We start from the raw sequence: 119,589 nt of genomic DNA, 5'->3' as shown, positions 1-119,589 counted from the left end.
AATGGTGACAAACTCAAATGTTTCAACCATAGTCCTACAGATTATGACAAATTGTGCTTAGCACCAGTTCACCACAAAACTCATCTCTATAGATTAGAATGTACAAGGAAAACAAATCAAGCGTTTTTTGTCTTAATTCAAGCGTTTTTGTAAAGTTACCCATATTGTGCTCTTGTTGCTGACTTAAGTTTTTCAAGACCAAGATAATAGAAAACAAATAATCCAAAATGTAGTTTTTCTTTTAACATGTCAAACAGCCATTGGGGCCATTTTACGTTTATCAGATGTTCCTTAAGCATTGGGGTGACCGAGCATTTTCAGTGGCACGTCCCGATTCTGGAACCAAGTTCCCTTGGCCTTTCCCCACTGACCCAGGCATCTTTAATCTGACTTTAAGACTTATTTTTTCAGGCAGGCTCTCAATATCTAGTACTCCGATGGCATTTTATCTATGATTTGTGTTTTTGTTTTTTTATGGTTTTATGTTTTCCTTTTCTCACTGTGTTTTTGTGAACTTTGGTCATCTTAGCTGGTTGTTTTGAAGCGTTACATAAATCATTAATGGATGAATTAACATATTTCATATTTAGTTTTTTGTAAAACAGGTAAAAATGAAAACAAATATCACAATAACCACTTTAGACTGCACTATTTTGACTCATACTGCAAAAGGTTTTGATACCATTGAAATTAGCAACCCAGACTAAGTTTTAATCAAAAAAGAAAAGATTTAAGCCTTATCCTAATAGTATATAGGGTGTCTTGCTTATAGTTGAAAACTGGGAACTGGTCACACAGGAGAGGAATGGAACAACAAAGATCTGCCTCCAATTCTGTTTTTAAAAACTCAAAGTATCAGCAGTTAAACCTGCAAAGTGCTCTATTGGGAACAAACATTCAGATATACGATGAAGTTCATTAAGAGCTTTGTTTGTATTAAATTTGCACATGTGCAAGAAATAGGTAATAGGTACATGGTTTACAGGAGAATTAAAAGAGCTGTTCTTGTCAAACGTCCCACCGTTCAGAGTAACTGACTGACTAAACGGTTTATTCCTAAGGTGCTCAGTTCAAAGACAACAACTCAAGTCTTGCATGATTTTAAAAGCGAAACTGAAGTATAAGAAAAGCCATCCAAGCTTTACTGTCTTTGAGACATGCTTTTAGTCTGATTGAGTTATCGGAATAATGGATAAATATAGATGAATGTGAGCAGGGAAACAATGGACACTGCAAGGTTTTTTACCTCCTGTACCTATACGAGAAGCAGCTGCCACGCCAGCAAAAGCGACAGCAAAAATGATCTTAACAGGAACGTATATGTATGTAAACATGAACATTAAAGATTAGAGCTATCACTCCTGCTGTGTGATCATGTTAAAACAAAGTGTCTATTGACAGAGAAAATGACAACTAAGTCTTCAGAGAGGGGTCTTTCTTGTTAATCAAAAACTGGAACAGGGTGCTGACAAACTGAATTTAATTTGCATTCAACATTATGACACATGCAGACAAGCACAGGCGGCTAGAGTAGATCTCTCCCATGAAAAAGAAGAATGTGTAAAAATCAAAAATATAGCATTCATTGCAACAAACCCAATGATTTTTCTGTAAAAAAACAACTAGTGCTGTTACAAGGAACCAGCGGGGAAAACACGCAACTAAGGAGCTTAAATACAAAACGGAAAGCAGGGTGAACCAATGAATACGGGGACCAGGTAATCAAGGGGAACAAGGAACAGGTGTGGTCAGACTGCAGAGAGTGAAATCAATTAACAAGACAAAAACACAGAAGTAAGGGTAAACTTAAGGACCAGACCAGGAGAAATAAACAAAAACACAAACACAAAACTGGGTATGACATTATTAATATTGGTGTAAAGGTTTGTAAATCCAATATGGCTCCCAGGTGGTTACTGATATTATACAGTTATTAGGTTTACAAGGCCAGTCGCTAAAGTTTAAAATTTATGGAATTTTATGTTCACATACAGCGTTCTCCACAATTATCGGCACACCTATTAAGACGTATAACAAGCCTTAAAATAAAGCCATCTTTTATTACAGTAGTATAATCTCACACTGAAATTTGAAAAAGATGAAATAAACTCTAGCAAGTTTCCCGGGGTCTTAAGAGGAGAAACAGGACCAGAGCATCACAGATCCTCCACCATACTTAACAGCACCTCAAATTCATTCTTTGTTTTACACCAGAACCGGCTGGTGTGTTTGTTGCTAAAAGCCTAATCTTATTCCCATCTGAACAAAGCACAGAGTCCCAATTAAAGTCCCAGTAGAATTTAACAAACTCTGCATGTTTATATTTATGATGGCAATGCAGAAAAAGCAGTTTTCTCCAGTTCTCTAACAGCGAGATTTGGAGATGTTTCCCTTCTTACCATTCTGCTTACTGTGCATGGTTGGAAGATGATTTCTCACAGTTCCAGATGTTTTTAAATATTTCTCTGACTGTAGATATTGGTAGTTTTAGTAAAATAGCTATTTTCTTGAAGTCATTTCCTGAATATCGTGATTAACAGACACTTGCCTCATTTAAATGGAATGTTCTCTTGTCTTTCCCATTGTAATATATATATATATAAATATATATATATATATATATATATATATTTATAAAAGAAAAAAAGCAATAAAAAAAGTAAAAGCAGGCAAATGAGAAAACGACAGAAGGGAAAAATTGTGAAAACAATAGCTAAAACATACAAGGGAAAAGAACTGAAAACAGTGATATATCAGTGACTGTCAAAGATGATTTTATTAAAAGCAATTACTTCTTAACATGACACTTTTTCTCCACGATGTGACTGCAAAGAAAGTTAATTTGGGATTTTTCTAGGTTTTTGCCATGTGAGAATGTGCTGCTGCCATAAAAGATGAATTTATTTGAAGGATTTTTACACCTTTTTATCAGGGGTGCTAATAAACGTAAAGTGTCCTGGAGCTTGTTCAACTGTTGTTTATTGTTCTTAGAAAACAACAGATTGTTAATTTCTCATCACTGCTTGTTAGGAAGTGTACCATGAAAAAGGTTATGAGTTAGGATGGAGGTTTGTTTTAATGCTCAGTATTGTGATGCTGTCACACAAACAAACAAAAACATGGCCTGAAGGAAAAGATGACTTATGTGTAAAACACAGACAATCACCTACTCTGTTTTTTCTCCTTTCTCTCAGCATGTTGCTCAGTGTGGAAACTCACACCTAAATCACAGAGTCTTGTTTTAATGCAGCACAAATTGCTGTGCACTTATAAATTGTGATCGTTTCAGCAGCACCGCAGAGATGTTGATGTGATGTGTCTTGTAAGTGCTAAGCATTTCCTCCTCATTCCTCCTCCTTTCTGTTTATTTGCTGCCCTCCGTCTGGGCTGATGTGATTTAAGGCTGTGCTTAAAGACTGAGGACTGGGCTGTTATCTGTGCGTTATTGATGCAAGCGAAGTGTTTTAGCGTCCACTCTCTGCAGAAAGACACAGACACAACAATGGATGGCAGGAAGAAAAAGAAGCTGATATCTCCAGCAGACTGATGCCTCTTTTCTCTGTAACATTGATTTATTTAATCAAATTGTTGACGGTTTGTTTTGTTTTTCTCCCAACCCCTCCTTCCCTTTCTTTCCCTGTTTTCTCTTCCCAACCCCCCTGTCTGAACATTATGTAGACGTCAATAATTTAGCAGAAGATTTAAGAATTCAGCTCTTAACAACAGGTTACGATCTTTGCGATGAAAGCTGTAAAAGATGCGTTTGTGAATAAAATATGATTTGGTCTCCTTCAAAGCAGCTGAAACCTGTCAGCACTCCCGCTTGTTTTCTGACAGTATCGTGGCGAAGTGACAGTTCAAAAGCGGGGGTTTGTCTTTATCTTGGCAGGTTTTCAATCTTTGCTCTATTTCTGCACACTGCCGAGCATTATTTTGCACCCATTGTTTTTGAGACTGTCTTTCATCTCCAGGGCTTTGTTGTTTTCTCGGTTCCCATCTCTTCCTAAAATGATGGTACTTTTTCTCTTTTTTTGTCATCCTTTTTTGCTTTTTCCTCTTGTTTTGTACAGTAGCTCCCTGGCTTGTCTTGAAGCTCGTAACCCACTAACACTTCCCTTTCTACCAGTTTCAAACAAATCCACAAGCCATTTGCTTTTCCTGCTTCCTGTTTCTTACCTCCTCCCTTTGCTCTTCCTCCCTTCTCCTCCCCCTTTTTTACCCCACAGGGCTGGAGATGGAGATCGCTCCTTTGTTCTTGACATCTGTTTTGTTGGGTGATTAATTGAGATGAGCATGTGGGTTGAGGGCCTGAAGAGGGGGAGCTCAGACCCCCAGGTAATGTGTGTGTGTGGGTGTGGGTGTGTGTGTGTGTGTGTGTGTGTGTGCGTGTGTGTGTGTGTGTGTGTGTGTAAATGAAGATAGGTGTGTGTGGGTGTGTGTGCTGGCAGTAAAACTACAATTATCCTTGCAGTGCCTTGCAAAAGGATTCATACCTTGTGAATTGTTTCAGCTTTTCGTCATATCACAACCCAAAAAGTCAACGTATTCTATTGGGATTTTATGTGATAGACCTACATAAAGAAGTGCATAATTGTAAAGTGTAAGAAAAATGGTTTTGAATTAGTTTTTTAATCTAGCTCAAATCTGAAAAGAGTGGCATGCATTTGTATTTAGTTACCTTGATCAATACTTTATAGAACTGCTTTTAACCACAGTTATAGTTGCAAGCATGCAACTACATGGGGTATGTCTCTACCACCTTTACATTCTACTCCCTCATGCTCGGTCAGATTGGATTGAGAACATCTCTGAACATTAATTTTTAAGCCTCAACAAGATGAAGATCTGTCCTGCTGGAATGTGAACCTGCAACCCAGTCTAAACTATTTTACTCAGCCTTTTCTTTGAGTTTGATTTCAGCAGTGCAAGATGCTAAGTGACAGCTGACTGACAAGTGACAACACCCACTGCATACACCAGTCTGCCAAGAATCCCAGGAATTTGTGATATGCAGAAAAAACAGGTTACCGTATGAGTTCCACAATGTTTTAGTCAAATACATCTGTCTGAAATTTAAAGTAAAAGTAATTTACTCTTGAAATAAAAGGATCTGGTGGCTTTGAAAAGCTGTTTTCCTGTCATGATTTGGATCTGCCTTTTGTTAAGGAGGACAGGGTTCCTACAAATCTGTCATTTCAGAATTCCAGATAAAAACTTTGGGAGTTTTGGACTAAAAGGTGAATCTTCCATCAATTCTTTTGAGGCCTCTAACCGCTTTTTTTTTTTTTTTTTTCCCAGTTCTACCCTGTATTTCCCCACAGCGTGATGGTGCCACCACCACTTTCAGCAGGGGTTTGGTGTGTTCAGGGTGATGTGCACTTCCACCACAGAGAACCGCTGTATTTACATTGAGCTAAAATGGCAAACAGTGGGATTCTATTCTCTGCCAAAGGCAGCTGATTGTACTTGATGTCATTTAGGGATGTCAGAGTAAAAGGTTGTGAATACTAATACACCCATTTGACAGACTTTTATTGGTAAAAAATTTTAAAACATTGTGTTGTTTTTGGGCTGCACGGCCGTTGGTAGCACTGTTGCCTTGCAGGAAGAAGGTCCTGGGTTTAATTCCCGGCTTTCTGCATGGAGTTTGCATGTTCTCCCCGTGCATGCGTGGGTTCTCACCAGGTACTCCGGCTTCCTCCCACAGTCCAAAGACATGCCTGTTAGGTTAATTGGTCACTCTAAATTGCCCTTAGGTGTGTGCATGGTTGTTTGTGTGTTGAACTGTGATGGACTGGTGACCTGTCCAGGGTGTACCCCGCCTCTCGCCCATAGACTGCTGGAGATAGGCACCAGCTTCCCCGCAACCCACTATGGAATAAGCGGTAGAAAATGACTGACTGACTGTGTTATTTTCACACCACTTTCACAATTAAGTGTTACTGTGTGTTGGCTTATAAGTTAAAATCCTAATAAAATATATGTTAGTTTTGTGGATGTAACATGGAAAAATATGAAAAAGTGGTGAGTCAGTGGTGTGAAAACTTTTACAATGCATCATATCCAGCTGTAAGGCATGAGGCATTCAATTTATCATAGATGAGTAATGTACGTTTCACATGTTGCCTCCTCTTGTACACAGTCATCTCTGCCATATTGACCTCTTGTGAAGGATCGTGACTGGATGTAGGAAAAGAGAAATATCTCGCTGTGAGAGATCAGAGGGAAATGTTTTAGAGTCAGTAGGTGTCTGCGGAAGTGATTTATGATCCTCAGAGGTCAGAGAGCATCAGAAAGAACAGATACAAACTTTAGGTTCAGAGATAAAGGTGAGAGGCCACCTCTCAGTGGGAAGGTCAAGGCGGGGAAATGTGCCGAGAGACGTTTAGTCTCTCTCTGGTTCACAGTGGACAGTGGCACCGAGGTGGTGGGACCATGTAGATCTAGAAGGGTTGGGAAATAGGTACTATATAGCTAAAATACGCTGTGTCATCCATTACCTATAAGTATTTAAATGCTGCTTTATATCAGTATACACAATCAGGAAAAAGACATTGCTAAATATAGGATCTGATGAATCTCTGAATGTCACAACAGCATGCTAATTCTCCCCTTGGTGTCAGTGTGTTCGCTCATACTTGCAAACGGACAGATGGACGAGGGTAGGAAGGGAGACAAGTTCAGTGAAGTCCTGTGGCTCGGGCCCATTAGCAGCCTTGATTTACGCTGCTCTTCATGCTGGGTTGGGATACCGTCAGCCGAGCCAGTATCAGCACTGATTTAGGGCTGCAGCAGGCCACACTCTGATGTCTGTGTAAACACACATCAATGACATGTTTAGGATAGGTTCACAGCCAGAGCGGCACCACAGAGCCTGAGTCCCAGAGTGCATCTGTAGTGGTAAAATCTGGGGCCCAAGAAAATCCAAAAATAGTTCCCGTTCATTTAATCCTATATACATACAGTAACACGTGCAGAGAGATGCAGTCATGCAGTGCATTGTAAAAGTATTTGCACCCCTTAAACCAGTTCACATTTTGTCACTTTTATGTGTTATAGCAACACAAGGTAGAGCATAACTGTGAAGTAGAAAGAAAATGATTATTTTCAAGCTTCACAAAGTCATTCTGCAGTCTGTCACGAGAAGAGGTTGCTCTGGTCAGATGAGAACAAAATGTAACTTTTAGGCCAATACATGTTTGGTGGAAAAGAAGCGATGGATGTCTTCTTAAACCCATAATCCCCACCATGAAACATGGGGCTGGCTCCATCATGCTGAGGGGACGCTTTTCTTCTGCAGGGATGGAGAAGAGCCTCAACCCCCTCGGAGAATTTGGAAACAGAAGCCGTCCTGGGCCCTGTCATCAAGTCAGGAACCTGAAGAGGTGGATTGCCCTCGACCCATTTGTGCCAGATGATCAAAACATAATGTGACAAGGTTCAAGAAGAATCGATATCACTGTTTTCAAATGAACTGCTGTTGATTTTTCAGACTTAAATCTTTGGACTTCAGCCTTCTGAGTTCAAATGGAAAGCTGCAACGTTTTCATCTAGATTGGCATGTTCATATTTCAGATGTTTTAGTTTGGCCTTAATAGGGAAGATATGTTTCTGAGGATAGGACAAAGATCTGTAATGATGATCCTTTATAAACGGTCGCATAAATTCAGCTTCATGTCCCTGCAGCTCTTGTTGCTGGATTTTGAAATTGTTTTTTACAGTCTGGGGTCCACAACGCACCCATCAGTGTCCAATTATATTCCTGATGGTACAGAAGACAGGGAAAAGCTGATTAAGAGAATAGAAGTGTTGAGGAGGATTGTTTGGAAGAAGATGTGGGATATGTGGATAATGACTTCCACTGACAATTATCTTTGATCCAATGTGAAAAACACCCTCTTTGCTCCTTGTCTCGCAATATCCATCACTTTACTCTCCACTCCTCCAATCCTTGAATCGCTCTTTTAATCTTTTCACTAGCCTCTTTAAATGCCTCCTCTTAAACAGCTTGAATGACTTCAGGAATCACAAATTTGTTACAGTTCCTCCAGTCGGCTCCTCCCGTGCTTGCTGTGTGAGCAGATACAGAGCGACTGGGTAATGAGGCTCACTCACTCAGGGTCAGTGACCTCACTGGGGCTCGGATAAGGGGTGGGGGTGGGGTGCAGAGAAAGCAAGAAAGGATGGCAAAGATGCCAGACTGAGGGGAGAGGGTTTTTTCTAGTTATTTTCATCTTTTCTTGCCTTTATTTGTCCTTTTCTCTGTGCTCCTTGTCAGCAGTTAGTGTGCAGCATGGGCACAAGGGAGTAAAGAGGGAGGTAGCAGAGAGAGAAAATGCTTAAGTGCTGATGGCAGCCCCTGGTTGCTGCTGGGACCAAGGTGTCAGCTCTTATTCTCCCACAGCCGTTGTCTGACAGGCAAATGATAGAGAAAAAGACGAAGATGGGGGGTGTCGCTTCTTCCCTGTGTGTATGTGTGTGAAGACAGAACAAGAGCCCCAATGAGGATAAGGACTGGTGAGGCTAGTTCACATCTCTCAGCTGTCTTTTTCTTCCTCTTCACTTCCTCTTTCAACCCCCCCCCCCCCCCCCGTTTCCTCCTGCTTGGTTTGGTGATTGATTAAGTTATACTGCTCCCTCGGTGACAGGCATTCCCTCACGTTTCCACGGCATTAAGGTCAAAGGTGGGCACTCGTTATTGGCTTTTGTCTGTAATCATCACAGGTTGTGCTGTGTTTTTATTGGCCCCCGTCCTCCTCCTCCTTTTTCTCTTGACCTCTCCAACTGTGCTCTGAGCAGCAGAACGTGACCCTCAGGGGCCAAAAGGTCTCCGCTGTCTCGACCCGGAGGTCACAAGTGTTTACACGTGTGATGGTAGTTTTGCGTACGTTATGGAGGATAACGTAATGGGAAGAAAAAGTAATATCTGATTAGAAGGGACTAAAAAGAAACTATCAGACTCACAAGACCCAAACAGTGTCATCACTTTTACTCTCTTCACACCACCGCCTCTCTATCCTCTTTGCTGGTTCTTAAGTATTCTTTATCTCTTCATTCCAGTCTGTCCTCGCTGTCAGTTTGTGGTCGGCAGATGTTTCACAACTGCTCTCTCTGCGTTTCATCAGTCTGAGTGAGAACCCTGCGTTGGCTGTCAACTTAATTTCCTTGAGAATATTTGCATGCAAACTGTACTGTGCAAAAGTGTGAGTCCACCTCTAATTAGTTCATGTGTTGCTTCCAAGCTACTAAAAGATTTACAGTTTAAAAGTTATTGTCAAAAAATTATTTCACCACTTTTTACATGTTTTTGGACCAGTCATTAACCTGCCCATGACAAAAAATTATTACAGAAAAAATTACAAAAGTAGACAAGTGAGGAAGAAGTCATCCTTTATGTGTCAACTCATTATTTTTACATCTTGAGTTTAGGAGCCTTTGTTCAGTCATGTGTAAAAATTAGAAGACCCCATTAAATATTAATTTCTTTATTAAAAGATGTTCACATATCCATGCATAATATCCGTTTTTTTTTATCCCTGAAAAAGAAATGGATTTAATTGCACAAAAAATAATACAGCTTTTTAAATCACTAAACAATATCAACAAATATGTATTTTCTGTTTGAAGAAAATGTTAGAAGAGCCCAGCCCCTAATGGCTTGTTTTACCCCTTTGGTTGAAATACCTTTGGTGAGACGCTCTTTGTAGCCATCTTCCAGTCTATGACATCGGTGTGAGGAAAGTTTATCCCACTATTTACTTTCAGCTGTGAGATGTTGGAGGGGTTTCTTGCATGAACAGCCCAATTCAATTATTCTACAGAAGCTCAAAATGATAAGGATTTAGGCTTTGACTCAGCCCAGGACTTGGATTTACTGGTATGTTTTGGGTCACTGTTATGTTACAGAGTTTAGTTCTGCTTCATTATTTTCAAGAGATGTCTTACATTTTCTTCAATCACCCTCTGATACAGAGTAGACCACATGGTGAATGTTCTGATGGTGGCCGGAACCTGTTGTAGCAAGGCATCCAAAAACTATAACACTTCCAGCTCTATGCTTCCCAGCTGGTATGAGGTCGATTTCTAGGAATGCTGTATTTTATGGAGGTTTTCTAGTCTGGCTCTTTGGATCTCACCGTGGTGTTCACTCTTCAACTGTCAGGAGCACACCGAAATAAATGTCTGAGGTTTAAACAGGGCAAACCAGATGTGATACACATGTGGTTTAAGCAAATTTAAGTAGGAATAAATGCAAGGCTGTCCAAATGTATCTCTCACCAGAATTTGCTATTTTTATTACAGTTTACAGGAAATCTGAAAACTATTTTTGTTCTATTTTTATTTATTATTTATATTACTTGTATTATAATTGATTTATATGTCCAGATAAGTTAGAGAAAAACACACACAGGCTGTTGTGGGGTATCCTATTTCTTTTTTTTAATAATTTGTTTTTACGTGTATATGATGCTTGAAATATTTATGGGTCAATGTTAATTGACTTAGCAACAAGAATCTCCATAAATGATCAGGTAATGTACTGAAAATGCATGACAAATCAGTCAAAGCTCAAGGAAAACTTTGAAAACCCCCCAAATAAAGCCTTTAAACTTCTAGGATCAAAACCACATTAAAAGTTCATAGAAAAAAACATCAAAGCATAATATACAGAAGTGGGAGATGACTAAATACTCTTGCACAGCACAGTATGATTGTTACAGGTTACAAGTGTGTGCCTTCTGTACATGGTGTCCTGCAGTTGTCTTTCCTTATTGATCCAACTGAGATTAACAGGGTTATTGATAGCTCCTCTCAGAATTTTCAATCAATCTCATCACAAGCACACGTTCCTGCTCTGCTCACAAGGAAAAGATAAGTGGAGGAAAAACAATTTGCACATTCATGCCTCTGTTGTGAATGTGTGCGCTGGAGCAGGGAGGGAGAAGGCTGCGTTCACCCTATGTGCAAGAGGGGAAGTGACAGAGAGAAATGAAGGCTCCTCTGGTGGAGATGGAGACAGCGATGGAGCGGGCCAGGTTACTCCAGGCTGCCGTGGACACACAGACGGAAACCACAAGAGGCAAAATGACTCTGTGGAGTTGATGTGGTGCCACCAGTGAGCAGAGCACCAGAGGCACTGTGCATGATCACTACCCTTGGATGGAGGACCAGTGGGAGTTTTTGCCCAATTTGGGGGTTGAATAGTAAAAATTGTAAAACTGTAATTTTGCAAAAGCAAGTCTGAGATTGAAATTAGTGGTCCGTTGATTTTCAGGACAAAAAGATGAAGAAAAGAGGAGATCAGAATAAAGCAGATGCTTAAGGGCCGGTTTAACCCCCCCTCCTTCTTTCTCTTTTTCTCTCCCATGATGAATCAGCTGTCACTCAGGCACAAGTCCAATCTACTGATAATGAGAACTGCATCAACACCCTCTTGCCTCTCTTTCCCCTTTCTTTTTCTCTCTCTTGTTTTACTCACCAGCTCCATCATCCTTCCTCCTTTCTTCAGATTGCACACAGTCACACACAGAGTTGTGTGTGCACCAACACAAAGTCATTCATCTCTCCCTCACTCATGTGTCTTATGATCCTCCTTCCCTACCCACCGTCCCTCCTCCTCCTTCTTCTCTTTCTAGCAGATCTGAGCAGCCAGTGGTGGGACTGAGGCGAAGGAGGGAGGATGAAGCAGGAGTAAAGAACAGAGGAGCACAAAAACAGATCATTAGACGGCAAATGAGCAAGAGGCCGCTGAGTGAATAACAAGGAAGGGATTACAAAGCGCAGGACTCTAAAAAGAGGAGAGGACACTGACTGAAGACTCTTTCTATCTGCTCTCTCTCCCCTTTTTTCACCCTTCCTGTCAACCTCCCAACTTCTCTCAGAGATTCTCCCCTCCCAGGCAGTCTCCTCAGAGAAAGATGGCACACTCTGACCCATCCTCAGCTCATTTTCCTTTCTCACTTTGCTCTCTCTGAATGCTTTCTTTTCTTCTCTGCTCTCTGCACGGGGTTCATTCCAGGAAGTGAGGAGTGAGTAGGAGGAGGGGAGACAGAGGCTGACCTCCCTCCTGATTCATCCTCAACACCCCCCACTCACACCTCCTCCTAGGGCCTGAAGGGAGCAGGCAGGAGAGCAGGAAGCTGTCTGATGACTTTCACCCACTACACGCTCTTTAACCTGGTCGACTGAAGCTTGATCCTGCTGCCTCCATTGACCCGGACTCTCAGAGTGAGAGCAGGAGAAACCAGGGAATCATGTTTGGATTAAAGTCACCACACTTCTACCTTCCAGGTAAGACCATTTTAACTAGAATTGCTACTGGCAGTTAATTTCCTGTTAATTACAGCCTCTTTTCAGGATGTGGTTCCTGTCTTGGGCACGTTTGATGTTTTTTATTTAATATATTTTTTGACACACATCAATTCGATTGTTTTAAATGGAAGAACAAAGAGTAAACATTTCACAGTGAATGTTATTTTCACGTTTATTCCAGAGACTCATTCATTTTCTCAGTCTGACTCAGAATTAATAATAATATAATAATAATATATTTGATTAAATAATAATAATTTGGAGAAAGTGGACAAAAAGACCAAATAAATCATTAAATAGCGCACATATTGTTTGCCAGTATTGCTACAATTTAGTTATTTATTTCTTATCTAATATGTCAATTATTTCTTTATGTATTTGCTGTCTATGTTTTGACTTTTGAGCTGCTAAAATAAAACGTAACAAACTCATTCACAAAGGCCACCAAAAATGAGTTAATTACAAGAAAGTGAGGTAAATTTCTATACTATATATATATAATGAAATGACAGCTAAATATATACGGTCATTTTGTGCCTAATACCTCTCTGCCAAGCATCTCCAGTGTTTATTGTCTGTGGGAACTGTGAACAACTGTATGATACGCAGGTGTCAGAGTGGACGCAGGTGTGAGGTTACCTGAAAAGGATGCTTAAACACGCCTGAGAGTTGAGTGTGGGAATTAAGCTACAGGGAGAGGCAGGAGGAGGAGTAGGAGGTCAGTGAAAAGGCAACAACCAGAGCGAGGATTAGAAATGACAACCTGGGGAAAGAAAATAAAATAAAATAAAATAAAATGTGTGCAAACTGGGATTCAGGGTGTTTATAGGGAATGCTGTCGGTCAGAAGTCAGACATGTTTTTCTTCTGATCCCCTAACACAGATCTCTGACCTCCTAGTTGTCTGGGCCAGGCTGTGGTCAGTGATTAAAAACCAGTCTGTGGTGACAGGAGCCCAGAAGACAGAAGGAAATGGGGGCCTGATGGAGGGCAATTAAAGGGCGTGTGCCAGATTAAACAATGCACTTTGCCTTCTGAATCTTTCATGCTACTTTTTAAATTATAGATCTGCTTTCATAAATGATTGAATCTGTGTGATTATGTGCTGCTTTGTCACTGTTTCCATATTTCTACATGTCTCTGTGTGCATGCGGATAAGATAGGAAGAAGATCTCACCAGGAAGCAACACTCCCCTCTTTTCCTCCCTCCACTCTGGCTTTCATCCCCTTTTCTCAGCTTCCCAGGTCTCATGTTGTGTGTGTGTGTACTTGTGCGTGAACTTGTACATGTGTGTAAATGGGTTTCTTGTCAAAGCTGGCACCTTTGTGTGTGGCCGTGTGCACCTGTTTATGTCTGTGTGTGTGTGTGTGTGTGTGTGTGTGTGTGTGTGTGTGTGTTTGTAAGAGCTCTCATCACTCACACATTTCAAGATGCCCCAGCCCCCCTCTTGGTCCTAACTGCCGTTGCTGTGGAGACTGTGTCAGCCACACACTCGCTCCTCAATGATCATTTCACAATGTGGAGGGTGAGGGGAAAGCGTGTGTGTGTGTGTGTGTGTGTGTGTGTGCGTGTGTGCACTGTGATTACAATGTGATTAGTCAAGGTGGAAGAAGCGCAGCTGAGTGAGACTGGGTGAGGAATAAATATTGAAGAGAACAATAAAGAATAGTTGTGTGAGCTGCATTTAGCCATTGTTACCCTGAGCACATCGTGACCTTAACATGATGCTACCACAAGGAAAAAAAGAGGATGGCATTTTGCTATCCTCTACTCTTAAGACCCCCTGCAGATATGAACTACACACATTACAGCAGTTTCCTTTTATTTTCAAAGGCTGGTCACAGGATCACTTTATACATTTTTAGGAAAAAGAGCGTTTAGATCTCTAACTAATAAAGTGAACAAAAACTTCCAAACGGTGTAGAAACTTGTGTGTGCTTTGGTGGCTCCTTGAATAAAAGCAATGTGCTTCAAATAAAGAAATATTAAAAGGTAATGACCCTTTTTTTGTTTAAAAAGTAAAAGTCTGGTTGAAATTTCTCTGATTAGAAAGCAATGAATTGGTTTGAAAGTGTTTTCAGTGGGTATTCGATCAGGTATTTTCAGCGAGAGGGTGGTGTTTCAGTGATTTACAGGGCCTTTCAAAGATACAGTATTCATACCCCTTGTAGTTTTTTCCCATTTCCTCATTTCCCCACCATAACTTCAATGTATTTATTGCCATTTTGTCCGATGGAGAGTGGATGGAAGCAGTGCACGAGTGTGGAGGAGAGGATACATGAGGCATGTTTTTTAGCATTTCTTGCAGCTTTAAATTTGAAAGTGTGTCATGCATTTGGATTCAGCCACCTTTCTCTGTAGTTACTGTTGCAAATGTTTTGGGCTATGTCTCCACCAGATTTACACAGAGACAGAGACTGCAGTTCTTACCCATTCTTCTTTGATAAAAAACTCAAGTTCAGTCATATTTGATAGAGTGAATCTGTACTGTTAACATCAGTTTTGAAGCATTGCTACAGCTCAATCAATCTATCAATTAGATTTTGGTCTGAACCATTCTAGTATATGAATATGCTTTGGTTATTGCATTATAACTCAAAACCTTCCATGTTTTTGAGTTATAATGCAATGACCAAAGCATATTCAAAAACATGGCAGCCACCCATACAACAATGCGCCAGACCCCTTTGGGGTGGTGAGCCCATGTGAGGCCATGTGTTGGTAGGTTTATAATTGTGACATACTTAAATTACATTTTTGGATGATAGATTGAACAGTGACCAACAGGATGTTTAAAGTTTGGTATATTTTTAAAAAAATAATTCTGTTTTAAAGTTCCCAAAAAATGTAATATTGAGTTTTATGTTGAATATGTTGGATTTAAACAAGGCTTTATATTTAAAGGAGTGTGTGCTTTAAATGAAATTGTTGCATGTTGTAGATTGCCTCCTTTATTTTGTGTCTTGTTTATAATACAGTCTAGTTTGATTCTTTAAGTTCAACTTGGATATTTTTTGATTACACGTTGATATGATGTGTTTTACTCAAAGCTATTAGAAGTAAAATCTTAATAGTAACAACACTCAAAATACTGCGTTGTGATAAAGCTAGATAGAGCCAATATTAACTTATTAAATCCAAGATGAAATAATAAAACTTTCTGGCTTAACGTAAACAAAGGTGATGAATCTATTTTTCATGGGATTAGTTGACAGTTTAACAAGGTATTAATTCCACCACACCTCATTATAATTTCATCAGATGAACATGGCTCTGATGTCTACATGAAGAATGCACTCTTTCACATTTGGGTTTAGACCAGTTCAGGCGTTCACTCATGCACGCACACGTTAACCATTGTGAGTCAATAGGGTGAGAAATTCATATCGTTCAATAGTCTATCAGCCTGCTGTATTTATTGGCTGATGTGGTATTTGCGAGGGCACCATAACAGTATTCGACTTGACCCCAGCATTGATCTCCATGATACATGTTCAAACTGCAAGGACACAGTGGTGTGTGATTTATGGCAGACGTCATATGTATGCACAGTGCAGTGTACATACTATGGGTTTAGCCTCATCTTATCCTGTGAGCATTAGTTTAAATACTGTTACACAAAATATGCTAAATATGCAAAAAATGCACGTTTTTTGCAGTAGGATTCTGTGGGCTAATTCAGACCTAATGGTATTCCCAATTAAATATTAAAGCATTCACAGCAACACCCAATTTCAAAAGCCACTGAACATGTGATAATCTACATTGGTTGCCATATAGACTTTTAAAACAATCCCATAACTTTTGAAGCAATTGCTAACTGGGAGTTTTGATCTGCTGCTTTCTAACTTCCTGCAGTAGCTAGCTGTGAAGGTACTAACACCGGTTTAAACGTGAACAAAAACATTTTAGTTTTGGACTACAACAGGCAGCATTTTTGCTAGTTAATTGTTGAATCCTTCACCCACCACAAGGGGGAGTTTCAGTTTCTGCAGCAGTGTCACCAGCTTAATGACTTAGTCCCTGTATTTAGGATGTATTCAAAAGCAACGTGCAAAAAAGGTAACAACAATTCCTGGTGTTGTTTGGAGACTTTGAGGTGAAAGCATGTATCTGTCATGTTTTGGTTGGAAGACTCAAATGCAGACACAAATGGAGGTGAAACTGAGTAATTTAATAATAAAATAATGAGAACTTACTCAATGATCAGGCACACTAAGAATTGGCATGAAGCACAGGAAATGGAACAGCATGGAACAAGCAGCTAAACAGAAGAATCCAGAGAAGTTAGTAGCATAAATATGTAGCAGCTGTGGCAGAGTGAAAGTAGGCCGAACTTTCAAGTAAGGAGGAGAGAGACTAATTAATCTGAATGGGGCTGAACAGATCCAGGGGGAAAAAATCTAACAGAAATAATTCAAAATGTTCAAAAAACAGAAGAATAAACAAAGAAACTAAACACAAAGAAATAAACTAATAAGGCAAGACCTTAAGAACATAAACAGCAAGAAAGTGGTCAAAACACAAACACAACACAAAACCACCAAAGCACTCACAGGTGGCACAGTCCTCACCTAGCAAATCCTCTCAGCTGTAGCAACAGCAGGAGATTTTCACCCAAATGCATCCAAACCGCAAATGAATTGAAATGTGCGAAGCCGTCTCTGGCTGAGTTTCTTGTATTTTAAGGACACCAAATTTACTTTCAAAAATGCAACGTACAATATATATAGTTTTCTAATTTTTAGAAATCTCTTCATTCACAGATTTTTTTCAAAACTGTTGTACAATTTATCCCAAACCTTTCCTAAAGTTAATTTCAGATTGCATCAGCCTCATAGAAGTGATAGACAACTCGAGTTTGGAGAGACTACTTTGATAATCAACAGTACACTAAACTCGAGGTTTTACAAAAAGAAAAACCAACTAATAATTTTCAGTGTGAGCCCAATCCAAGCTGCATTTTTCTTTATTTTTCTGAAAAAATGCCTAATTTGACTCCTTCCATGCCTTTCCATTGTTCCATTTTATTCAGCTTCACTCTGATTTCCTGGCCATTTTGTTTTAGATTCTTTGTGATTCAGCAGAACCAAATGTAGCTCTTCTTTTTATTCATTATTTTAACCCTTGAGAGATCCCAAGGACATTTTGTGCCATTTATGTTTTCATTATTTTCAAGCCATTTTGGCTGTGTGGAATGAATATAGCTTCAATTTGCCCGAGGATATTTATTTTTAAAAACAAGTGATTTTTTTTCTCTTATTTCAAAAAATTAACTTAAAACAGCTATGCAATATAAAAACCGATACCGACAAGAAAAATAACGTCCTTTTGAGTGCGAAGTGATTTCTTTTTAAATCTGACAATGCAAACAAATAAAAAAATAAATACATATACAAGAATCCGTGCTGCTGCCAATCATTGATCCATCACAAGGCCTACTGCTAATAAAAATCAAATACTTATTGAAAAGTATTTTATGCACAATATTTTAGTAATTTGTTACTCTGAAGTTAAGTAAACATATAGCGTCCTTTAAAAGGTTGAATCCCCGCAAAATATAAATTTATATATGAAATGAATATTTCAGAATTAAGTAGTAGATTGTTCAATTTAAAGTTGAAAAAAAAAATCAATAGGTGTAATTGTTTTAGTAGTTTTTTGGAGGTTTTAGTAGTTTTTTGGGAGGTGGACATTTTTTAGTCATTGGGGTCAAATGCATTTGAATTTTAAGAGTTAGGGTTAAGAGTTAAATAAGACATAATTTAGTGCATGTCCACATCTGCATGCTCATACATAATTCTTCTCTGCATACATGTGTGGAGTTTCTTTGTGTACTCGTGCGGGAAGCTGAGATGGGTGCTGCCTCAAAGGGAGCTGCTGTCAGGATCTGCTGTGCTGGTGATTGTGTGTTTGTGAGCATTTCGGTGTCCTACTGTGTGCATGCTTGTGCTCACCAGCGATGAAAACAGGGTCACGGTGCTCCACCTCAAGGGCGCTGTTATTAATGAGATGAATAAAAGACCATGACAACAGCTTAATAACACAGAGGAGATAAAAACCACAAACTCACATCATGTGGCAGCTGGATGACTTTCTCTTGCCAAAACAAAAGCACAAAGAATGAGATAAATAAAATAATCTATATTTCATATTTTCTAACCTCCAAGGATAGTGAAAATCAAACCAACAAAGTAGCATGAGTAAAAACAAATGAATAAACAGAATGCTTGGTAATTTTTCAACCAGGAAACAAACAACTGAGCAAGAAAGCAAGCTAGCCCAATTGGTAAAAGAGCTGGTGTTACTAATGAGCTCTTAATTAACAGAGGACTCACTGACAACATGAGCACACAGAGCAACACACACACTCATACAGGCTATCGTGCTGGCTGTGCAATGTTTACATTCATTTAGAACAAGCAAAAAACCTTCAGATCTCACACACACACATACACACACACGTGCGTGTGCACGTCCACGCTCAGATGTAAGTTGTTTACCCACTGGGCTGTTGGAGATGTGGATAAATGCCAGCAGATTTTGACCTGAGGTTATAACAGAGCAACTCCTGGTAGCACTCACCCTCTCTAACAGACTCACATACACACAGACAAGCAGACATGACATGTACTAACACTAATACTAAAACTGTGATAAGCAGTTTGATGTGCAATAATGAGCAGATGGTGGAATGAGAAGTTAAAAGCAGAAAAAAACAGATGCAATTTGCAGGAATTAAAGTCCCAAACAGGATGGCTTTCTGTATAAAACAAAAAAATTTGAAAAAAATATCAAACATCGGAACCTTCATACAAGTGAAACCTATGGAGTAGGCCATTACTTCTGTTGGACTTTCACCATTTACATGTTAAGGAAAATTGTCAAAACATAATTCCTTAAATAAGTTCAATTGTGTCTGGGGGAAACCTTTACACTTAGACCATTAAAGAAAACCTCTAGTGTTGTATTTTTCATTCACTGGCAAATGTACAATGATTATTATATTGGTTATAGAATATGGATTTTTATCGCTAGATTTGCCAAACTACAAGGTTTTCAGAAAGTGCACTGAAGAAAAAACAGATACATTTGCTTCTAGTGTATTTGGGTTGATGACATCACAAGAGGCACAAAAATAAAGGTTGGGTGTTGGGTTGTCAAGAAGCCAAGCTCACTATCCAATATGGCTGCTGAGCATGTAAAATGTAAAAGTTGCATAATATAAATTAGCATTTTGATGATTTATATCTTTTTAAACAAAAGGCACACACAGTGCCATAGAACATTTATTTGTGTTCCTTTAGCATTTGAACCTCTTGTATTGCTAATTGTAGTTAAAATATCAACTAAAGTTCATTTCACTGGTTTTCTGACTTGCAACTAGATAGAGCTCAACTCAGGTGTGACATCACCATATCCTAGCTCTGACCTCTTAGACAAACTGAACTCATTATTATTATTGTGGGTGTTTGAGGAAGTTTTTATACACTCACTAGCCAACTTGTTTGTTACACCTTGCTAATACTGGGTCGGACCCCCTTTTGTCATTAGAATTGCCTTGTGTTTTCTTGGCATATAATCAACAAGGTGTTAGAAACATTCCTCAGAGATTCTGGTCCATAAGGACATGACAGCATCACTGAACTGCTGCAGTTTCTCAGCTGGACATCTTATTCCACTATGCACTTTGTGACATGGTGCATTATTGTGCTAGAAGTGGTCTTTAGGAGATGAGTACACTGTGGTCATAAAGAGATGGACATGATCAACAATAACAGCTCAGGTAGGCCGCAGTGTTTAAATTGTGCTCAATTGGTTACAAAGGGTCTGAAAACTGACTGTGCTAAGAAAATATCCCCTCTAACAGTACTCCAGTACTACCAGACTGAACCATTGATGCAAGGCAAGATGGATCAATGCTTTCATATTATTTACACCTAATTCTGATCATACCTGAATGTTGCAGCTAAACCTGAGGCTCATCAGATCAGGAAACCATTTTACAACATATTATTGACAGATTTTGGGGAGTCTGTGTGAATTGTAGCCTCAGTTTCCTTCTCTTAGCAGGCAGGACTGGCACCAGATGTCGCCTTTTGCTGCTGTAGCCCCTCTGTTTTAAGATTCAATGCGTTGTACATTCAGAGATGGTGTTCTCTATAGTTGTAAGCTGCTGCTGGTTTTATATCATTTCCAGTCAATTCATTCTCCTATGACCTCTGATATCAACAAGCCATTTTCGTCCACACAACTGCTGCTCACTAAATATTTTCTGACCATTTTAAGTTAACATTAGAGATAGTTGTGCATGATAATCCCAGTAGACTGGCAGTTTCAGCTGAAGAAGCAGGTGATGCAACAGTTCTGACCTGAAACCTCTCTGAATGGAAAACATTGACCAGATCGTGTATTTATAAAGACTTTGCTCAAAATGATAACAGATATTTGAGACTGACCTTTGCCAAACAAAAAATTGACTTGCACAGAAGACCTCTGATCAGTTGCCTTATACCTTGTGTGACGTCACCAGGGTAATGTGAGAGCTTGTTGTGATAAAGATACATTTAAACTTGATCAAACAATAATTAACAACAAAAAAGCAAAATAAATACTTGGTTGGTAGCTTTAACTGCAGTTCCCTTCTGAATGGACATGCACAGTTCATAATGCAGATGTCTGCTGATGCGAGACTCCTTTTGTGCGGTTCACAGCACTCCGAGCAGCAAGTAAGAGTGTGTCCTGGCCCACACACCAATATGCACAATCACACACACATGTACGATCAATTATGCCGCTTCACTAAAGAGCCTGTTGATTACCCCCGGGCATGACTCTATCTGCCACCTGGATGCAGCATGTTGGCAGGTTCCAGCAAACCTGCATGAGTCGCTGCACATGCGCAGGTGCACCTACTCACAGCAACATATGCAAGCCAATTTACAGCATTTTGTTTTGTGGATTTATTCTGTTTAAACAACAGTCAGTTGCTTCTGAAAATAGGCAGCAACTGACAGATTCGGACTTTAATGGGGATACAGAAGCTCAGTTCTTCTGTTCATTGTTTAAACAGTGTATTGTTGTTTATTAGCAATTTTTTGGAAACTTGGAGGTGGTTTATTTTGCAGAAAATTATGTTAATGTTATATTAAAGTGATAGTATAAAGAAAGTGCACCCATTGTCAATTCTCGGGTTTTACCATACAAATGTTCTGGTCTTTACCAGGTTCCAAAATTATTTCAATCTAGCATTAAGTGTAACACATACAAACCACAGATTACACCACGTTATGTTTGATAAAAAAAAAATTTAAAGATTATAAAAGCAAAGTACACCTAACCAAAAATCTAGATACCGGTACATAGCAAATGTGTAATATGTAGTAACCTAGTTTTTAAAAGGGGTGTACTTTCTGTTTGTATGATTTTGAACTTTTATCAAGTGTGACTGAATCAAACATTAGTTTTTTTTATGTCTGAATTTAATTAAACATCAGAAGAGAAAGTAAAACAGAAAGTCAAAGCAAATGTAGTCATGGGATGTGAGGAATGCAGTCATGCATGTCATTTTCTGTGTCAAAGAAGAATAAGCTGTTCACATAGCTTGGAAGTGTACGAAGCCCTTGTGAAAGTATAGTAATAAGCAAATCTTTCAATTTGTTGCTTCCAATGTGCAAAAATTTGATAAATAGTTTTTTAGGCATTCTGAAGGTCTTTCAAAGTTTTCATGGGATTATGGCTGCCTTTTTAGTATAAAACCTGACCTGTGCCTTCCAAAAGTATTAATTTATCTTAAATTCTTATTATTTTTGTAGGAATTTTTAATGATTTAACAAGACAACATATGACATAAATGTCATAGGAAGTCAAAGAAAAATGATACATGGTTTTCAAATAAAAACAAATTGCTTAAAATCTGCATGCATTTTAAGTAATGCAGTCCTCCCATGTTTAAGTTAATTTCAGTATGAATACAGCCGTTCCATGAATGCTCTGTGAATGTGTCAGAGGTTTACTAGAGAACGTTACTGAGCAAACAATATCAGGAAGACCAAGAAAACACCAGACTTGTCAGAGATAAAGATGTGAAGAAATTCAAAGCAGAAAAATAAGCTAGAAAACAACATCCACATCTCACTCTGGAGGAGCTGCATAGATCCACAGCTCAATTAAGATAATTATTAGCTATGCACTTCAAAAATCTGGCTTTTATGGGAGAGTAGCATGAACAAAGCCATCACTGAAAACAAGCCATTATAAAACCAATTTGCAGTTTACCATAAAGCCATGTTTGGGACACAGCAAACATGTGGATAAAGGTCAGATGAGAACAAAATGTAACTTTTTGGCCTACCCTGTCATAATTGTCGATTTTTTGTACTTGCTTGTTTTTGTTATTGGGTTATTTTGGGCTGTTTATTGTTGTCACTAAAGGTGTTTCATACCTAGTATTTCTTTAAAGTAACCAATCTGTTTTGATTGAATCTGAAAACTACCAATATCAACACTGTCAGATATAATTCAGTATTTTAGCACTGCTAATAATCTTTTAGCTAAACCTTTGAGAGATTTACAAAGACCACTTTAAAACACACTGCTAGAAAGTTTGGCTTTGGTAGCAAAGCATAAAGGTTGTTTAACAATTTTGCAAATCCACTCACCTAAACAGAAAACTGTCCCCTCTGCTCCCTTATGCTTTATGCTGTTGCACATACAGTCAGTAACCTTCAACACACAAACGCCTTCACAGAGCATGCACTTGCTCACATGCAACCTTGCTCCGCACCAGGCGAGTAGGTAGACCTGGGCTTCCGGGGCTGAAGCCCCGGATGTTTTCTGAATAGCCCCGAACTTCTTGATAGAAGAACTTTAGAAATATTAAAAAGATGCAGCTACTAAATGGTATAGGAACTTCACATTTTTATTTAAAAACAATCAGATTTTTTCAAGTGTGTTCCATATAATCACGTCCCGCTCCATCTAACCTGACAATGAGTTAAAAGGAGAAGACAAAAAAATAATTATTTGCGCACTTGCGGCACCGCGAATGCACAACTACGCTCACAGCCAGAGACGGACTCCATTCTGGAGAAGTCCAGAACAGCAGTTTACTCCAGGTCGACCTGCCTCTTTCATGACCTGAAAAGTTACACTGAGCGGCTCAAACAGGACTCATTTCAGAGCAACCGTGGAGCCAACCGAAGAGAGGGAGCCTGGAGGGTTTGGACGCAGAGCGGTATAACCCAGACGAATATATCGGTAAAAGACTCGGAAAGAGCTAATTATAAGTTACAGCTAATCACTGATTCACCCAACAAGACATGAGGTAGAGGTTCACTCTAATGAGCATCTTCAGGGTCATGATGAGGGACTTTCACCTGAGCTACAGGTGAAGTTAAATGATCTGTGATAGAAAACAGTAGCAACCTTCTCTGTGAGCTTCTAGCGGGATTTGCATCATAATGTGAAAATATCTGGTCCTTTACTTCAGTCAAAATAAAGGCATTTAATCCTAACGTAGCTGAACTCATTAAAAGGTCCTTCAGATCAACACATTGATCTCATTACAGCAGCCAGTCTTATAGTCTAGTTCTACATGTAGAAAGAAAAAAGTGTTCTTCAATAAACCAGGAAAATATCTCCTAGTTCCAATAAGACGTAGCAGAAAGTGCAAAAGTAAGCCTCCCTCTTCTCTTTCATATCTTCTGTGCTGATTCTAAACATAAAGCTCTGGCTTTAAAGATGCAGTATAATTAAGAAATAAATCATAGCAATTAATCACAGGTGGACCATTGATTAGTTAACTATTTTATTTTTCTGAATTACACATGTAAACTAAACTAATTAAACAAGGATACAGTTTTACTGAAGGTGAGACATACATACCATATGTATACAGTTATTAATAACTGTAATATTAGTACTGATAAGGTCCAGGATGAGGCTCTATGCTATATTTTAAACACCACAACTTAACACCCTTTCCTCTCAAAGTGTTTAATAGTGAGAACTGCATTAATGTCTCACATGTTCAGTGCAGAAGACTGTGTTGAAAAATGTTTCTTTTATTATTATTGGCAGGACAAATTTCTCCAGAAGTGGAATGAAGGGCTGAAAAGATTCATAAAAGAAGGAACAATTTTAATAAAATGTTTTGAAAGCTCTTGGCATAATAAAATAAATGTGTTTTAGGATTTTACCATTTGACTAAGATTTAGGAAAATCAACTTTATACCACTTTCCTTTTTTGAAATATAAGAATAAAGACAATGGATCCTCAGGAGTGGAACACTTTGATGAAAATGTAATGTTTAAAAAATGTAATTTATGTAGATGACAAAAGAAGCACATTTATCTGGCCCAAAGTAAACATCTCTGAGTTTAAGAAAAACTTTTGTCTCAAAAATTCAGATTAAGTTCTTTTCTAAATACCTCAAATGTGTGATTATTTGCTTCAGCAAAATGGTTTTTCATCAGACCTAAACTCTGTTTCTTCTCATCTTCTAATAAAAATAAAAAGTAAAATTATTGCAAACCTTTTTTGTTTGATTCACAATAATTTACATTCAGTCTAAAACCAGCCGAGACAGAGAACTGGTACAATACAGGGGTTGGACAATGAAACTGAAACACCTGGTTTTAGACCACAATCATTTATTAGTATGGTGTAGGGCCTCCTTTTGCGGCCAATACAGCGTCAATTCGTCTTGGGAATAACATATACAAGTCCTGCACAGTGGTCAGTAGGATTTTAAGCCATTCTTCTTGCAGGATAGTGGCCAGGTCACTACGTGATACTGGTGGAGGAAAATGTTTCCTGACTCGCTCCTCCAAAACACCCCAAAGTGGCTCAATAATATTTAGATCTGGTGACTGTGCAGGCCATGAGAAATGTTCAACTTCACTTTCATGTTCATCAAACCAATCTTTCACCAGTCTTGCTGTGTGTATTGGTGCATTGTCATCCTGATACACGGCACCGCCTTCAGGATACAATGTTTGAACCATTGGATGCACATGGTCCTCAAGAATGGTTCGGTAGTCCTTGGCAGTGACGCGCCCATCTAGCACAAGTATTGGGCCAAGGGAATGATATGGCAGCCCAAACCATCACTGATCCACCCCCATGCTTCACTCTGGGCATGCAACAGTCTGGGTGGTACGCTTCTTTGGGGCTTCTCCACACCATAACTCTCCCGGATGTGGGGAAAACAGTAAAGGTGGACTCATCAGAGAACAATACATGTTTCACATTGTCCACAGCCCAAGATTTGCGGTCCTTGCACCATTGAAACCGACGTTTGGCATTGGCATGAGTGACCAAAGGTTTGGCTATAGCAGCCCGGCCGTGTATATTGACCCTGTGGAGCTCCAGACGGACAGTTCTGGTGGAAACAGGAGAGTTGAGGTGCACATTTAATTCTGCCGTGATTTGGGCAGGTTTTATGTTTTTTGGATACAATCCGGGTTAGCACCCGAACATCCCTTTCAGACAGCTTCCTCTTGCGTCCACAGTTAATCCTGTTGGATGTGGTTCGTCCTTCTTGGTGGTATGCTGACATTACCCTGGATACCGTGGCTCTTGATACATCACAAAGACTTGCTGTCTTGGTCACAGATGCGCCAGCAAGACGTGCACCAACAATTTGTCCTCTTTTGAACTCTGGTATGTCACCCATAATGTTGTGTGCATTTCAATATTTTGAGCAAAACTGTGCTCTTACCCTGCTAATTGAACCTTCACACTCTGCTCTTACTGGTGCAATGTGCAATCAATGAAGACTGGCTACCAGGCTGGTCCAATTTAGCCATGAAACCTCCCACACTAAAATGACAGGTGTTTCAGTTTCATTGTCCAACCCCTGAATGTCCTATATTATTTTGATTTTAAATTACCTATAAATTGTCTTATTAAAATCTAAATATTTTGGATTTGGTCTAAAGCCCCCAATGTTTTGAGACCCTAAAAACGCCCCTGCTCCGCACCCTGACTACATTTGCATAATCTGCATAATGACGAAGGCTTTAATTGCCCACACCCAGGTAAGGGATCATGTGGTTAAGTGGGAGATCATAATTATGTAAATAATTGGCCCTGACCACAACAAGCTGCTGCAACTGCCTGCCACCCATCTGGAGAGAGAAGGAAATGGGATTGATGGAAAAAGAGGGTGGAGAGGTTGACAAGGCAGGAATGGAGAGAAAGGAAGGAGGAAAGCAGGAAGAAAGAGATGCATTAAAGTTGATAAGGAGGTGAATTGGAAGAAGAGGAGAGAATTGGATTAGAAGCTAAATGAACATTGAGAGGGGAATGTTTTGTTAGTTAGCATCTGAATTACTTTCAGTGTGAGGGCAGTAATCCTCTGACCCTGTAATCTTTAACACATCAAATCTTTACCGATGGCTTCATTGTCAAAGATTACAGAAATGCATCAGCATGGAGGCACATACATGCCCCCCCCCACAAACACACACACACACACACACACACACACACACACACACACACACATGCCTGCCACTGTATCCGCTGCACAGATGGCGAAGGCAGCCGCCCCTTCACGCAGACAAAGGGAAGGTAATTCTCTCTGCAGGACGTGAGCAGAGCCGGAGCTGGAAAAGAGCAGCACACTTCAGCGCTCCCCTGTTTCCTCGTCTCAGCCTCAGGCCAGCAAACATCATAGGGGTAAACTGGCAACGCATAAATGATGCTGTGTGTGTGTGAGTGTGTGTGAGTGTGTGTGTGTGTGTGTGTGTGTGTGCTGCTGAAACAAGCTTGAGGACGAGAGACAGAGAAAATTAAGAGAGGGAGATAAAAAAAAAAAGCAAGGGAGAGTGCAGAGAGGGAGGAGGTAATAAACAGGATTAGGGCTTATCTTTACAGTGCCGTGTATGATTGTGTGTGTGTGTGTGTGTGTGTGCGTGCGTGCGTGTGTGTGTGTGTGTGTGCATTATCATATGCATGTGTGTGTGTAAATGTGGTGTTTCCAGTGTGTGTTCTGCCTGAGGACGGAGTGACTGACTCCAGTTTTACCTTTGCGAGAGTGTCTCCGTCCCCCAGGTATCTCTCCTCTCAGGACTCCCTCTGCGTTTTATGTTCTGTGTGAGTGGGTGTGGATTTATTTACCGTATTCATGTTTGTGTGGGTAAGAGGAGCGTGTGTTAAAGCCACTGTTACTTTTAAGAAGTGAAAATGCGAGGATTTTCACATACATGGTGTTTCCCTTTCTAAGTATTTGTGTTTGTGCAGGGCCATAGTGATGGTGAAGGTGCCATTGTGCACTCTATACATGTATCTGTGTCAGTGCCTCAGGATAAGAAGCACACACATCACCTTGCAGCCTTTGCAGTTACTCTTCAGCCCCTGAACTGCCATTAAAGGGACACTACAGGATTTTTAAAGAGAGGGTATATGCAGATAATTTCTTACCCGCAGTAACGTTACATCCCGATCAGTTGGAACCAGATCCTGAAGCCTACAGAGAGCGGGGCCAAGACAAAAATCAATAGAATAGATTTGCTTGAACCAGAATAATATTTTTGGTTTTTACACCAGTTTATTAGATCAGGTGCTGTCTAAAAGTATTTGCTCTCTCACAGATTTCTTCTGTTTTTTGTGATTTTTGTCATGCTTAAATGTTTCAGATCACACACATGTTATTATCAGAAAAAAACATAACCTGGGTAAATGCAAAATGTAGCATATGATGATTGTATTTATTAAATTAAAAAGCTATCCAATCCAACCTGGCCCTTATGTGGAAAAGAATGAGAATCAAAGTTGCTAACATTTAACAGTCTGGAATGGGTTACATAGGCATCTCTAAAGCTTTCGGACTCCCCACTGAGGACCATTATCTGCAAATAGAGAAATCATGCAACCAGCTTACCAAAATTACTATAAGAGTGCATCAACAACTCAGAATCCAGAGCAACATCTGCACCGCGGGCCTCACTGGTCTCAGTTAGGGTCTGTGTTTTTGATTCAACAATAAGAAAGAGACTTGCCAAAAATGGCAAGAGGTTATGGGAGTGATCTAAGGCAAAAAACACTGCTTACCAAAAAGAACACCAAACCCTGTCTCATGTTGGCCAGAAAAAACATCTCGATGATCCCCAAGCCTTTTGGAAGAAATTTCTGTGGACCTGAAAGACAAAAGCGGAACTTTTTGCTACATCCAGTGATAAACATAGAATATCATTCCAATAGTCAGACATGGTGGTGGCAGTGTGATGGTTTTGGGGCAGCTTTACCTGAAGACTTTATGGCACTTGTTGCTGCCAAGGGTGACACATCAATATAGCATTTTCCCTTCAGTCATCATTTATATTTGCTCAGGTTATCTTTCTGTGAAATTAAAATTTGTTCATACCGCTGTAACAAAAAAGCAAAAACTCAAGAAATATGTGGTGCTGTGTCTTCTGCAGGTAAGATATTGACTGCTTATAAACCTTTCAGGAAACCTGGCTTTAAAAAAACAGTGAGTGTGTGCAGATATGTTTGTGTGAGAGAGGGACAGGAGAGGATGGATTTAGTTTCTGCTGTTTTACTTGTCTAGCTATGTGGCAGCAATGTATGTGACAGTGTTTCTGTTTGTAATCTCCTACCTGACCACAGCTAACAGGCGGCTTCAGCGTCTCACTGGCTCGGGACCGGGGGAGAAGGAGGAGGAATACATTTAAATAATCAAGGGTTTGAGTTCATGGCTGATATTATGCTTCGCTGCTTTTGTAAATGAGCATCTGTGTGTGTGTCTGCATGTGTGTGTCTACGTGCATCCTTTTTTTCAAAAACATCTGTGGATGTCTTGGTGGATTGTTCCTATATCTGCAGCATTATTTCCTCCTTCGACAGGGATGAATAGAAGGTGGATGTGCTTGTGTGTTTTATGTGTATGGCTGTGTCTGCATACGTGTGTGTGTGTGTGTGTGTGTGTGTGCTTGCATGTGTGATGGATAGAGGGCTTTATGAGAGAGGAGCAGGCTAATGACCGGGTCTCCAGAGGCGGTGAGATTCCCGAAGCTATTACGGCTGGAGTTCATAATGGCCTCTGAGCTGGGCCTCTTTTACACGATGCTTAATGGGGGATCCTACAGTTACCACGTCGAGCATAACCCGCACCTCTGTGAGCTTTGACCCCCCCCCATCCAACTCTGCACACAAACATGGGCGCATCTTCAGTCGAGAGGTTCCTGCACCTGCACGTGCACATATTTGCACTTTATCTTCCTCTTTTTCACCCTCTGGCAAACACACACTCAGAGAGATGTACAACCTGTATGGGTCACAAAGGATGCAGGTGAGACACCCACCTCAGAGAAAACCGAGAGTGTCTGCCTGCAGTGCACAGCCAAACCATAAATCATGTCAGGCTGCACGAGTCTCTGCAGACACAAATACACACGCTCACTCCCCCTCTTTTCTCCTGTGTAGGTCTGGGTACAAGACAGAAAGAGAGAGATTTGAGGATTATAGGGGAGTCTCGCTTACTTCTTTTCTTAGCCAGCATTTCCTCTTGAACTTGGTGCTTCCAAAGTGAGGAAGGTAGAAAGGTAGTGGGCTGTTAATCTGTGTGAATTATTGACTAATGTAAATCTTGTATGCATACCAGTGTGGGATTCCTTCATCAGTGTTGGGCTAGAGCATGTAATAGGACTGGAAGAAGAACATCAAGGCGATTTTTTTTTTTTTCAAAAAAGCAATTGGGAAAACAGGAGGGAAAGAGAGAGTGAAGGAAATCGGAGACCAGAAGGATGGACAAGGTAGAAATCTACACTCTGAAGCACAAATTGATGCAAAACAGCTGTTAAGTAGCTGCAAAGTGAAGCAGCAGCTGCTTGGAAGACATGAAGAGAGGGATGAGGAGATGAAGGGATGAACAATCAGGAAAGAAACAGGCAGAGAAAGCCCAGGGGAGATGTTGAAATATTAGACCAAATAAAGTAGGCTGAGAGAACTTACTGCACACAGTGGCAGAGGGATGCCATTGAACATGTTCATTCCTTTATCCTTCTGATAGTATGTTTGTATACACCAGTTATCTAGGGTATAATCCTATGTAATAAAGCCAAACTTAGTCAAAAATGATCATTTTCCCTGAACAAAATAAGAACGTTTTAATAATTGAATTCTGTCTCTCTTTTTTCTTCCGTTCTAAGTGACAACAAATCATCTTTAGAGTTTTTCTGTTGGTTTTACAGTCTGCCGCTATGCTCCTACCAGTCTTTTTCTCCAGCTGTGAGAACCAGGTATTGTTTTTCCTTCTTTTTCTACTTTATTTGACAGTTGGTGTTGAGATACTGATAATGAACACATGAAAGACTGCAAATGTTGCAGGTATTCAGCATTTAACCAACAGTCTACCCAGGAAACCCAGCAAGCTGAAGGTTTGCAACCTTCAGCTCAGATGTGTTAGCTGTGTGCCAGCTACAGAGCACAGAGGTTCATTTTACTGTTAATAAATTCTAATTTTGCTCAGACCATATAGCTCCAAGCTGTGTCTCCAAAAGGTGACTTAGAGATATCGTGCCAGTTGGTGAAAAATCCGCCATATTTTTACATGATGGCTAGAGTTGCTTTGCATATTTTATAAACCAGTCAGATGCTCAAACGTACCTCAGTTAAATTCGTAAATCTTAGTAACAGAAGTTTCCTGTGTATGATTCATTAGCAGGTAGCCTACAAACAATGGCAAGATACTACAAGATAACCATAACCGCTGGGTTATATCCTCTATACCAGGGCTATATTTGTATTTCCATCTCCATGAAGGAAGACTTCATGTTTCTTTTTGGTCATTGTTCCAACCTGTAACCTCCCTCCTATCTATTGCTTTTTAACCACTTTTTGTGTTTTTTATGTGTTATTTTCATTGTTGTCAAGGTTAAATGTGTATTAGGTAACATCTAAATATTCTTCTGTTCTCCTCTTTTTAATTGATAAATTTAAGGTGTTTTACCAGATGCACAAAGCAGTCCCACGTAATACAAAACATCCAGATGCTGTGTGTACTTTTTTTAAGATTTCAAGGCACAAGTGGCCTTTATTTGCAGTGTTTAGAGTGGAAAGGGGCAGACAGAGGGAGTAAGAGATGAACCAAAGGTAGTGTGGTCGGGGGTCGAACCTCAGGTGACTTCATTGGGACTAAAAGCCTCTGCATATGCTGTGCATGCTCTGTGAGAGAGAACGCCACACACACATCATCCCTGAGTACTTCTTTTTGCTACCATGGACAGCAAATGTAGACAAACTGATAGTTTTCATGACCAAATACCTCTGTTTTTGTTTCATTTGTAATGATGGATGGTCAGTACAAATATAGCAGGTTTTTAGTTTACTTTTTTAAGCTGCACAAAGTGCTTTACTAGGTGTTTTATCCAAATGTCTTTCCCAGGGGGCTCCTATGTAAAGGGGCGTGCACACAAACTGCCATCCTTGCGATTATTGGACAACCTGCTCTTTCGCCCGAACCATATTTACATTACTCTTGCCTTTTTTTTTCACATTGTTCCTTTAATGGTCCTCCTTGATTTTGTGTTCTGCTTTTAGAAAGGAACCACCTCTGCAGACGTTCTTGATCAGAGGCTTTTTAGGTGTTCTTTGACACATTCATTTTCATCGCCAAGATTCATATTTTGTTTTTTTGTGTGTGTTGTTGCAGCTCATAAGTTCATTCCTGAGTGAACATGCAAATGAAGAACAGAAAGATTTGTTCAGGTTCAAATTTTTTACACAAGGTCCCCACAGGGCCAAGACCTTGCACCCACTAGAAAGACTATATATAGACCTATATGACCAATCAAAAAGTGACAGAGCTTATAACGTTTTAGCAGAACCTCCTGATTAATATTTCTACTGCTGGTAAGGACAGTTATTAGCAGCTGTGGCAGCCTGTTACCGGTATTATTGTTAATCAGTTAAACATGGCTGTTAGTAGCTCTCTGAAGCAGTGGTAACAGCAGGAGGAGCTGCCTGGAACAGACCTGATTGTCTCCAGCGGACAGTAAACATGTCCAGGCTGTGAGGTATCTGCAGTCTGGGCTCATATCTTCCTTCCCCACATCCCTCCATCTCTCCAGGGAGCATCAGTGGAGCAGGTGCTCACTCTCCTCCTCCTCCTCCTATTCCCCTCCCTCTGTCCCTTCTCTCTCCCTCTCCCTCCCTCAGAGGACAGTTAATGAGTTGCCCTTCTTCTTCCCTCATCTCCACTCCGTGTTTGCCTCACACACAGTAGTCCCAGGGATCAAAGAGTGCGTCGCAGCGCACGGAACCGTCATTTGTTTACGCGATGCGCGAAAATCGTGTGCTTTCCTTCCGCTGAGGTGGTGAGTTTAGTGTTTTCTGCTGCTTCAACAAAACTGTCATTGTTTCGTAATTAGCAGAGTGTCTATCAATGACCTGAAATATATGCCTTCTCCTGAAGTCCTGCTGATAAATGAAGCTGATCAAACTTCCAGACTCCTTTTACTGTTTGCTTTGTTTATACTTCTGATGATTCTGCAATGTCATCTTCAGTTTATAATCTCCTTTTTTCAGCTTCAGACGGACTGTTCGACGTGAAGCCTGAGCTATTTCAGGTTTAGTCCACATGAAGGTTTGAAAGTGAGTGTGATTGAATCAGTCAGCAGTATGTAATCAGACTGGTTCGGCTTGACGGACGGAGTGAAGGCAGCAGGGATAAAACGGCTTCTGCTGCTTCCTCACATAAAACTACACTGGACTGACGAAGCGGAGACAAGGGATAGTAGACGTTACGCGAGCGCTCAGATCACACGTCAACGGCGCCGCCATATTGTGAGTGGCATCTTGTTGAAATAAAACACATAGCTGTAAGGCGTTTGCATCACACACACACACACACACACACATATATATAATTTTCTAGATATTGCTCGATATGTCTGCAGTAAGATGAACATGTATTATCAAACACAGGACTGACTCATGAATTTTTGTGGAATATAAATGAATTATAATGTTTCTTCTATTTGGAAATTCCACTTTCCAACTATACAAGCACTGGTTTCTAAGGGTTTCTTGCCACTCATAATATGACGGGCGAGATGCGGTATTGTTTCTCCTAAGCAAACCAACTCTAATCTTATAAGTCTATGTGAAAACGCACAGAAAGCATTCGTTGTCTTATTTTTCGGTCTAATTGATTCACTTCCTGTTGGGGACAGGTAATTGTGTGTGACTTGGCACAGCAGGGAAAATCAGGCTCATAAAGGTGTATGTGGTCTCTTCTTGTTGGGTGTCTTCTTGTTCCTGTCAAACTTGTCAGTGATTAAACACTGCACCTGTTTGCTCATGGTAAACGCAGGTGTATACAAATACATGCAGCATGTGTGTGTGTGTGTCAGCCGGCAGTTGCCTCCTGATGGTTTGTCTCCCAGCACCCCTGGGAGACAGAGGAGTTGCTCTTTAATCCGGGACCTTTAACAGCAACTGTATTGTTTGGCTGAGATAGATGCCGGCGGGCGCATCAGCAGCAGTCAAGCGGATCCCGTCGCTTTTGTGTGTGTACACAGCCCGCAGGTGGAGCTCAACTCAACACACGCACACACACACACACACACACACACACACACACACACACATGTATGCACACCGAGCACCATGTGCTGCTCCTGACCTGCCGTAGACCAGCTGCTCAGCAGGGGTTACTGAGTAAACCTCCAATCTCTTTAATTACCTCCTTCTCATATAGTAGCTGTAAACGCATGGCTTCAGATTCACCCCACTGTCTTTATTTCCTCACCTGACAAAATATCAGTAACATGTTAAAATATGTTTTTTTTAATCATGTCAGCTCTGTTGAGGTTACAGGTTATGAACATAATTATGCCTTTTTGATCACTACTGTAGTCTGATATTATACGTATTAGTGTATCAGTTAAATGTCAATATTTTTTTTATTTCACAGGATATGAAAGTGCATTGGAAATGTGGCAAAGATTATGTATGTAGGTTAAAAACTAACACAGCTACAGCGTTTTAATTCATGTGATGCAATTTACATTGAAACGTGTAAAAATTTGAGAACCAAGAACCAGCAAAAGTTTCAGCAAATGTTTATTGATGAATGTTAATGATATATGTTTTTTTTTTGCTTTGTAATAGTTTTTTATTTAGTTTAATATGTTACAAGATAATTATTTTTAAACATCAACCAATGAGAGAACATTGTTGCATTAAACAAAAAGATGTTTTTCTTTTACTGTTTTTCAAATTAAATATCATAGTTAAATTCTGAAATTAAATTAAAACATAACTTGAAAACGTGACCTAACCAAACAGTTTGATTCTTCTCATCTTTAGGAAAATCAAGCTTTTATGTAAGCAAAGGTTTAACATTGTGCCCAGGCTATGTTTCTTAGAGCAGTAAAAAAATAACAAATATGTTTTTGCATACCTTTTACGTTTTCCACTGAATATTTTGAAACTCCAACCCACGATAAAAAATAAAAAGCAGTGTCTAAGGGGCAGCAAAATCATTTGAGTGCTTTGCAATTTCATTGTATTTTAATGGGTTTTTATGTGATAGGCCAACACAAAGTTATGCATATTGAGGAAGTGGAAGGAAAATAATGCATTGTTTTCAAGTCTTGCCACAGATTCCCGATCGAATTTAGCTTTGGACTTTAACTAGGCCATTCAAACATATAATTATTCTATGTTCTAAACCATTCCATTATAGTTCTAGCTTTCCCCACATCCTCACAGCAGGATGCTGCCAAAATCATGTTTCTAATGGGAGTGGTGTGTTCTGGATGAGGAGGTTTGTTTTGCAGTGTTAGTTTTCTGCTGCACATGAGGTTATGTGGGCCAAATAGCTTATTTAAGATGTCAACTGTCCAGGGCACCTTCTTTGATGTTTGTTGCGTCCTCTTCATGGCTTGTGGCAAACAGCAAACAAGAGTTCTTTCGTGGGTTTGTCCACTATTTGTCCTGTCTACAGATTCTCCTATCTGAGCAGGGGATTCCTGCAGCTCCTCCATTAGCCTCTTGGTAGCTTCTGTGATTGCTCTCTTCGTCCTGCCTGTCAGTTTTGGTGGTCGGCCATATCTTGGTAAATTGGCAGTTGCAATCCCGATTATGGACTTCTTTATGTTGGTCTGTCAGAAAACAAATAACATAAAGTTGGTGATAGTTGCAGAGCAAATGTGGAAAGGTTTAAAGCATCTGAAAGCATTTGCAAACACTTTCTTACTGCTCTTTCAATAATTTCTGATGATAAATAAAGAAAATAGATTCTTAATCCTGGAAACAGTATTTGAGTACCTAATCTGATTTAGAGGCCATCTGGTATTGTTCTGCAGCTTATACAACAAGCAGTCACAATCAGATATAAATGAGAGGTGGTTAGTGGAACAGCTGCTAAAACTGCTCTTCTTTGGCCTAATCTGTAGTCTGATACAGATTAAGCAATGCTTTAATCTCTAAACTATCCTTCCAGTTATTATTCTTTCAGGGTTTTTATTATAACACACATCTCATGTACACACTGTACTTCACACTCACCCAGCACCTGCTATGGAAGTAAAGTTTGTGTGCATCTGCTATCTGTGTGTCAGTACACATCGCTCCTGTTTGTTCAGATGGTCGGGGTCTAGCCGCAACGATGTCAACACCTGGCGAGCTGAAGCTGTTTAACTGTCTGACATCACCGATCGTGCACACGCACTTCCAGTTTCATACAAACAAAACCCCATCGGCAGAAGTCAGAGTGTGACTTGCTCGCCTCAGATTATCTTATCTTTTTGCATCAGAGACCAAACCATAGATTGGAGAGGAAATCGATGACAGAAAACAGAAGGGGTAAATGCTGCTGGACACCGAGTGGTTTCACAGACTGGAGGGGAGGAAATGACGAGGCAGAAGAAACGATGACACTGACAGAAAAAGAAAAGTGTGAGGCATCCCAGAGCTGCTGCTATTTATGTCCTGGCTCTACATCTGATGGCAAATGACAAGATGCTCGTAGACAAGTACACTGATTAGAGAAACCGAGAGGGGGGGTCACTGAAAGAGGAATACTGCCCTGCAGCCAGAAGGAGGTGAAAGGGAGGGAAAGAAGAAGAGAAACGAAGAAACAAAGACTCTTTTTTGTTTACCAATGGCCTATATTATAGATCCATCAGTAACAGTTTGATTCCTCCACCACTGCTTCTGCCTTTTTCCATACTGGGTGTGTTGGTTATTACAGTTTGTGGTTTTTCTGCTCCATTTATCCTAGAACTATAAATGCTCGCTGGCTGTTTGGTCCCGAGGGGTCACGTGCATACGTTTCTTTGACGCACAAAAAAACAACAACCAAGAAACGCCTTAATCCTGAGTCAGCTAATTGTTAGTGTGCAGACACCGCATTCATTAATATCTATGTGTGTCTTCAGCTGCGTTGTTTTTTTTTACTGTTTAAGTGGACTCAATCATTTGAGTGTGTGACAATCTCAGTGTGTGTGTGTGTCGGTTGTTTATGGGTTGTAAGGATGTGTTAAGTGTTTCTGTGCGAGCTGCAGAGTGACTTCAGCTACTAAAGCCATTTAGCGGCCCCTGGAGTAACCCTGGAGACTGCTGTGTTGACGCCACTCTGACTGCTATTACAGACAAGTTTAGGAGGCTGTAAAACATTTGGCTACTTTTCCTTACTCTCTTTCTCTCTCCTGTGTGTGTGTGTTGGGGAATTTGAAAAAGTCTGCCAGCTATTGTAGCAGCCACATGAGCCATTGTTGTAATTAGCATTAACTCCAGAAACACATGTCTTAAAGTTTAAACAGAGCACATTTTCATTGTTTGGGTGTGTGTGTGTGTGTGTGTGTGTGTGTATGTGTGTGTGTGTGTGTGTTTGTGTGTGTGTGTGTGTGTGTGTGTGTGTGCGCGCGCGCGTGTGCGCGCGTTTGTACGCTGAGGAGGTATCAGGCAACTGTTCACAAACACAACTGAGGATAATCAATTTAATGTCTAAGTGTTGACATAGACAGGATTACACACATGGTGGTGAGATCAGAGTTAGTGTGTTACCTCATTTTCCACACTACCTGCCCTCACACACATATATTCTCTTTTTCTTTAATGATCTGAAGGTGCAGAGCAGGTACTCCCCTTGCTGTCCTCGCCGTACCCTGGGGTCCAGTCTGTTTTTTTTGTGAGGGAGCAGGAGTGGAAGATGAGAAAGTGAGCGATGCAGAAAGAGAGGCACTAAAGACACAGGCCCTGACATGTCCTACATCACTTGCATCGTGCTGAGCTGATTTTGATTGTGTAGGTGTGTGTGTTAGCGTTTGGATACATAGAGGCCCACCCAGATATTATTTCCATTTTGGCAAAGGTGAGAGAACTTTTACTAGTTTTTAGTGCCAGGGCTTTGTTGTCTCTTTAGTGATAGGTAAATAGTCCAGAGGTAAATGTTGCGAAAATACTTGCAAGGCATTGTGCCAGCAGCAGTTGGTACATTTGCAAGTATTCACACAACTCGAACTTTTCTACATGTAATCATACTATAAACACAAACTTGGATGTATCTTTTTGGGATTTTGTATAACTGACCAGCCAGAGTCAGTCAAAGAGTCGATGCTTGGTGGAATCGCCTTTTTCTGCAATTACAGCTGCAAATATTTTGGAAATCTCTACCAGGTTTCCACTCCTAAAAACTAAAATTTCTGCTCATTTTTCCTTGTATTCCAGTGCAAAATCTGTGAAGGCTTGCTACAGATTTTGACAGGTCTGGCCTTGTACTGGACAATTCATATAGACCACTCCATTGTACTTCCCATATGTTTTTGTGGTTGTTGCCTTGTTGGAAGGTGAACCTCTGGCCTAGTCTCAAGACTTTTGCAGCATCTAACAGGCTTTCTTTTAGGATTCCCTTGAATTTAGTTTCATCCATTTTCCCATCAACCTTGACTAGCTTCCCTGTTTCTCCTCAAGAAAAGCATTGCAAATGTCATATCTCACTGTGGAAATGCATTTTGCATGTAAGCAAAACATATTCTATTTTGGTCCCGTCTTACCAGAGCACCTTCTTCCACATGTTTACTGTCTTCTACGAGGCTTGTAGCAAACAGGACTTCTTGTTGTTTTGTTACCTAACCCCGCTTTTAAACTATCTCAAAACCCTATCCCTGACCCATCTGGTGAGTTCATTGGGCTTTGTGTTGCTGTTTGTTCATTATCCCAGTTTGAATACTTTTGCAAGCTACCAAAGTTTAAAGGGTAATTAAAAATAACAACCAAACCAAACCAAACCACGGATTCTTCGCTTCTGCTTACCAGCTGTGTATCATGAAACCATCGGCACAGATACTGTAACTGTGCTAAAGACTTTTTCATTTTCAGATTCAGCTAAGCACCTGGAGTCAGGAAGAACTGCAGCAGGCGCAAATACTGTGGAAACAGTTCATTCTAAACTCGCTAAAAAGCTTTGTCTTTTGCAAGTGTCAAAACAGTTTTACTTCCATTACCTCCCAGTGATTTAATGTTGTGGCTGGTTGAAATGTGTGCAAGCCTGAGATTTTGTCTCTTTGCTCTGTAGATAAAAGGACTCATGGAAAGTCATGGACCATATCCTCCTTCTGTTTTGATGAAGAATTGATAGTTTTTGACTCAGAAGTTGAAACTCATATTTTGGAATGACGTCATACCTACCCTAACCAAGTTCAAGTTGCCAGTTGGAAAAACGGTGGGATTTCATAGCTGCTGTACTAATATAGTGACCAGACTGACTACTTATTATAAAACTATCCTAACAGACATTGTGCAGTACTTTCTTTGTGAGTGTTTTAATGTCATATAAACTTTACTAGTGCTAATAAACTGTTTATTACTTCAACTATTGGAGAAGGAGGTTCAAGTAATATTTTTCCCATCTTGGAACTTCAAAAAGTCCTACAATAATTACTATTCAGTCCCCTCTCCAGAGTAACATGTATGTTTTTCGCCTCCCAATTTGGCGATCTTCAACAACTCTTTCCAAAGTGGACATTTTTTGTTGTGTATTTATGTGGACTGGTTATTCAGAGTTTGTTAAAAAAGATACATAGAGGCCTTCTTCATTCATAACTAATGTTGCTTTCTGTGCAACAAATTACAACAATGGAGCCATTTGTATGGTGTTTTTATTCCCTTCATGTGTGTCTTGCTTGGTCCTGACTCCACTAAACTTCAAATGTATTTTTATGAGATATATAACTGAGAGGAAAAGGTTCATAGTGTCAAAGAAAGCTACAAGTGTTTTTGAAGAACCTTTTTAAATATTTAGTTGCACTGCTTTATAGTGCATGCTCTTAATAGTCAGTAGTCACATTTCCGAGTTCCCAGTCCCAAATACAACAAAAAACAGCTTAAGGGTGGACTTCTGACTGCAAGAATTGGAGGTCGCCAAGGAAACCTGAGTTCGGTGTCCAATATGGCAACCTTGCATATAAAATCCAACATTTACAGGTATAAATGATTTATTAGCATTTCTGGTGGCTTGCATCTGATTAAACCAGTGGCACTAACAGCACCTTACAACCTCTATTTGTGAACATGTTCCTTTAATGTTTGAATGCATAAAATAGAACCAGACATATTGTTATTGTCTTGTATTGCAACTAGTAGTTGGCGCCAAAATAATTAGCCTGGTCCTACTTGTTTTCTGACTTGTATTTAGAGTGTTGGCCACTTAGGGGAGATGTCATTCCCAGTACAATTCTGAAACAAATGAAAGGTAGCATTATTCTAGCTCAAGGTCTTCTTCTTTTAAACTTTCAGGTTGGTAATGTTGCCACCTACTGGCATGGAGTGGGTATTACAGCATTTGCACTGGAATTACAAAGACTGTGTGAATTCATGTGTTTTGTTAAAGGTGTCCTGATGCAACACGTTTTGTGTGTTAGAACTAGGCCCAGTCCGGTTACCGACATTAAGGTATGTAGGTTAAGGTTTGCTCTAGACAGTTATTGTTTCAAAACTGCTTACATTTTGTGTCATTGCATTTGTGCCTAAAGCCCTTCAAATGAGCTTTTCTCTGGCTGTAAACACCATGCAGTAATGAGGTGCTGCCTCTTCCCTATCTGCTGCTTCACACTGCTGGGCAGCTGGTTGAAAGGCTGCTACACTGTAATTACAAAAAAACTTAATTTATTTTTTGTTTATTCTGTATTTTTGCTTGTGTCTAATTTTTTCTTCTTTTTATTATTATTATCTCTTTTTTAGGGTTGTATGAAGTTAATAGAAAATTATTTTGAGAGCCAGATTTTTCTCCCAAATTTTATATTTTCAGATTTATGTGTTTAATATTGCAACCACATCTATTAAACTCTAAAATAAAAAAAATTATAATGATGAATTTAGTTGGAAATAATTTTGCAGGGCCTAAAATTTAAAGGAGATTCCAGTAAATATGTGTCTTTGCACCAGGGCTGTTGACTGTTTCACCTCCTCTCTCTCTTTATCTTGCTCTTGCCCTCTCCTACTGTGGGGGTCAGTGGTCAGAGTTGAGGGGTGAAAGGTTTCTGTAAACCCCCTCTGTATACTCACCCCAGATCCCCACCAAACTCCCCCCTCTAGAGTCCCAAAGCAGATAGCTGACTAAAACAGAGAGACAGAGTGATGGATGGAGGGTTAACACTACCACACACACACTGCTCAAATCACACTCCCTCCCTCTCCGTCATCACCCTCCACCTCCTCATTCTACTCATCCTTTCTCCGCCCCCCAAGCCACCACCAATGCCGCTGCCACTCTACCCCCCTTGAAGTGGGAGCCAAAAGGAAGGAAGGCTAAAGAAGGACGAAAGAAAGCATAAACATCAGTTTGAGAAGAGAAAATGGAAAGCTATGTAAACTCTCAGAAAAGCAAGAAATTGAAGGTTGGATGGAGTGGATGGGGTGAGAGATTGAGAGGGGGGGGAGGTTAGATAGAAAAGGAGTCACGTGACTACGTAGCAGCTGCAAGGCTGAGGGGGGGAGAGTGAAAGAGTCTCATACAGGAGCAGAAAGACGACGAGCAGGAGATCAGTGAGCGGCAGGCAGGGGTGAGTGTTTGCATATCTGAATTATGTGCATGTGCACACTTTTAGTGCGAGCGCTCATGAAAAATGACTAGAACATCAGAGGAAGCAGTCTGTGAGGAAAAGATTGTTTTAAAAAGGAGCAGGACAGAGAGAGGAGATCATTTGTGCTGGCTTTTGTTGAACAAGCTCAAGTATGCTGAGATAAACATGAAAGAGGAGCAGAGGAGACAAAGGAGGAAAACAGTGAGAGTGTGAAGAGGAGAGGAGAGGAGGGAGGAAGAGAAGGAGTCGTTAGAAAGTGTCTTATCATCTCTCCCTTGACTGCTAGGCTCAGCAGAGACAGAGATGCACACACACACATACACAGCTTATCAGCATCTGAGCTTTTACTCTCTTTGCCTCTTCCTCTTTTGTTTTTTAACATGTCATTACCTAGAGAAGAAACAGATAGGTTACAGAGCTGATCATTTAAGTTAAGTAATAAGAAAGCATACATCATTACTAAAATACATCCAGATTATTTTGTTAAAATCTCTGGTTTCTTCTCCACTTTATGTCCACTTTGTTTAGGATTTTACGTCTTGCTCCATTTATTGGTTTCCAGTGTGTGATTTGCTCATGTGTGTCACATGGTAGAGTCCAGGATCCATCTAGGTGTCCGTAAATGTAAAAGTCTCTGGTACTTTGAGGCCCTGACACCTGCCTTTCTTCCACACTCACCAACATTGTCAGTGGGATTGAGCAGAGCACTCAATAATCATGTTCAGTGTGCACATATGAATATTTCATGAGTGTTTTTGCTGCTTTTGCTCTTTGTTTGTGCTTCTTGTAGTTTTCTGTGTGTGCGCATATCCTTTTAAGGTGTTTGTGTGTTTGTAATGAGGTCATGGTTGAAGCCAGAAGAGGGGCGGGGTGGGTGGTGTTGTGGGGGAGTAATTCCAGCTGTAATTAACATATTAGTGGGTCAGTGTGGGGATAGCTGAAGAAGACAAGGGTAGCTCTGACCATGCTGGCCCCTCGCTGCGCCCAGTGTCCGGTGGATCGATGTCGTGTTAGTTATGTGTTTGTGTCTGTGGAGGTTTGCCTGTGTGTTGTGTCAGGGTGTAAAACTGCAGTCATATTTAATAAGGCTCGCGTGTGGACGCTCCTGGGTCTTAAGATGTGTTGGCTGGCTCCCTTGAGGAAACGGGCATGTGTGCGCTCATGTGTGTGATTTGCTATTAGGGTCAGTGCTCTATTTGACACAGCTCTACTCCCTCCACTCTATCTATGCTGGAGCTGCACTCACTATTATGATTACAGACAATAAAACACACACACACACACACACACACACACACACACACTTGTACACACTTGTCAGCTGCAGTTAAAGTCATTCAGTTTAAACAAAACACCAGCTCGGATCAGAAAAAAAATTATGTTGTGAACAAAAATCCTACAAATCTAGTCCCAAGCTGACAGAGGGATCACATGTCTGTGATGACTACCGTTGTCAGTAGTTTACGGTCTATTAAAACTCCTTGTCTCTTTCTGTTCCTCAGGTATGAACCATGAGTCCAATAAATCGCCATCATTAGGAATGATCTCCGCAGCAACTCGCACCACGGCCACAGTCAGTCCCCTTAGCCCACTAACCAATGGGAACGCAGCTGCCCAGTCTGCAAACTCCGGATTTGCTGCCGCCCTACGTAAACTGGCCAAGCAGGCCGAAGATCCCAGAGGTGAGAGGTGTTCTGGTCACCCAATAAGACAGAGCTGGGGCAAACTGGAAGAGGCTCTAAGCAGAATTTAATCTGGGCCTCAATTCCAGTTATCCTCTACTAAAGCAGCACTAATGTTGTTTTGTTGCCCATTTGATTTACATGGTTTGACCTGCTGATTGATTCCAATTTCTCTTTAAAAACTATAATATAATATTCTCAGTAAAACCCTGTTGCTGAGTTGAAAATTGACAGATAGTTATTGAGATTTTAATGTGCAGAGACAGAGTGCATTAAAAACTTTAGTAACTACCGGCATAAAATTATGAAATGACATCTAGGATCCTAGTTTCCTTCTGTATGTACACAAGTACAATTGTCAGTTCTTTAAGTGAATAAAATACCAAGCTTTTAAACGTAAAAGAATTGTATTTAATCTTTTAGAAACCTTCAGAGTACATTTAAAAGAAGGATAATTCTGGATACAATATTGTATGTTTTGAAAACTTTTTCTGTTTGAAGTGAAGCACTCTTGGCAGCCCCTCGCTGGCCAGTGGCTGGCCCTACTAGCAGCTTTGTTTGCTTATATCATGAGCCGGCTATGGTGCAATTGCATGCATAACCCAACTAGCCACCTGTATTTTACATTGTACACGTTAAGATGTAGCAGATGGTGAGATTGGAAGGACTTTTTCTTTTTGCTTATAGTTGCAAAGTTAGCATAGCTTAGGATAAGAAGGGTTTGAATTTTTTTACAAATCATTTCCTGCAAAGCAAAGAAGGGTAATCGTGTTTTAACAAATGATAACGACTGAGTAATGTTTATGAGTGTGGTATGGTAATATGAATTATTTTATCGTTTATGTGTCTGTGCTCTTTCAGCTCACTCACGTCCTGATGAAGGTGTTGAAGAAGAGCTGACCTACTCTGACCTCTCCCACTCTGTCTTTTCCTTTATTCATTTCCATTAATCTTCTCATTATGACAATCTAATTACAGCCAATTATAGGAAGTCAGTGCTGAACTTCCTCTCCATCTTCCGTCTCCCTTTAACTCTGAGCATTTGTGTGTGTGTGTGATATTACATGAATGCCAGTGACTGTTATACTCTCTCTTTATCACATTTAACACCTTCCTTCACAGTGTCACAGCCCAGTCTTTTACAAAACATTTTTTCATGTTTAGGCCTTTTCTTCCTCATATATATCCTTCATGTTAGACACACATGTCATCTCACACACACAAATGTATTTATTTTTAATTCTGAAATGATTTGATTCTGATCCATCTCTCTCTGCCTCTCAGTTTCTGCCTTCAGCGGTGAATCGTCTCCAGTGTCTTCACCAGGCACCAGCCATCCCTCGCCGGTCGCAACCCCTAAGCGGGGCTCATTAGGGCCCCTCTTGGGCCAGAGCAGGGGCAACAGTCTGCCAAACAACCCTCCCGTTGTCACAATTGCCCCCACCAAGACCAGCAACGGCCAGTGGAGGGCTGACGGCCGTCAGGTAAGAGATGCTGTTCCTCGGATGTCTGCTGGTGTTGTAGAAGAGTCTGAGATGAGACACCTGCTTTTATCCGTTGTACTTTTAGTTTCTTCTCTCAGAACAGATGAGTGGTCTGCCTCTCTGCATCATTTCATCCTCCATTAAAGAAACTCCCTGAGTTGAAAACAGCCATCCTACCACTTTCTTCCTCATTTGTCAATTCTTTTCTCACTCTGTTTTGTCTCGCTATTTCATTTTGATGCTTTAATGCTTTATTGCCACTTCATACCACCTTCTCCTCTCACTAATCAGTCCGTGTCTTCTTCAGGAACACACGAGGGCTTTGTAAAGAAACATACAATGCTGCAGACCACAGCACCTATTGTGCTCTGCTTCCTGCGGAGTTTGTGTGTGTATGCATGCTTATGTGTGTGTGTGTGTGTGTGTGTGTGTGGACGTGTACTTGACCCTTCCCCACAAAAGACTCAGTGCATGAAGAGGGGTCTGTGTGTGTGAGTGTATTTAAGCTGGTGCAGGGAACCAGGCCCCCCTCACACAATGTCGAGGTCAGCCCCCACAGTAGCCGCTTCCCCCTGGATCAGAGCAGCCTTTTTCCCCCCTCTACAAAGAGCACTCTGTGGCTTTGCCTGCCTGGGGCTCCCTTTCAGAATTTCAGAGAGAGAAGGAAAGAGGGAGGCAGCAAAACAGAGAGTAGGAGGTTGAGAAAGAAGGGGAGGGGAAGAAGAATGAGCTACTTTGCTGCTCGCATGCAAAACCATCTAAAGAAACAGATTGTGTTAGTTGTTTTGGCTTATTACGAAGGCCGCCAGTCGTCTCTGAGATCAGACGTTTATTGCTGCTGTCCACACTAGCATATCTCTGTTTGTCCTGTAGCATATACAACCTTCTCTAGATGTGACATTTAACCCATTTGGGTTTCCCAGGTCATGCACAGAATGTTACCTCCTGAATTCCAGTTTGAAGAAACACTGTATGCGTGTAAACCTGCAGACCTTGGACGTTTGGATAAACAAAAACAAATCTACCTACTTGTACAAATAAAATTACCTTGAAAATTGAATCTTGCACACAGACTTCCTTTCTGAGATATCTTGATAGATTAAATCATTTGATAAGTTTAATTATTCGTTTGAATCTGTTCCTTGAATGATTTCTTTCCTTCTTATGCATGACTATTTTTACTTAGATGGTTTTCATGTTTGAATGTACACTGCTCAAAAAATAAAGGGAACACTCAAATAACATCCTAGATCTGAATGAATGAAATATTCTCATCGAATACCTTGTTCTGCACCAGGTTGAATATGCCGACAACAAAATCACACAAAAATCATCAATGGAAATCAAATTTATTAACCAATGGAGGCCTGGATTTGGAGTCACACACAAAATTAAAGTTGAAAAACACACTCCAGGCTGATCCAACTTTAATGTAATGTCCTTAAAACAAGTCAAAATGAGGCTCAGTATTGTGTGTGACCTCCACGTGTCTGTATGATCTCCCTACAACACCTGGACATGCTCCTGATGAGACGGCGGATGGTCTCCTGAGGGATCTCCTCCCAGATCTGGACTAAAGCATCCACCAACTCCTGGACAGTCTGTGGTGCAACGTGACGTTGGTGGATGGAGCGAGACATGATGTCCCAGATGTGCTCAATCGGATTCAGGTCTGGGTAACGGGCGGGCCAGTCCATAGCTTCAATGTCTTCATCTTCCAGGAACGGCTGACACACTCCAGCCACATGAAGTCTAGCATTGTCCTGCATTAGGAGGAACCCAGGGCCAACAGCACCAGCATATGATCTCACAAGGGGTCTGAGGATCTCATCTCGGTACCTAATGGCAGTCAGGCTACCTCTGGTGAGCACATGGAGGGCCATGCGACACTCCAAAAAAATGCCTTCCCACACCATTACTAACCCACTGCCAAACCGGTCATGCTGAAGGATGTTGCAGGCAGCAGATCGCTCTCCACGGTGTCTCCAGACTCTGTCACGTCTGTCACATGTGTTCAGTGTGAACCTGCTTTCATCTGTGAAGAGCACAGGGCGCCATTGGTGAATTTGTCAATCCTGGTGTTCTCTGGCAAATGCCAAGCGTCCTGCACGGTGTTGGGCTGTGAGCATTACCCCCATTTGTGGATGTCGGGCCCTCATACCATCCTCATGGAGTTGGTTTCTAACCGTTTGTGCAGACACATGCACATTTGTGGCCTGCTGGAGGTCATTTTGCAGGGCTCTGGCAGTTCTCCTCCTGTTCCTTCTTGCACAAAGGCGGAGGTAGTGGTCCTGCTGCTGGGTTGTTGCCCTCCTACGGCCTCCTCCACGTCTCCTGGTGTACTGGCCTGTCTCCTGGTAGCACCTCCAGGCTCTGGGCATTACACTGACAGTCACAGCAAACCTTCTTGCCAAAGCTCGCATTGATGTGCCATCCTGGATGAGCTGCACTACCTGAGCCACTTGTGTGGGTTGTAGAGTCCGTCCCATGCTACCACGAGTGTGAAAGCACCACCAACATTCAAAAGTGACCAAAACATCAGCCAGAAAGCATAGATACTGAGAAGTGGTCTGTGGTCCCCACCTGCAGAACCACTCCTTTACTGAGTGTGTTTTGCTAATCACCAAAGATTTCCCCCTGTTGTCTATTCTATTTGAACAACAGCTGTGAAATTGATTGTCAATCAGTGTTGCTTCCTAAGTGGACAGTTTGATTTCACAGAAGTTTGATTTACTTAGAGTTATATTGTGTTGTTTAAATGTTCCCTTTATTTTTTTGAGCAGTGTATTTTTGTGCTTATCAATCTTGGACAATTTTCTTGTGGTGAGAAAAATATCTCCTTTTTAAAGGTTAGTGAAGGGTTTGTCACTCAAGGATTAATATAATGTTTTTACTCATCATCCCCGGTCATGTTTCCCTCTGACTGGCAGTGACCAGAAACCTCTCTATGACTAGAATCTCCTGAGCGTGTGAGACACCTTGTCTGGCTGGGAATCTAATGACTCATCTGGGAGTACGAAATTTTGATCCAACCAAGCCAGTTGTATCACAATTGGATTGATTACCAAGGCAAAAATAAGACTGTTTTGGAAAAACCGTTTGCTTTGTTTTTGTCGAGATCACTTGCTTGTCTGCCAGCAAATTTCCTTTTATTCTTCCTCTGTTACTGTGAGACTATGCCTGTCATGAGTTTCCTATTATGGAGACTAACTGTTGACCCAGTGCGATCTGGATACTTTTGGTTTTCCTGATGCCTGCAATGAAAGCAGGCAAGGCGTGAGTGACATGTCTGATTGGATGCTAGGAGGAAAAAAGCCCGTCTGATGAAGTCTGAATAACCAGTAGAGCTTAACTGGTTGAGCAATGATTTCTGAATATTCAGGTAATTTATTTCTTATATTCCTCAGTAAATATGTGTATATACATATTTGATTTTATTAGTTGCTTATGGTGGTTTTCTCACATTCTTCAGCTGACATGCACATTATATCTGATTTGAATATAAATTGTAGGACTATGAAATATAAAGAAAGCTCTTTTTAAATGCGTGGTAGGAATTGTTTATGGGAAGGCAAAGACTCAGATTGATAATAGATTACAAGACTTACTCATTGATTAAATATTATCTGAAACTGATTAATTTTATAGCAGTATAATTTTTCACACAGCACAAAAGTTCACTTCTTCCCAGTCCCTCTTCTTTAACTTGATCCAGTGGAGATTGCAGGAAGATGTTTGAGAGATGGTTTCCATCTGCTTTCCATGAATGACATATCCAAAACTATTCAAAAATATTTAAAGCAGAGGTATTTCACTGCAAATCCTGTGTCGTAGAAAACAAGTAGCAGACCAGGCGCTGTGCAGATAGGTCATTTGCTTGTGGTTTGGCCACGATCAGCCCTCAACCGGTGTGGCAGGGTGCTGCTGTGGTAACAAGATATGACACGTTAGAGGACATGTTTGTCTCACACTCATTACCATGCTTAAAGTTCCCAGACTGTTTTATCTTTTAATGCACCCAAAATGTTTAATGTCCAAGAAGACCTTTCTTGTTTTGTTGTTTTAGTGAAAGAAATAAAGACATGGACACTGACTTGGAACTTTGTAATATCAGTTTATCTTGGTAGAGGAGAGGCAGCCTAGTGGTTAGAGCGGAGCACTTGCATTCTGGGAACGCTGCAAGTACCCTATTTCAAATCCCACAAACTGCCACTCTGGGTCCCTGAGCTTCCTGGGTGCTGTGCAGCCACCCACTGCTCCCTGAGGGATGGGTTAAATGCAGAAGACAAATTTTGCTGGAATCTACAATTGCAATGACTAATAAAGATGATGATTATTATTTTCCAGTACAAAACTATAGATCTGTAAAAGACCTAAACCTGGGATGTAGAGATCAGTTTTTCAGTTACCTGTTTAAGTTTTTTTCAAATTACAGTACCTACAAAATAACGACAAAAGTATTTATACCCCTTAAACCTTTACACACCTTTCTGTCACATTCCAAACTACAATGCATTGTTTGTGATAAAACAACACAAAAGTAGTATATAACTAAAGTAGAAGGAAAATGATATCTTCCTGGACACACCACTCCCAGAAGGAAACAAGGCGGTAGCGGCATCATGCTATGGGGACTCCTTTCATCAGCAGAGACATGGTAATTGGTCCGATCATCTTTAAGCAGAACAATGACCCCAAACATACAGTGAGAGCTGCAATGGTGTAGTTTATATCAAAGCATATCCATATGTTAGAATGCTCTAGTCAAAGTTCAGACCTAAATCCAGCTGATAATTTTTTGCAAGACTTGATTAGTAGCCCTGCACGGTGGCGCAGTTGGTAGCACTGTTGCCTTGCAGCAAGAAGGTCCTGGGTTCGATTCCCGGCCTGGGGTCTTTCTGCATGGAGTTTGCATGTTCTCCCCGTGCATGCGTGGGTTCTCACCGGGTACTCCGGCTTCCTCCCACAGTCCAAAGACATGCCTGTTAGGTTAATTGGTCACTCTAAATTGACCTTAGGTGTATGAATGAGTGTGTGCTTGGTTGTATGTGTGTTGCCCTACGATGGACTGGTGACCTGTCCAGGGTGTACCCTGCCTCTCGCCCATAGACTGCTGGAGATAGGCACCAGCTCCCCTGCGACCCACTATGGAATAAGCAGTAGAAAATGACTGGCTGACTTGATTAGTAATCACAGACACTCTCTATCCAATCTGACTGAGCTTGAGCTAGAAACCTGATAGATAGATAGATAGATAGACCAAAATATATGCTGCTGTGATTGCAATGAGAAAGGTCAAAAATTCTAAAGAGTATGAATACTTGAGCAAGGCAATGTCCCCCTTTTCAGATAATTATGGGGTCTTATTTCTTTATAAGCTTGATGATGAAAAACATTTTCGTCACGCTGTGTGCACTTTGCAGCCCAAACACAAACTGAGCCTCAGGAAGAAGGCATTTAACGTTAAATAACCTTTATAAAACAAGGCAAAAGATAAAGCAGAGGCAGTAATTGCACGGAACATAAATCCCAAAATGCAAAGTGGACAGTGACAGGGAAACATAATAAAATGAACCGTGGCATCATGACCAAACACACAAAACAGGGACAAAGACTGGATATATTGTAAAGGACAATGGGAATCGTGGCGGGAAAGATACTAAAAATGATCTAGAAACTAACTAAAAAAAGGAACTTCAAGAATAAAAGTAAAAAAGTTGGAAATCAATTCATCTTCAGCAAACAAAAATCATAGATTAAAAAACAGAACAAAAAAATTGCTGAATCCCGACACTGGTGTCCAAATCATCAGAGCAGATAGCTTGAGGATGGTGAGTAAAGAAAGATAGAGCAGTTGGGGAGATTTTAAGATCATCTTTCCACTTTGATTTTGACCCGTTGTGACTTATGAGACCCACTTCTCAGCTCCACTGAGTCCTCTGGGTGCAGCTCGGAGGTTTTTACTCAGCTTCTCAAACTGACTTTTTGTCCCTTTTTTCTCCTCACCTTAGATCCAACACAAACACATCCCCGTATCTAGTGAATACACACAGTAATCCCTTTCACACTTCCTCTGTGTCCTTGTCAGGTTGAGTCGAGTGTTCAGGGACTAAGTAGGAAGCGGGAAGGAGCTGAGAGCGCCCAGTTGCAGCAGGATAAGAGGACACCGCCTGTGGCCCCACCTCATTCGCTGGCTCAGTCCTTTGGCCGCACTCACAGCAGTATCATGCAAGACCCCCGCATACAAAGCATAAGGTAAACGCAGCCCACATATGTTACTAGATTGAAGGTATGTTAATTTCCCTACAGCATGCATTAAAAGCTTGTTCTGTAGTTTGCCAGGGCAGATGCATGCCGTGGTTCCCTCGGGTGCTGTTCCAGAAGAATACCTGAGAGCTCTCCGGCCCTTCACCACCGCGGATGATCTCAGACTAACCTCTCTGCCCCTGAGTCTCGACCCTGCTGTAGCCGCCCATGCAGCCGCTGCAGCTGCTTACTATCACCCTGCCTACATGCATCACCCTCTGTCTTTACAAAGGTAACTATAAACTTTGACATTTGAGGAAGATGTGCAATTATGGCATACATGAAGAAAAAAGTGAATAAGGGCCGACACTGTGTGGGGTGAAAAAAAACCTACACATCGCCCCAAACAAACCATCCCCACAGTGACCCATGGTGATGGTAGTATAATGGGCAAGGAAGGTGCCAAGGTTGATTAAAAGAATTGAATAGGGCTAAAAACTAGAAATATTTAATTAAAGACACCAAGTTTGTGAGACCCACACCTCCAAATTACACAATCATGAATCATCATACAGGTTTTCCATCTCTGACACATGATTAAAGTCTAATCAGTCACAACTGAATACAAACATTAATGAAATATCTTGTAAATCCTAATCGGGTTTCGAGGACAACCATGTCGTGGACAACTGTGAATCTTTTAAAATACTAACAATTAAAGAAAGTAAAGAAAACAACAAAACAGCCATTTAACACTATTGTTTAGATCATTTTGAAGCAACTGTGATTGAAGGATACTAAGTTTATCCAGATTTTGCAGATTTTTGTAAAAATCCAAACTCTAGCTTTTGGAACCACTGCTCTCATTAACTGATTTGTTTTAATAACAAATATTAATATGATTCACATTGACAGTTTGGATGATTTAGTCAAAATATTCAAAGAATGTTTGACCACTATGGAATAAGCGGTATAGAAGATAAATGAATGAATGTTTTAGTTTGTAATCTTTGCTAAAAACAAGCACTCTGAGATTTTCAGAGCCCCCTGAGGTGCTGCATTGCAAGCTGATCCACTTTCTGTAGTTCAAATCAAAGCACAGGCAACGGTTCACAGTTTGTCTGAAAACATAGTCTTGCCATTGAGTCCTAAAACTCTCAATTTAAATAAATAAAAGACATTTAGAAATACAGCTGCCTTCTATTTTAAAAACCATTACACACTCTAGAAGATCATCTAAATGGTGAACTGCATTTTGCCAAAAGGAGAGGCATCTTCTAACTATTCATCAATACATTTTAAAGGTCAGTGCCTGGGATTCTACACAGTGCACTAATGTTTCTTTTTTTATATATCTCAGCAGGATGGAGGAATCCTTTTGTCTTTCTGCATTGCGATCGCAGTTCTACTCTGTTCCTGCAGGAGGCGCCTTCCCTCCCCTTCACCCTTCGGCCCTGCAGTTGCACCTACCTGGAGGCCGCTACCCAGGAGAAATTAATCACACAGCTTTCTCTGAGAGGTAACACGTCTTTCTTCCTTTCTTGCTCTGGCTGCAGGGCTTTGTAATTTTTCTCTGCAGTGTAAGCACAGGTTGCTGAGTGTGTATGATATTTTTAGCACACACCCCACAGTGCCTCCTAAAAGCTCATCGCACATACACAGCCCTTCACACACACCATCTGTACTCCTATACAAATGCATATATACATCTGTGCATGCATAAAATCTCCTGCTGTCACACACAGAAATATGTTTTACTCCCTCTGTGCCATTTTCACTCTGTGAGCTTTGAGCTCATTTTCCAGTTTGACATTGTTTCCTTGCAGCATCATCCACAGGGGGAAAGTGTTTGTGTTTGAAATGGATGGTATTTATCGTCCCTGTAATAGCTCCTGCATATCTTGCAGTTTTTTTTGCTTGCTATTGATTGTTGCTAAATGCGTTCTCTTGTATGTTTGTTGTTTTTTTTGTCATATTCCTGTGGATACCTATTAAGTGTTCATCTGCTCTTGCTCAGTCATGCTGTGTATGGATTATTTTCCTTGTGGTAAATGGAAATTGCGCGTGCACATCCGTGGGGGTTTCAGCGGATGCTTTGTCACAAATGTTTGTGAGAGATTCACCAGTGTGTGGTTAATATCTGCCTCATGTCGGGTGTTGCATCTCTCACCTTCTCTTCTTGTGTATGTGATTTGTGTGTGTGTCATTGTCAACCTTCTTCACAGGCTGCAGATGGAGAACGAGCTCCGCCAGCGCGAGAGAGAGCAGGAGCGCGAGCGAGAGAAAGAAAGGGAGCGCGAGGCCAGTCTGGAGCGAGAGCGGGAGGAGGAGCGGGAGAGGGAGCTGGACAGACAGAAGGAGAGGCAGAGGGACAGACAGCAGCAGATGGTCCGGGCAGCCGAAAGTCACTACCTGGCTGACCTGCAGGCCCGGAGGGCGGCACCGCCGGAGGACAGGGCCAGACCTGGAGAGAGGCTGACTCCTACCAGGCTGGGTACATACACACCAACACACACCCCATACCTTGGCATTACATGATTAATTGGTCTACCATTTCAGTTGTATATAGGCTTTTGCATATTTTTTCTCCACTTCAACAAAAAATGTCATTAGAGAAAATCAAAACTTGTGCAGCCATTACCAAAGGGCATTATACGGGTCGATACAGAAAAACATTTTTGTGAACATGGAGACTTTTCTTATTGTACTGCTTATTTTCACTGAGCTAAGGCACATTATAACTTACAGTTATTCTCTAAATATATGGGTCAGTGGCTGATAATTGATCACAACAGACTTTGGTGAGTGGTTAAGGTTGCATCCAGAATGGTTTTCAAGGAGAGTGATTATCGATTTGAGATCATCAAACAAATTTTAGTAAATAAAATTAAATATTCATATAATTTTTATATAAAAACCTGTTTTCAAATAATGATTTCACTTTTGGGTAGCCAGTAAAAAAAATGTATCACAATGTGAAGTAATTGGTTGCTTCACTACAAGACCTGTAGAATCAAAGAATTTATTTTAACTGAACCAGTTGTACAGCACGAAGTAGGCTAAAGGATCGCCAAGAACAACATATCATGCCCCGATCAAAAGAAGTTGATAAACTACAGATGAAAAACATAGTTGTTGAGTTCTATCAGTTTGGAAAGAGTTAGCGAGCCATTTCTGAGGCTTTGGTACTCCAGCGAACCACAGCAAGAGCCATTATCCACAAATGGAGAAAACAACAGAGGGGAGCCTTCTCAAGAGTTAGAAGATCACTCCAAAAGCACATTAATGACTCATGCAGGAGGTCAAAAAAAAAAAAAAAGAACCCTGAACAACATGGAAAGCACTGCATGTTTTCTCAGTCCAGTCCAGATGGGGGGATATTTACGCCACTGCATCCAACGCTTTGCATTGCATTTAATGAAGCCTCCACTTTGTTATAATATCACTAGCAGCGGACTGTGGAATATATAATAGCAGGAAAATCCCTTGACTAGATATATTGCACCGGTAGGCTCCCATTACAGTACCAAACTAGAATTTACTGAGCTCATGGGATTGACACATTCTTTCAGACATTTTTGAAGAAGCAGCCTGCATGCCTAGCTGCTGGAATTTATACATCTGATGTCTTGGATGTGGTTGGCTTAATAATGTGGTTTTGATGAGTAAATGAATACTGGCAACGTCAGTCAGTCAGTCAGCTTCTACCGCTTCTTCCGTAGTGGGTCGTGGGGAGGCTGGTGCCTATCTCAAGCTGTCTATGGGCGGGAGGTGGGGTACACCCTGGACAGGTCGCCAGTCCATCGCAGGGCAACACAGACACACACAGGACAAACAACCACTCAAACTCTTGTTCACACCAAAGGGCAATTTAGAGAGACCAGTTAACCTAACAGTCATGTTTTTGGACTGTGGGAGGAAGCCAGAGTACCTGGAGAGAACCCACGCATGTACGGGGAGAACATGCAAACTCCATGCAAAAAGAGCCCTGGCCAGGAGTTGAACCCAGACCCTTCCTGCTGCATGGCAACAGTGCTACCATCTGCACCACCATGCAACCCTCATTTATAGATTCACCACTATCTTATTTTTCCAGATAAAACCAAAGACCCAGACCAGCTAAGTTTCCCAACACCAAAACCTGTACCCCTGCATCCTGGACTTTCCTCCTCCAGAGCATCTGTCCCACCGCCGGTGCCCAGCCTGCTGCCCGCTCACTTAGGGAAGCATCGTGCTGCTGCCTCTGGAGGGATCCATGAAGCTCTGGCAGCTGCCATGATGACTCAGAGGGCGAGCGAAGAAGTGTGGCTGGCACGGCAACAAGCACATGGACAGGACAGGGATTGTCCCCTGGAGGTGGGCCTCAGGTCTCCTGGGAAAGGTGTGGAAATGAGAAGAGACAGCCACAGGTGAAAATCTCACAGGAATTTGTCTCTGAAACTGGAATTGCACAGTTATCTAAATGTCTTTTTTCTTCTTGATACCAAACAGAATCAATTCAGTCTATCAGAACCCAGGAAGCAAAGACATACCCCTTGGAGCTCCACCGCCGCTCATCTCCCCTAAAGGTCCCTATCATCCCCCTGCTCCTCCAACAACACTTTGGAACCCAGCTTCCCTCGTGGATACACCCGCAGACTCCCGCAGAAAATTCAACCCTCCTACACCACCAACTCGACCACCACCAGGACTGACCCGGACCGACAGGCCTCTGATGAGCTGGGGAGAAGATGGAAGCAAGAAGACTTCCAAAAGCCCAGAGAGGTGTCCCCCTCTGAGAGGGACAGGTTTACAGGAGTCATGGAGCAGGACTGAGTCGGACCGAGCCCTCCACACCTTGTACCCCCGGCATCATGCCAATAATCACCACAAACCGTTTATGCCTCCATCTGCCCCGCCTGACCAGGGGTTTCAGTACCAGGCAGGCCCTCCGTCCCTGATCAGGGAGCGGCAGACGCAAGCGCCGGACAACATGTTGGTTTACGATGAGGTTCTCCAGCAGCACCGGCGGCTGCTTAGTAAGCTTGACCTGGAGGAGAAGAGAAGGAATGAGGCCAGAGAAGGAGGTGAGAGGTGCATGATGGCTGCTGGGAATCTGAATCGTGTCTATTATATGGCTCTTATGCCTGCTGTTTTTTTTAAAATAATGAATAATAACCTCTCTCTTGTTCTACTTTTACCAGGTTATTACTATGACCTAGATGAGTCATATGATGAGAGCGATGAGGAGGAGGTAAAAACCCATCTGAGGAGGGTGACAGAACAGCCCCCTCTCAAACTGGACATGTCCTCTGAGGTGTGTAAACATCGTAGATCTGGATTTTCTGGTTTCATGTTTTACAGTTCCTTGAAATGTATACCCCTCCATCCTTTTCACATTTTGTCAAGTTACAACTACAAACTTTAATGTATTTTTCTTTTACTGTTTTTTTTTTCTCACTAGTTTGTGTTTGTCTAAGATCCTTGTCTAAAATGTTAGATACACTGAGATTTGTGGTTGTCATATGATAAACTCTCAAAACGTTCAAGGTGTATGAATAGTTCTTCAAGGAAATGCACGTACATTTACCTGTTCATATTCCTCTTTTCAAAGAAACTGGATTTTTTGCGTTTGTGCGGTCTCACCACACTGACCCATCGTAAGGAAATTCTGACTGAGAAGAGGAGGAAGAGGAGGAGAATGATGAGAGAGCGAAGCCTCTCCCCACCAGCAGTTCAGAGCAAAAGAAAGATCTGTTCACTTTCAACACCCACAGCTTCTCTAACCACCCAGTATTCTGCTGAGCAGATGGACAGCACCCCTGAGCTGGAGGAGAAAAAAGACTTCCTCCTTATGTTCAACCTCAGCCATGTCAGCCCTCAGCAGAGGAAAGGTAATAACCTGTTTAGTAGCTGCACACACCCTATGCGAGACCCTGTAGTTGTTCTTATGATTCCTCTTGGAAAAACACATTTACTTTTTCTCAGTTTTTGTGTTTGTTCTGAAAGACGTAGGCAGGGTGAGAAGAAAATACATTTGGAAAGAATCAGAACATGAGCTTGTAGCAGGGTTTTCTACTTCTGCCAACAAAAGGCAACTTTAATTCACATCTTGATAACATATGGTGTCCTATAAACAGGTCATACTGGGGCCTGAGGAAAAACACGAGCATAGTGCCCTTCACTTCCCTTCTTTTGTCATTATTTTTCATACTTGACGAAGACTTGCTTGAGGCAAATTGTTCCTAATTGCTACCAGAACTTCTTGTCTGCAAAATAATATGCAAAGGTTTCAGCATATATATTAGATTTTTCTGATTGTTTGACTTTCCCATTAACAGATACCTGTCCTTAAAGCTACTTTAAAAATTATAAATTGTCATAATAGATTTTGTCAATTTACAAATGAATCCAACTATTTTTGAATGTTTGAATCTTAATGTTTACCTGGTTGTTGTACCATAGTCAAACAGTTATATCTCATAATACCTTTTAGACATTAATGCAAGCAGTTCTTCTTGTCAAAATGTCATTCTTACAGGTCCAAAGTGAAATTAAAACGGAAATTTATAAACAAAAATTGAACTGGAGATGCCCCTAGAAATTGGCTTTTCACCTGAATCGGCTCTGATCAGTGAAACTCAAAAATCAGTTTCTTTTTGAGTCCGTGAGTTCATTCGGGCTGTGAAAGGACGAGAGGGAGCCCGACTTTCAGCAGATACAGGAAGGTTGAACAGAGTACAGCTAAACTTGCTCTGTTTTATAATTTTGAGCTTTTAACATCTGTCCTTTACCGATCATGCACGATTTGGGAATGTTGGCAGCCTTTTAAAAATCTTAGGCTACGTTTGCACTGCAGGTCTTTATGCTCAATTCTGAATTTTTTCTCAAATACTATTTGTTTTATGCATGGTTGTTTAAACTACTTCAGTCGGAATGATTCATGACCCCAAAGTGACCTGCATATGCAGAGGGAGAATGTAGATGTCACACAGCAACACACTGTTCATCAACTCTTTGTTATTATTTATTGTTGAGCAATGGGGTCCAACAATATTATGACCACATCATAAGATGAATAAAGGTAAGGAAAAAGAGGGCACAGCTATTAATAATGACCTTTTGTGGAGAAGTTACTTCTACTTCTGTAAGTAAGTCGGATTAAATGCGACATGAGCTTTCTGACTGCGGATACGTTAGGGATACATATCCGATTAAGTACCACAATTAAAGGTGGCACAATACAGATTTTTCTGCAGGTGAAAAGATTAGATTTGGGCTGGATGTGCCTACAGTGTGAACATAGCCTTAGTTATGCTATGGATCCACATTTTCTCTGTCATACACATAGAGATGTGGTTTTAGTAGTGGTAGCCAGGTAACGGTGCTACTTCCTAATGTATGATGCAAAAGACCTGATAAATTGTCAGCTCCATAATGCTTTTCTTATGTCTTCTTATATTCAGAATAGGCTCAAATTGGCTATCAGCGTTTTAAAGCTTTACAAAAACCTGAGATTGGAAGTCAGCCACAAAATACTGAATGGTGAATCCATACACTTTTAACATTTTATTCCTTGACAGGATATCTATCGCAGACATCGATAATTCTATTTTTACTCGTAAAACATTCAAAGCTTCAAATTTATAACATTTCAGCTATCTAAAATAATATTTTTACTTGGAGAACTTCACATTTCAGTCAATCTACTAATTTTTGTACCCTTTGATAATTTAGAGTATAATTTTCACAAATAAACACTTAACAGAACAAATAAACAAACAAATCTATGCTGTAATTTACCTATGGTGCCCGTAGCCCCTTGCCACCGCCCCCAACACCCAGGCACAATGGTTAATTGTGCTCCTCACCATAAAACATGTGAATAATGATAAATGAATGTAGGTTAGTAAGAAATACCATAAATATCTACAGCCCTGTTTCATTAAAATGAGCTTCCTGTTTTCACCGATTCATATTTTTCTGTTACCAATGCACCTTTCTGATGAGGTAATTGTATATAAAACATGTTTTGATGGTGAAAACATAGAAAGTGAACAGTTATCATAGAAACTGTAATTTGGACGCAGCTGGTAACATATGGGAAATTATAAGCCTAGGTTAAATTTTACTTTTAATGGCCTCTCTGCTACACTGACTCAGATAAACCATTCAGTGACATTTTCCATCACTTTGGGCCAGTCTGCCCTTTAACTCTCTTTTTTTTAATGAATGAATGATGGGTGTTCTCATTCTGTCTTTTTCTCTGTAGATAAGGAAAGGACAGATGAGCTGCTGAGGGCTATTCAGAGGAAGACTGTGACATTAGACACACTCAAATATAATCCTCTGCCGCTGTGTAGAAGGCCTGCTGCTCTCTTAACTGGTGAGCCACAGACAAGTACACCACAAATCTGGACAAAACATGATTCTGCGGTTGGAAAACATTTTGTTTAACAGAGTCTTTTTTGATTTTAGGGGACCACTCCACAGCTCCTCTGCAGCCTCAGCCAAATGGACACCTGTACCTGGAGTCCCCCAGTCCCTCCCCTCCCTGCTCACAGAAACACAAGCAGAATGACACTCTCAAACCCTCCATGGACTCCCAGGTTTCCTGCATCCCCCCACCATTAGCCCCCCATCATGGAAAGTCTGAAACAACAGAGACTCAGTCAAACAGGAAGCTCCAAGTCCTTCAGAACGGCACTGCCCATCAGAAGAAGGAGCCTGGTCCCATGTTGAACGGACGGAGCCGGCCCTGGGAGCGGTTCACACCCGATGCTTTTGCTCAGCGCTTCCACCAGGCAGTGCTGCAGTCCACACAGAGCACAGTGCAGAGCAAAGGTGAGCCATATGTCTTTCATGCTACATGTTAAAAAACAAAGTGTTCTGCCATCTAGTGGTTGCTACATGAATAACCTTACGGTCAAAATTAAGTTGTTCTTCATCTGTAATGGCAGAGCTGCTGAAAATAGATACATACATTACAGACCAAAGGTTTGGACACACCTTCTCATTTAAAGAGTTGTCTTTGTTTTCCTGACAATGAATATTGTAGCTTCACACTGAAGGCATCAAAACTATGAATTAACACATGTGGAATTATATACTGAACAAAAAAGCATGAAACAACTGAAAATATGTCTTATATTCTAGGTTCTTCAAAGTAGCCACCTTTTGCTTTGATTACTGCTCTGCACACTCTTGGCATTCTGTTGATGAGCTTCAAGAGGTAGTCACCTGAAATGGTTTTCACTTCACAGGTGTGCCCTGTCAGGTTTAATAAGTGGGATTTCAAGCCATATAAATGGGGTTGGGACCATCAGTTGTGTTGTGCAGGAGGTGGATACAGTACACAGCTGATAGTCCTACTGAATAGACTGTTAGAATTTGTATTATGGCAAGAAAAAAGCAGCTAAGTAAAGAAAAACGAGTGGCCATTATTACTTCAAGAAATGAAGGTCAGTCAGTCTGAACAATTGGGAAAACTTTGAAAGTGTCCCCAAGTGTAGTCGCAAAAACCATCAAGCGCTACAAAGAAACTGGCTCACATGAGGGCCGCCCCAGGAAAGGAAGACCAAGAGTCACCTCTGCTGCGGATGATAAGTTCATCCGAGTCACCAGCCTCAGAAATCGCAGGTTAACAGCAGCTCAGATTAGAGAACAGGTCAATGCCACACAGAGTTCTAGCAGCAGACACATCTCTAGAACAACTGTTAAGAGGAGACTGTGTGAATCAGGCCTTCATGGTAAAATAGCTGCTAGGAAACCACTGTTGAGGACAGGCAACAAGCAGAAGAGACTTGTTTGGGCTAAAGAACACAAGGAATGGACATTAGACCAGTGGAAATCTGTGCTTTGGTTTGATGAGTCCAAGTTTGAGATCTTTGGTTCCAACCACCGTGTCTTTGTGCGGCGCAGAAGAGGTGAACAGATGGACTCTACATGCCTGGTTCCCACCGTGAAGCATGGAGGAGGAGGTGTGATGGTGTGGGGGTGCTTTGCTGGTGACACTGTTGGGGATTTATTCAAAATTGAAGGCATACCGAACCAGCATGGCTACCACAGCATCTTGCAGCGGCATGCTATTCCATCCGGTTTGCGTTTAGTTGGACCATCATTTATTTTTCAACAGGACAATGACCCCAAATACACCTCCAAGCTGTGTAAGGGCTATTTGACCAAGAAGGAAAGTGATGGGGTGATGGGGGGGATGACCTGGCCTCCACAGTCACCGGACCTGAACCAAATCGAGATGGTTTGGGGTGAGCTGGACCGCAGAGTGAAGGCAAAAGGGCCAACAAGTGCTAAGCATCTCTTGGAACTCCTTCAAGACTGTTGGAAAACCATTTCAGGTGACTACCTCTTGAAGCTCATCAACAAAATGCCAAGAGTGTGCGGAGCAGTAATCAAAGCAAAAGGTGGCTACTTTGAAGAACCTAGAATATAAGACATATTTTCAGTTGTTTCACACTTTTTTGTTTAGTATATAATTCCACATGTGTTAATTCATAGTTTTGATGCCTTCAGTGTGAAGCTACAATATTCATAGTCAGGAAAATAAAGACAACCCTTTGAATGAGAAGGTGTGTCCAAACGTTTGGTCTGTAATGTATGTCATCAGAATTGCATTGTGACGTTTTTGGACTCACTGCACCCTGAATATCAAGAAATGTTCAGTCAAAGATAGAAAAAACTGTGTTTCAGAATGTTGTTTTTTCTTACTCAGTAGATTCACATTGCTTTAAAAAGCCACTTGTGAGCCATTGACATAGTGTTTTAGCTTCTCCAAGTGTTCAAGCTGCTGTGATATTATCTAAAAAGATAACTATGTAAAATGGAAGGTCTACAATTATTTATACCATACTCTATAATTATTTGAAAATATCTTTAAGTCATTGAGGTTGAACGGCCTCCCTGCCATTACCCTAATCTTTAGCTCCCTCCACAGATTCTCAGATTCAAGTCAGGACTCTGGCTGGACGTCTCCAAAATGTTAATATCACCTCGAGTCTAAGAAACCTGTTTTTAAATTAAAAGATTATTTTAAACCTACCTCTGCCAGGACTATAATTTATAATGAGTAATTTTAATCTGATGGGACTCTCCACTGTGGAGGACAGCCATTACAATGTATTATTAAAACGTATTGGCAGTACTGAGCCATATTTAAAATAGAAACAGTGATATATTTATTAGTGTGGTATACAAACTTCATTCATGATCTTTGATTAAAAAAAATATTTGGGAAAATAAAAAGGTTAATCATCACTAATAACCACGATCAACAAGTAATATAGTACCAACCAATAAACTGAAGCATCAGTTTGAATGAAACTGAAAAGTGGAAGGTAAGGTGTCTTAAAGAGGCTTGAGCAATTGTGATCAAAAGAGATTAATAGACCCAAGCACATTCCTGAATTATAAACTTCTAAAAAAGTAGAGTGATGGACTTCAACATAGAGTTAGAGTATCACATTATCCTGAAAATTTGAGCTCATTGAGCCAAAGTGGTGATTTAGGGGTTGTTTATCAATGGTAAAAGGTCAGATTAAGGTTTTTATTCCTTTATTCATCAACCACACCCATTTTAAGCCGTAATTACCAAACTGAAGTTGTCAACATTTGGCATTGCTATAAAATACACATACAAGATTTTATGAAAAACCATTCAGCCTATTTCACAATACAGTCTTCACCCAATTTATACACTCCCTAATGTTGCTTTTATGCTTTTGGTTTGGGATATAAATTTCACCAAAAAATCTGTTACAATGTCTCAAATGTGCATAGCTATAACCTTTAAGACAGCAATAAATTTTGTCAATAAATCTTTTGACACTGAAGACTGACTCTCAGTTTGCTTCTCAGGACTTTCTAACTGTGCCACAGAAGCTGGTGGAAAACCTGAACGCTCGCTGCCTCAAAACAGCCCTCATCTGAAAACTTCACACGTCACCCACACCGCTCGGCATTCACACCTCAACGGCCACCATTTCCACTTGTCTGCAGCATGCCAAGATGCTTCGGCTCTGCGGGAGCACCTGTCCGATGATGAAGAGGTAGATTCGGATGATGAAGAACAGGAAGAAGCTCCAAGGAAGTGGCAGGGCATTGAAGCTGTTTTTGAGGCGTACCAGGAGTACGTGGACGGTAAATCAAGTGATTAAAACGTTTCTCATTTACTTTGATTCTATAAATAATTCTATAAATATAATAACAGACTTCAACATATGGATATCTTTAGATTAGAAATAATATTTTCTGAGAATAATGAAGATCACTTTTGGAACAAACGTTTTAAATTCGGCTCCATTTTGGTGAAGGTGTGAAATTACCTGCATCCTCCCTGTTGTGAAAACAGTTTAAGATGTTTCTTTTGTCTGATTAGTCATTAAATTACTTTTTCAGACCTTTTGAAGGTATATCAAAAGGTTATAAGAAAGTAGGTAACTCTCCATGCATCTTTATTTAGGATACCTCCAGATTTGATGATCCTGGAAGGCCAGTCTAAGAGTGGCCAAGACCATAAGAACGTACATTAATGTGTGAGTCACTGTGAAATCAGTCAAGAAGAAACAGCTTCTATTCAGCCATAAGTTATGAAATAAAAATGAATAAATTAAAGCTCTACTGGCTCCTGATTATAACATATTTAACAAAAAAATCGCACAGATTTGATGATTAGAAGTAAAACGCATGCCTTATTCATAAAACAACTACAATCACCAAAATGCAAAATAACAGTTATTGCAAACAAAATTGTATAAACCTTTTAACTGTGGTCATGTTTGCCTCAGGCCGCCATTTTATCCGATGAATAATTTCTTGGCAAAAGCTTTACTTTTATATTAGGCGGTTAATCTGATCGAAATGCTGGAGATTTACCATTCTCAGAACCTGGTTCATACAGGAAGATCACTGGTGGCGCACCTCCTCCAACATCCATTTCCTGTGTAAATAATCATTGTTTTCCTTTTAAAGACCTGCTCATGTTAAATGTGATGGCAGGTTACAGATTTATACAATAGCATTTCGAGATGGTAGGAATACTCTTTGGTCTTGATCCCTCTCTAGCCATTGCTTCACCCTCTGTGACCAACTAATCTGGATTAATCCTAAATGAAGATTCCAAGACAGTTATTTGCCACAGATAGGTTATTACTGCTTGCAACCTTTTAACACATCCTTACTTCACAAATACTAAAGCCTTTAAGGCTTATTATGCTGTCATATCAAAGATCCAAGGTACCCGAGGTTGTATAGTTGAAGTTTCGTTTTTCTCTTTACAGACTGGAGCATAGAGCGGCAGGTTCTTCAAAGTCAGTGTAAAAGACTTGAAGCTCAGAATTACAACCTGACTAGAACTGCTGAGCAGCTTTCTCTCACTGTGGGGGTGAGAACTTGCAGCTGATGATGCATGCATCTATTGTTGCACTTTTGTGTGTTATCAGTGTAAAGTATTAAGAGTCTGTATGTAGATATGTGTGTGTCAGTGATTTGTTCAGTTCACAGAGTTGCTTCTCTAATGTAATGAGAGCCGTGTTTGTCCTTCCTTCACTAGGAGCTGGTGAGTCAGAGGCAGAAAGTGAGGGAGGAGCGGGACAGACTGCAGGCCCAGCTCGAGCACTTCAGGAGGTGTCTGACACTGCCGAATGTTCACTGGGGCAGGAGCCAAGTCAACGGGCAAGCGCCGAGGTGACCTTCAAAAGTGACTGCATCACGCTGGAGGAACCATAATGAGCATGTTGGGCTGGAGCTGGGCTGCTTCAAGGAGCTAGATGACTTCTTGTCTCTTCTCTGACCTGTCGGTTATGTTACCTGACCCCTTCCCGAGTTTCTTTTTATCTAACTACCATGTTTACAAAATCCATGGCCTCCAGAGAGTCTGATCATGGATAATGAAAACACTTGGCCCAAAGCACCTCCCCTTATTGAGCTCATATCATCAAGTTATATTAGGAACCACACACCAGGGGCCCCTCTGGAGGGCAACGAGAAGAGTCGAGTTCTTCAGTGAGGTTTAGGTCAAGGAATCAAAGCTCACCTCAGGCCTTAAAATTGACAGGATGCACTTGAAATGGAATTAGAGTAAATACTTGACAGTCTTCTGTGTTGTAAAATGTGATGTCTTCTGAATTCAGAGCAGTTTGCATGCTCACAAAATGACCTATAGGACAAATGAAGCTTCTAAAGTATATTTAATAGCAAAAGGGTTTCAGTTGAGTCTGTTTTTCATTTGTAATGGTTCTTGTGATAGATGAAGTTTTGTACGTTTTACTGCTTTAACTTGTGAGAAAGCCATATGCTTTGGTGGAACTGCTGCTGGTCAGAATAAAAATGTTTAGTAAATTATGGACAGTACAACAGTTGCATTTTGACAACAAAACAAATGTTATGCGATGTCAAAAAGTTTAGATTTAAAAGAAGCACTGCTGTCAGAACATGACAAACATCGGTCACTGAGATTGTGCATATGACTTTGTCTGAGGATCAAAGTCCACAGTAACTATCTCATGTCTATTAAAGTACTTTTCGGATGGGCCTTTTGTGTTTTTATGTGGCACTGAAGTACTTTTGGACATATCCCAGATTAATTATGTTGAGAAAGTATTTTCAACACTGTGTCTCTTGAGACCTGACGGCCTATGTGTGACACGAACATCAAAATCATACATTTTTTATGATAACTAAGGCCTCTGTTCTTTTTTTATAAGATTTATTTTTGCTCAATCCACATAAATTAACGTCACGAAGAGAAATTATTTTTTTTCATGTACTAGATCCTCTTTGAGCAAAAGACACAGTAGCATTTCCTCCCAGTCCACCTGACAGCTCTGCTCAGTCACCTCTTCAAACCTGCTGAGAAATCTTGAGTAGTTGCTTTATCAGTTTTTATGTGATGTATTATTTAGGCTGTATAATTGCAATGAACTATTTATTACCACATATTGGTGTACATTCCGATGGAAATTTACATTAAAATATTTGTAAAATGTCTTGACTGATTATTTTGTTTCTTGGTGAGTTTTAAGGACTTTTCAAGCTCAGATTCCTGCAGCAACGTTAATAGAGCAGGTCCACTTTGAAGAATCATAAAAACTACAAATTCAAACTGAATTTAGAATAGATACATGTAAATGTAGAAAAACAATCTTCCCCTTTACTTGTGGCCCTACATTACTTTGTTTTAAATGCCCTTATAAAAGAAAAAGTAAACAGGTTAAAGGAATAAAGGTAAATCTAAGATTGGTTTTATTGTTTTGAATTTAATTGCTCTCTGAATGAAGAGTTGTGTAGATTAAATCTCTTAAAAATTTGTCCATGGTTTCAGACTTTAATGCCTAAAGAACAAACTTCAAAGCGCTAATGAATGTAGGCAATACCTGGAAACAGAGATTCAAGTGTAAAAGAACGAGAGAAAAGAAATAGAGAACTCAATTGTACAAAAGTAACAGAAATACACACGGCCATTATATATAAGGTAGTGACAAAGTAAAACACACTCAACACTGAACTCACCGCTTCCAGTGTCTGGTTATCTGTTCTGTAAATCATCTTGGGGAAGTTTCTTTTTACTGTGGGATGTTGAGTTGGTTTCATTTGATGTACTTTTTGTGAGATTTCAGACTATACGTGGTGCAAGGTTAATAGCCAGAAAAATTAAATTGAATTGAAGAAATTCTTTATCATCCCTTTTATAGTTATTGCAGTAAATCCACAAAATATTTTTCATATATTTTAAGTCTGCCAATCCCTGCAGAGCATGTTCTGCAGGATATGCTACAGCTTGCTGTATCTAAGAATGTTCAGTTAAGTATGTGAGCCAACCTATGAAGCAGACACCACCGTGTTATATTACAAGGACAATCCATTGAAATTTTATTAAAGTTCGTCATACTTAGTTTTTTCATATTCTTTATAAGTACTCTGGTTTCGTTTGCATTATCTTCCTACAGGATGGCAACCATGTTCTTCTTTTAGGAAGCAGTGGTTTCATTCTTACAGCCTCATAAACATTAACATTAGCTGATGTGAAGAACGTTATTAGTTTGCTTGGAAATTATGCTGGGTTCTCTTATGCCTATTTAGGCATCACCTGCCTTCAAGATGATATTTATTGTTAACCTCTGATGGAGATGAGTCTCTATATTTCAACCTTCCCAACTCAGTTGAGCCAAAACAATGATTCCCTTGTAAGCTAAATTAAGATGTTGACATTGGGCTGTGGAGCTGCTGTGACTCAGTAGCAGAGCCGGTCACCCTGCAGCTATAGGGGTTCTATTCCTAGCCCTGTCAGGTGAAACCCTTTTAGGGTTGTTGGTGAGTGACTTGCCTGGCAAAAGTATCGATACCCTTTGAGCTTTTTCACATTTTGCCACATTAGAACCACGAACTTCAATGTATGTTATTTTGCCTATGACATATGCTATTACATTGAGCATTTGTTATCTAACCAAAACACTTTCTTCCACATCTTTGTTCTATTCTTAATGGATTATGACTAACTGCAAACAGGACTTCTTTTGTCCTTCTAGTAAAAAATGCTCTCTCGTTGCCACTCTTCCATGAAGGTTAATTTTGCTAGTTAAAAGTTGCCCTGTCTGCAGGTGTGAATCTCTGCAGCTCATCCAGAGTTACCATGGACCTCTCTTATGATTAATGCTTACCTTGCTCCACCTTGTCAGTTTAGGTGGATTGTTATCTTGAGGATTGCAGTTGTGCCTTTTGCTTTTTATTTTTGAATGAAAGATTGAACAGTGATCTGTGAGATATTCAAAGCTTTGTGTATTGTTTTATAATATAAACTTGTGCCACTGCTTTATGACTGTTGTGGTCCTTGAAAGCAATTGGTCGCAATGGGCTTTAGTTAGGATTATCAGATCAAAACAGGCTAAATAATTATGCACAATCACACACAAAACATTGGAAAGCCATTCTTTTGCTTCACAATTATTTGCTGATCTATTGAATAAATCCCTGTGAAATACATCGTTTTGTTGTTTTAACTAGTAAAATTGGAAAAGTTCAAAGTGTAGAAATACCTTTGCAGGGTGCTGTAAAAGATAACATTTAGAAAACTGAAGTCTGAGAGAAAAACAATTTTATTCCACATAAATTTTCTATCAAGAGGAATAAAATGAAAGAAGAGTATTACACAAGCAAAACCACATAACATTCCATGTTTAAAAAGCAACATGTGCAGAACAAAAAAGTGGGATTATGTAACATAAAACATTTTCTTGAAAAGAAACCATCATGTGACAATGGCCGAATATCTGGTGCAGCTATTCACATGGGCTTTGGATGACTATCAACAGATTGTTGTTCTCTGCAGAGACAAAAAATGGAGACAGAACTCTGGTAAGAACAGTAGGACCATTCATTTTAGCTATGAAGACCTCGATTCAGAAAGAAAACCAGTAAGCAAGAATATAAACGCTGAAATCTCACCAGGAGCAATCATGATCTCATGTTTCTTGGAGCGGATGCGCACAAAGGTGAGGTCATTTTGAGGGTCAACATCTCTGACCGTGCTCCTGGCCAAGATAGTGAAGTTGCGAAGAAGTCTTGCATACTTGGCAGTTGTGGAATTATCCAAAGTTGTTCTGATAGGAATGTCTTAAAAAAATAGCAGAGTAACATTCAGATTCATTCATTCAGACTTTATGAGAGTAAAGGAGATTTACTTTGATCATTTTATTCTTGACTTTATTTACCCTCGGCGTTCACAACAATTGTTCCAATCACACCTTTATGGCTTTCAATCCTCTTCATTGTCTCCTCAACATTAGCCTGTGGAAAAAAAGCAAACAAACGAACAAATAAATGACCAATTATGTTTAATCACTTTAATTTGCACATTTATAACAACTAAATACCAGGGAGATACAGTATATTAACAACACATTAACACCATGCTGCGATATAAATGTGTTTCTAATAAAACAATTACTGTTTTTCATACAAAGTAACGACATAAAAACAGTTAACCGTGTTTCCTTCTTACCATTTTCTTTGAGAGAAGAACTAACGGCTCGAGTTTTTCTGTTGCCTAGGGAAACGGAAAAGACGTCACACGCACTCGGAAGTGAAGCATAGTGGGACCTCTGTTTAGTTGGTGTGCTGTTCGCTTTCGTTACAGAAATGCCAGAGTTAGCGGTGGAAAATGTGGTGGTTCACCCGCTTGTGTTGCTCAGCGTGGTCGATCATTTTAACAGGTTAGTGAGACCAGTATTTATGTTCGTCTTAATGTTAGTTTTGGTTGGAAAATGGTCCATTAACGGAGTACTGGAGCTAGGCTAAGCTAAAGTTAGCTGTGCTGAGTCAGAGCCCCATTGAAAATGAATGGAGAGACATGACAAGGCTAGATAGCTTAGTTAGCTAGTTGGAAGTGTTTGAGAAAAAATGATGTACATTAAATTAACCAATAGCTTAACTGTATTATATACTCACTAATAATTTAATTAAAGTCTACTTATACAATAGTGATAATGTTTTACGTTAAAACCTATTAGCTTAGCCTACGGCCGCGTTTATTTAGATTTGTATAGATTTTGATTTATTTCGTACATATACACATACATAACCAATTGCAAAGTTGCACGAAGTTTTACACCCTTATTCACATCCCCCTGTTCCAAAATACTAGGTATGTTCCATTTGATAAACAGCAATACAGGCTTGACAACATCAGTCTGTGTAATTATTCTTTATAATGTGTTTCACTTAGTGATATGAGTTACTGACATAAACTTTTCAACAATATTCAAATTTATTGAATGGGTCTGTATATAAACATACATCCATACTAATAAAAAAAAACTTTATAAAAACCTTTCTGCATACATAAATAAATATCTGGTACTTATTGTTTGCAAACTGTACTTATTCTCAGATGTTAGACAATCATACTGTGATGAGCGAGCCTCATTTAACTACTTTTTAATTTTGTCTTTAAAATAATACTGGCCTGGTTATTCTTTAGAGCAAATATATGTATTGACCTGTCCCACACAGATTTGAGACACTGTACGATTTTACATTATACATTACTGTTCTTTCAGTAGTACTAAATGTTTTAATGTAGTCTGGGCACTAAAGATAAAAAAAAAATCCACATTCCTAAATCATATCTCCCCTTTCTATCCATGAGTATATTTTGTATATTAACAGGCCGCAGGTTGTGTCTGGATTTGCAGATAATTTGTGTAGTTTTGTATTTGACCATGATTTATAAAGTAGCATGTTGGTACGTTCCAAAAGTACCAAAAAAGTTCCAGAAGTTGTTTCATTTGGAGACACTAAACTAATCAGTTTATTTTATCCACAGGATAGGAAAAGTTGGAAATCAGAAGCGAGTGGTCGGTGTCCTCCTGGGATCATGGCACAAAAAGGTTCTTGATGTCTCAAATAGTTTTGCAGGTAAGTATCAAAATAGAAATAAAGCACATGGTAGAAGATCTGTTACAGTGTTGTGAACAATATTTGGTTTTTGCAAAGAGGTACAGGAACACGATGAGATTTGTAGTTTTAGATTTTCTCTCCAAGTCTGATCCCTCTTACATCAAACTTGAACTGTTTGTATAGATTCATACATTCTAAGTGTTTTCTATATTTACTACGCAGTCCATTCAGCAAACAGCTACTTGTTGAGTGAAGTTACTCTGTTTTTGCCTGAGTGAGTAGATCATTCACTGTGTACTGGGGCAGGTTTTTGGTCCGTTAATAACTCGCCTTTCTCTGGTGTTGACAGTTCTGACCTTGGTGTACAGCAACAATAAAATCTATCTTTTGGCCCCAACACGGCTTTTATTTTGAGCTTTGGCTCACTTGCTTTTTGAATTTCGACCGCTATTGTAATCTACAACCTGATGTTGTCGTTTCTTTTAAGTGCCATTTGATGAAGATGACAAGGATGATTCCGTGTGGTTCCTGGATCATGACTACCTGGAGAACATGTATGGCATGTTTAAGAAAGTTAATGGTAAGGGAGCAAATATCCGTTATCAGATTATTTTGTGCCAGTGTGTTACTTTGGATTCACCTGTTTTTAACTGTCTTCTCTCTTTTTTTTTTAGCCCGAGAAAGGATAGTTGGGTGGTACCACACAGGGCCCAAGCTCCATAAAAATGACATCGCCATCAATGAGCTCATCAAGCGGTACTGTACCAACTCGGTATGCATTGCCTTAACCTTTCTGTATTTCATTGAGCATGTGTCTGCACATTCTTTTGCTCATTTAAATGACAAATTTGTCCCATATCCCCAATTTCCTTATCAGGTTTTAGTCATCATAGATGTTAAGCCCAAAGATCTTGGACTACCCACAGAAGCATACATTTCAGTGGAGGAAATACATGATGTAAGTAATGCGTTAGGTCTCGTTTGGAAATACATTTTTGTTTACATTGGATATTACATTTTTTTTTTATAAGCCAACGTGCTGTTTTCTAGGATGGCACCCCAACGTCTAAGACATTTGAACACATCACCAGTGAAATTGGAGCTGAAGAAGCAGAAGAAGTTGGAGTGGAGCATCTGCTGAGGTAGGACACAACCTTTGACACACAATATAGCCACTTGCTTAATCACCCTGAGTGATTACTTTTTTTAATTAACATGCATGCTGCTTTGGTATAAAGAGTCAAGACATGTTTGTGTCTAATTGATCGAGAGAAAGTGTTCAGCCACTTACTGATTTCTTCTCTGCCATATTCTGATTACAGGGACATAAAGGATACCACAGTGGGCACTCTGTCGCAACGCATCACAAACCAGGTTCACGGCCTGAAGGGCCTCAACTCAAAGCTGTTGGATATCCGCTCTTACCTTGAAAGGGTGGCTGCAGGCAAACTTCCAATTAACCATCAGATCATCTACCAGCTGCAGGATGTCTTCAACCTGCTGCCAGATGTAAACCTACTGGTAAGATGTTGCAGCTTATTAACATTCATTTACTGTAACTCTATAAGTTGTCTGTTTTGATGAAGGTGAAGCTGCTTTTACTCATTCTAAAATCCTACATACCGAACCTAAGTTTTTAAAATCAGATCATCTTTATTGTGCTCATTTCAGGTTAAGGAATTTGATTCATAAGAAAAGTTGCAGATGTACAAGTTTGACGAGAAGTTCACCTTTACTTATCAACAACGCTGACGTTTTATTAATTTTAGGCTTTTAACAATTAACTGAAATGGTTCTTGTACCAGGTTGGATCGCCAATGGAACTGCAGTGATTCTTTTAATTTTGTTGCAGGAGTTTACCAAATCCTTTTACCTGAAGACCAACGACCAGATGTTGGTGGTCTACCTGGCCTCGCTCATACGCTCTGTGGTTGCACTGCACAACCTGATCAACAACAAGATTTCCAACAGAGACGCAGAAAAGAAGGAAGGGCAGGAAAAGGAGGAAGGGAAGAAAGAAAAGAAAGATGACAAAGAGAAAAAAGATGAAAAAGACAAGGAGAAAGATAAAGCAGAAGGTGCCAAAAAAGATGAGAAGAAGAAAAAATGAGTGCTGTTCCTCTGTGGTCTTCTCTCAAATCACACCATCTTCAGTAGGATGGCGTTCTACTTTCTACCCCTCTGGATCTGGGTCTGAGACTAAAAGTAGGACTCTAAATGGGGAATTGTGTCATTTGAGATTTGGCCTCCTGGTAACAACGTGACACTCAAAGACTGCTATTATCGTATAGAGATGACGACGTTGGCTCTCTGGTGTTCTGAACTGTGAGAACATGTTTATGCTGTTTTCATAGTTGCTATGCTCTTGATTGTGCGGTTTTGTAAAATGGAGTAAACTGATATTGTTGCTGTATCACTCATTAAATTGGGAACACAGTCAAAGTTTGTTTGTTTTTAGTGTTGTTCACCATTTGTCATTAAAAAAACTATTAAATATATACTATCTATATTGGACATATTAGTTGGCAGATGTATCAGTTTCAAACTGTGTGTACGTTTTGCCAATTGGACAGGTGAAAAGGTAAAGTAAATAATCAGTATTCTACTTAGTCCAGTAATCTGTCAAAACTGTCTGGGAAGTAAATTGTTTTAAGGCCCAGAGAGCAATATTGATCACAAACCTCAAGAAGCATGGAGATGCTGTTTATATCACCGACTAGATGTATTTGCCATTAATCGAATTCATGTAAATCATTTGGTAGCAAAAGTTTAGTTTTACCATTGATCATACTTTTTCTATTGATTTACAATTCTGCAATTCTAATACCAGTTCCACTTACTACTGAAGGGGAAAAAAGGGTCAGAGTTAGAAATTGAGCGTTCCAATTAGCATCTTAGTTAAAGGGTTAATTTTAACTAAAAGCTTACTGCTCTCCCAGGAGTTTAAGGAAAAGGTTTCATTATTTAGAAGTGTTAGTTTAATACACAGTGCTATTTAAAGGGGTGGGTGGGGGTGGGGGGGGAGTCTGGGAAAAGATAAAAAGATGGGAAGAAGTCAAAAGTTGACGAACCTAGATCCGCAGTGAGAGAGCAGGTGTAGTGGGCTTGCATTTAGACATCTGGCTCACTCATGGAACCAACTTGGACTCGTTATAGTATGGTTTCTCATCCCAGCTAACATGGAAATCTTAGCACAACGGACTGGAAAGCTCTTGGTCCTGGTTAAATTTGTTGGATTTCCAGGTGGTTTTTCTCTTTGGATTTGGAACAGAGTGATATGAAAGACAAGAAAAACATACACACAAATATGCAGTTTAAAATCTACATCCAACAATTAAAATGTTGGAAATCATTTAAATTATCTGTTATCATCCATAGGAGGTAAAGGTGTGGCACCTCTCCATTGACTGCATAAAAGCAATAGAAAACTTGTTGAAGACACAACTGACAAAAAGTATTTTTATCTGAGGCTTGTGTGCGCCCCTGTCTGATACAGCTCTGGGCAAGTGCCCATGTGGCCCGTGTCAAATGCCGCCTCTGCGTTTAGCCTCTTCACTTTTTCAACTAAATCAGTATTTTTTGAGACTTTTGGAAAAATCTTCTCATGTTTTCCTTTTATATGAAAAAATCAAATTGTTTTAAATATTGGTTTAAAAAAAAGAAAATTGTCACACAGATTGATATTTTTTAGCACGTTAAACATTTAAGCGCCGATTAAATTGCAAAAAAATAAAAAATAAAAATACATTGCACGTACCACTTAAAGTTTTATGTAAACTATTTCATAGAGTTTTAATTTTCATTTCAATTAAAAGCGACTATATGAGTCCGAGATGTAATATAAAGCCACTCCAGTGCGCAGTGATGACTGTGGGGTCACTACAGAGTGGAGCCGTCGTCAGTTTTGTTGTTTAGTTTATTTTTTTACTGCGTCATTCCGCCTCTGAGGCTCAAAACTCGCACCTCGTCTGCTACATTTTCCTAAAACGGCTGCAGCGCCGCTAGCGCACTTCATCCGTGGTTGTGTCGCAGAAATCAGATTATTGGGCAGGTAAACTGGATTCTGACGTGGAGGGTTTAAATCCCGGCAGGCTGGCAGAGGAGCGTCGCGGCCAAGAGGGATGCAGCTCAGTCAGGCTCCTCCTTTTCTCTTCTCTTAAAGAGCTGGACATGATTTCCAGGATAAATCTCTGCAACTGAGCGGAGCGGAGCGGAGGGCAGGACCGCCTGGAACATGGCTTCGTATCTGCAGGTGAGGCATTCGGCTCCCAGCCGGCTGGTCGGAGCTGCTCTGATAACTTGTTCACTTGTCAGGGTGTGATTTTTGAGCTGCATCGGCTACCGTCTGTAGGCCCCTCTCAGAGAGAACAGGTGCTCAGAACCTTCTGGTCTTAATTTTGCTCTGCAACTGTTATGCACATTTACTCTTTTTTTCATTGGGTGGGTAATCACGCAGTTGGGTGGGCTTTGTGTTTAATACCTGGCAAACATTCCCCAAATGAACTGGCCAGACTAATTGTGCTTCTTGCTGTCTCAGATTGCAGATGATGAGAAAGGACATGATCTAGACCTCTTCTGTGTGCCCAGACATTATGAGAGCGATTTGGACAAGGTGATCATCCCCCATGGACTCATTATGGACAGGTGAAACAAATCAACAGCGGCACCCACCCTCATGGAGAAGCATCTGTTGTATGTCTGTTAAGTCAGCTTTTAGACATTACATATGGAGGTTTTCACTGCAGACATCTTGACTTATCACAGTCACAAAAACCTAGTTATTATCACTTCTACAGGATGTCCAGTTGTGGTAAATGCTAGTTCTCAAGCACAGATGATAAAGTTAATTTATTTGACTTTCTCAATTGAAAGTTATAGATTCATTACAGACACTGTGGTATATTTAAAATGTTTATTTCTGTTAATTATGATTATTATAACAGCTAATGAAAACCTGCATTTCAGTTTCTCAGAAAAGTTTAATATCATATCTGAGCAATAAAAAGTTATATTTTAATATACAAATGATGGCCTACTGAAAGCTATGTCAGGGTACTTTACAGAATATACACTCCGTATGTGGTTGGGGCTTCTTTTTGCTGAATTAATGCATCAGTGCTGCGTGTGATGGAGGTAATCAGTCTATGACCATGATAATGTGTTGATGAAATCCAAGTTTGTTTAATAGCAGCCTTCAGTTTATCTGGATTATTGAGTCTGATGTCTCTGATTAACAGTACTTCATAGGTTCTCTGAGGTTTATGTTAGGAGTTTGCTAGCCAATCATCGCCATATAGCTTGCCAGCTGAGGGAACCATAAAGTTCTGGAACATTTCCTGGAAGACCACTTTGCTGATTTTAAACTTCATAAAACACAAAGGACCATCACCAGAAGATGACATAACTCCCCAAATTATCCCTGATTGTGGAAGCTTCTGACTGGACCTCAGGCAGCTTGGATTCTGAACCTCTCCAATCTTCGTCCAGAATATTGATTTCCAAATCAAATGCAAAATTAGCTTTTATCTGTAAATAAAAGGCTTTTGGTGCAATAGTCCAGCCCATTTTTTTCTCCTTAGCCCAGGTAAGATGCTTCTAATGCCATCTGTTGCTCAGGAGTGGCTTAGCACAAGGAATGTAACAGTTGTAATGTCCCGGATACATCTATGTGGTGGCTCTGGCACAGACTCTAGCTGCAGTTCATTGCCTTTTTAGAAACTCATTGAACCATCTGGGCCATCATGTATGTTGGCAACAACCCCCTGGAGTTCTAGCAAGCCCAAGGTACCCTGGAGTAGTTGAACAGGACACTGTCCTATATGCTACACCTGGATGGAGTGAAAGCCAAGGCAACAGCAGGGGTCTTGCTCATTGACTTCAGGAGCTCCCCCCCAGACCCTTTGTATATCCACGCAAGCTCTTGTCCTCCCCGTAGCCGAAAGCTGTGCCACTGCTTGGAGCAGAAGTCCACATGTGAGCAAGATAGATCATCTACAGCACCCTCTGGATAGTAACTGGCTGTCTGAAACCCACCCCTGAGTCCTACCTGTCAGTCCTTGCTGGAATCACCCCAGCCAGTCTCCAACGGGATGCAGCTACACTCACCCTTGCACGAAAAGTCCAGAAGTATGACTGGCACAACCTGCACAAAGCCCCAATAACGCCGGCTCCACCAGGCAGACTCAAGTCTCGCCATCTCTACAACAAGCCAGCATAAGAGATGCTACCATCTATCCCTAAGGACTTGTCCTTGGATGCCTGGCTGGCAGAAACCCTGAAACACATGTGGGAGAACCATGCTGAATCATCGACGTACTGGGGTTAGCCGCTTCAACTCCTCCCTGAAGAAGTGGGGCCTGTCTGACAATGAGGCATGCTAGTGTGGCAGAGCCAAACACACAGCCGAGCACATAATCACCAGTTGCCCCGTATACTCCTCACCCTCAGAGGCTGACCTCTTCGACTTAGGTGCGGATATGAGGGCGTAGCTGCATGTCACTGAGTTGGCCATCAGATGATATACGTGAGAGAGAGAGAAACTTGTAAATGTGCTTTGCTTCACAATCCTTGCAAGGCAGCAGTTATGTTAGTAGTGTACACTTTTATACCTTTTGGAACTTACCCTCTTTGTCAATTGTCAGTCTTCCCCATTTCTGTGTTGATCATAATATTTATCAGTTGGCATGTAATGCGTCTATGGAAGTTCAACATTTTTGGTTGACTTATTGAGAAAGAGTAGATTAACTTTTCCATGATGTTTGAATATATTAATGTGCATATTCCAGAGCTGGTTCATGTTTTTTTTTTTTTATAGATTCAATTCAATTCAAAGATACTTTATTGATCCCCAAGGGGAAATTAGAATTCCAGATGGGACTTTGGGTAAAACGTAGCGTACATTTCAGTGCACTAGCTAGCGTACAGGCCAAAACTGGCTACCTAGCGTGCTTTTGCCTCAGGACGGCTCTGGTTTATTGTCAGTGTTTACTAAGAACCTGGGGGTAAAAAGCATTTCTCGATTCCTTAAGTCAGTTTTGCCAATTCCCACTGCAGCGTCTCAACCTCTCTCCTGCAGGACGGAGCGTCTGGCCCGCGACATAATCCGGGACATGGGAGGACACCACATCGTGGCTCTGTGTGTGCTGAAAGGGGGCTACAAGTTCTTTGCCGACCTACTGGACTATATTAAAGTGCTCAACCACAACACCGATAAATCAGTCCCACTGACAGTGGATTTCATTAGAGTGAAGAGCTACTGTGTAAGCTGCCTTATTTGTTACATTTCCAGGAAACACTTGTGCACTGCAATTGGCAAAATACCAATTAGAGCAATCGATAAATGAGAAATCTCCTTACGCATTGCACATAATGTGGAGATTTAGTGTGCAGTGCAGAGTGAGTTTGAACATTTGAATCCCAAACTGGAGTGGTAGTGCTGAAGTGAGTCATTATATCTTTTGTGTGTGTCACATAGAATGATAAGTCAACAAACAGTGTCAGAGTGATAGGAGGAGACGAACTTTCCAACCTCTCAGGGAAGGTGAGTCTTCTGCAGTTTCTCGGCTCGCATGTTCTTTTAGATAAATCTGGTTATTTACCTGTTCTTTTGCTCTTTTCCCCTTGCAGAATGTTTTAATTGTTGAGGTAAGAGTCTAGTGAATGTGTGGCTCAAACTTTGTCGCGTGATCTAACATTTGTTTAAGTTAGCATTTATTACCTGAGTGCATTAGATCTATTGGATTCAAATACCTTGCGAATTGATTTGCATGTGTTTTGTAAAACTTGTAGTTGTGTCCACTTACTTTGCTTGCTTTTATCAAGTACTATCAGGCACAATCCCACAGGCACAAATTCCAATTTTAACAAATGCATCTCTTGTTTATTGTGACCACTTCCTGCTGTGACATAAGGATATCGTAGAGACGGGAAGGACGATGCAGACGTTACTTTCCCTGCTGAGTGAATGCAATCCCAAAATGGTTAAAGTTGTGAGGTAGGCACTACACCCATGCAGTAGAAAGGGTACAGCAGGCAGCTGAATTACAGACTGCAACTTTAACTGACTGGTATATCCTCCTACAAAGTGCACAGTGCTCTTAGCTAATGGATACTTGAATTAGAGATGTAATGTGACAGAGGGAGGGAGCAGCTTAAGAGTTAATCTGCTGCACTAAAAACTGCATTGCGGAGGCAGATCCTTTTTTTCCTCCTCTGTTTTCCTGTTAGAGCATGCCCGTTTTACCCAGCTATCTTTGAAAAAAGATGGTATTTCTCTTGTTCTTGTTGACTGTTTAAAAATATTTTCTACACATGCCTGCTACTCGCCGAAACAGTACCAGAAAAGCCGCCTCAGACATTGTCAGAAACAAGAACCTGATAAACATTTTTTTTTTTTGCTGAATAGAGCTTTGTAAACTTGTTTACCCATGATTCAGTATCTATTCTGATCTATACAGTGTTGTGAATTTGCCCCCTTACATATTTCTTTCAGGGTTTTTTTGTCACACAAAAATGATCATCAAACAAATTTGATATCAGACAGAGGTGAACTGGGTAAAAATAAATTTGAGTTTTCAATGATTTCATGTGTTCAGTTAAAACAGCTGTCCAAACCAACCTGACCTTGCGTGAAAATGTAAACACTTTCTAAACCCAATAACTGGTTGTGCCATGTTTGAAAACAATTCCCATCTAGCATTTTTGATAACTTATGAGTCTTTTACATTGTTGTGGAGGGATTCTTACCCACTCTTCTTTGCAGAATTGTTGTAATTTAGCCACATTGGAGGATGTTTGAATGAACAGCCCGTTTAAGGTCACACTACAGCATCTCTGTTGGATTTAAATCCATACTTTATTTAGGCCACTCCAAAACCTTATTTTTTTTACTGTTCAGTTGCTGGTGTGCTTTGGATTATTGTCATGCCCAGACCATCAATCTACCACCATCATATTTAACTATCATGTTTCTTAGTCAGGATGCACACTTTTAAAAAGTTTCACCTTTGTCTCATCAGTCAACACAATATATCCCCTAATGTCTTGGGGATTATCAAGATGCTTTTTGATAAATGTGAGATGGACCTTTGTGATCTTTTTGGTCAGCTTTGGTTTTGCTTTTGGAGCTCTACCATGGATATAATTTCTGCCCAATTTCTTTATTGCTGTTTAACTGTGAACACTGAGCTAAACTGAGGCATTAAGGCCTGTGGTGCTTTAAAGGTTGTTCTAGGTTCTTTTCTTGACCTGCTGGATGAGTTGTTGCTGCACTCCTGGAGTAATTTCAATAGGCTGGCCACTTGTGGGACTGTTCACCTCTGTTGTGTATTCTCCATTTCTGGATAGTGGCTCTCATTCTGGTTCTCTGAAGTCTTAAAGCCCGTTCCTGAATTTGCACTTTTATTAAGAAAAGCTGCACAACACATCGAATCATAATATCAACGTTTGGAATACCCCTATTGCAAAGGACAACTGGGATACAATAATTGGTATGGTTTTATATTTTAAGTGCCATGTATTCACACTCTGAATGCCAATAATATATTTGGCCAGTTAAATGTCGTCTAGCTGCCCTCGGTACCCACACAAGATATGTATTTTTATTGACTGAGGTGGTAAAGCCTGAAGAAATTGTAATGGTGGAAAAAGAAAAGAGAAATTTGTTTGTTGATCAAAGAACAGCAGAAACCTTTATAGGGGGACAAAATCATTTTCACAGCACTGTATGTTAAATATGTTCCACATATATAGGTTGGTCTGAACCTGTTAAAGGATGCTTCTGCGTCTTATTGTGCTGCAAAGGCTGCTTGGGTTACAGCTTTTTGAGTTTTGATGTGCATTTCTATCTAAATGTTTATGCTTATTATTTTTCCAGCCTTCTGGTGAAGAGGACTCCAAGGAGTTCGGGCTACAGACCAGACTGTGAGCATCTCTTTACTTCCTTACAGGAAGACAGAGTATAGCAGTACAGAATGATGGTGTTTATTTCATGTCTCTCACTCAGTTGTATCTCTTGTTCTTTGGTAAAAGCAGGATTAATGTTCTTTTAGGAAAAATATGCAACAACATATTTTGTGCTAATTCATGGCTGCTTACATCAAGTCTGATTATGTAAGGCTTTTAGGTTTGAGTTGGATAATCTCTTTAAGACTGCCCCTCAAGGAGAGCTGTTACTGTAAGCACTTTGACTTTCCATTAATGCCCAACTGAAAGCTTAACCATAGCCTTGCAGAAACTGTGGGAAACCAATAATTGTTTCTTCAGGACAGAATCAATTAGAGTAAATGTCTAATCATTTTACTCCTGCTGCATTTAAGAATAGCCAAGGTTCTTTAAATAACTTGCAGTGAGAATTTCTATATTTATTCCAGACATTGGTTTTGAAGTACCGGATGCCTTTCTGGTGGGCTACGCTTTGGACTACAATGAATACTTCAGAGATCTCAGTGTAAGTGATGCTGAACCGATCTCCAAATTCAACTGTTCCAATTTGGTGTATTTTAACTGTATAAATATACATGATGTTTGTTTCTGCATTTACAACAGAGATCAAGTCTATAGTCTCAGACTTAGACTGTAGTCACAAAAAACAAAGATTTCAGGCTAGACTTGAGTCTAATGAACAATTGGTCTCTTAAGCCACAGACTACAGTTCTGACAGATAATCTACATATGTGTGAAAGTTGCCGTTTGATTGACCAACCAGGGGGCTTTCGCTAATTGTGGTAATTGTGCGTAACAATCATTTCATTACCGGCTGTAGCTCAACAGATATGACTGCATGTGTCTTTCAAACTGAGCTGTAATAAATGACTTTGGGTCATTTCAGGACAAAATAAATATAACTTACCTCTGACATTGTATTCTCCTACTCTTAAGGTAGCTACATTATTACAAATTGACATTTTTAGGTTTTCAAATTAAAAGCACTCTGTTTATTCATAAGTGTTAAATTCTTTCTCTCATCCACACCTTGCTCTTTTTCTAAAATTTTAATGTACCTTAGAACACGTTTAGTGTTTAGACATGACAAAACGTTTGAAATGCGGTTTTATTACTGTTTGACCTTTTGGTGGGCAGGTTTTCACTGAGTCATTACTACATGTATGGTTCTTGAAAATAAAAGCATTTCCTGTTTGATATAATTTTTTTTTTTTTTTTTTACCACAACACAAATGCAAAGGAAGAGGAAGAAGAGAAATCAACTTCCTTGTTTTTTAGAAATAGGCCAAAATGTTGAGCCACCGAGTTTTGTAAGAAGACTGAAGGATAGTGTTGGTATACACAAAACAAGCACTAATTGTCACATTACATCAGAGCATACATGATGGACAAGTGGGCGAGTTTACAAATGGGTATTAGCAGGAGAAGGCAGTAGTGCTTTGAGTGCCTTGTTGCTGAAAAGCACTATATAAATAAGCTTGACTTGACTTGTTCTCTAAGGTGCAATCCGCGAGGTGTCCTGCAACCTTTAGATGTGTCTCTGGTCCTTGGCTTGAATGTTCCTCAAAATGAAATCAAGTTCTTTAGAGTCCTCCTAATGACCTGATTTGATTCAGGTAACTGGCTCTTGAGGACTGGAGGTTGAGATCCCTGGTGTCCAGTCACTTCATTCTGTGTTATTAATCAGCTAATAAATGACTGCAGACCACTATTAAGATTAACCCCTTCATATTTGTTTTATAGTCATAAAGGACAGTGGACAACTCCAGTCCTCAACAGCTGGTATTCTGTATGTATCAGATTGTTACCTGGTCAAACACACCTGTATCAAAACAATGGTTCATTAGCAGATTCTTTCTGAATTTGATGACATGTTAAGGAGGTAATGCAGACATCTGAACCTGCTGTGTTGGAGCAAGTGGACCTGTAAAACATGCAGTGCAACGGATGACTGGAGATGGCAACCACTGGGTTAGGAGCATGCTGTAAATGTCGGTGCTGTGATGGCACCCGTAGGAGACAGCATGCTGTTTGTTTGCATAAGCATGCGCTGTTAATTATATACCAAAACATAAGACTCCATAGAAAAGGAATTTCTCTGTTCAGATAAAACGGCCATCTCAACTCAAACAAAATTGCAACAAAACATCCTAATCTGGGTCACCCAGGTGGGGTTTCCATCGGTTGCTATGTCATCTCAATCTTACTATTGTTGTGGTTCAAATATCTGCACCCTCTCACTTCTTGTCTTCATCGTTCCCAGTCTGGCTTTTCGTGCCACGTTGGCCTCTGCAGCTGTATTCCCCTCAGCATGCTGCCCCCTGTCAATATCCTTAGGTGTTTGTTCAAAACCAGTGCACTTACTGTCTAGCAAGACTCAAAATTGTACGCTGGAAATACACAAAACATTACAAAGGAATGAATAATGGTGAGATAATAAAGCCCTTTTCAAGTTTCAAAAACATTTACAACAATTTGTTGCAGTTTGCATGTTGTATTAAATGTTCTGAAAGATATTTGTTCATGTTCAAGTGATAAGAAAATATTTCAGCCATTAGAGACTTAATAGTTTGTTTAAAAAAAAAAAAAAGATCGGAGATTAGATTTGGATTGGAAAGAAATACATGTGATCACTTGTGATTTACAGTAGAAATTGAAACATTTGCTACATTGTAGAAGACAAATGTAATTATTCAGGCTAGTTGTTGAATAAGTGTTTGTTGCCTAAAATTGTTAAACTATGTGCTAGTTGCACAAAGTATATTAAACTACTGTAACATGTTTCTCTGGTTCGCGAACTAGCAGCGACTTGAAAATCATCAGCATGATCGCACTTTTGGCACCTGAAATCTTCAGGTTAGGAGTTTCTTTCACAGTGAATGTCTCACTTGAGGTGAAGTCCTTGTGCTGTTTGGGAAATCCACTTCTATTTGGAGGCCTATTGCTGTCTCCTATTTCAATGAGGCTGCAGTCTAAAACGGTGAAGTTGTGTAATATTAGCAGGAGAAGAAATTCACAGCTCAGACAGCTCAATGACATTGAGGGCTGCCATGCCTGCAGCCAAGGAAGCCAAGACAAGGAAAGGAAACACAAGGCAGAGCTGGTTAATTTGTGTCAACTGAGCAGTCGGAGTAAAAGGCTTCCAAATACTGATTTCATCGCTGTAGTTTCCAGGCTCTGACGTGGACACATACTGTCAACTCATGGTGCACATAAGATGCCCCTTATTTAAAAAAAAAAAAAAGACATTTACATTTAAACAGGACATATCTCCAGAGTAATTCACTTCGTTCTGATGTCTTTCACTTTTCTTTGCAGCACATCTGTATATTGAACGATCAAGCCAAGGAGAAGTACAAAGTATGAGTTCAAAGTGTCACAGACGTGACTCCCTGAAGTCTTGGACCACTGTGATGGGCCTGCTTAACTTTATTGTGTTTTTGAATCTTGATTATTTTTTTTAGATGACAATCCACAAAACGTGACCTGAGCGAACCTGAAGAAGAGCATTTCTCCCCACTCTTATTAAGAAGTGGGATTGATTATGTATATATATATATTTTTGTTGTTGAATTTTAATCGTTTACTTTATTTATGTTTATAGAGTTTAGCTGAGAATTTAAGTTATGTTCTAGAAATGGAGAAGACAAAACGGCTGTCTTTAATTTACTCAGGCTTATTAACCACGTCTCCGGCGTTATACTCTGTGAGCTGTTTGTATCCTTCAACCAGAGAGTGTTTTGCTTTCAATTATAAATGCTGAAAAATCTCATTGTTACATTTATTTGCAATACAACATATACTCTATATAATATTTTATGTTTTCTTTGAGGACCAGTTTACAGCAATACAGCTTCCATTAAAACCATGAATCCTTCCTTCTGTTGCACTTTTTGAGTGACTCAGCATTTAAGAGCTAAAGTGATGGAAACCGTCCATGGGTTCACATTTTTAAATCTAGGTAGATGTATTTGTGGTTACAATTCCCGTTTTCCATCATTTCACCTTTTAATGTATCTCCCTGGTTTGTTCGTGTGTCTGGTTGGGGTTTTTATCTGCCTTACATTCACTTTCATTAGATTTTGTCATCTAATATACAGTTGAAATTAGATGTTTGCGTACACTGTATAAAAGACACAGTACTTCTTTTTTTACTGTTATCAGACTCATTTTTAAATCAGACAAAATCTTAACTGTTTTATGTCACTTAGGATTAGCCAAATTTCTTTTTGGTAGCTGAATGTTTGGTTTTTCTAGGTTTCTTTCCATGTTCTTCAAATTTAGTTTTATATACATTTGCTTTAGTATTTCATAAAAATGCCTTTTAAACAGAATGCTTTAGGTTAGATGTTTTAGGTATCCTTTTTCAGGCTTCTCATAATGGTTTAATTTAATTTTGGCTCACTCCTATCAGAACTGGTGTAACCGAGTCATGTTTGTAGCCTGGCTTGCTCACACCCTTCATTTTAACTTTGCCAACAAATTTTCTGACACTGTGATCAGACATTTCAATTCAATTCAAAAAGACTTTATTAATCCCAAAGAGAAATTAAATGTTGTTATAGCTCATATTATGAAGGTTTCCTCAAAGAGCCGTTGTAGATGCTGATGGCTGTGGGCAGGAAGGATCTCCTGTAGCGCTCCGTCTTACAGCAGATCTGAAGAAGCCTCTGACTGAAGACACTCTGTTGTTGTAGGACAGTCTCATGAAGAGGATGCTCAGGGTTCTCCATAATGTTCTTCATTTTATGAAGAATCCTTCTTTCCACAATGATCTCCAGAGGTTCCAGAGGAGTCCCCAGAACAGAGCCAGCCTTTTTTATCAGCTTGTTGAGCTTTTTTTAGTCCCTGGCTCTGATGCTGCTTCCCCAGCAGATGATGGTAGAAGAGATCACACTCTCCACAACAGACTTATAGAAGATATGCAGCATCTTGCTGCAAACACCAAAGGACCTAAGCTTCCTCAAGAAGTACAGTCTGCTCTGTCCCTTCTTGTAGATGGCTTCACAGTTGCATCTCCACTCCAGTCTGTTGTCCAGGTGAACACCGAGGTATTTATACTCCTCCACCACCTCCACTTCTTCTCCCATGATAGAAATAGTTTTTAACGTATTCCTGTTTCTCTTAAAATCTAGAATCATCTCCTTTGTTTTAGTCACGTTCAAAATGAGATGATTGTTTCCACACCATGCCACAAAGCGGTCCACCACCTTCCTGTACTCAGCTTCTTGTCCATCTCTGATCCACTCCACGACTGCAGAATCATCCGAGTATTTCTGCAGATGACGGGAGTATGTCTTGTACTGGAAGTCTGAGGTGTACAGAGTGAAAAGGAATGGTGACAGTACAGTCCCCTGTGGTGCTCCTGTGCTGCTGACTACCTGGTTAGACTCACAACCCTTCAGTCTCACAACCCTTCAGTCTGTTTGTCAGGTAGTCTTTGATCCAGGAGATTGTTGAGGCCTCCACCTGAGTCTTCTGGAGTTTCTGACAAAGAAAATCAAGTTGGATTGTATTAAATGTTCTGGAGAAATCAAAGAACACGATCCTCACAGTGCTGCTGGCTTTGTCCAGATGACAGTGGGTTTGTTGAAGCAGGTGTATGATGGCATCTTCAACTCCAACTCCACAGCGATAAGCAAACTGAAAGGGGTCCTGATGGTTTACTGTTTGCTTACTCAGGTGGGCCAACAGGAGTCTCTCCAGGACCTTCATGATGTGAGATGTCAGGGCAACAGGTCTATAGTCATTGAGGACTGATGGGTGAGTTTTCTTTGGTACCGGAACAAGACACGAGGTCTTCCACAACACCGGAACCTTCTTCTGGGCCAGGCTAAGGTTGAAGAGGTGCTGCAGAATCCCACAGAGCTGCTCTGCACAGGCCTTCAGGACTCTAGGGCTGACATGATCTGGACCTGCAGCCTTATTCCTATTCAGTCTCTCCAGTTGTCTCTTCACTTGACTTCTTGAGACACACAGGTGGAAGGGGGAAGCAAAGGAAGCATCAGCATCTTCTGATATGGTTGAAGGAAAACATGTAGAAGCAGAAGGGTCAAGGGCTGAGGTGGAAGATAAAAAATGTGAGGTGTTACTGGACAGCTGTGGGTCCTGTGGGTCAAAGGAGGGTGGAATGTCTGTTTGGCTGTGAGCAGGAGAGGAGGATGCTGAGCTGGTTTCTGAACTGAACCTATTGAAGAATGTGTTCAGTTCATTGGCTTTGTCCAGACCTTCATCGGTCTGATCATCCTTCTGCTTGAAGCCTGTGATCTTCTTCATCCCTGACCACACATCTCTGATATTGTTTTGCTGGATCTTGCTCTCCAGCTTCTTCTTGTACACCTCCTTGCTGTCTCTTATCTTGACTTTAAGTTGCTTCTGTAAACTCCTCAATAATTCTCTGTCTCCCTCTCTGAAGGCTCTTTTTTTCTTGTTAAGCAGGTCCTTCAGGTCACTGGTGATTCAAGGTTTGTTATTGGGGAAGCATCTCACGGTTCTGGTGGGGATGATGTTATCCACACAGAAGTTTACAGGTCCTTCTCAAAATATTAGCATATTGTGATAAAGTTCATTATTTTCCATAATGTAATGATGAAAATTTAACATTCATATATTTTAGATTCATTGCACACTAACTGAAATATTTCAGGTCTTTTATTGTCTTAATACAGGTGATTTTGGCATACAGCTCATGAAACCCAAAATTTCTATCTCACAAAATTAGCATATTTCATCCGACCAATAAAAGAAAAGTGTTTTTAATACAAAAAACGTCAACCTTCAAATAATCATGTACAGTTATGCACTCAATACTTGGTCGGGAATCCTTTTTCAGAAATGACTGCTTCAATGCGGCGTGGCATGGAGGCAATCAGCCTGTGGCACTGCTGAGGTCTTATGGAGGCCCAGGATGCTTCGATAGTGGCCTTTAGCTCATCCAGAGTGTTGGGTCTTGAGTCTCTCAACGTTCTCTTCACAATATCCCACAGATTCTCTATGGGGTTCAGGTCAGGAGAGTTGGCGGGCCAATTGAGCACAGTGATACCATGGTCAGAAAACCATTTACCAGTGGTTTTGGCACTGTGAGCAGGTGCCAGGTCGTGCTGAAAAATGAAATCTTCATCTCCATAAAGCTTTTCAGCAGATGGAAGCATGAAGTGCTCCAAAATCTCCTGATAGCTAGCTGCATTGACCCTGCCCTTGATAAAACACAGTGGACCAACACCAGCAGCTGACACGGCACCCCAGACCATCACTGACTGTGGGTACTTGACACTGGACTTCTGGCATTTTGGCATTTCCTTCTCCCCAGTCTTCCTCCAGACTCTGGCACCTTGATTTCCGAATGACATGCAGAATTTGCTTTCATCCGAAAAAAGTACTTTGGACCACTGAGCAACAGTCCAGTGCTGCTTCTCTGTAGCCCAGGTCAGGCGCTTCTGCCGCTGTTTCTGGTTCAAAAGTGGCTTGACCTGGGGAACGCGGCACCTGTAGCCCATTTCCTGCACACGCCTGTGCACGGTGGCTCTGGATGTTTCTACTCCAGACTCAGTCCAATGCTTCCGCAGGTCCCCCAAGGTCTGGAATCGGCCCTTCTCCACAATCTTCCTCAGGGTCCGGTCACCTCTTCTCGTTGTGCAGCGTTTTCTGCCACACTTTTTCCTTCCCACAGACTTCCCACTGAGGTGCCTTGATACAGCACTCTGGGAACAGCCTATTCGTTCAGAAATTTCTTTCTGTGTCTTACCCTCTTGCTTGAGGGTGTCAATAGTGGCCTTCTGGACAGCAGTCAGGTCGGCAGTCTTACCCATGATTGGGGTTTTGAGTGATGAACCAGGCTGGGAGTTTTAAAAGCCTCAGGAATCTTTTGCAGGTGTTTAGAGTTAACTCGTTGATTCAGATGATTAGGTTCATAGCTTGTTTAGAGACCCTTTTAATGATATGCTAATTTTGTGAGATAGGAATTTTGGGTTTTCATGAGCTGTATGCCAAAATCATCCGTATTAAGACAATAAAAGACCTGAAATATTTCAATTAGTGTGCAATGAATCTAAAATATATGAATGTTAAATTTTCATCATTACATTATGGAAAACAATGAACTTTATCACAATATGCTAATATTTTGAGAAGGACCTGTATATAGTCGGTTACACACTCAGTCATGGCATTGATGTCCTCTCCATGTGGCTGGCACAGTGCGTCCCAGTGTGTAGCCTCAAAGCAACCTTGCAGAGCTTCTTCAGCTTCCTGTGACCATTTTCTCATAGTCCTCTTTATTACAGGTTGTCTCTGAACAAGGGGCTTATATTTCGAGCAGAGAAAAACAAGATTGTGTTCTGATTTGCCTAGAGGAGGTCGTGCTGTAGAGATGTATGAGTCCTTGACATTTGCATAAAACAAATCCAATGTTTTGTTTTCTCTGGTAGAGCAGCTGACAAATTGTTGGAAGTGTAGCAGAGAGTGAAGCATGGTTAAAATCACCAGAAACTGCCACAGAAGCATTGGGGTTTTGTGTCTGTAGCTTAGCAACAACTGAGCTGATGGCATCACATGCAGTGTCAGCAACAGCGGAAGGTGGAACGTAAACTGTTACCAAAATAACACTGGTGAACTCTCTGGGTAAATAATATGGACGAAAACCTACTGCCAACAGTTCAATATCTGGACTGCAGAGATGACACTTCACAGTTACATGTCCTGGATTACACCATCTGTTGTTCACAAGTACTGCCAGTCCACCTCCTTTACATTTGCTGCTCCTCTTTAAATCTCTGTCTGCTCGTATGGTTAAAAAGCCCGGCAGAGAGACGCTGGAGTCGGGGATATGATCCTGCAGCTATGTCTCAGTAAAACACATGATACTGCATGCCCGGTACTCTGGCTGGGTCCTTTGTAGGGCTTGGAGTTCATTCAACTTGTTTCCCAACGATCTCACATTGCCCAACAAAATCGACGGAAGAGATGGTTTGAACTTCCTCCCTCTCTCTCTTCTCTTAGCTCCTGCTCTGCATCCACGGCGTCTCCTTTTCAACTCATCAGGGATTTGGGGTTGTAGCTGAAGTATTATTTGAGCTTTTGAGATATTAATCAGCTGCTCCCGGTTGTAAGAAACAACCCCGTTGCCATGGCAATGCATCATAAAAAATGTCCAAAAGTAGAAAGTATTAAGAAAAATCCTCCAAGCTGCACAGCATCCGACACTGGAGTGGACAGTCATCCAAAAAAAATCAATTGTATCCACCACAAGAGGAATAGTTCCCAAAAAAGAATAAATCAGAATCAAAAGTAACAGAGCTACTCCAACCTGCTGCCACCTTGAGCGGCGCAATTCTAGAATAATTGTGATGGCTACTCCAAAACGTTAACTTTATTGTCCTCAGGCCACTTTGCAACTAGTTTGGTTGTATGCTTCAGGTCAGTGTCTGTTTGCAAGACCCATTTGTAGCCAAGATTTAACTTCCTGACTGATGTCTTAAGAAAAGTCCTTCCAGCAGCAAAACACCCACACAACATAATGCTGCCACCTCTGTACTTCACAGATGGGATAATCTTCTCAGGCCTGCAATCTTATCCTTTTGGCCCAAAAAGTAATGTTCATTATGAACAAGCATTTATGTTTTAGGTTTATCAGACCAGAGGATATGTGTCCAAAAGTAAGGCAATTTCCCAGAGTGCATTTGCAAAAAGTAATTAGGCATTTTATGTCGCTTTTGGAGAAATGACGTCTTCCTCTCAGGCTACTCAAGAGACTGTAAGTACATGAATCATTTCACTTTGGATGATGACGCTCAAATCGGCTTTAGCCAGCATCTTCACAAGATCTTCTGCTTTTGTTCTGGTGCTGATACACACATTCAGCACCAAAGCACGTTAATCCATGGGACACAGAACCTGCCTCTTCCCTACACTGTATAATGGCTGGACATGACATTTATACTTGCATGTAATTGTTGGAACATCTAGAAATTACTTCCCGGTTCTTTGATTTTCCATTTTTCAGTGTGTTGGAGGTGCTGTTGGACATCCACAGGTGTACCTCCATTTAACTTACTTGTGAATCAAAAGCTAACCCATGACAAACTCATCTGGGCTTTCTGAAAATGGTTATAAACAAAATAATTTTGGTGTATGTAAAAATTTTTAATTAAAGAAAGTAATAAAATATTTTCAGATTTTTCTAGAATTAAGCTAATCTTAAATGGTTTTGGTAATCTTGAAAGACATAAAACAGGAAAATTATAGTTTGATTTAATGTTAGTTTCAAGAAAAAAAGTCTCTTTTTCAAAGGTGTATGCAAATATCTGGTTTTAACTCTGTGTAGATACTTTGTGAGACCTTATGAGTTGTTTTGTGTTTCATAATGTTCGTTTTGCATTGCACCATTTACTTCCCTCGGTCATTTTGTAATAGCTTTTAGAGTTTTTCTGTCTTCTTGAACCATTCTTTTCTCTCTGGTTCACATACTTTTTGTATCTCATTTGCACGCATTTCTTTCTGGAGTGCATTGTTTATATTTTGGATCAGGCCAAGGTGATACTGGGCAAGCTGTTTGATAGTCTGTGCATGGTCATATCTGCCAGTCACCCTTTTTTCTTCACATTACTACAAAAGGATATTTGCAACGATGTTTAACAAAAGCTAAAAGCTCTCATTGAATAGACTGGTTCGAAGTGAAAGAAAACAACTTAATTGAAACCAAGAGATCTGCAGCACTGTCATTTTTATCTTCAAATAAAAGGTTCTATATAAACAAAATGTACTTCTGATGGCTACACTCAGCAGTGTAGCCATCAGCAGTTTACGCAATCCCAAACTGATTCCCTAAACCAATTTCTTGAATCCACATATTTCTAGTTTCTACTGACAGTTTCCGCAGTTGCTACTTATTTCTATTATAGACAATGATGTCATTGTATTACTAGGACTACTACTCCTACTACTAATAATGCTAATAATACACTGAAATGTAATAAATAAATAAAATAAATGTCATTAATAAAAGCAAGATTAAAGAGTTTCCCATTCATTCTCGGTTTTTCTGACAAACAGAATACCTGAATTAATTAGTTTGACTAAAATAACAAAAATTGAATTAAGTTGTCTATATTTCCAGGGGTAAATTAATGTAAGTTCAAGTGCATTTTAAGCAAACTGTCTTAATGTTTGTTCTGTGATTTGTATTTATGGTTCATTTGTCTCAATGTTCGCGATAAAAGCTACTAAGCTGAGCATATATTATTATATACAAAAATTATTCTTTGAAAGTTGTTGTTGAAGTTAACTTTTATTTTTATTCGAAAAACCCAGTTTTCCACCATTCTATTACTGGTCAAGGAGCACTTGCCACACACAATATGGCGGCTGCGCTACGTATCGTTTCTACCGTACCGGGTAGCGTCGACTGTTTTATGCTAAATTATCTGTTCTACGCAATAGGAATGCGCTCTAATGTCATTGGTTGTCATGGTTCCGTCAGGCTAGGCAATTCGTTGTTTGGACAAGAAAGAGGTAGGTCTTTCGGAGAAAGCACCAATCGGCGTTAGCTACGCACATGAAGCTGGACCGACCAGAGTGTTACGGCACTGGGACCACCTACCGGAACTAAGGTGTTTTTGACGATTTGCGTTGTACCTTTATTCCAAGTATTTGTTTTTAATAACTTCTACATATAGAGGGTAATTGCTTTAACTGTATATCTTTTAATGTCATACTACAATTCAACTTGGTCGTAGCAGCTGTCATCTACTATGGACCGTAGTAGCTTGTGAGGTAAATCACAACTAGTTTCTTTTCTTTGATTTAAATAGAAACTGTGTAAAGCCACAAAAAGGTATGTTTGTTGTTTCACAGAAATTAATAAGATATTTCGTCACAAGTCGAAACGTTTTCATGTATGGCGCAGCTATGCCTTTAAAAGAGGACACAGTAGCCACTTTGAAGCAGTTTGACATTGGAGACAAGTTCTCCTATCTACCCGTCCTGCCTAAAGCCTCGGTGCTGATCCCCCTGTTTGTGAGGGGTGGACAGCTGCACACCTTAATGACTCTACGCTCAAAGGAGGTAACCTACAATGATGTCTCTGTGGAGGATTCGTGTTGTTTTTCAGTTTCATCTTTGAGACTTTCTGTCATCTGTGTAGCTGAGGACCGGTGCTGGTGAGGTGTGTTTTCCTGGTGGAAAAAGAGACCCCAGTGACCGGGATGATGTTGACACAGCCCTAAGAGAGGCACAGGAGGAGATAGGTCTACCGCCTGATCATGTTGAGGTGGTCTGCACATTGTTTCCAGTCATCAGCAAGGTAGAGTACTTGCACTTCATATACTTTGTGTCAGAGCACTCGCTCCATCATTTTGTCACAAGAGACCTTCATCTTTTTCAACAGAAAGGCCTATTGGTGAGCCCTGTCGTCGGTTTTATAGAGGAAACATTTAATCCAACCCCAAACCCATCAGAAGTCAGTGATGTGTTTGCCGTCCCCCTGGAATTTTTCATCAGAGAGAAGGACCACTACGCAACCCATGGTGTTGCTGGGGTGATTGGAACATTGCACTCATTTTACTACAGAGACCCTGCTTCAGGAAACCAGTATCACATATGGGGGCTGACGGCTATGTTGACAACATTGGTGGCTGCTCTTGCTCTAAAGAAAAAGCCTGAGTTTGATGTTGGTTTTGATTTTGTGGATCCTTTAAGTTTTTTCAAAAAGATTCTGCATAAAAGACTGAGTAAACTGTGATTGGATGTAATGCAGTTCTAAACTCTTGTAGCCAGAGTGTACCATAAACTTTTGAACTATATTCGCAAAAAAAAAAACAAACAACAAATGAATATGAAACTGATTTGCACTTCTGTTTTGACTAGTAAACCTCTCCCTGCTTCCTAATTTAAAGATGGTATCCAGGGGTGTATCTTGTTTCATTAACAAATACTGACAGTGAAGCGAAGCTGGACGCTGAAGAACGCATTTCCTCGGCAACATTTCACAAAAATACAGTTTTAGAAGTACAGAGAAAACATTTTTGTGTTTATTCTAGTAAATCTGAGGATTGGGCTGTGGACTTCATAATAATCTTGTTGTGGAACCATGATACTGTTCTCTTACTGGTGGGTTTTTTTCGTCTTTTGGAAACATCCATTTCAACGGCATTTCCTCTTCAGCATAAGACATCATGGCTTCAAGTATTTGGATGTATTCAAACTGATTCATCATCCCTGGTATGTGATAAATGGACCCAACACCATGATACCTAAACCACCATGTTCTTGAATTCAGTGGCTGGGGGTCATTTGAAAAAGTCTCGACCACAGGTGTCAAACTCCAGTCCTCGAGGGTCAGTGTCCTGCAACTTTTAGATGTGCCTCTGCTTCATCACATCACATGGAACTCAACTGCATGCTGAAGATCTGGTTAGCAATGTTGGACTGCTTTAGTTTTAAAACATGTGATGTCACCAGAGGCGTGGTAGCTTGGTTTGGGGACGGTAGATTTGTTTCTGACTAAATCATTTACAACAAAACAGAAACAAGTAGAAAAACTGATGGCGTATTGTGATCTATAGGTGTCAAACTGTATCTTAAATGAGTTTGAGTTTACAGGAAAGTGTGGCTAGTAGCTATAAAACGCAAATATGACAGATCAAAATGGGAGAAAGAAAGCACATAGACATTTAAATTTTTATTAATTCATTTAATGTAGCAGCAGGATTACAGATATAAACAGAAGAGTATACAAATGTCAAGACAAAGGCAAAGTACATGTTAATAATAGTTCAAATGTATAACACTGGGGTTGACCTTTATCCTTACTGCAGGGTCTTAAGGCTAAGATACTAAAGCTCAAGCTACACAAAACCGATACAACAGAACCGCAGAAGGATGTGAAGTAGAAAGCAAACTAGGAAACGTGAGCAAACTGATTATGCACAAGATACAGCTCACACTATTGGCAAACAGTTAACTTATGATGGCTGCCCCATTTGTTCGAGCGATTCACATCAACGAATGTTGACAAGTACACCAACACGAGGTTTTCTACAAAAACAATCGCCACGGTCTTGTCCCTTTTACCTTACATTTACGAATCTCATGAGGCGTGGAAAACGTCAACTGAAAACTACAAACATGTCAAGCTGCGCAATAATTTGATAAAAATCACTTATATCTCGACTAAATTACAAGAAAATATATCAATGTGATCTATGTTTATGACTGCTGAAATGATTCATGTTACGGGGTCAGACAGGATAAAAAGGACAAGGAGCAGGGACGCAAAAGGGACGCCAGTAAACACAGCAGAGCAATTGTTAAGTTGTCAAGGCACACAAAGTTCTGTTGAAAGCATCACAATTGAAATTCAAGATACCCCTGCAGTATATTTCACATTTAAATATACGTGGATATTCACCTACATGAATGAAGGGACAAAAAAATCCAGATATAACGCAGAGATGTGTGTGTGTGTGTGCTCTCTTCACCACAGTTCAATCAATATTTAACAAGGTTCTTCTTTTTATACCGGGTCACTGGAAAATGTTATGGGCTGGACATGAAACCAAACCACAATCAGAGAGAATACAATTATATGGAGACACAAACGACAGCTGGTGCCCCTCCCGCTTATATTCCCTTTGCCTCAAAAAAAAAATCTCTAAAACGGTAATTGGTCCGATGTCGGATGTAGACCAAGCCAGGTGTCCACACCATGAGGTAAAATTTACATTCATGAAAGCAAAGTCACAGGTTGGCTTTCTGTGTTGGTATGGCTTTGAGAGGCATTAACCTTTCCACGGTTCTTCCACAACATCGTGTGCTCTTGAAAATCTCCCCTGACCGAGAGGAACGGAATGCTTCGAGACGGCGTGGCTGCGCTCTAACCTGATCTACAGTAAAACAGATGAGTCAAAGTGCCATTTGAGATGCATGACATGAAAACTAAAGTTAAAAATAAAACAAGATAAAAAAAAAAAGAGAAGACTTGCCCACACATTAGGTTTGCACAGTTTGGGTAAAATCAATAACGATGTCCTCTTGATACATTTCTTAACTTCAAAACAGTTCACAGTAAACCAGCGCTTCACCTCAAGAAAAGCACACTCTCAATGATATCTCTTGTGCCATGCGCATAAACCAAAAAAAAAAGCTTTGTCTTTACAAAAATACTCTACACTTAGATACATGGATACAAAAAAAAAAAAAAAAAAAGATAAGTTAATTTAAAATGGATCACTAATAGCTGCAGGACAAGAGTATGACTATGAAATGTAAACAAAATGCATTTATGACCAATGCTATACTAACTGAATATTTATCAAAAATTGCCTTTTTGATAATGCCAAATTGGCTACATTTGAATATGGAGAGTACAGCAGGGTCATTCTGCATGGAAAAAAAAATCATCAGGGTTCCCACTCAATGCTTATGTTGAAATTCCATACTCATTCTTAAATATAAATGTTCGTTATGTTATGGTGGTCGGCAAGATTTAAAACCGCAAGGAAGAAAGGACCCAAGGAAACTAGGGCGTACATGGGAAGTATGGAAGGACACGGAACAATGGAAGAATCCAAAGACAGAAAGAAGGATGCAAGGAAGAAGGAACATAGGGAATCACAATATGTATACAGTGGGGCAGGGAATGAAGTCTGGAAATCTCACAATTTTTCATGCAGATCTGGAAAATACTGAAATCAAATGTTCTTTTTTCCAAACTGCGTAGGAACCCTGATTCATGCACTATATCAAATTGGTGGAAAGTACCTTTTTGTGTTTTGTAAATCTGCTGAATTGCTTTCCACAGGAGAGCTGCATTCATCTGTAGAAATGAGTAAACATCATAAGGGCATCCACGAGAATGAGCATGACACGGGATGGGGACCAATCACAACAGGAGCTTTGGTACGCCTGGCTGCACTTCAGCGTGAACCCACAAGAAGCAGCCAACTCTGTGGACTCAACTTTGCTGCAAACATTAAAAGTAAAGCCAGTGCTATTAGAAATGGTTAACATCACAGCAGAGGCGCCAACCACCCCTGTACATAGCACCACAGGTAAAATCAAAACTTCGGCCTCTAAGTAACAGAGAGCGTTAGCTCAAAATGATAGAGACGAGTCATAAAACTTCATCCAGTGCCACTCTGTACACTCTACAAACACTGAGACAAAACATCGGAAACAAGGTAAAACAGTCTGCAGTGAATCGGTACACAAAGGAGAACTAAATGCAAATCCTTCATTTCAGAATAAAAGATAAAAGAATATTTAGGACAGCTAGTGGGTGTGTAAAAGACAAAAGGCCCAATGAACCACTCAAACAGTGAAAATAACAATGCTCTTGATGGACTGGCTGCTTCTGGACAGGCTTGATTGGACCACTGAGACTGAACTAGCATTCAACAGTAAGTTAGCATTCTACATAAACGCTATACCAAATGTGAAAGCATTTAATTAAAATGGATTTATCATTACAAAGACAACTGCTTTCTTTCTTTTTCTCTTGCGTACAAATTTAGCTTGATCTTTACAGAGCTATGGAGGGACAGATAATCAGGAGGAGCAGGTTGCACAAAAGGGTTATAAAGTGCTTGAGATGAAATGTTTTAAAAAAACCACACAACACCCTTGTTTTCACTAGTGGAAAGCTGCTTTCAGTCCACGATTACCTGGTAAAGATTACCAGCACATTTAAATGAAAAGAAAACCAACAAAAAACATGACACATGAATGGATGCTGTTGAAAACCCACCAATGAGGCCTGAAAACACTGCATGGTGCCCGAAAAAAGGCCAAATCACTTATTCAACAGGCTGAACCTCATTTGTGATTGTGTAATATTTCCTCCTAGCTGATTATTTTTAAAATACATTTTTGGAGGTACTTTTAAAGGTACAAGGTTTTGAAAATTTGCAAGTTCATAAATCACACTGCCATTCGGCAAACCAACAGAGGACCACCGATCACCCTTATTAAGTGAACGCTGCATTAAAACTACAGTTGGCTAGCAACATATCTGGTAAGCAGCTGGCTGCAGGCTAGCTAATTAAGCGAAAAGCTGGACTGGCAGAAAGAAGCCTCCAATAATTTATTCCTGTCTCTTATGGAAAAATAACAATCTAATTCAGCTATTTGAAAATATGCCCAGTCATAGTGTGGAAACTAGAGGAACACCATCCATCTCTCTTTTTTGTTTTATTACAGTTTACAGCTCCAAGCACCAGGTCTGACTGCAGGCTGCTAGTCTAGCAGAAAGCTCAAAAAACTAATATCTGCTTGTTACACTGTTGGTAAACGGAACAAAACAGAACGGCAAGAAGGTGCCATATTCTGCACAAAACTGCTACTAAATGTAGAGGAGGTCTTGTCGAAGTTGTTGCTAAACACTAGGTTTCAAAAAATTTCTAGACAAATTCATATTATATTAAAAATCAATAAGTAATATTATTTAAGCAGCAGTATGAGTAATGATGGCTTTTCTGTTTTAAAGAAAACCAATCATCAGGTCACATTAATTTTTAGATATATAGTAAAACTGTGATATTCTTTTTCAGGTTTTACAGTGACAGTCTAATTTGTAGGGAGTACAGCATTGTTCTTCTGTCCTCCTCTTAAGAGAGACGTCAAGTGCAGACTAAATGCAAACCAGCAAATATTCAAACAAACATTATTCTACAAGCAAATTTGCATTTGATTTAACCTGGATTCTTATAGTAGAAATTGCTGACATGCAAATCCAAGGTGTGAGAAAAAATAGCGAGAAATAGCCAAAACCAGAAAATCAAAAATACCTTAAATGACACATTGCAACAAAGTTTCAATTGATCCTAAAGTTGTTTTTTTTTCCTGACCATCCAAATAAAACACTGGCCTCTGAAATGAAATGAAACCTTGGAGTTCACAGTCACAAAATGAGATTCAGCCTTTTCCCAACACATCCCTGGAACATCCTCATCCCTATTGTGCATGATGTCTCCAAGGGGCCGACGCTTTTTATCTCATTCTAGTTTCTTCTCCTCCCAGACCTGGCAGGTTTGTAGCATCATCTCTGAGGCTCACATTTTCTAAACACAGAACAACAACCCAGCACTTTTTAAGAATAATGCATCGAGCGGTTCCTCCGGGCCTCATTAATTTACAAGATGTGTAATTACAAAGGTGGATTCAACAATTCAAAAGCAATGAATGGAAGCTAAAATGAATAAGGAATTAATAATGACCTTTTAAAAATTGTGTCAAAGCTCATAATTTGGATTTTTAGTAAAAGGGCATTGTTATTAAATATTTAGATCTTTTTCTTTTGTTTTATGGCATTGGCACTAAAAACCAACACACGGCCTTTGCCGATATTACGAAATGTAACTTTAAGCTACACATCTGTCCAAACATGTTTCATTGCTTCTGCAGGCTTTCCAGTATGTCCTCGATTTTATCCATGCCAGATGTTGCAGAAATCGTTGCCTGCATTTGATTCTGTAAGCTGCTCTGTATCTGTGTCTGCAGACTGGTCTGCATTGGAGTTTGTGTGTTTGACTGCAGTGCATTTTCTAGGCTGGTTTGCATTTGTGCCTGAATTGTGTTTTGCAGATTGCTGTGCATGTTGGAGGCGGCCTGAGCCATGGGCTGATCCAACAGAGGCTGCATGTGACCAGAGCTCTGGGCTTGGGTCTGAGCAGGCAGGTTCGGTCCAGAAGAACTCAGCAACTGGGATGAGTCTGGGAGGGAGAGAAAATAGTGACTATTAATAGCAGATTAATTATGCAACACTAGCATATGAGCATAGGAGTGTGTTGGAGGGGTTCTGCTGTAAATAGTGAACTGCTGTACATTATTTCAGGACAAAGTCTTTGAATTGAGAAGATGCATGTCGCTGCAAGGATGCAGGGCAATAAGGACATCATTGGGTTGAGAAATCGAGGAAAATTAGTTGATTCTAAATGCTGTTGTTGAACCGTTTATTTAGGTTTACAAAATATTAGATATATATTTTAGAAATATCATTAATGGCAAAAAAAACGTTCGTTTTATTTCCTGGTCAGTGGGCAGAGTAACGCTACTATAGACTGGGTGGCTGCTCTGCAGTTAACCAAGCAGATGCTATGGTTGATTTAATGAGCCAAAGTGACTGAACACAGCTAATTTTGTAAAATCAAACATTTCTAAACATGAGCTTTTCTGCATAATTATATAATGAAACCAAATTAAAATTTTTATTATTATAAAATATTTAGTGTAAAGTTACTTAAAGGTAAAATCATTTAGATACAAAAAAAAATGGGTCTAAAACCATCTTACCATTCTGAATGCCAAACACAAACAGGTTAGGCTGTCCTTGTGAGGCTACGTTACCGCCCACTGTGGTCTGGAAAAGCTGCTCTGGTGGCTGCTGACCCGGGCTGGCAACCACACCAACCCCACCCTGGACAACAAAGATGGTTGCAGCAGGAGCTGCAGATTCGTTGTTCAGCTCCTGGGAGCCAATAGTCCCCTGCAGGCCTGACAGAGATGTCTGTGGTATGAACAGCTTCATTGATTGGCTGCTGGGGACCTGCCTGGGGCTTGGAGTCACCTGCATTGGCTGCTGTTCCTGGAATAAGCTCTGCTGTTGGTTTGCTGTGGGTGTGGAGTTGCTCTCTGAGGAGCTTTGAACTTGGAAGGACATGGGCTCTGCTGTATCTGGTTGGGGGATTCCAACACTAAGGCTTCCGATAGGGGGAGCAGCTTGAGTCGGGGTGCTGAACAGAATGGCCTGTGAGTTTAGATCGGTGGTACAGAGGAGCAGGCCTGTTTGCTGGGACTGGGAGAGCTGGTTTTGGGGAACAGCGTTTGCCTGTGAGTGGTTTGTGATATTTTGAAACAAGGAGGCCTGCTGGCCCATTGGGAGTTGTTGTGACTGCTGTGGGTTCTGCTGCGGGGATTGTTGCTGCTCCATTGGCGTGTTCTGTGACTGCAGCTGGGAAAGCTGGGTTGGAGGTTGGTTCTGGAACATTGAAACAGGCTGGGGCTGGCTGGATGATGTCTCCATGGAAGAGATGAAGGCCAGCTGGGGCTGCTGTTGCTGTTGGTTAGTGGATAAGAATATGGTTGAGCCTGTGGACTGCTGATCTGAGCTGAGACCGCCACCAGAGAGAACTTTCAGTGTATTCTGAAGCAGGGCAGCCTGTACCTGCTGCTGGGAACTCTGGGTCTCAGCCAGCGGCTGGGGTGACTGGAAAAGTTGTTGCGGTGGAGATGTGTGGGATGGAGGCTGAGTTGGGAAGCTGGTCTGGATGGTGAGCAGCTCTCCTGCCTGCTGCAGAAGGGAGACGGGCTGCTGTGCTTGGGTAGAGGAGTGAATCTGGGGCTGGAGCAGCTCAGCTTGTAGGTGCTGCTGTAACTTCTCCAAGACCTGCTGCTCCTGCTGCTGTTGCTGCTGCAGCTGATGCTGCTGCAAATTGGTCAGAATCTGGTTTTGCTGTTGCTGATCCTGGAGCTGCATATTGTTCAGGACTTGCTGTTGCTGATTCTGTTGCTGTTGAATATTCTCCATGATCTGTTGCTGCTGCAGTTGTTGGTCTTGAGGCTGCAACATGAGTTGTTGTTGGATTTGCATGTTGCTGAGGACCTGCTGCTGTTGCTGCAGGTTTTCAAGGATTTGTTGCTGTTGCTGAAATTGCTGTTGCATTTGTTGCTGCTGCTGCTGCATTTGTATCTGTTGCTGCTGCTGTTGCATTTGTATCTGTTGCTGCGCCGTCAGTGAATTATCCGAGTTTCCCAAACGAAGGCTGTTCATGTTCTCCTGGACATGCTGCTGTAAGGACTCCGCAGAAGGTGTGGGACTGTAAAGCACTGAGTTCAGCTGCTGCTGGGCCACAGCCACCTCCAGCACCTGCTCAAGGGTGGTGGTACCTCCAGCCTGCAACTCCCTAACTGCCCTCTCCAACTGGGCAACACCTTCCTGGGGATAGAGGGTAACCTGTGACTGTTGCGGTTGTGGCTGAGCAGGAGTTGCTATTGGAGGCATGGCTACAACCACAATTGTTCCACTATTATCAGAGCTCTCAGGAGACAGGCTTTCTTGAGGGTCTCTGAGGAACTGCTGAGGAACTTCTGGTGTTACTGGGGGTATGGTGGTATCTCCTGGCACTGGGAAGGACGTCGTGGAAGAAATCTCTTGCTTTTGTATGGTGGTGAGAGACTCTAGGCTAGCGAAGACAGGGGGTGCCTGGGGAAGCTCAACATCCTCAGGCTGTAGGGGCATTGGGCTCTCAAAAGTCTCTCCTCCTGAATGTGGACCTGAGTTGAGCTCTAGAGTCTGCTGCACTGAGATCAGAGGGTCAGGGGATGGCTAAGGGAAGAGGGGAAAAATGTATAACTAACTGTGTGAATGGTTTAGATAAAATAAATGTTAAAAAAATAAAATCTCTTACTTTGAAAACATCTGTGGGTTGAGGATTGCTGGAAACCTCCATAGGTGTGTCCTCTTGGCGTTTGGAAGGCTGGTTAGAGCAGTCGTTTTGCTCAGAGGACAGAGATTTGATTTGGCCATCAAATATGCAGGTGTTGACCAGGGAGGTTCCTTCTGTTTTTACTGTCTGGACATTTGAATTATCTGCTGAACAGTGAAAAGATACGACTATGTCAGTTAGACCAGACTTCTATACCCTGAACGTGATGACTAGGATGTAGACTGCTTTGCTAAAGCTTTCACACTTCTTTAACATTTCTTCATAACGAGTGTTGTCCCGGCAAACCACAAATTAAATGCTTTTTATTGGGATTGTATGTGACAAGGATAGTGCATAGTTAGAAAGTGGGATTGAGCTCTGCAGCAAGCTGACTTTTCTTTCCAGGCTCATAGCAGGTGCTGATGATTGTTTTGGTTTTTGGATTGCAGACTGGATAACCGAACCAGCGCTAAGCTGTTGGTGAGCAAACCAGCATGCCAGGCTTCAAACATCTTACCGATCTCCGTTCAAACCATCATCTGAAAATGCACAATTGCAAAACAACCAAGGCCACCTAAGCGGACAGGCATGAGACAAGGAGAGTATTTTTTAAAGAAGCAACTAAGAGGCCCACAGTAACTCCAAGATCCACATCTCAATTTGAAGAACGTGTTGAGAGGACAATGAGTAGTTGTCAACAGAGTAGCAAGATGAAGGCCATCGCTGAAAAACAGCCATCAAATTTCCCATTTGCAGCCAAAAAATGCACCATCCGCACAGCGATACATGGTCATGGCACCATGATGCTGTGGGGATGCTTTTCTTCAGGTTGAACAGGAAAGCTTGTCAGAGGAAAACCTGTTAGAGGCTGCAAAAGACAAGAGACTGGAGTTGAGGTTCACTTTCCAGCAGGAAAACAACCCCAAACACACAGTCAGAACTATAATACAACAGTCCCTGAGCAAAGCATATTTATATGCTTGAATGGCCTAGTCAAAGTCTAGACTAAAATCCATTGGGAACCTGTGGGCAACACTTAAAAGTTGTAAAAACGAATAGAAAAAAAAGAGTCAGTCTTTTTAGATTCTGCTTCACAGTAATATTAAGACATCCTGTCATGTGGGTGGTGACAACAGCTCACTAACATCTAACACATCTTCACCCTCTCACCTTATCATACTGTACACTTCTTTCCAGCATTGCCATTTAGTCTCTACTCTCTCTTCTTTCCCCTGAAGCTGTTTCCACAGGCCTCAAGCCACAAGATGCATTATTATTTAGCCCGGAAGGAAGATTTAAATTTAGAGTTAAGAGAATAAGCTTCAATGATCTATCCTATAAAATATACATGACCTAATTTAATAAACGTCTCAGACCTTCCTACAGCCAATGAGCTGTTTTTCCATTGAGTACTCTGGACAGAAGTTGAAACAGCTTTCATGTCCTCCAGCTTTACTTCCAGTATATCGGACAGCGTTGTTTTAAGCAAACGTCTTGAAGGCTTTTCTCCCGCCCATTGCAAATTCTTGCACCTGACTGTTTCCAGGGGAAGATTTCCTTTGTTTGTTATTCTGGAGAACACCGACCTATGAAATGCCAAAGAATAGCACAGACTCCTAAACTTACTGAATTACTATGGTGTGTTGACGGAACAGATAAGCTACCAATAAATACACTCTAAATGGCCTCTTTAGACACTTTGCTCCTGTAAGCCGGCTGCAAGAACATTTTTCCCATTTCCTCAGCGCCATCAGGGATAAAATGATCAATAATAAAAAGTCTGAAAGCCTCTTTGAACCAACAAAACAGTTTTTTACTCATGTACTCCAAATCTCCTGAAGATACTTTATTAGCCTGACACGTTATTATTTGTGCTTCACGTAAACATGTTTTTCTTTTCTGCAGCGAGATGCATTTAGCTTTTGGCTGGTAGCCTGTGTTGAAAGTTGTTTTTGATACTAAAATATTTTTTATTCTCATCAAATGAACATCTTGGAAGCATTTAAAGATTTGAAAGAAAACTGTGTCTTTGTTAAAACCTGTGACTCATAAAGTACCTAAAAACCCAATGTAAAATTGGTTTTGCATAATACTGGCACACCTCTTGGGTTTTGGTGCCAATTCATTCTTGAAAAATTAATTAAATGACTCCTCCGGCTATTATTAGATGCAAGGACCGGATGGAAACTGAGCGAAAGCGCAGCAAGTGTACACAGAAAAAAGGTGAGACATGTGCAATGTCTTGGGAACTCTTCATTAAAATCCCTTTATAAAAAAAGAGCTAAGTGTTTAAAGCTCAAGACTCGTAAAACAGTACTGCTCGTCTTAAACTATATCACTATGGTTTAGTTGACCAAATTTAGCTAAAAACCATAAACAATTCTGTGTTCCTCATTCACTTTAAAAGCTACATTTCAAATCAGACTTTTTTAAAACGATAAAAATTTGCCGTAAGCAGTAATTCCCATCAGGAACATCCCTCCAAAATGTTCTTTTCTATATTCATGTAGTGGCATCGTTTTGACTATTCCCATAGAGATCAGACAAGTAAAGGATAAAATTTATAAGCATGCAACAGTCAGATGCACTGATTAGTAGTTGCTGACCTGATTCTGGAGTGTAAGTGAAAGGCTGGGCCTCATGTGATCTACCAGCATTGGTCATCACATAAATCCACACACACACAGGAGAAGTGATGGACTGGCTTTGGAACGGAGGGACTGTCACCACCAAATGATTCTGGAATAAAAGAAAAACTGTATTAGAGACGGGCAGACATGTCTGACACAAACCTTTAAATATACAGCGGCCTGCAGGGTTTTCATACCTCCTGAATTGTTCTGGTTTTAGTACGTTGAACCAAAAACCTTAATGTATTTTACTGGGACTTTTTAATGATAGACCAACACAAAGTGGCAGAAGAGCAAGGAAAACTGTACATGTTTTAAAATTCTTTAAAAAAAAAAAAACATATGGCATTTACTTTGTAGAACCACCTTTTGCTGCAATTACAGCTGCAAGTCTTTTTGGGTACATGGTTTTGCACATCGAAAGACTGAACTTTTCCCACTTTTTTAAGCTCAAGCCCAGTTAGATCGGATGGGGAGCTATGACCTTTAATGGGACTTGCCAACACATGAATATGCTTTGTTCCAAACCACTCCCATTACACCTGGGACTTTAATTTAGGGCCATTTTTCTGGCATAAAAAAGGAACCTCTTCCCCAGTCAGAGCTTTTACTGAGGTTTCTTCCAGGATAGGTCTGTATTTCCAAGACTGCATCTTCAAGAAAACCTTGGATCCAAGAAAAAAGTACGGTTTGCTATCTGTGTCTCAGGTGACTATACCCCAGCCAAAAATAAGTCTAGCCATCTGAAACTGTCTGAGCACTGATAGTCTAGTAATGTGAGCTGGACCTGCTCCGACGTAGCCGGCTACCAGTGGGGCCTGTGGGCTTGTTTCAGCTTCCTGGGGGCTTCTGCACTATAGCTGCTGTGTGGTTCGGGGTGTTTGGACAGGGGTGCAGTGGTCCTCCCAGTTCCCCACACCCGCTATGGAATATTCTTATGGAGAAACAGTATATATGAAGATACACTCTATATTGAGCTGCTGTTGTTACTAAATATGTCTTGTATTAATTAGTACCGTGTACTTTTAGGCAACATTTTGTTATTGATGCATTTATTGTTTGTCTCCGTGGTTTTCTCTCTCTTTCCGCAGGTGTAGAAGCAGATTTCCAGGGTGTTATCTTGTATTTTCTTTATTCTTTGTTCTCTGCTCTATACTTATCTCCTCTCCCTTTTAACTTTTCCCCACCTCTCTCTCTATCTTTCTTCTTCTCCCCCCCGTTTTGTTTCCGTCTCCACATCCATTGCTTTTGAATTAACCCCAAAGCAATTTCTAATAAAGTTTTTTATATACATCTCCAAGCGGAGCATTACGGCTAACGCTATAATGCTCCACTTGCGAAAGTAAATCTGTTGGGCTTCTATTTGGACTGGTAAAAAAAAAGAAAAAGCTTGCGGTTGCAATGCAAGAACATTTAAAATAAGTTCAAAAGTATGAATACCTTTGCAAGGCACTGTATCTAGGATGAACAGTATATGTATTTTTTTTGCACGTACCTGATGAAAAAGGTCCATATCAATCTTTGCCTCGGCATGCCAGGAATTATCATCTACAGAGTAAAGAGCAAACATGCTTTTTCATTTTTCATCATCTATATAAAATGCAAACAGAAAAACTCACAAATGACAAGATCCAAAGACATCACATAACTGTCTGCTGTACCTGTAATGTTCTCCTGAAATATAACTTTAGTTCCTTTGAGGAAGTTCTTTCCAATTATAAAAACCTCCTCGCCTCCTTTCACTGAGCCGCTGTGGAGACTCTTCTTCAGGATCTCTGGCAGTCCAGCTGGCTGGGCTGGATGGAGTCAAAGATTAAAATCTTAGGTTGATAGAAATGTATCCATAAATCAATCAAAAAAACATTTTGGCCAAAAAAAAAAAAAGCCTTTAAACGGCTGTTACAACTGTAGCCAGGTAAACTGTTCCTGTTGTGTTTGTAATACTCACTGCAGAGGATGGGTGATGAGGGGACCTGCAAAGTGAGCACTGATCCATCAGGTTGGGGGATGTTGACTCTAAAGGCCAGCCTGGCACGTGTACTTTTCTTCTTGGATCCTGCCACACCGATACGTGCCTCTACGTCTGCGTTACGCAGCTTCAAAATTCCTACACAGTCCACACTGCAGGCATAACATGGACAGGAGAAATGAGCCCCCCATACTTAACATAAAAATGATAAGGATCCATGGGAAATAAAACAATCCGTTCTTACGCTAGCGTCATGTCATTGCTGGGCTCCAGAGGGATCTCTATGACTGTGGTGCCGTCTATGTCCACCTCCGTACAGGCAGTGGTGTTGCGTCCCGTAACCCGACATGCCTGATAGAAACCGTGAGGCTTCACTCTGCCTGCATCATTGGCAACAAACACCTGAAGAACCACTGGTTCGCTAACGCCTTCCAACTGTGGACAGAGAAATTTAAAAAACAAGACGTGAATGGAAACACTAAGCTTCTCCACTGCAAGGGAGAGGGTTCCTACACATTCTATTTGGTTTGATTTAGTCACTTTCTAATTCTGGATAAATGTGAAAAAACTGAAAACCTAATAAGAAAAATGTTTAAGGCTTTAGACTTTATTCATTTTCCAAGATAACATTTAAAATTTCTGAAAATTATATTTTCTGAAGAAATTTCTCCAACTCCAATGTTCTCCCCGTGACTGTGTGGGTTCTCACCGGGTAATCCGACTTCCCCCCACAGTCCAAAAACATGACTGTTGGATAAATTGGTCTCTCTAAATTGTCCTTAGGTGTGAATGAGTGTATGCATGGTTGTTTGTGTGTTGCCCTGCGATGGACTGGCGACATGTCCAGGGTGTACCCTGCCTCTCGCCTATAGGCTGCTGGAGATAGGCACCAGCTCCCCCGTGACCCACTATGGAATAAGCGGTATAGAAGATGAATGAATGAATGAATTTCTCCAACTCATTGACCCACATATAATTGTCAACCTCTAAAAACATTCTAAAGGAGCAATTTTACTGTTTTTTTTTAGTCCCTGGACCCTAGTGAAGGGCAAGGTTTCAAACAGCCCCTGTTGTTCCTAACCAGATTACTCCTGTGATGCCAAACAAAGCATTGACACTACTATCTTTTCTATTTTTTTTACAAACACAATAAAGGCATCACAGATCACAACATGTGCCTTAAAGTAGCATTACTACAATCCAACAGGTTTAATATTTCATGTTCAGATGTCTCAAATGTTGTAATGCTTAATTAAAAGCCTTGTAGATAAAGCCAAATTTACATCCGACTTGTAGCTACATGGTTTTTAAAGTTGTTGATTGGTTTGCAGATTAATCCACCCTCTACGCATACAAGTCTAACTTGCAGAGTCATTTTTCTCAAAATTACAGGTGCCTTACAAATTACAATATCTTTTTCCTTCCACTCAACTTTCCATTCATACAGTTAGATACAACACTCTGTGATCCGTCAGTTCCATTAGCTTGTAGATTAACTGACCTTTTGTGTTCTTATGTAATATTCTAATTTTCTGAGAAACAAACATTTTATTAGCTGTACACATTGATAATCATGATTAGCAGAACTAAATATCTGAAATACATAATTCTGGGTGTAATAAATCTATTGACGAGTTTCACTTTTTAAATTAAAACAAATTAACTTGCTGGTCTAATTCACATATTGTTTTGGAGGTAATTCATATAGAATTGCTCATTGGTAGTGACTCAAGAGAATACTTTCAGTATTATTTCCTGGTTTAAGACTTAATTGTGGCTCTTTGGGGTCAAACCTTGACAGTGGGGAATCCTTGCTGTGTGCGATCTTTAACTGAACCTCTGCTGCCCTCCGTTAGATACCGAGCTCTGTGCTGGGTCTCTGGCTGCACCAGGATCTTGAGCTCCTTTCCATCACTTCTCTGAGGAAACTGAGCAGACAGTGACCCACCTTTCGCTGCAGTGCCTGAATCGAGAGAGCTGCACAACAAAGAGAAAAATTCAATTACCGCAGACAAAAATAAATAAAATTGCTTTTATTGCACTGCCACAAAAAGGCAAAGGTAGTGTCATTTCAAATGAAGTAATACGATTTGAAGAAAGTACAAACCTTGCAATTGCACTGGTCTTGTCTGTGCTCAGCTGGGAGAGGACAAAGTGAGGACCCTTGGCGCTGTCAGCATCAAACACGTCCATGCTGTTCTCTAGAGGAGCAGGCTTGGGGCCCGGGCGTTGGCGAGGGGTGCGTTTCCTGGATTTGCGTGGCACTTCTGTGTTGTCGTTGTATGAGATGGAGCTGATCAAGCTAAAGTTGGACCCAGAGTCATCAGCCCACATGCTGCTGCTGTGCTCCGAGTCCGGACACGGCACAGTCGATAAGGTGGGTTCCTCTTGGCAAGACATTTGGCTGTCATCGAACAGATCTTCTGGTGGTGGCGATATGCTCAACACAGGCCTTCGCTTTGACGGGGTGTTCTGGAGCTGCTGCACACATAGCCCTGACAGCACTCCAGTCCCTACGTCCCCGCCTGTGGGGTTCGCCCCACCGTTGCCTCTGCTAGGGGCGGATCCGGCGGCCTCCATACCTTGCATCTCTGATGCTCCGGCTCCATCCCCTACCGCGGAGTGGAGGTGCTGAGAAACCGTGAGATGGTCTGAGGAAGAAGTAGAGAGGCCACTGGATGAGAGTCCCATGGCCAGGGAAGAAGAGGCAGAGGGGCTGGAGGTGGATGTGGTGACATCTGTAGTAGCATACACAGATAAAGTTAGCACGGATATTCTGCACAGAGCAGGCTAGCAGTCCCATTCAAGCAGCTGAATTTGTGCATGATTTGTATTGATTTCCCCGCTTCCCAACTCTAATTTCAACAGACCGTTTGTCGGTTTTACGCTCTCACCGTGCATGCGAGAGCTGCCAAGCATTGATCGAATAATCAGAAGTTAAAGTTGAGAAGGGTACTAATGGTCCCACAATTTTTTGATTCTTATAAAAACCTCCCAATTAAAAATCAATGTGACAAAACTGACATGCTTTGTTTACAAAAACAAAAGCAAGCTACAAATTGTTACATACACATTGCAAGAAAGAAACACAACAAAACCTGGTCAAACTGTCTTATACAGCCAAATTTTGCAAGCTGGATAAATGTGGCGCCAAATTAAAAAATTGCCAGGGTTACATCACAGTTTGTGCAATGTGCATTCAGTAGAAAAAACAGTAGAGTTTGCGCATGCCAATTGGAAGATTTGGTTGGGACTGAGCGTAGCCATGGAGACAGAATAAACAAGCCTCTGACCTATGGAGCAGTGAACTGCAGACCATTTTATATGCAGACACTCCCTGCCTCAGAGGGAACTTCCTGCAATAAAAACGAGACAGCCAATGAGCAACAAGAGAGCTGATCATTCAAGACTCAACTTCTGTCAATCACTAAATTGGATGAGTGAATACACTGAAGGAAGGAGTAACTTTGGAAGTCGACCATTTATAGACACTTAAAAGGATGTGCACTTTGTTAATAATGATCTGAAAGACACTACAGTAGTCATGCTTTTGATCAGCACTGCTTAGGGCCAGCTAGGCCAGACAGGGCGGTGAAAAGGTAGCATTAAACAAAAGTGCCCCCTCCAACACTGACTGCTGACCAGTTAGTTTGCTCCTTACATGAAACTCTTAAAGAGGATCCCTCATAGTTACAGGTGATGTTGGCAGCGCTAAACCATGATCTAAGATCAGACCATTTTTATTTTGGTTTGGTAGAAGAAAAACCCAAACAAATGACTGCCAAGGGGCAACTTGACTGTTACATCAGAGGTAAAAACCCTAACAATTATCGAAAACGTTGGCAGAAAAGTAATAATTTAAAAGAAAGGATAGCCTACCGCTTCATGTGGTGAAACAAGTAGCGTAGCCTTTTTTCTTTTGTAGGAACTAACCTATTAAAAAAACACTATAAACACTGATATTCAAATAACGTAAAAAAGGCAGCAGCGTTGGATTTCCTAAATAACCGCTTAAGCTAAAAGGTGTTATTTAAAAACAATATCTTTTATGTATACTTAGCACAAAAAGCTCTTTGTTGTATTGATTCTTGGCAGTAGTGCTGGAGAACTTGTTTATTTCCTTTTAAATGATGCCACCTCTGTAAGGAAAATGCATTTGTGGATTTAACAGCAGAGCTGAATATGAGAGGTGAAACTGCTGTGGTTTGGTGTTGATATTGGGTTGGATGTTTGAAGTTTTATAAAACAAGTCATAACAGGAATTTAACACTTTACTCCTTGAACAAACAGGTGCTGCAATAGTGCATGGAAGAACCATAACAGCCCGGTCTTCATGCTGGTCACCAGCTTGGTCACACACTGCTGTGGGATGGCATCCCATTCTTAACCAGCATTTATCGCAAACAAGTATTCGATGGGATCGAGGTCAGGGTTGCAGGCAGGTCATTGCATCGTCGCCCAAACTGACATGACTCGACCAGACAATCAATCCAGTAGGCTGGTCAGCAACTGACCAATCAGCCATCGCAATTTGTCCCAAAATAAAACGCCCCTTACATGCAGGAATTGGACACCCTTTTCCTCCGACAACACTGGCGGGATTTTGACTTATGAATGCAATGCAGTCATGGGTATTTCGTAAAAAACCATTGAAAAAAATGGTTAAACTTTGTCGGCGGGGAACACGAAATTCAGACATGCATATCCTGGAGCGTTTAGAGGGTGGAATCCAGTTTATTCCATTCCAAAAAAACTGAAAAAAGATCTTGAAAAATCTAAAAGATGGATAAAGGCCTGCGGCTGACCTCATGAGCAGCTGAACACAACAGTAATTGAAGGGAACTGCCACATGTTCGTCTGTATGAACGTACATTGTACGTTTAATGGTTAAATTAAAGGTTAATGCTTAAAGCTAGTTGTGCTTGGTTTTGCGTGTTTTGTATGTAGATATATGTTGCAACTTCTGGTTGCAAAGGTTTAGTCTTTGATCGCTACGATCAGTTAGCACGACAGATTTTGCACAAAGCGTTTAATACGTTGTGTAATGTAAAGTTTACATTTCTAATACATACTAAATATCAGCATGTATAAACTGAACTTAATGCACCTCATCATTCTTCCTCTGGCTGCAGAACGCTTGGGCTTTAACGTTGATTTGTTACAAACGTAGCACCATTCAATGTGATGTAAACAAGATTTTCAGCTGTATAAGGTACATTGCCAAGAAGCATTTTTACAAAAAAGAAATTATCAATCAATCTAAGGATGTGTACCTTTCACATCTGAACTAATACCTGGGAAACAGTATTGGTACCCAATGATACCAGTTTTCTGTACTTTTGTTGTGTTTATGTTGTAATAAATGTTAATTCGTTTTATAAGAAAATCTCAAAATTGTTCAATTTAACATATTTATTTCTCAATAGATAAACTTTAACGAATATATCAAAACAACATCCAGCTGTTTGTTTTGTAACATCGCAGTTGTTTGACAAAATTTCTTCAACATGAAGACCCTTAACTGACTACGCTATATTTTTTAAAATGCACAAATTAAAACCCAGCCATGTCGCTGGCTGCAGACGACGAGTCGCTAACGGATGCAGGCGTGCTAACAGTACCAAATGTAGGAGTTGTAGCCGTAGATCTGAGGCTGTCGAAAATTGTGCATTCTTCAGCCTTGAGAAAAATATTGTGCTATATTATTGATTTTATGTGAATTCGGTCGGTACCTATAAACGTATCGACTTCGGTACCCATCCCTAAACCAAACACAAATTACCTTACTATTTGTGCTAAGTAATATATATATATATATATATATATTTATATTATATATACTACCTAAAAAGCTTGGAGCAAAAAGCAGATGCAGAACAATTAAAAACTGGAGCAGAAATAAAACAGTAAAACGCATCTCAATCAATATGTTAGCATGTTTTTAATGTAAGCATTAATTGTAGCGATTCACAGGAGGACAGTTTATAATTTATTCTTAAAAGGCAGCCGGGGTGTAGTAAATTAAAGTAAATAAGACTTGCATTTTATAGGTGAGTGAACAGGTCAGATTTAAAAGAAATACAATGACCCTGATCTCTTTTTCAGTTTGGGTTTTAAACAGTGGAGAACTTAGCTGACAAACAGAATGCACTACTTAAGGGAGCACTTTCAGTGAACATTAGACATTAAATACATTATTAACATGCTATATGTTAGTTGTTTGCCTGAATTATTATAAAAGGTGTCCTTCAACAAGGCTTCAACAGAAGATCATAAAGGATTTGGCATGGTCCTGCTCTAATTCAGGGTGCTTTAATAAAATCAAAAGATGCTTCAAACAATCTATTAGTTTAAAGGTGTGCACACTTATGTACCCATCTTATTTCATTTTATTTTTGTCTCTCAAAGATTTAAATCGAGTTGTACAGGTTACAGATCACCTTAAGGGTGGAAAAAGACCTGGAATAATGTATCTTGTTTTAAATCACAAAAACCTGTCACTTTAACAGGTGTGCATAGACATTTTATATCCACTGGAATTGAACTGTTGATTGTTAAAATCTCCCTCTAGGTACCGGGACACGACTGCTGTGGGCTCAAATGTTTGAGTTTCAGAGACAAATATAAAAGACCCCGGAGTCTGGCGAGATGGATTATTCTAAGAGTTTTATCATGATCTGGTAAATCTAAAGCAAATCCAGCTGCTTCAAAAGATAAGTACTTCCCATGCTGCTGCTAAAACAGTGCCATGCATCAACTCTATACCGTAAAGGATGGATGCAGTCATAGGTTTGAGATGTATTGTTATTTTATTTTGTTTTTATATATATATTTTTTTACCATTGTGTTTCTGCATGCTTCCTTTTGGCTTTCAATTTCCTGCTGGCACATGTGAATATCCCCACTGTGGGACAGTAAAGGATATTTCTACTCTACTCTACTGTACTCTACTCAAGGAAAGTGGCTTTTATAGGAGTAACCTATATAGTGAAATATTATGCTGTCAGCTACAACCCGTACCCGTCATTTAAGATAAATAAAAATGAAATAAAAAAAAACATTGACTGACTGACTGTTTAAATATCAGGCATCAAAGAAAAAGAAAAATCACCTAACGGTTCCCCCCTCTCACCCAAAGGCAGCTATATACAAAAATTCTGTTTTAAATACAGCTTAAAAACAAATTCCTGTCATTTCTGGACAGGAATGTCTACGGCTACTTCTTACAAACAGCCTATGATGTCACAGGAACAAGAAAAAAAACATGACCTGCCTATGAGAATAATTAAAAAGATAATCATCTTTCAAGACACTTTCTAATTACAATCAAAGAAGTCTGCAACCACCTTTTAAGTACTACCTTTGTAGCATTGTCTCTAGAGTTAGATAAATACAAATACTTCACTTAACTATAGAGACTTATTCTGAACAAATTTGGCCTCAGATGAAAGGGTGAAGTTGCCCCACAGAAAATCCAGGCCATAATTGCTGCTTCACCCCTACTGACTTGGGGAATAGATTTTTACAGGAAAACTGATCCCAGATCATGGTTTTCATAGGCTGGGTAGATATCTCACCTGAGGCTAACGTTGCAGAGGGGGGAGGTCCCGCCTCTCCCCCGCTCTTCTGGCTCATGGTGGGTGGGTCTGTCTGGGTGGACGATGGCTGAAGCTGGAGCTCTTTGGGGAGGAGGTCATATACTGACTCTGCCATAAAGGGTGAGCAGGAGAAGATGCATCAGTTTAGTGAACAAAAATAAATTATTATAACATAATCATATATCAGAGTATTTATTATAGGGCTATGGAACTGGAACAGATTGTGGATCAAGACAACTGAAACCAACAAACTTTATGGTAAACATGTTTTGCAGAAACAGCGCCTGCCTTTACTGCCAGTTAATCCAAACTGTCTTGTGTTTCATTTTATTCCCAAGATAAGCAGCATTATTACAAAAGTTGCTGGGTTCCTACAGATTTTATTATTATGTCAAAATGTCATACTTTTCCAGAATAAAACTTCCAGAGTCTTTTGTGAAACATTTTGTAAAAAGTACAAAAACAAACAAGTCCTCAATACTTTATGGCAGAAATTTCAAATTTGGTACTTTCTTTAAATACGGAACATGCCACACAGATAGATGGATGATTGGATGACAGACAAAAAAGCATGGATGGACAGGTGGACAAACGGATGAATGGATGGAGGGTCAGATAAATGGATGATGAGGTTATAGACAAAGATAGAAAAATAGGTGAATGGATGAGGAATAGATGAAGATAGAGAATAAGTCTGAAAACGCTAAAATCTTTCCAAACCTATCAAGACTCAGAAAACACTCAAATCAAAATCCACGCTTTTTCATACTGCAAAAGAACCATGTGGATGTAATACTAACATAGAAACTCTCCAGATAACACCAACACAAGCCATCCTACAACAAACTAAATTAGCCTCCTATAGTTTAATAAAATCATAAGAGAAATAATATTTGATCCTAACCTAACATGATTCCTAGATGAAATGTCCAATGTGTGCAATCGTCCGGGATTAAACCTAATTTCCTGGCTGATAGACACATCAATCGGCAACTTGGTTGCTAGGAAACGGGTACCTATCAACACTATGACATGAATATTTCAGCCGCGCATCAGCAGCAGCAGGCATGTGTAGTAGTCATCTGACACTTGGCACCAGAAGCGTCTTATCACTGACAAGAGACTTGATCTCACACTTCTGTGGTGTGAACGACGGACACATCACCAGTCGTGTTCACACAAAGATCCGCACAGTTCATCACAGACACAAACAAAATACTGGTTTTAAAAAATGAGAGCCGACTCCATGTTTTAAATGCTCGTTCAGTCTGGCATAATGTCTGCAGTTAACAGGAAGGGCATCACTGAGATCTACACCGGGCTTGAAAGCCAAAGAAATGAAGTCCAGACAGATTTATTAATGTTTATTAGGCACAATGAACTGAACTGAATGAAAACAGTCCATAAATAAATTCTGACTATGTAGCAATGCCAATAAAATACATTTTCAAATTGTGTGCAACCACCTTCAATGTGGTCTACAATTATGGCAAAGCTTTGTCAATAGTGTAAAGAAAGTGGGTCTTTGTTTCTGGATTCGTCACAGATTAACTGCCAACTCGACATGACCTCAGTCTAAACTATAATCACTGGTACAGACGAGCTGAAGTCTACTGCATGTGTGTTTAAACAAGCACAGAAGCCATTTGTCTGCTGCAGCAGCAGTCACAGGGACAAATATTTTCATTGTAACGCAGAACATGTGCTGCAGCAGAAGCTCGATATACTCCTGTCAGACAACAGAGGGACATCACACGAGAGGGACCAGAGTGGCAGTTCATCCTGTGATCCGTTGTAGGACGAAGGTCAAGGAGATTTGGTGACTTGGACCGAGCTAATCAAAATGACTCCACACTGGGTTAAAGCCTGGGCTCTGCTCACTTGTGCATCACAATTTGATTTTGTTTCATTGTCAGACTGGTTTCTGTCAGACATGCGTTATCACGGACGTTTACAGGACACAAAACTCACTAAAGTATTCTAGTTCAGATGAGTGGTTAAACTGTTATGTATCCAAATACACAAACCTCTAATCTATTGCTCTTCCACCTAAGCGTCTCTTTTTAACTGGCAGTACTTGACACTACTAACATTCTTGCACAGTTTGGGTTAAATAGCTCAGACCAGGGAGAGAGCAAATGTCTACTTGTATCTAATTTCCTGCAGTTCACACAAGCAGTCATATACAAACAGCACAGATTAGGTTGCATATTTCTTGCCTTAGCATGCATGTCCATAAATACCAGTAATTCAAAAATAACCACTTGTAGCATCTTCAAAAGTTGTTTCATCTGAACAAGACTCCACATTTATAGAAAATCTATAAAATGTTAAATTGTGACATCTTTATTACAATAAAGATGACTCAAATATTTCTAATGAAAACTAAACAAAGATGGTGTTACTTAGACTAATCAAGTTTAAAAGAAGAGATCAGTCAAAACGGTCCACTGCAAGGGAAAAGTCAGCCAGGCGGAGGTTCGAACAATTAAATTATGTCATTTCACAGTTATGTGCTGCTCACATTACGCATGCCTCAGAGGTTCTGCCAAGATACAAGGGCACTGGTCCGTTTCTATTCTCTGCAGCTGGCTTAGGGCTATGTTGGGAGGAAATCATAGATGAAAGGGCAAACCAAAAGGCTATGTTTTAGCTGCAGATAAAAAATAAAAACACGAATAGCAAGAATTTACCTCAGTCAAGAATTATAGCCGCTTTGAATACATAACAAATGCTTAAGTCAGAATGCACAAAACATGTAAAAACTACAAAGAATGTAGGTTTTTCAACCCTTTGCCATGATTTACCTTTTACCAAACCAAAGTACAGCTATGGAACCCATACAAATGTCTACAAATTTACATTTCAATAATTAACTCTACAGGTTGAGCTGTAACCATAGTATTAACAGATAAATTACACATTTTCTCAAAATGTATTCAATCAATGAACAAAAACCAATTGTCCTCCTGTGCTTACAGGAACAACAGGAACCAATTTCATCTCTGGTTACTTCACATACTTCCTTCTATTCACTCTGCAGTTTTAGCTTTAATCCTCTATCATTTGAAATCGTTATCTCTAAGATTTATACAACAGGGATTCATTTCCCACATATAAATTGAACAAATGTCTTATTTTCTCTGGATATTCCTTAAACCACATCATTAACCACCCCCAAGGTAGACCATTAATACTTAAAAAAAGAAATACAGGTTATTTTACCTGAAGCACTTCTCTGTCTTTGTTACAGCTGAGAGAAAATAGCACCAGTGCCTACATCCAGTTCTGGGTAGGTTCTCACCCAGATGGCCTCTACGTTTAGAAACTGATTATTAAAAGCCAGCTGAGTGGACGGTTTGTGAGGTAGGCAATCTATAAATGTAAACGTGAATGCAGTGAATCGGCTTTGAAAAGCAGGAAAAACTGCAGTAAGTCAAAAGATCGGAGAGAATTTCGAACACGCTTGCTTCTCCGCTGGTTTCCAATGTAACTTTCAAGATTCTTCATCTGTCTTACTTTGAACCAGAAAAAAAAAACACATAATGAAACAAAATTATTATATAGCAAGCAGAGCCAGAGAAGAATAGGATTAAATGGACTGTGTAACCAGTTGTCTTCCCTACACACATGCCAAGTCTCTCTTTAGATACTTTGAATAGGCACTTCTGCTACCTAAATTCCAACACGTACTCACACTCTCATACTCACCCAGTTACTGAGATATAAATAAACAGCTATGTTGTCGAGTGTGACCATATGGCCGTCTCACCTAAGCATTTCAGGGTCACAGAGCTTTCTGTTGGCTCATGAAAGCCAGGACAGAGTCAGGTAAAGTCTTTAGATAATAAATTAACACCGAAGTCTCTCAAGAATAATAGTTTAACAGCAACTTTCCTAGTATCTAACTTGAACTTGAGAGTAATATAACCTCATTAAACTAAAGCATGTCAACAGCGAGACATGTCAAAAAAGAAAAAAGAAATAAAAACACCTCTATTACTTTTATTATAACAACTCACTCCAGACTCCTCTGGCCTCTGATCACCACCTGCCTCCACAAAATGCGGTGATCGGCTCTGTTTCGGCACACTTCAACACACCACGTCCAATGCGCATTAATGGCGAGAACTGATTCTCGTCAGATGTTGCACCGGGGTGATTCGTGTGTGTTTTTGATTTAAATCCCTTAGCCAGCTGGTTGAACAACCTGTCTGCTATCGACTACACCACAAACTCGAGCTGCCAAACTGACTTGGCCTTTACCATAAGTTGACTGTTTGTGGCAAAGCCAGTATTTTGGTTGGCAGCTCAGAGATGCAACAATCTGTGCACGGCACATCCTTTTTACAGTTTGCTTAAGTCTCAGCATCCATCATAGCTTGTGGTTTGTCAGAGTAATACTCTTGTTCAAACACATAAGGTCAAAACCCTTGCAGCTAGAATGCGCTCTACGTCTGACCAATGTCATATTCTACTTCTGCTAAGTTGTACTTCTCAGATGGAAAAATGTCTGTCAGACGACATGAAAATACATCAGAATCTGGCAAAAACTGCTAAGCCAGCATCACAGCCAGTTTATTATGGTAAAACATTAACGCACCTATTAGAGAGGTAAGAGATGACAGTGGTGGTCTTCCATCGTACAGCTACGCCCTCCTAATAATAACAGAGCAGTTGGCTGACACGTGTGCAACAGTATTATAAGACAGATTGCATTTCAGTTCCAGGGAGCTCCTTCATACGCACCCTGGAGGAGCCAACAACTTCATACTTTCAATGAAACTAGAGAATGTAGAGGAGGATTACTCTGGCTTGGCTCCACCGAGCAAACCAAAACAAAAGAAGGGCTGTGTGTCACCTTAAACAGAAATGAGGGGAATACACAGATGTCTATTAATGCATTGTACACTATTGAGTGTTGAATGCACATACACAATCACACGCACACACACGTTGTGCAGAATCCGATCAGGACTTAAGTACGTTAAACCACAGAACAATGTAGTAGCAGCATATCGACCTGGTTCCTGATGCGAATTCCTCGCATCTTTAATGTCAGAACAATAACAAGATATTACGTATTAATTGTTCGCAGTAGAGTAGGACGTTTTTCCACGCATGCGACACTGGTCGTAAACAGACAGGTTGTTGCTCTCCAGCCCACCAGCCAGATAACTGTGCTAGCTAGTCTTGCTAAGAGCAGAAAAGATGCTAACCACAGCTAGCTAGCAGCTTAACGCGAGCCAGGCATTCATTTTGTTGCCGATCAAACAAATACAAAACGGAGCCATGGCTTCACGGGAACATTTCTTTACTAAAAGCTTACCTTTAGAGTAGAGAGATTTAGGGGAATTGAGGTCAATATCCGTGCTAAGGAGGGATATAAAATCAGAGGGCATCGCAGCGCTTCATCGAGGGGAGGAGGAGCGGACAGTCTTCAGTGGGAACGGAGTCGGATAAATCCTGAGCTTCAAAGGCCAAATTCCTTGCTGTATATAGTATATCATCGAAACTAACCTATATGAAACTTTCAATTCATGAATAAAACGTTAGCTACAACGTCTCAGGTTTGTGTATGTGTGTGCCTTTACTGACAGACACGTTTCGTGCAACGAACACACACAAACACACACTTGACTACAGTTGGTCGGTCGGCCCATCTCGTAGCTCCTCCTACCAAAGTGTGGAGCATGCGCTGTGGCTCCAATGAGAGGACAGAAGTTATCTACAAAGTGCCCATACCACTGAATAGATTAGTCATTAAATAATAATTTACAAAAACGACTATATAAATCAAATTGCTAGTTATCATATTACATCTAGTTAGATAAATGCATATTCATAATGATTTGAGTGCATTCATTTAGTAAATACATAATTC

At 40.4% G+C, this 119,589-nt stretch overlaps 5 protein-coding genes across 12 annotated transcripts; 3 read left to right on the top strand and 2 right to left on the bottom strand.

Annotated features, from left to right (window-relative positions):
* The first annotated feature begins 11,699 nt into the window (after positions 1–11,699).
* On the top strand, positions 11,700–65,741 carry LOC124859245 (genetic suppressor element 1-like). Of its 7 annotated transcripts, XM_047351942.1 has the most exons (17): positions 32,499–32,637; positions 32,849–33,106; positions 42,855–43,034; positions 44,319–44,518; positions 50,607–50,773; positions 50,853–51,056; positions 52,125–52,283; positions 52,990–53,258; positions 54,861–55,173; positions 55,256–55,830; positions 55,948–56,060; positions 56,358–56,637; positions 59,016–59,129; positions 59,222–59,587; positions 62,615–62,905; positions 64,036–64,139; positions 64,308–65,741. In XM_047351942.1, exons 3-17 carry the CDS (start codon positions 42,857–42,859, stop codon positions 64,443–64,445), a joined length of 3,471 nt encoding a protein of 1,156 aa, XP_047207898.1. In that variant the 5' UTR covers positions 32,499–32,637; positions 32,849–33,106; positions 42,855–42,856; the 3' UTR covers positions 64,446–65,741. The 7 variants fall into 7 exon arrangements, with proteins under 7 accessions (XP_047207881.1, XP_047207871.1, XP_047207889.1 ...); XM_047351925.1 differs by lacking the exons at positions 32,499–32,637; positions 32,849–33,106 and adding an exon at positions 11,700–12,291 and having other exon boundaries at positions 52,128–52,283; XM_047351915.1 differs by lacking the exons at positions 32,499–32,637; positions 32,849–33,106 and adding an exon at positions 11,701–12,291.
* Positions 65,742–67,830: 2,089 nt separating this feature from the next.
* LOC124855989 (dynein light chain roadblock-type 2-like) lies at positions 67,831–68,812 on the bottom strand. Its single transcript, XM_047346167.1, has 4 exons — positions 68,754–68,812; positions 68,464–68,539; positions 68,198–68,365; positions 67,831–68,075 (listed from the first exon to the last, which is right to left on the bottom strand). Exons 1-4 carry the CDS (start codon positions 68,754–68,756, stop codon positions 68,032–68,034), a joined length of 291 nt encoding a protein of 96 aa, XP_047202123.1. The 5' UTR covers positions 68,757–68,812; the 3' UTR covers positions 67,831–68,031.
* Positions 68,811–72,592, top strand: psmd7 (proteasome 26S subunit, non-ATPase 7). The gene is made up of 8 exons (XM_047346155.1): positions 68,811–68,964; positions 70,077–70,168; positions 70,638–70,730; positions 70,825–70,922; positions 71,028–71,108; positions 71,201–71,292; positions 71,473–71,671; positions 72,003–72,592. Exons 1-8 carry the CDS (start codon positions 68,891–68,893, stop codon positions 72,258–72,260), a joined length of 987 nt encoding a protein of 328 aa, XP_047202111.1. The 5' UTR covers positions 68,811–68,890; the 3' UTR covers positions 72,261–72,592.
* Positions 72,593–73,893: 1,301 nt separating this feature from the next.
* Positions 73,894–92,981, top strand: hprt1l (hypoxanthine phosphoribosyltransferase 1, like). Of its 2 annotated transcripts, XM_047346134.1 has the most exons (10): positions 73,894–74,402; positions 74,688–74,794; positions 77,226–77,409; positions 77,625–77,690; positions 77,777–77,794; positions 78,061–78,143; positions 80,025–80,071; positions 80,521–80,597; positions 92,232–92,390; positions 92,475–92,981. In XM_047346134.1, the coding sequence occupies exons 1-10, from the start codon at positions 74,385–74,387 to the stop codon at positions 92,826–92,828; spliced, it is 1,113 nt and encodes a 370-aa protein (XP_047202090.1). In that variant the 5' UTR covers positions 73,894–74,384; the 3' UTR covers positions 92,829–92,981. The 2 variants fall into 2 exon arrangements, with proteins under 2 accessions (XP_047202090.1, XP_047202098.1); XM_047346142.1 differs by lacking the exons at positions 92,232–92,390; positions 92,475–92,981 and adding an exon at positions 83,411–83,970 and having other exon boundaries at positions 73,903–74,402.
* Positions 92,982–93,758: 777 nt separating this feature from the next.
* On the bottom strand, positions 93,759–119,369 carry nfat5a (nuclear factor of activated T cells 5a). The gene is made up of 12 exons (XM_047346179.1): positions 119,035–119,369; positions 113,685–113,813; positions 108,215–108,845; positions 107,901–108,084; positions 106,352–106,542; positions 106,087–106,259; positions 105,800–105,934; positions 105,634–105,686; positions 104,115–104,247; positions 101,491–101,675; positions 99,377–101,408; positions 93,759–98,796 (listed from the first exon to the last, which is right to left on the bottom strand). Exons 1-12 carry the CDS (start codon positions 119,105–119,107, stop codon positions 98,474–98,476), a joined length of 4,242 nt encoding a protein of 1,413 aa, XP_047202135.1. The 5' UTR covers positions 119,108–119,369; the 3' UTR covers positions 93,759–98,473.
* Positions 119,370–119,589: the final 220 nt, after the last annotated feature.

The sequence above is a fragment of the Girardinichthys multiradiatus genome, chromosome 2 (genome assembly GCF_021462225.1).
Source record: "Girardinichthys multiradiatus isolate DD_20200921_A chromosome 2, DD_fGirMul_XY1, whole genome shotgun sequence".
NCBI lineage: Eukaryota > Metazoa > Chordata > Actinopteri > Cyprinodontiformes > Goodeidae > Girardinichthys > Girardinichthys multiradiatus.
Note: the sequence above shows the minus strand (reverse complement) of the source record. Positions and strands in the feature narration are given on the sequence as shown.

Excerpts from the sequence above, each read along its gene's own strand:
- hprt1l (XM_047346134.1), top strand. Across the intron at positions 77,410-77,624 it reads TTAGAGTGAAGAGCTACTGT|AATGATAAGTCAACAAACAG; the intron begins GTAAGCTGCCTT and ends TGTGTCACATAG. Across the intron at positions 80,072-80,520 it reads TTCGGGCTACAGACCAGACT|ACATTGGTTTTGAAGTACCG; the intron begins GTGAGCATCTCT and ends TATTTATTCCAG.
- nfat5a (XM_047346179.1), bottom strand. The coding sequence starts at position 119,107 with ATGCCCTCTGATTTTATATCCCTCCTTAGCACGGATATTGACCTCAAT. Across the intron at positions 106,543-107,900 it reads AAGGATTCCCCACTGTCAAG|TTGGAAGGCGTTAGCGAACC; the intron begins GTTTGACCCCAA and ends CTCTGTCCACAG. Across the intron at positions 101,676-104,114 it reads CACTTACACTCCAGAATCAG|CAGATAATTCAAATGTCCAG; the intron begins GTCAGCAACTAC and ends TTCACTGTTCAG.
- LOC124859245 (XM_047351915.1), top strand. The coding sequence starts at position 12,255 with ATGTTTGGATTAAAGTCACCACACTTCTACCTTCCAG. Across the intron at positions 44,519-50,606 it reads GGAGGGCTGACGGCCGTCAG|GTTGAGTCGAGTGTTCAGGG; the intron begins GTAAGAGATGCT and ends TGTCCTTGTCAG. Across the intron at positions 59,588-62,614 it reads GAGCACAGTGCAGAGCAAAG|GACTTTCTAACTGTGCCACA; the intron begins GTGAGCCATATG and ends TTTGCTTCTCAG.
- psmd7 (XM_047346155.1), top strand. The coding sequence starts at position 68,891 with ATGCCAGAGTTAGCGGTGGAAAATGTGGTGGTTCACCCGCTTGTGTTG. Across the intron at positions 68,965-70,076 it reads GTGGTCGATCATTTTAACAG|GATAGGAAAAGTTGGAAATC; the intron begins GTTAGTGAGACC and ends TTTTATCCACAG. Across the intron at positions 71,109-71,200 it reads CAGTGGAGGAAATACATGAT|GATGGCACCCCAACGTCTAA; the intron begins GTAAGTAATGCG and ends GCTGTTTTCTAG.
- LOC124855989 (XM_047346167.1), bottom strand. Across the intron at positions 68,366-68,463 it reads AATTGTTGTGAACGCCGAGG|ACATTCCTATCAGAACAACT; the intron begins GTAAATAAAGTC and ends TATTTTTTTAAG. Across the intron at positions 68,076-68,197 it reads TGAGATCATGATTGCTCCTG|AGAACAACAATCTGTTGATA; the intron begins GTGAGATTTCAG and ends TTGTCTCTGCAG.